This window comes from Ylistrum balloti, unplaced genomic scaffold, assembly GCF_031769215.1.
Source record: "Ylistrum balloti isolate Yb309-2 unplaced genomic scaffold, AGI_CSIRO_Ybal_v1 Utg369672, whole genome shotgun sequence".
NCBI classification, from domain to species: domain Eukaryota; kingdom Metazoa; phylum Mollusca; class Bivalvia; order Pectinida; family Pectinidae; genus Ylistrum; species Ylistrum balloti.
In genome coordinates, this window is record NW_026781917.1 from 1,012,435 (window position 1) to 1,156,613 (window position 144,179).

General features: G+C 35.7%; 4 protein-coding genes and 1 non-coding gene across 5 annotated transcripts; 3 read left to right on the plus strand and 2 right to left on the minus strand.

Annotated features, from left to right (window-relative positions):
* Positions 1-21,625: 21,625 nt before the first annotated feature.
* On the plus strand, positions 21,626-44,798 carry LOC132562675 (fatty acid hydroxylase domain-containing protein 2-like). Its single transcript, XM_060227433.1, has 7 exons — positions 21,626-21,696; positions 28,578-28,774; positions 30,128-30,231; positions 30,477-30,598; positions 40,548-40,753; positions 41,075-41,347; positions 42,054-44,798. Exons 2-7 carry the CDS (start codon positions 28,587-28,589, stop codon positions 42,211-42,213), a joined length of 1,053 nt encoding a protein of 350 aa, XP_060083416.1. The 5' UTR covers positions 21,626-21,696; positions 28,578-28,586; the 3' UTR covers positions 42,214-44,798.
* A 5,035-nt stretch (positions 44,799-49,833) lies between these two features.
* Positions 49,834-51,288, minus strand: LOC132562760 (uncharacterized). Its single transcript, XM_060227523.1, has one exon. It carries the CDS (start codon positions 51,286-51,288, stop codon positions 49,834-49,836), a length of 1,455 nt encoding a protein of 484 aa, XP_060083506.1.
* An 11,050-nt stretch (positions 51,289-62,338) lies between these two features.
* LOC132562785 (nuclear pore complex protein Nup54-like) lies at positions 62,339-72,468 on the plus strand. The gene is made up of 10 exons (XM_060227558.1): positions 62,339-62,757; positions 64,304-64,504; positions 64,857-65,077; positions 66,457-66,644; positions 66,950-67,149; positions 67,723-67,871; positions 68,257-68,364; positions 69,178-69,297; positions 70,581-70,691; positions 70,855-72,468. The coding sequence occupies exons 1-10, from the start codon at positions 62,400-62,402 to the stop codon at positions 70,963-70,965; spliced, it is 1,767 nt and encodes a 588-aa protein (XP_060083541.1). The 5' UTR covers positions 62,339-62,399; the 3' UTR covers positions 70,966-72,468.
* Positions 72,469-72,486: 18 nt separating this feature from the next.
* Positions 72,487-90,020, minus strand: LOC132562796 (aminopeptidase B-like). Its single transcript, XM_060227569.1, has 14 exons — positions 89,394-90,020; positions 84,094-84,224; positions 82,558-82,660; positions 81,963-82,072; positions 80,787-80,990; positions 79,633-79,845; positions 78,999-79,061; positions 78,724-78,843; positions 78,334-78,513; positions 77,888-77,964; positions 76,782-76,914; positions 76,161-76,307; positions 74,797-74,881; positions 72,487-74,318 (listed from the first exon to the last, which is right to left on the minus strand). Exons 1-14 carry the CDS (start codon positions 89,554-89,556, stop codon positions 74,161-74,163), a joined length of 1,887 nt encoding a protein of 628 aa, XP_060083552.1. The 5' UTR covers positions 89,557-90,020; the 3' UTR covers positions 72,487-74,160.
* A 1,326-nt stretch (positions 90,021-91,346) lies between these two features.
* On the plus strand, positions 91,347-91,419 carry Trnar-acg (transfer RNA arginine (anticodon ACG)). The gene has a single exon. It is a non-coding gene; the product is annotated as a tRNA-Arg (tRNA).
* The last annotated feature ends 52,760 nt before the right edge of the window (positions 91,420-144,179 follow it).

Below are 144,179 nucleotides of genomic sequence, written 5' to 3' on the forward strand. Positions count from 1 at the left end.
TGTATTATATCTTTTTAAATGAGCCCAGCTTTTAGCAGAGAAACAAAAGTGGGATTTTAAATTATCAAAATGAGTGGGTTTACTTAGGAATTTATGCCTGAAGAAAAAACATTATTCTAACTCATATTTATGAATCCTCCATACTAGGAAAAAAGTAAGTTTAGCTTCCAAGCTTGGATCTTGTATTTAGAAAGTGGGATATGTGATACTAACTTATGGCAAGTTTTGCTGAAATCTTAGAGGAAAAAGAGAGAGAAAAAAAAAGAAAAAAATCTCAAATTAAGCTGCCTCACATGATTAATACATTGTTACATGTAAAGGAAATACGAGAGACCAGACTTGAATGCTTCATTGGTCTACCTCATCGGGCGTAGTCGGACTAAATCCTTTTGTCGCATCATCAGCGTGACCAAACTGTATGCTTGGCATAAACCACTTGTAGATGTTAGAAAATGTTACGCCTTGACCAACTGAGGTACATGACCCCATCTCCACCGCAGTATAATTTATATTAAGTAGGTGTTCGTCTCCTAACTTGTCATGTTTTGATGAAACCTTCATTACTCAACAATCGCACAATTTTCTCTAAAATGTTGTAACCAGAAGACTTGCTGTCATCTGTCATTGTGTCCACTTCATTATCATCTGTGGTGTTTGGCACTGAGTTTGATCTACCTAGAAATTTCTGTATATCTGGCCCTTGATTAATAGAAAAATCACAACGAAAATATTAGACAAATGAAGAAGGGAAGTATGTTTTCTAAAATCGTTTAAAAGCAACACTAAAGTAAAAACAAAACTTGGATGGAATGCTTTACTGACTAAAAATCCCTTGCAGAAATACTGTTAACCTTAAGCTCTTGATGTCGACAAAGCCTTCAACATTAAATTGTATGGATGTTTTAACATGCAAAAAACAACCACTATAGTTATGGCCTTTGGGAATCTTAATCACACAATACAGGTTTTTTTTTCCAATCTAGTATATCAAAACGTTGGTATTCACACTATTTTTACTTTACACAATACCACCATTCATTCTGTTTTGTGGTTGTTTCGCTTGGACAACAAAATGGTGATAATGCATGCACTTTTACATTGATAACTGGTACTGTTTCCAAGCACGCCAAAACTGCTCATTGTAGTCAAATGGAAGCTATCATGAATTGCAATTAATATATTTGATAGATTAGCATCGGCGTTACCACATAAACACTGAACCCATATAGATACGATTTTACCTTGTAATTGTTCTGCAACATGGTTTTGCTCAGATTTTCTCAAAGCCACGCAGAATTCCTTGAGTCCGTTCTTCCTGATGCACAGGATGTCGACAAGTCGGATGATCCTTTCTATTCTCCCTGGAGGATTGACAATATATTCACATAGTCCTGGAGACAACACTAATGTTGATACCAGGTGGGGCAACACCAAGGGAACGTCCATCATATTGTCACAGAGGTAATCCACATTTTGGAGTAGTGTCTTGGTGTCTTCTTTTGATAATGGTTCTTCTAAAAAGCAATAATTGATTAATCAGTCAGTTTATATTGAATCTGAATTACAAATCCTTAATGAAGTATCCTTTATCAGCCAACAGATATTATGCTAAGCTTACTTCAGAAGTACCAGTAATCATTGTGTGGATTAGTTTGTACCATAGTACCTTTTGTGATGTAACATCCTTAATTATCCAGTCTTTTTATTCGGACATACAATATCACACATGTCTGTCCCGTCTCTTATATGTCTCGTTCAAATCATTGTCAGCACAAAAGCCAATGCATTTCTTCAGGAATGTTAAAAGGTGAAAATTACTTCAAAACTTCAACAATTCATCAATCGCTTCAGTATCATGTCTATAACAAGTTTAGTTATAAAGAATTGTCATCAAACTCACTACAAAATCCATTATGAATACCACAGTTGAGATGAGGAATTTAAATGTTCTAAGATAAGAACTGAATGTCATATAGACATTTTTTTATGGACCTTGAAGTTTAAAGTCTCTATGAGATACCTCTGACAAGGGTTCCACCCAGAGAGTAACATGCTCCAACAAGATTGCTGATATTCACTGCTTTGGTGACTCTTGCCCATTCTCGAATCACCTGTAGGAACCTTTCCTCTTCCTGCTCCTCCACATGTTGTTCCTCTATCAACGTAAGCAGGTCTTCAGGTAAGTTCAGGGCTTCTCCAAACTGTCTGAAGCTAACGCCTATCAAAGAAATTTGAAGACAAATGTATGTAAACTTTGTTTTAACATTTCCCTAATGACCTGGTTCAATGTAGCCAGTTTATATTCATCCTCTTAATAATTTAATTTATATTTATTTTTTGAAAAAGTTTGAATTCAATAATATTTGTTTGTGTATAGGTAGGTTGTTGTAGTATTATGTAAGATTTCATTGTGCAAATATATCCCAATTATCACCCATAACATTTGAAATGAAGAATACCCATATGTTTCATTCCATCTATATTATATAGGTTGTTTTGATACTGTTAACCCATTCACAAAAGTGACCTGCTACAGGATATTTTATTTGTGTCAGTTAAAGATAATATGATAGAAATCCCAGCGTTTAACAACCCTAACAATTTTACAAACTACATTTTTATTGAACAATGAACCAAAGAGATTAAAAACAATTTCATAAAAAAAAAATACAGGTTAAAAATATCAAATAAAAAAAGTACATTTACAAAAATAATACAAACCCTTTTTCTGTATTTTCCCACACGTGTAGCTCAATTCAGCTGGCACAGGAAACGTCATCATTTCCTCGTGAAATGCTTTTGGTCGCCCAGATTGTTTTTGGTCTAGCAGCTTCTGTACCCCTGTACTAATTTTCTCCACTATGCTATCTGTATGGCTTTGTACACAAAGACATTCATTAATTAAACTTTTCACTTCCAACAATAGATTAGGAATATCACTCTCCTCAACCTTATCTTCCTCTAGTTTGTCAGGCAATTTCTTCTCCAAAGTTTTTAATATATCCTTCGTCTGTGAAAAAACAAAGAAATGTTTGCAAACAACTTTATCAGTTTAAAGGTACATGTTACGTAAATGTAGTTTAACGAAATACTGTGAAAGGAAATAGCAAGAAGTATGAAACAGACTATACCCTTTTCTATTGATTTGATTTCATGCTGTCTGTACTTTAAGTATGTTTATTTATCACCAAAATGAATTTTTTTTTTCTGTGAAATTTGCTTGGCAATATTTTTAAAAGTAATTAACTCATTATTCAGTTTTTGAAGTGTTGACAGGATAAAAAAAATAGGAATATAATTGCACAGTTATCTTTTTCAAATATCATGTTTCTGTCCCAGTTGTGTTCCCGATACCAGGGTGAATACTATCCCAGAAGGCCTACCAGGGACGAGTCATCCAAAGGCACCACTGGTTTATCGATATCAGAGTACATGGGTTGTTCATATATCTGAATATATGGGTTGTTCCTATATCTGAGTACATGGACTGTTCCTATATCTAAGTACATGGGTTGTTCCTATATCTGAATACATGGGTTGTTCCTATATCTAAGTACATGGGTTGTTCCTATATCTGAATACATGGGTAGTTCCTATATCTGAATACATGGACTGTTCCTATATCTGAATACATGGGTTGTTCATATATCTGAGTACATGGACATTTCCTATATCTGAATACATGGGTAGTTCCTATATCTGAATACATGGACTGTTCCTATATCTGAATACATGGGTTGTTCATATATCTGAGTACATGGACATTTCCTATATCTGAATACATGGGTAGTTCCTATATCTGAATACATGGACTGTTCCTATATCTGAATACATGGGTTGTTCATATATCTGAGTACATGGACATTTCCTATATCTGAATACATGGGTAGTTCCTATATCTGAATACATGGACTGTTCCTATATCTGAATACATGGGTTGTTCATATATCTGAGTACATGGACATTTCCTATATCTGAATACATGGATAGTTCCTATATCTGAGTACATGGACTGTTCCTATATATGAGTACATGGACTGTTCCTATATCTGAGTACATGGGTTGTTCATATATCTGAGTACATTGACTGTTCCTATATCTGAATACATGGACTGTTCCTATATCTGAATACATGGACTGTTCCTATATCTAAGTACATGAACTGTTCCTATATCTGAGTACATGAACTGTTCCTATATCTAAATACATTAGTTGTTGCTATATCTGAATACATGGGTTGTTCCTATATTTGAATACATAAACTGTTCCTATATCTGAGTACATGGACTATTCCTATATCTGAGTACATGGACTGTTCCTATATCTAAGTACATGGATTGTTCCTTTATCAGAGTATATGGACTGTTCCTATATCTGAGTACATGGGTAGTTCCTATATCTGAATACATGGACTGTTCCTATATCAGAGTACATGGGTTGTTCCTTTATCAGAGTATATGGACTGTTCCTATATCTGAGTACATGGGTAGTTCCTATATCTGAATACATGGACTGTTCCTATATCAGAGTACATGGGTTGTTCCTTTATCAGAGTATATGGACTGTTCCTATATCTGAGTACATGGGTAGTTCCTATATCTGAATACATGGACTGTTCCTATATCAGAGTACATGGGTTGTTCCTATATCAGAGTATATGGACTGTTCCTATATCTGAGTACATGGACTATTCCTATATCTGAGTACATGGACTGTTCCTATATCAGAGTACATGGGTTGTTCCTATATCTGAATACATGGGTTTTTCTATATCTAAGTACATGGGTTGTTCCTATATCAGAGTATATGGACTGTTCCTATATCTGAGTACATGGACTATTCCTATATCAGAGTACATGGGTTGTTCCTATATCTGAATACATGGGTTTTCCTATATCTAAGTACATGGACTGTTCCTATATCTGAGTACATGGGTAGTTCCTATATCAGAGTATATGGACTGTTCCTATATCTGAGTACATGGGTAGTTCCTATATCTGAGTACATGGGTTTTTCCTATATCTGAATACATCAATTTTCTATGAACTATGTATAATTTAACTTCTTGATACTTTTGTTTACTTATCAAATGTCACAATTGCTTCCGTTTATTATCTATGTTGTTTGTATATACGACACGTATTAGGAAGTGACAAAGCACGTCTACTCTCATATCAAGTGTCTGGTATAAATTTGCTGTATAACATACATTGAATTCCTCGTAAGCAGTCATGAAACCTGATGATACAAGTTCTTCAGTCAAATACAGAATGTGATTTCGGGCAAATGATAATCGTATTGACCATCATCTTTTGGTATATTAGACTGGGGTCTCGCCCGGTATCCAGGTTTGCCCCGGTATGCGGTACCAGGTATCCCCACCTTCTCTAGGGGTACCAAGTACCAAGTAGGCCTACCCCTATTCCCACCCGCCATTTGTGGTACTACCTGGTACCCCTGTCCCCACCCGTCCCCGTATTAGGTGTTAGATACTACCAGGTACCCCCACCTGCCCCGGTTATGTGTGGTACCCAGTATCGTTATCCCCTCCCAGGTGTATGTGGTAACAGGAGCCCCTAATGCCACCTATCCCCGTATGAGGTGTTAGGAACTACCAGGTACCCCCACATAGAGAGTTTAACCTATGACAATCACTACGCGGCTGAAAATATGGCGGCAACCTACAGTTGCTGACGATATGAATCCCTTTGAAATGTCTAAGGTGTTAGCTCCATATTCAAGACGTTGGGTTGGATTTAATTTCTCACAAGTTAAAAACAAAAACCTTTCAGATGTCTGGTTGTGTGCTTTTTGTACCAGGCTTTATGATCTGCCAATTTTATCGGATGATTTGTGTCCGTTTTTTTCATTGGCATAGTCTGCAAAAAGTGCTAACCACTGGAAGATGACCAGAACTTTTTCACTACTCCATATTATAAATAGTGAATTTATTGCGTTAAACATGTATATACCATCCAACATTTAAGAAACATACCTTATGGAGTGATTTCTCGACTTTAATCTTCTCTCTAAATTCTTTTAACTCGTGCTGTTCCATGCTTGCAAGAGTTTGTCGAGATTTACTTTCATTTTCGTAAATTTCTTCGCTCTTGTCTTTCGATTGTGGGTAACTTCTTCGCGCCATTACTAACTTATTGCGTCGGTCTTTTTGAAGTTGGTCGGCTGTATGTTGAAGGATATTCCTGAGACGATCACGTTCATTACTGACATGATCATTATCATCGGCAAACGATCGAACATGGTCCTTCAGAATGTTGTATAGTTCAGCTAGAGTCTTTTTAGGATCCTGCCCCGATGCCATCGTTTATCGATATTCTAGTAAGTGATATTTACAGCAATGAAATCAAACTCGAATGTTGCAGACATTCACTTGGTTATTTCACTTCACATGTTTACATAAGTACCAACTTATCGGCTGGCACGGATAAGTCATAGGTAAAACTCCGAATTGTGTTTATATTTAGCAGACGGTTTTACCGTCCACGCACAACATTACTTCCTGTCTCATATTGTTGATACTTAAAATATAATATGATAAACGTTGTTGTCAACTTGTACAGAAGTCAATAAATTAATCGCCATGATTATCTATTGTCTTATAACTTTCGAGACTGTTTACCTTATTTATGTAATGGTGAGAACGACCGACAGGGTTTCTTCCGAACAGTATCCCACTGAAAATTCCCAGATTTAATAGTTTGCCAGAAAAGAGAATGTTTACCTTAACCGCACTTCCCTTGTTTAATCAATGTCACCTGTTAAGTTATATCTAACAACCAATGAAATACAACTGCTTGAGAATAATCTTAGTACATAAGGAGTGTAGTGTAGTAGATAGGGAAGGAAGGATTGGTAACAGAGGAAAACTTTACGGTCATGGTGAAATGGATACTATCCAATCAATTAGCTGACCTACAAATGTGTGGAGATTCTGCTTTACAATTAAAAAGTGTATCATTTGCAATATATTTTGTCAGTTTTTTAAAATTTAAAAGTGAATATTTCAACATTATCTTCCCCTGATCCCCTAAGTACTTGTTAATCTATCATCTTATGTTTCCGCTCATCTAACGTAACAAATGTCAGAACATGTATTCAGATAGTAGAATGAAACATCTGTATTGCGACCTCATTCTCGACGAAAACGCTATTCCCGCAATCAAGTATATCGCTATGTATAATATCTTGAACCTTGAACTTCCTGTTAAACATATAAAACACCCACACAGCTAATATACAAACGTGACGCATACATCGCCACCCACATGCGTAAACACGACGGGACTTTTTACATTTCTAAATCATTACATAACCTTACCCACTGACTTTTGACTGTAAACGGCGGTATTGTTCACATGATACCACTGTTTGTCATTTTTTTAACAGCAATGTATGTTATGAAAATGTCGGTCAGGAGTTCAAATAATTGTATTGTACGTTTTTTTTCTTATTTAGATAAATGACGATTACACCATTATGTTTTGTGGTTACTTGTGTTCTCAAAACGTGTAGCTTTTAAACGATGTCATAATCTGTTTTATCACATAACCGACCCGTTTTCCCATGTCATACGCCCATGTCATAATAATAATAACCGCTAAGCTATATTACTTTCCCCATACTCCTACACTTTGGAATGCAAAAATTACTAAAATATTTCTTTATTTCCTGCAAATACTTAAGAGTAATTACAATGACAAATATTGTAAATTTGAGTGAAAATTAAAGAAAAGAGTGCAAATATATATATTCATATTCATTCACAATGAATGTGAATAACCAATCCATCAATAATGGAGATTTCTAGCAGAACATATCAAACATTAGATAGGAGATGGCCTTTACTGAAAAGTCATATTGTAGGCCTTTTCAGAAAACATTAGACAATCTTTAATAAAAAATGTAAACAAAGGTGAATCGTCATAAAATGATTCATAAATGTCCTCAATGGGGGCACCCAACAGAGACGCTATCTGGACATCTCTGTCCGCCTGGTCAAATGCTACCTACACATTAACTGGATATTTGTCCACAAAACTGGTAAAAAGATTATCTCGCAGAGACTTTAATATGGGCTCCTTGCAGTCAAGTAAAAACTGTTACAATTTGGACGGCGTTTAGAAAATGACCAGATTACTGCAGGAACCATATCAGTATGAAGAATTTTGAATCTATGAAATTCTAACGGACTGTTTATACGTAAACGCTAGTCATCAGATTCGTTACACATAAGGACATTCTTTACAAGATATTTCCAGCCAAGTTTGGATGGAAACTTCCCAGAATTAAGAAAATCAAGTAAGATGCCTCGGAAGTTGTATTTGTGCAAAGCATCCCAAACTTCGTTGATGAAACCTTTCTTAGCGTTATTTGATGTAAACGCAACAAAAAGAGCTGCTTCGAAATACAAATTGTTTTGTTATTACACAAAGCCCCGAAAAAACGAAGCTTACATTGCTCTACGTAAAGATGTATAGAAGATAAACCTAACATTCCCAATGCTGCATCAGACATAATACGAATGGGAAATTTTCTATTAATTTTGCATATAAATGTTGGACTGATTCTAGGCGATGCCAATCAGAGTTGGAGAGAGAGCTCACAACCAAACATACCTCTAGGGAGTACAACAGACAAACGTAGATTGACTCCAGTCAAGGGATTGATACTAGAACCAAATAAATTACAATTTAGTAGAGTAAAACACTGACCTCGTAGTTTGTGGATAACATCGTCAACATCAGGCCGACCTGTTTAAATTTATGCAAATTAATACCCACGTGTTTAACATTTGTGCTTTCATTAACAACATTATCACCTAGATACCAAGTACGATACGACTGTGAGCGAACATTACTACTCTCATTGAAGACAATAACTACAGATTTGGAGGCATTATATTTAAATCTCCATTTACAAGTATACCTGTAGCAAATATCTATAAGCATATCTAAATTGTGTTTGGTAAGTGAAAGAAGACAAATATCATCTGCTTGCGTAGGGCACGTGACATTAACATCAGATATAGCTAGCGAGTATACAGAACTACTAAGATCATTCAACAAATCGTTGATATCAACAGAATAGAGACAAGGGGAGATAATACTGCCCTGACGTGTTCCCTGGTTTATCTCGAACACTTCAGACACAAAGTTTTGATACATAACAACACTATACATATCCTTGTGTAAAGACATAATCATACTAACAATTTTTCTGTCAAAACCCAAACGTTTTAAAAACAGACCGTCGGCATCGGAACCTGTATTTTGTCCTAGGCTCTGTTATAAACGGAACAAGGACGTTAAGCTCAAAAAAAAAAAAAAAACACAATCAAAGTCTTAAGCGTCTAAAAAACAATTTACTATCATGGTCAGAAGCGTACGCAATTGTTTCTTGCACGATATATGAAGTCATAGAGCTATTAGCTTGTTTTTGAAAACCATGAAAAGGTTCTTTTCAACAGTAGCTTTTCAAACACTTTTAGAATAACGGGAAGAAGAGAAATCGCTCTGTAGCTATTTGGGTCATTCTCTGGCTTATTATGACCTTTATGTAATGTGCAAATAAAACCATGTTTGAGTGACAAAGGTACATATTCAAACCTTATGTAAGCATTAAATAATGTACAAAGACATACAAAGAGTGAAGTGCAAGCATACTTTAGGTGTTTGTATACAAAAGAGTCAATACCAGGAGCTTTTCCAAGAGGAAGACTTTTACAGGTAATGTTAACTTCATCCACTGTAAAAGTTATTTCGGAAGATCTTGTTGCTGGAGGATGATCATGGCATAGGAATTCTGCCAACTCGGATTCGACAGACGACTTAAAGTCATTGTCAAAATAGGCGGTCAGTATAGTGGTAGTAAATACCGGAGAAATACTCCCCCAGTGCAACGCTAACGCAGCAGGGTCTCTGACAGTCTGGTTCCCAAACATTACTTCAGCTCCCGCTGAACCACGAGATCCAGTACTAACACGAGATCTCACCATAGACCAAAACGACTTTTGATTTATATCCGCCGCTTCTTCTATGTCGGAATTCAGAGTAATAAGATGGTTCTCTGATAACTGGCATTGTTTACGCCGGAACTTACGTTTCGCGTCCTTGTATAACCAAAAGGACTGGGAGTTAGGATCACGTGGACGACCTTCGTCATCCCAAATGCACCTCAACCGCCACATATCGCGATGTAACTCCTTCAGCTCTCCTTTCCAATAGGGTTTCAAGAATTATTAAACTTCCTCTTTTGGAGAGACGATAAGGCTGTGTTATGAAAACCTTTAGTCAATAGGTCTGTATAACTGTCGATGTCTGAAATATTGTTTAACCGAAGACTGGTGAGATTGGACTGCGTTATAAACTGATGAAGTTTATCTTGATAGACTTCAGTACCTGAAGAAGGCCACTTGAAAACACTGCGTTCAATCAGAGGAGATTTTACGACCGATACGGTGGGAAAAAGAATATCACAGATAATTGGTCTGTGACTGGAGACGTCCAAATAAGGTTGGTCGCCGATATAACAGTTTGATATGAGGTCAGTTTTTGATGAATCTATTATCACATGATCAATAAGAGATGAAATGCCGTCATCAGAGTGTACATAGGTATATAACGGTCCAGAACAAAAGGAGGATGTGGTCAGAGCACTCAACTGATATCGGTCTAAACATCGTTGGAGACGGAGACATCGATAATTTTGATAGTTTGGTATGCGAGGGCCACTGAGGCGAGCGTTAAAATCTCCCATGATGATGATAGAACCTTGTAGGGAAAACGATGCACACAAAGAATCTAACTTGTCAACGTAGTTGTTAAAAATATCTGAACCGTAGCTCGTTGTAGGTATATACACTTGTATAAGATGCCAAACGCTAGAATTAGAGACCAGCTTCAAGATAACGATATGATCGTCATCTGAGTCAACGACAGTCACACGAATCGAGATGTTCTTTTTCCACAAAAAGGCAACACCACCCTTTCTCGTTTAATGATCAGATAGAGCGTGCGTCGAGAAGTCACAAACTGCGAAATACAAGTAGTCTGGATGTATACTGTGAGCAGGTGAGAGCATTTTCGTCAAATAACCAGTGTTCGGAGATTCCACAGATGTGGACATCTTGCTTCTGCAGGGCATTTTGAAGGTAGGAGGCTGACGACATGATACCGGTCACATTCCAGGTCATCAGACGTAGAGAAGCCATGAAAAAGACAACTACTCACAGAAATATCGAAAGTTCCCTACTGTTCATCAACAGGTTCAACGTTATTACCGTTCCCATAATATTGATTATACGAATCCTGCAGCGAATACATTTCGACCAGAAATGATCTACTTTGGTTTTACCAACATCGGACGAAAGAATATTTACACGATTAGAGACGGAATCAGAGTTCCTTCTTTTGACAGGACAAGGTTAGGCTGGAGAGCATGATTATCCGGCGCAGTACATTGATTTTTAGTAACGGTATGCTTATCGGACTGAATTTCCTTAGAGTGTTTTGGAATAATAGTGACAAGTTGATCAGACGGACCAGCGGGGACTGGTGGCACAGACAAAATATCAGCAGAGCACACCTTTGCATAGGAGCATAACGAAGATGATGGAGAAGCAGGTGGTTGAGGTACCGATATAGAAGGGGAATCAGGCGAATGTGAAGATAAGAGGCTACGAGGAATCTTGGCCATGCATATCAGGGTGATACGTAAGTTGAGAGGTCTTGTGAACAATGGATTTCAGGTCAGATAGTTCTTTGCCTATTTCCTGTCCAAAATCGCGAATAATGGAATCCGTTCTCAAGCGAGACTAATCCATATAGTTCACAAAGAGTTCCTCAGAGCTCTGGAGGCTGAAAAGAACCGACTCCTCAAGTGTACTGATAAGATGATAGCCAGGTATAGGCTTACCTGTACTGTCAACACCTGTAAACGCCTATTGTAATATCCAGTGAGTACCACTGCCACGCGCCATTGCCCACTCTTGGAATGGGAAATATACACAAAGCAAAAGTTCAATTTGCAAAGTTCTTTGGAACAAAAATGATTTGTTGTTTGAAGGAATATTTTCATTTCAAGGAACTTGGATACACATTAACAAACCAAAAATATGTTATAGTCAACATCATGATCAAAATATATGCATTGCATGAAAGTACAAACTATAAGACGTACATATGCCAAATTGTAGCGATGTAGAACATTGGGAATAGTGTCAATACCTATTAATTACAGGACCTCAAAATCCGTGTCGAGTACGTTTAGCCTAAAAAAGGTTTGGGGTCTGCTGATTGGTCAAAACCGTGTGAATGTATTCATACGCCTGCGCGCATACTACTTTTATTTACTACGACAACAAACTGTAGTAAAATATGGCTGACCAGATCAACATTGGCGACACAGTTTTTATTGATAAGCAGGGGACTGGTGTGGTGAAGGAGATAATCCCACGGGGGTTTGCTGTATTTTATAATGTTGAATTGTGTGGGATTGACTTTCAATCGCTTGATCGCGATCGTATTGAAAAGGTGGCAGATCCCTCCCAACAGCAGACGACCGCTCCGGACGACCGCTCCGGATGGCGGTCCTGTTGCCCCTGAACCAAGTCGTTTTGTTTCAATCGGTGAAGATGAGGTAGGAAGTTTATACAGGGTCAATCAAACAAGAATACGTTGAGCAAAACTTTGTATGACATGAAACTTTGTATATATTTTTTTTTTAGTTACCAGAAATAAATGAAAAGCTATCATTGAAAGTGACAGTGACTCGCAGTAACTGGAGCAGTTAGGCCGAACCTGATGACCCGTGATGACGAGGCGAGTGACGTCATGTTACCAATATCAAGTGAATTTCCAGAAGATTTTTTTGTGTGACTTTTAAAAGTTATTTTGGCATTTAACAGAATTTAAATGCTTTACTTTGTCGATATTATTTTGGAACATCACAATCACTTATTCAATCATTGAAAAAGGTACTATTTGCAACACGGATGGGTAAAACTATGATTACTGTGCGTTTGTTTTGACCTATATAGAAACAGCTGATTGCATAGTGGAAGTAAATCGTAGTTTTCTGGCGATTTTTCCATTTTAATTGGTTATGTGATAAATAGAATCTTGACACGAGTGTAAGATCCTCTATGTATATCCAGTAGGTATATTTATATTGTCCTATAGATTAACACTATTGCGTGGTTTTACGTTGCACACGAAAGTATGCGAGAGTGAATGCTATAAGGCCTTCTCGCTGTTAGATGGCATTATCAAAAATAAAGAAGCTAATTATTCACGACTTCTAGCGGTTCTAAAATAAGCACAATTTTATTCGACCTCAGTTAGAAAGGATAATTCATTTTCAATAATCCTTTTTATCTTTTCATCGCTCAATTACTGTTCTATTCTACTGTTATTTTGCTTATTATCTAGATTGCGAATAGTATCATCACTAAAATGTCCTTAAAATGATGACAAAACTCATATGGTGAAGTTCAATTTTTTCCTTTTTTTCTTTGATTGTTTTTTCGCGGTTTAATGAAACGCTGACACAGTAAAAAGTTTGCATTTTTTAGGGAAGTTAATCATCACATTTTATCATTTTTTTAAATGTATAATCGAAAAAGGCGTATACCCTGAAAATATCACATTTTACAATAACTATATATTTGCTACGCTTTTTCTAATTCTTTTGCAGAAAAAATAGTTGCTGTTCACTCGTCTGTATCTGACATATTTACTTTTTCTAACTATACTTTGTTTATGTTTTGTTTGTTTGCTAGCTTGCTTAATTTGACTGTTTAGCACTAATTGACACCTACGATCTGAAAAAAAATGTCCCTTTGCAAGATTGCCCAAGGTATTGATGTTAGGCCTGTGCCATTAAGCTAAAGAATTCTTCGCTTCACAATAATTAAAAACCGTACTTTACGAATGAGTACGTCCTGTAACGTGGTGATGGTCTTCAGTAACACGCTTGCTTTCCTTACGTGGAAATGAAATATCAAATAGACACGTCACCCTGGTACTCAAGTGAACTTGTAGTACACAACATGAAACTGCTGTAAGTTACCAAAGTTGAACCGCTTTTTATCTTAGAGACTGTACAATAGAAACGCAAATGAATTGGATATTTTAATGCAAGTATAGAATTGGATGCCTAGAGTTAAACTGCATCATACAGCCGTTTCGTCCTTCTAGGACTCGTCAGTGATGCTAAGGATCTAAACAGTTGAAATCTAGGAGGAAATTCCAGCGTGATTGATAGAAAAGTCAAATTCTAGATGAGAAGGTACGTTAGTGCAATAAATCAATGAATTTCCTTATCTTTATATATCTGATAAGTTAATGGCAGACATAACTGTGGCTGCAAAACAATCTTTCAGTTTTTGGTCTTAACTTTAAAAAAAACCCATTATATTGTTAATCAATTAACAATAATTTGACAAAATATGTTTTTTTTTAATTCTATATATGTAACGAAAGTATTCATTCGTTTTACTTACTTATTTGTACGTTATCATTAAAAATTGTTAAAGATATAATAAAACCTTAATATGCAATAAATATATTTTAAGTATATATACGGTATATCTCCAAGAGTTACTCCCCTTCGTTTCTTTCTCTTTAAAGCAATAAGCTTGACAGTCGACGGGGTCCGAGAATAGTACATATACAACTAAACACAGAGGAAGCAGTTGACCCGTTTTTTACTATGAGTCGACATATATAGTTGTATTTACAAATAACATAAGTTTGCGTATAAGGGACGTCACGTGTATTGATTATTAAAAACGTTCAACTTAATTAGGAAGCCAAATACTCGATTAAGACTTAGATCTGGATTGTCTTGTATGGATCCAGATTTATAGAGAAAGCAGTTAGACTCTGGACATGTCTTTATAGAAGAAGCAAGACTCTGTACATGTCTCCAGAGAAGCAGCAAGACACTGGACATGTCTTTATAGAAGAAGCAAGACACTGGACATGTCTCCAGAGAAGCAGCAAGACACTGGACATGTCTCCAGAGAAGCAGCAAGACACTGGACATGTCTTTATAGAAGAAGCAAGACTCTGTACATGTCTCAAGAGAAGCAGCAAAACACTGGACAATTCTTTATAGAAGCAGCAAGACTCTGGACATGTCTCCAGAGAAGCAGCAAAACACTGGACAATTCTTTATAGAAGCAGCAAGACTCTGGACATGTCTCCAGAGAAGCAGCAAGACACTGGACATGTCTTTATAGAAGCAGCAAGACACTGGACATGTCTCCAGAGAAGCAGCAAGACACTGGACATGTCTCCAGAGAAACAGCAAGACACTGGACATGTCTCCAGAGCAGCGACTATCAGACTGCTAACAGTGATTATTTGAAAATTTGTATCAAGGGTACAGAATACCCTCTCTCCTCAGCTTCTACAACATCACGGGTACAGAATACCCTCTCTCCTCAGCTTCTACAACATCACGTGTACAGAATACCCTCTCTCGTCTACAACATCACGGGTACAGAAAACCCTCTCTCGTCTACAACATCACAGGTACAGAATACCCTCTCTCGTCTGCAACATCACGTGTACAGAATACCCTCTCTCTTCAGCTTCTACAACATCACGTGTACAGAATATTCTCTCTCGTCTACAACATCACGGGTACAGAATACCCTCTCCCGTCTGCAACATCACGGGTACAGAATACCCTCTCTCGTCTACAACATCACGGGTACAGAATATCCTCTCTCGTCTACAACACCACGGGTACAGAATACCCTCTCTCCTCTACAACATCACGGGTATAGAATACCCTCTCTCGTCTACAACACCACGGGTACAGAATACCCTCTCTCCTCAGCTTCTACAACATCACAGGTACAGAACACCCTATCTCGCCTACAATATCAAGGGTACAGAATACCCTCTTTCGTCGGTTTCTACAACATCATGTATACAGAATACCCTCTCTCGTCTACAACATCACGGGTACAGAATACCCTCTCTCGTCTACAACATCACGGGTACAGAATACCCTCTCTCGTCTACAACATCACGGGTACAGAATACCCTCTCTCGTCAGCTTCTACAACATCACGGGTACAGATTACCCTATTTCGTCTACAACATCACGGGTACAGGATACCCTCTCTCGTCAGCTTCTACAACATCACGTGTACACAATACCATCTCTAAGTGGCAATGCTTGTTTTCTTTAACTGGTCAGGACACCCGCCATGAAAAGTTTGACCAATCCAATTAATGTCACGATAACAATACAAACATCACGATAACAAGGCAAACGTCACGATAACAAGGCAAACGTCACGATAACAAGGCAAGCAACAAAGGAACCACAAAATCAATAACATGCATCTATTTCGTATGATTTCATGTCACACGAGAAAATATAATATTTTCGGTTGAGATCGTTATGCCGTCCGTAGATAATCTTTATTAACTTTAAAAACTCTGGCTATAACACCTTCACACTTTCTTTAATTTCCAAAGCATTTCATCATCAATCTAAATTTAAAAACACTAATTGCGATTTTTTAAAAATTTCCATGCAGTGAAAAAACGTTTTTGCATTGTGAGAGTGCAAAATACTACACCATGAACTGATGGTTCCCAAATATCTTTTCAATTTCGTTAATTTTGCTTAAAGTGTTTGACTTCTTCATTAATATTTACAAAATACAGACAAAAATTTCTGCCTAAATTTCCTGCCCACTACAGCATATATTGCAAAATTTATGCAGGAGTTTAACAAATAACAAAAATTTATGATAAGGACTACGTAGAAATGTTTGGTATTGACGATGATGTGATTTATCAATCCAAGTGTTTGAACGAATGTGAATACGACAACGATGACAACAATTGCCTTGGTGATATTCACCTCGTCCGTCATTTCATTACCTAGGTGTTTACAGCGATTCCGCATTTTACAAGTTTCTTTTACGATTAAAATGTTCAAAGTCAGTAACACTACTAATGGAAATGCGTAATAAAAAACAGCATACATCCAGAATTTATATATCTTTTGATAGAATGAACTTTCTCCAAAGACTGTTAATCCATAAGTTAAACAAATCCGTCTGAAGTTCAGATCATGACACACTGGCTGATATACTTCCATAGCCAAGAGATGGGGTATGTTGTATAACACAGAAAACAAGACGGTAACACCAATAGTTACCAACACCTTTCGTTTACTATGTAAGGACATGTGTTTAAAAGGATGACATACTGCCACATACCTTTCAACCGAAACGAATGTGATAATATACACGTTGACCATTTGAGTCGTCTTCGTGACAAATTGCAATGTTACAATCCCTTGAGACCAGATGGACGACCCTTCAAAATTATCAATTATCAATCCATATATTGACAGTGCAAAGCTGGTTATGACAGTCATGTCTGAAACTACCAAAGCCCGAAGGAATATGTTCTTTGACGACGCAATGTCTTTGCTCCAGAGAATGATGGCTGTCAAAACGTTCCCGGTGTATCCTAATACCACAAAAATAGGGAATATTATTCCATGCATGACGAAATTGAAATCGGAGTAAAACGAATTTGGGATGTCAAAAGTGTTTGTTTGTGCAGAAAAGAGTTCAGAAATATTCCAAATTTCTGAAAGGTTTTCTATGAAAATCTCCATTTTTCCAAATCCAGTACACTAATCAAAATAATCAAAGACTGTTTCACTGAAAACTTAAAGGACAAATCTGCTAAACAAGTTGTCAACGGGTACAGTTACATATGTGTTTCAACAGGTACAGTTACACATGTGTCTCAACAGGTACAGTTACATCTGTGTTTCAACAGGTACAGTTACACATGTGTTTCAACAGGTACAGTTACACCTGTGTTTCAACAGGTACAGTTACACATGTGTCTCAACAGGTACAGTTACACATGTGTCTCAACAGGTACAGTTACACATGTGTCTCAACAGGTACAGTTACATCTGTGTTTCAACAGGTACAGTTACATATGTGTCTCAACAGGTACAGTTACACATGTGTCTCAACAGGTACAGTTACATATGTGTCTCAACAGGTACAGTTACACATGTGTCTCAACAGGTACAGTTACACCTGTGTTTCAACAGGTACAGTTACACCTGTGTTTCAACAGGTACAGTTACACATGTGTTTCAACAGGTACAGTTACACATGTGTTTCAACAGGTACAGTTACACCTGTGTTTCAACAGGTACAGTTACACATGTGTCTCAACAGGTACAGTTACACCTGTGTTTCAACAGGTACAGTTACACATGTGTTTCAACAGGTACAGTTACACATGTGTTTCAACAGGTACAGTTACACATGTGTCTCAACAGGTACAGTTACATATATGTCTCAACGGGTACAGTTACATATGTGTCTCAACAAGCACAGTTACACATGTGTTTCAACAGGTACAGTTACACATGTGTTTCAACAGGTACAGTTACACCTGTGTTTCAACAGGTACAGTTACACCTGTGTCTCAACAAGCACAGTTACACATGTGTCTCAACAGGTACAGTTACACATGTGTCTCAACAGGTACAGTTACACATGTGTCTCAACAGGTACAGTTACATATGTGTCTCAACAGGTACAGTTACACATGTGTCTCAACAGGTACAGTTACATATGTGTCTCAACAGGTACAGTTACACATGTGTCTCAACAGGTACAGTTACACATGTGTTTCAACAAGTACAGTTACACATGTGTCTCAACAGGTACAGTTACACATGTGTTTCAACAAGTACAGTTACACATGTGTCTCAACAGGTACAGTTACATATGTGTCTCAACAAGCACAGTTACACATGTGTCTCAACAGGTACAGTTACACATGTGTTTCAACAAGTACAGTTACACAGGTGTCTCAATAGGTACAGTAATACATGTGTCTCAATAGGTACAATTACACACGTGTCTCAACAAGTATAGTTACACTTGTGTCTCAACAAGTATAGTTCCATCCGTGCCTCAACAAGTATAGTTACACCCGTGTTTCAACAAGTACAGTTACACATGTGTCTCAACAAGTATAGTTACACAAGTGACTCAATGAGAATAGTTCCATCTGTGTCGCAACAAGTATAGTTATATCCGTGTCTCAACATGTATAGTTACATCCGTGTCTCAACAAATATAGTTACACAAGTGACTCAACGAGAATAGTTCCATCTGTGTCTCAACAAGTATAGTTACACACGTGTCTCAACAAGTATACACCCGTGTCTCAACAAGTATAGTTCCATCCGTGACTCAACAAGTATAGTTGCACCCGTGTCTTAACAAGTATAGTTACACAAGTGACTCAATGAGAATAGTTCCATCTGTGTCTCAACAAGTATAGTTACACGCGTGTTTCAACAAGTACAGTTACACATGTGTCTCAACAAGTATAGTTACACAAGTGACTCAACGAGAATAGTTCCATCTGTGTCTCAACAAGTATAGTTACACACGTGTCTCAACAAGTATGGTTCCATCTGTGTCTCAACATGTATAGCTACACCCGTGTCACAACATGTATAGTTACACACGTGTCTCAACAATTCTACTTCCATCCGTGTCTCAACAAGTATAGTTACATCTGTGTCTCAACAAGTATATTTCCACTCGTGTCTTAACAAGTATACTTATATCCGTGTCTCTAGTAGTAGAATTAGATATGTGTCTTAAAAGTAGAGTTAAGTCCATGTCCCACCAAGTAAAGTTTAAAATACGTCCGTGTCTTGACAAGAAAAAAACTCATTTGTGTCTTAATAAGCTGAGTTCCACTTTCCTATTTAGCTGTATGACATCCTTGTGAGTCCACAAGTTGTGCTCCGTATATATGTGTGCTAATAATATGCCCTTTAGAATGGTTGTGCTACCATCAATTAACAAATTATCAATCGACCTTTTTATGACGCTTTTGAAATTTCATATCAATTAGTGACTAGCTTTGTTGGATAGGTTTTATCGATTTTTTATGTCTGCGGTACAGAACAACATATCCCATTTCCAGCATTTTAACCACCACGTTTTCTGTTAAGCTGTATACAAAGCAGTAAAAACATGTTTGAAACATATTTGCAGAATAACTTTAGTGTTCGTATATAGATATGAGCAAACACCATTATTCTGCTCATTTACTCCTTAACAGATAAATATGTATAATTGTAATTTGGGTTTTTTTTCAAAATAACGATAGTCAGGTCAAGTTCAATTTGGTTATGTTGTTATTTTTTTCCTCAGATCTGTGGTTAAATTCTGTTAAAATGTTCACAAAAAATAGCAAGACCAATATTGAAGAGCTTTGTCCAACTCCAGAACGAATTCGAAAAAGAAAGAATGAAAAGACAGAAAGAAAGAATCTACAGGAAATTTTATTTCGGATCCTTTACCGTGGATTTTGCAAGGAGAGCAAAATTTTATTGCAAATATCACAAGATCGACTCTTACCAAAGCAAATAACACATTACAAAGTCTTAAATATCTCCTAGGTTTCCTACAAGGGACACCTTGGGATTTGAAGTGTTCTTGCAGTCGCCATGGTCATGCATGTATCAGGGCTGTTGTCAAGAGGAGCGACAAAAGTTGAAAATAAAGTAAAGGAAGAGAAATCAGGACAGGAAGATTGCAGGTGTTGTAATGGAAGCAGTGATATCTATTTTCATTATGCAAATTCAGCTCTTCAATACCCCTGTAGGAGACACGGAAAAAAACACACTATTCTGCAGGGTAGCAACTCTTTGATGCCTTCCATGAACATGTTGATGTCATCAGGAAAAATTCAGCGTGATGTCAACGTCACTGCGGTAAACAAAGATTGAACAACAAAACTTGAAATTTTGATTGTCTGATTTCCCTTCAATGTTGCAAGATAAATAGAATGTAATGTCGCGAGAAGCTCGCCACTTTGTCTTTCTTCGCCCTCGTCTAAATGCAACTCGGGGATATTTTAAGATATTGATCAAGTATTCTGTTATAGGTGGTTCTAATCGGATGAAACGTCTCGTTAGGATGCCAATCTCCTGTCTGACGAAAGATCCTGTCAAACCTCGAGCGAAAATAAAAACATTTTAAATGAACATTTCATAATACCAGCACGGACTTGTATATTATCTATATTTAATCCGTGATACCAGTAAACCTGAAGCATATGTTTAAAAATACTGAAAATTGCCTTATCAAGAATTCTAGTTTTAAAACTCTGGGATACTTCGTCGCTTTCTGTATTAGAACTGCCAAGAATCGGTGAATTCTGATTTGTTCAAATGTTTCTGACTATCTATCCACGATTATGTTTTTAAAAATCGCGGATAAATATAACTAATCAGAAATATGATTATTTTAAATTATTGTTGACACTTATATTTAAATATTGTAATAACAACTTAAATGAAGCCAGGAAGCGGGCCGTTCAAATGATAAATCAGCACATGCATCTTCTTAGTACAATTGCGTTTATTTTAAGCATTGTCCATTTTACATAATCTGTTAAAAATAAAATGTACAAATGTAGCTGTGGTGTCCTTAATAGACATATTGAGCATGCGTAATGCTATAGTTGAAGCACTTCCGTTTGAGTGAATTTGTTTACCTTTTTTGACAGCCAGCCAAGCAACACGCGCTTCCAGTCCGTTACACGGGAGCAGATAAATTATCTGGGCGACCATTCAAAAGTGAGTCAGTTTCTTCAAATCATCATCTATATTGATGTCGTGTCTCAAAAAAATGTAACGTTTTACATTCTTTCCTTTCGTGTCGTTGTAAACATTGTGGACTTTGAACTAGAAATAACTAACGAAATAGACATGCGCGAACATTTTGCGTCTGTTGTTTTTCTAGCAAAAATGTGAAATTGCATACCATGTGTTAGATATCGCGCTGATGTACGGTCATTTCCATTTCCGCTCGAGATCTAGAGCAGGGGTCGCCAGACTCACTGCTCTAACCGAGGACTTTTGCTACATTGTATCTAGGGCTTTATCATGTCGATGTGTGTGTCTACACTAGTATTTCTAGATCTTCCCTTTTCATCAGTAGAAAAAGTCAGCAATGTATGTCAGTGGTCTTAAAGCTTCTGGTTAGGAAATGTAAGTTTATATAACCAGGCGAGGGTGTCGGTATCACACTGCGTGTTGCAAAATGCTAATCATCATAATTTTGTCACTTCAAATAATGACATGGACTTGTAATCCGTGTTGATGATAATGTTTGCCTATTTCATTTTGTAAAGAGTGGGCGGGATGGTGGTGATGGTGATGCAGAAGCAGTCCTTGTACTAACACATTTAAAATTATCATTATAAATTGTAAGTTTGTTATGCACCTCAACAATACAAAGATTCCCCTCCTCCCGGTTGACAGAGTAATGTATGTTTTCATTTCCAGTTTTTTTTTAGACAGTTAAGCACATATGCACAACAGAAAGTAAATGGTGGAGAGAGAGAGGGAGCTAGGTTAACTTATACTCTGAGATTAAAATTTTATATCATATAACTGAATTGAATTGGATTTCTGTTCTGATTTTCTTTGCGTGATATCTTTTTGTTATGTGGGATTTCTCATAAAATATTTAAGATTTATATGACATTTCATTTAATTAGGCAATTGCGGTTTCACCCTATTGTCACATCCTTTGGAACTATCTGTATCATCTGTATAAGTGGCAGTTGAATGCTAGAAACAATGCTGCCTTTTTTCAAAACAGACATATATGCATTATGTCAACACGTGACAATAAAAATATTATACAAAAAGTTCACCAAAATTGACAGGCAAGGTGTTTTATGAATATATTGAGATTGAGATTTGTGTCAGTCACAAACTAGCATTCTTGGGTTCACAGAGGACTCTCCGAGGCAGGATAATATGGCTTAACACATAGAATTTGGGGATCATTAATGTCTTAACTTAGTGGTTATCTGTCTGAAAATCAGCAACAAGTGATAATCAGCAACAGTAAGAGTCATAAATACTCTTCAGAAAAAATATTCGAAAATAATCTATATAGTTAGCAACATCATAGATATGATCACAATACACCTTTTTACTAAGTTTCATGTTGATATCTGTAATTTGAATGAGTGATGGAGAGTGAAATATTCTTTGATTGCTAGTGGCCCTGTTCATTGTGATCACACTCGAGGGCAGCATCATCAGTTGTATATCTTAAAATACTAAATAAAGTAAGTGAAATCAAAAGATATGTACTCGATATTGTCATAATGCATTGCGGTATCATATGTGAAAAATGACGGCTTCATGAAGACTTTACTCTAGTGAAAAAGACAGCTTGGCACACATGTCATTACAATCTCCATGAGTGAAGTTTTCTTTCATGTCACATCATGAGCGTGCCAGCTAACACAAACTGAGACCCCAAACTCTCACAGTATTGCAAGTGATCAGTATTCTTTGCCATAGTGTAACAGTCTTTCACTATACATTTTGAAAAGATAATTACTCAAAGATTATCATGATGAATAAATAATTATATAGTTGTAAGACTCACAGATATGCGTCATGAACCCTTAGGAGGCTGATTTTAATAAATGATAAATCTGTAGTTATGAGACTCAATGCAGACTCCGCATACTAATATGTTAACACTATCTTTCACCAATACACAAGTAGACAATTGCACACAGCTTCTCCATTGTGATATCCAACATGAAAGAGAATAGAATAAATCCTGTCATTTCTGAACAGTCAAAAATTTGTTTCAGTAGATAGTTATATACAGTAAACCTCAGATAAGTCGAAGTCGATGGGACCAAGTTAAATATTCGACTTATCCGATGGTCCAACTCAACAGTGTTTTTTGTCTATCGCCTGTAATCGAGACATTGTATATTTAAACTGACCCTATTTTCACCGATCGTGTCTGATAGCAAGGTGTTAATAAAAAGAACAAGACAACATCTATATTTCATAATAACAATTATTTTTGATTAAAACACAAATAAATCGTAGGTTAATGACAGATACTGTAATCATCATTGTCACAAACACGTATCTTTCACATCAAGTTTCCTCTTCTGTCCTCTTCTTTCTTCCGCATCCTCTCAAATGATCCAGTTATCCTCCCAGATGACCTGGGTCCTTCACTAGATTGCTCATTTGAACTCATGATTGAGAGTGTGGAATGAATGACAAACCCGAATTTTCACCCTAATTTATAGCCCGTTTCGACACTTCCACTGAAATGTTGACATTTTCACTCAAATAAAATAACAACTCACGGGCAAAAAGTAAACATGAGAATTTTTATTTCAATGGCTGTTTGATTGCATAGTTCTTGGTAAAATGAGATATTTTCCTGTGCACCTGTATAAACAAAAGGATCAGGTATATCGATACCCTGAAATTACATTGTGCATAGAGGCCTGTTGACACCGTTACGACTGACCGATCACACTCATTACTGACCAGGAAAATTTACCTGAGACAATGTGGCGTCTGAAGGTTCGACACAAACATCAAATTTTTTGTACGATTTAGAAGGAACGGACCACAAAATACATTCGACACAACCACAGTATTCGATTCAACAGTGTTCGATTCATCTTTGTTTAATTTACTAAGATAAAGAGGAGAAAAAATCGGAACCGAATGAAACGTTCAACTCATACAATGTATTCGACTCATGCATGTTCGACACAAGTAAGTTTTACTGTATATTAAATCAACATGTCAATGATTGACACAAGCCGCCGTCTTTACCGATCTGTAATTTCTTGTCTCACTAATTGGTATCACATTTTTAATCACTTTGTCCTGATTAGATGATGTTGACTCAGATAGTTTGCATTATTATATACAGTAATAATTTTTTAACTTTTGTTGTTCATAATTTTGGAACTTTAGAACTGACCAGATAAACAAGTTGACCAACAGGTGGACATCGAGATGGATCATTCTCACACTTCTTATTTAGATTCCCTTAAGTCCCTAGTTGTGCATAATCCATTTTAAGTATGAACAAAAAAAAGGTGGCCATTTTTTTTTTTTTTTGTGACAGGCAGAGGTTCTGAAGAGGTACTGAATTGATAACTTTAACTGTATATGTAGTATTTCCTTAATGCCTTTTTCTAATGAGGAATTTTCAAATTTCATATAATAAAGAGAGGAATTTATAAATTTCATATAATGAAGAGAGGAATTTATAAATTTCATACTAGAAAGAGAGGAATTTACAAATTTCATATAATAAAGAGAGGAATTTATAAATTTCATATAATGAAGAGAGGAATTTACAAATTTCATACTAGAAAGAGAGGAATTTATAAATTTCATATAATGAAGAGAGGAATTTACAAATTTCATACTAGAAAGAGAGGAATTTACAAATTTCATATAAGAAAGAGAGGAATTTACAAATTTCATATAAGAAAGAGAGGAATTTATAAATTTCATATAAAGAGAGGAATTTATAAATTTCATATAATAAAGAGAGGAATTTATAAATTTCACATATATAATTCACAAATTTCATATAATAAAGAGAGGAATTTACAAATTTCATATAAGAAAGAGAGAGAGGAATTTACAAATTTCATATAAGAAAGAGAGGAATTTACAAATTTCATATAATAAAGAGAGGAATTTACAAATTTCATATAAGAAAGAGAGGAATTTACAAATTTCATATAAGAAAGAGAGGAATTTATAAATTTCGTACAATAAAGAGAGGAATTTATAAATTTCATATAATAAAGAAAAGAATTTACAAATTTCACATACCGGTAATAAAGAGAGGAATTCACAAATTTCATATAATAAAGAGTGGAATTTACAAATTTCATATAAAAAGGAACAAATACAAAAGAAAGGAGAAATAGAAAGATCCAAGTTTAAAAAAAAAAATGAAATAAATACTGGTGGATGCCAATATTTCTTCTAGGATCTCTTGTTATGTCACCTGACCTGAAAAGTCAGGATGACCGGTGATTGCCAATATGTTTCATTCATTGTTGTGCACCAAGCTTTGTGTATAAATATTCTCACATTTCCAACATGTTGTGGTATATATATTGATTAAACGTTACAATATATATGAATCAGTACCTTGAATTTACATCTTTCACACCTTTACAAATCAAATCAATGTTAAATATGATCATCATCTTTTAAAAAACCGTGAAGACAATCTTTATGTCGCAAAAATGTAAAGTAGATATTGATGTAGGTATTTACTCCCTGCTTTTGCTTGATGAAAGGTCAAGGTCATGGAAGATGATGTGCTAATGATATACCAGTGTCAAGCATAGGTTTTGGCTATTTATGTGTGAAATATGTTCATCCGGACATTTTCAGGTAATAATGAAATAGATCAATTCCATTTGAGTAAGTCAAAAATAAATTTAATTTTCCTTGAGATCATATTTTATGAATTGTAAAACACTTGATGACATACTGAATTAACATTTCAGAAAATTGAGTTTGAGGATTTGTTAAATTTAAATCAATTAGAGAAATTAACATGCTTATGATGGTAGGTGTTTGTTACTTATTGGAGAACTGCTACTAGTTTTTCCAAATTAGATTGATACACTTGGTCTGTCAGGTCTGCATCTGAAGAAAAACCCTGTTATTAAGAGACATATATTTTATACTATGGCATGCCAAAATTGATGCATTTTATGACAATTTCATTTGCAACAAAAAGTCATTGTCATGAAAATGGTTTAGTGTTGTATAATTAGGGTAGAATCGGTCCCAATTGATGAGAGAAATGATTTACGAGTATGGTTTAATCCATTACATTATGGTTTGATCCCCTTACCCTGACTTCTTTATTGTATCAAATTGCAAGCAGATGTTTAAGAAAAGTGCGGGGATGGTATCAGCTTGGGGGAAAAACAGTGGAAAAATCGACAAGAAGTAGGACTTTGAAGAGATTTGAGGAAAGGGATTAGTTTGAAAACACTAGCAATTGGAGGTAGAAGTCAATTGACCAAAGGGATAATCACCAGATTCTGCACTCTTTATGGCAAAACAGAAATCAGAGTTTCGGTTGTTGAAAGCTGCTCGTATGTTTGATAAACATGCAATGAAGCTCACAGATCCATGTGTGTCAGCCACCACCATTGTTGATTTGCTTACTTCATACAATACCAACCCAAATGGTTTCTATTCTAGAATTTCAACTTATGATGAATGTTGGCTTTAGAAGGGTAAACAAAAGTCAGTGAAAAGAGAGTCACAAGGTCATGGCTTCCATATTGGACAGTGAAGAAATGATTCACATAACTTGGCAGCACAACTAAGTATTTGGCTATAACCTAGCTACTGAACAGTTATTTATTGTAAACATTCTGTGGTAAATCCACAGAGGAATTCAATCTCACCATGACAATGCAGCAGTGCACAACATTTAGGTTGTAATGGAAGCTGAGGATGAGTGTGGATACGACCTTCCACTGCTTTTCCAGACCTAGCCCCCAAACAACTTCCACTTATTTTGGAACATTCCCCTCTTGTTTGCCAGACTGGAAAAATACATTTAAGGCTACTGATACGCTGGTAATGTTGGTCAGGGGAGTGCTACTGATCACGTATCAATGTCTGGTAAGCTAGAGTATATAGCAAGTGTGCATTGTTAAAATCGACTACTTATGTTGAAATATCAAGTAGTGTAAATTCACATATCTTGTTCTTTCCTTGTGAGGCGTAAACATTTTTTTGATAACCCTTCATATATATGAGTATTTGCTATTTTTCACAATTTGAGATTTTGTCACGCTTTTTCCATAATTTAAAAGCTATGGGACCCAGAGTGGTGAAAAAAACTCTGTATGTATATGTATATATTGTACACTCTGATTATTTATGTAATGTAAACATTCTGTGGTAAACTTGAATGTTTGACAAACGTGACAGTGTCATGACCACAAAGTTATCTATCAAATGATCGTGAGTGATTATAAGCTGATGGCAGCTGTGTGGATGGTGTTCTGGTAATGTCCCCAAGCGATGTCTTTAAATATGATCATACTGGTGAATCTCAAGTAGAAAATGCAATGAAATTGTTAACAGTGGTTCACATGGGATTAAAACGATGTTTTATGAATAAACAGATGACTGATCAGTAAACTGTTTCTGCATGAATAACCTCGCACATTTAATTGTCTCTTAACTTCACTTCATAGTCTGTAAAATCAATATTTTCTTCTTGGCGATTTATTGCAAAATTAATTTGCAAAACATTGCAAAATAGTGTTCAACAAAACAGAATATTGATATATTGCATCTAATATACAAGTATATTGGAGGATTTTTATCACTGAGAGTTCAAACGTTTCAATTAAAACCCTTCTGGTGTCATTGTTTTTATTTTGAAAATAAAATTTTTTTTAACATTGGTATTGATGTTTATTTAACTGTGAGTAGGTCTAAAACATTACAGCTTGGGAAGTGTATTGATTTAAATCTAAATATAAATAGATATCAATTTGATTAGAATTTATGAGTTTTTATTGATTTATTGATTTCTTTTTAGCCTTCTTACATGTTGCTTCACTGCTGCAGGTTGATAGTATCATTATACATGGTTTTAGGAAGAAAACATGTTGAGTAATACTGCGGATCCAGTGTCAGGGCCTTCCCAGTGTGAAGATGTCCATGATCAGAGCCTGTCTCGTACAGACAGGATAAAGGCCCAAGGAATGACGCTGATGGATTCCATCAAAAAGGGTCTATTTGTGGTGGGCAGTGCTATAGTAGTTTTCTCAGCATTCAGGAACTCTGTCACATGGTGAGTGTTTTGCCTGAGCAGCCATTTTGGAACATATTCTGCCATGGACATTCAAAAAGAAATCTTATTGGTAGTAGTTTTCACTATGGCTGTAACATGTTATAACTATAAGTCAAGTCTTTTTTCATATGGAAAAAAACATTTGAACATGATATATGTATGTAGATATTTTTGTTTCTGTGTTTAGGGCCTAAAACACCCATTCACCTATCCCCTTTCCCCTCCAACACTGCCCTCTCCAGGTTAAAATCTAACAGCAACTTCCATAATCACTGGCATAGCCTGTGATCAGGGGGTTTGGAGATAGAGGATAGTCTGGAATCTCTGACTCAAATTAGAGGCATTGTCAAGGGGTACATACAGCATGTTTCAGTCATTAAATGTTTGATAATCAATAGCTGCTAAGGCAGGAAACTGATCACACAGCACATGCCAGTCATCTCAATCTGTCGTCCAATTTCAGCAACTTCAGTTTTTTCTACATTGAACAGTTTCTTAGGATCATTAAAAACAATTTAGAATCAAAACAGATAAGGTTAAGTCATAATATATCTTCCTAAAATCCATTGAAACTGATTAAGTAATTTTTCCTCAAATAAATTGCATCACCATCAAGGTCACAAATAACAGGTATGTTAAAACCTTAAAACAATGTATTAATAACACATAATGTTTACATCCATGGGAAAGTTACGCATTTTGTCTTACACAGACATCACAATTGTCAAAATCCAAGATGGCTGCCTCTCAATCATTTTGTGATTAATCTCAAAATTGAAGAAGTCAGATAATAACTTTAATTAAAAGTTATGTACCTGGACATTATAGACACTTGATGTTCTTTGTTTTAATATTAAAAGAGCTTGACATATACATATGTATTCAAAGCTGTAAGAAATCTTGATTATCTCATGAAAATGATACATTTTCGTGCTTACTGATTGTGTAATACACATCTGTTGGGCACTGAGAATGTTAACACACATTTGAATCATGCTACTTGCAGTGGTGATTTAGGTTGGGAACTCAGTTCCTAGTTATAAATAACCATGCTCCTTGTCAAAATTTCCTCACTCTATCTAACCAGGTTGTTTCAAGAGTAATATATGCAACTAGTTTAAGTCTCAGTCTCTATAATGACTGTTGCTGAGCATGAATGAATGAATGCACTCTGACTTCTACATTTCTTGTCAAAGAGGACTTAAACAGCTCTTAAGGACTTGATCATTTACTTTCATATTATTGTGTTTACTGAACAGGGTACGATGAACACAATTTTTGTAGTACTTTAAAGAACAATATCAGGGCTCACTTTCTGTTGACTACCTTACAGTGTTTAACTGTTCCTTGCAGGCATTTGCAGAATGTGTGGGGAGCATCAGGGTATTTCTGGCAGAGTATATGGAACTCGATCTTCCACATGTTTGGTGACAGTGACATATGGCTGGGAACTCTGGGTAACAATTAATAAACTTTCATGTGTTTATGTGTATATATAAAACTTTAAGCCTATTTTGATCACCGGTTATAGGATTTAACAGAGTTAATAAGAGTATAAAATCTTTAATTTTCTTTTGATCAGGACCAGACTAGTAAATAAAGACAAGATCATGGAAAGTTTCTATTGATTTCCCAAACTCACAAACAGACAGACTATGTTGATTAGGGGTCATGATTTTGTTTTAAATTTGTCTTTTGATAGGGACTACTATATTCACGTTTGTTGTTTTCTGGGCTGGAAACATTTTGCTGCTGATACTTGACACAACAGGCTGGCCGGCTTTTCTCCTCAAGTACAAGATCCAGGAGGATCAGAATGTCCCAGTAAGTACAAGCAATGGAATAAATGTCATGTTCAGAAACAATAGTAGAGTTTGACTGATATCTGAATACAGATACCCACAGTTAATGATTTTTTGTTTCAGTTATTATTATAGTACTATTATACTGAATAATTTTTTTCAACTTGTAATTAGTTTTAAGTAGCTGCTATAAAATCACATTTTTCTTAGGGCTCATTTTCATAACTTAAAACGAAAATCACTCTTTTGTTAGGTGATCTGATTCAAATGGTCAGGATGTTCAATAGCCATCATGTTTTGTCTTTTGTTGTGCGCTGCATGCCGTGCATAAATTTTCCATTCTAATGACTTCTTCTCAATAGCCAAAAAACCTAGGGTGCTGATATTGGACCTGTGGTATGATTGGATGAAGGGCTACCATGTTTGTTAAAATGAATGATCTTGACTTACTGTCAAGGTCACATACATGTATGTTAAAAATCATTAAACAATATCTTCACAATAACCAAAATGTTAAGGGTGCTATTGGGCCTGTAGTCTACCGGGATGAAGGGATAACAAGTGTGTTAATAGTATTGACTTTGATGTATTTTTAAGGTCACATGTGTCAAATATGTCGAAATCTTTTAACAACTTCTACTCAATAAACGAGAGGTCAAGGGTACTGGTATTGAGCCTGTAGCATGCAGAAATGAAGGGCTACCAAGTTTGTAAATATGAGTGATCTTGACCCATTTTCAAGGTCGCAAATTTTTCTCAATAACCAAAAGGCCCAGGTGTACTGGTGCCTAGTAGCATGCAAAGATGAAGAGATATGAAGGTTACAGATGTCAAATATGTCAAAATCTTAACAAGTTCTTCTCAATAACCAAAAGGTTAAAGGTGCTGATATTGGATCTGTGACATGCTGGGATGAAGGGCTACCAATTTTGTTCATGTGATTTACCTTTTTTTCTTTTCAAAGGTGACAAATGTAATAAAATCTTCAGATACTTCTTACCAATAATAAAAAGGTTCAGGCTGTTGATATTGGTTCTTCAACATAAGTGGATGAAGGTCTTCCAATTTGTTCAAGTAATTGACCTTGACCTATCTTCAAGGTCCCTTGGGTTAAGTGAGTTGAAATCTTATTTCCTTTTTCAACAAGCAGTAGGTCTGAAGTAATGGCATTTGTGTAGTAGCATATTTAAAGAAAATGATTTCAGGTTTGCAGAAAATGTTTCTATAAACCAACAATGTCTTCTTTGTAAGCTATGAGTAGTTGAGCAATGTGTTTTAGACCTATCCGACTTCTCTCACGTATGGGTTTTCACAGGCAGATGACCATTAAGGAAAAAGGGCAAAGATCAAACTCTCTTATCATGTTGCTGTTCGAAAACTGGCTGTTTAGGTGTGCATAATATTCTAAATTTGTAACATTCTGCTTCATTGTATATATTACCTATACACTAGTGTAGCTTTAGGCATATATATATATATATATATATACTTGGAAGTGAAACAGCGATCTTGATAGTTATACCCCCCGCAACGAAGTTGGGGGGGTATACTTGAATCAGGTTGTCCGTCTGTCCGTCCGTCTGTCCTGCCGTCCGTCTGTCTGTAGACACATTTTGTCCAGCTAGCTCCTCCTAAACCTGTAAACCAATTTTGATGAAACTTTACAGGAATATTAAGGATCATGTGTAGATATGCATGCCCCTTTCTCTTTTTGAAAATTTTGGTTGCCATGGTAACTGGTCACTATAAACAAGTTTTCTAATAAATGTCCATAACTCCTCAGTTATTTGACCGATTGTATTCAAATTTAGTAAAAAGATGTAATTCAGTAAGGCCAATAATTGGACATATTAGACGTTTCCCAAACTGTTACCGTGGAAACACAATCCTGGCCTCTGATTATCAACCGATTGCCAGATGAGTTTGAGATTGATGTAGTACCCACTTATTATAGTGACCATTTTTTTGTCTCTGTGGCCCTTCAATGGAAAATATTACTTCAATAAAGATGTAAGTATTGCAAGACTCTCTTGATCATGAACAACATGTATTCCACCCCTTCTGATTTCCAGAAATGCAGGCACATGCAGATTATGTCACTTACTCTCAGAATAACACTTTAACTCATCCATTGACTCGTTGCAGTGTGCAGGGGGTATTGGTCAGCCATCTAGGCGACAGTTCTAGTTGTCTATGTTCACAGAGGAACTGTGATGTGAGGCCCTTGCAGCATTAAAAGTCAATCAGCATCCTTGTTATCAACATGTGTGTGCTAAATATGCATATTCATGAAAATAGGCGTGTCTTGATAAACTCACACTTGTAAGATAATATGTGATTATCAGTAGGAGGTCTTGGTGACCATTCATTTTCACTGTCTTGTGTGTAGATTTTCTCATTCGTAGGAAAAAGGTATTCAGGTGTGGGAGTGGCACTGTTCAAGGAGTTGCATTTTTCAGTACACATATGACCCACCTATTGGCGGGAACATAGGATTTTTTCATTTGTAAAATTCTCTAAACTGGACAGATTAGTTTAAGAAAGTACTTTCTTTTATTGATGGAATAAACACATTGCTGCTTTTCAATGCTAAATTCCTGGACAGTAAATCACAAGTATCTGCATTGATAGGCTTACATGATATAAACATAACAGATGCTAAGTTTGATAAATGGCTCTGCCATGTGAGCAAACAATATTTCTCATCACAAATAATCTAAAATGGGGCAAAGCCACAATTGGCCGCATTGCGGGATGAGTGCAATGTGTATGGTATTTATAAGACAGTTAAGGGTGTTTAATTTGTTGAGTATGTAGCCTGGAAAATACAGAAAAAACATCCGGAATGAATCCTTAATAGGAGGAGCACATCTTCAACATATGTATAAACATCCTACAAAGTTTCAAGCTTCTACATCAAAATCTCTAGGAGGAGTTGATTCTACAAAACTGGTACCTCTTTTCCCAGCCACCCACCCGACATTCACCATACTATAATCCCAGTTTGCACTATGTGCAACCTGGCCAATAACGCAGAACTACACAACAATGTCGCTAGTAACTCCATTCGTACAGCTTGTTACCCCTACAGTGTAGCTAGTAGCCCCTACATTGTAACTAGTAACCCCTACATTAAACCTAGTAGCCACTACAATGTAGCTAGTAACCTCTACAATGTAGCTAGTAACCTCTACAATGTAGCTAGTAACCTCTACAATGTAGCTAGTAACCTCTACAATGTAGGTAGTAACCTCTACATTGTAGCTAGTAACCCCTACAATGTAGCTAGTAACCTCTATAATGTAACTAGTAACCTCCACAATGTAGCTAGTTACCCTTACAATGTAGAAAGTAACCTCCACAATGTAGCTAGTAACCTCTACAATGTAGCTAGTAACTTCCACAATATAACTAATAACCTCTATAATGTAGCTAGTAACCTCTACAATGTAGCTAGTAACCTCCACAATGTTACTTGTAACCTCTACAATGTAGCAAGTAACCTCAACAATGTAGCTAGTAACCTCTACAATGTAGCTAGTAACTTCCACAATATAACTAATAACCTCTATAATATAGCTAGTAACCTCTACAATGTAGCTAGTAACTTCCACAATGTTACTTGTAACCTCTACAATGTAGAAAGTAACCTCTACAATGTACCTAGTAACCTCTACAATGTAGAAAGTAACCTCTACAATGTACCTAGTAACCTCTACAATGTAGCTAGTAGCCCCTACAGTGCAGCTAGTAGCCCCAACAATGTAGCTAGTAACCCCTACATTAAACCTAGTAGCCCCTACAATGTAGCTAGTAACCTCTACAATGTAGCTAGTAACTTCCACAATATAACTAATAACCTCTATAATGTAGCTAGTAACCTCTACAATGTAGCTAGTAACCTCCACAATGTTACTTGTAACCTCTACAATGTAGCAAGTAACCTCAACAATGTAGCTAGTAACCTCTACAATGTAGCTAGTAACTTCCACAATATAACTAATAACCTCTATAATATAGCTAGTAACCTCTACAATGTAGCTAGTAACTTCCACAATGTTACTTGTAACCTCTACAATGTACCTAGTAACCTCTACAATGTAGAAAGTAACCTCTACAATGTACCTAGTAACCTCTACAATGTAGCTAGTAGCCCCTACAGTGCAGCTAGTAGCCCCAACAATGTAGCTAGTAACCCCTACATTAAACCTAGTAGCCCCTACAATGTAGCTAGTAACCTCTACAATGTAGCTAGTAACCTCTACAATGTAGCTAGTAACCTCTACAATGTAGGTAGTAACCTCTACATTGTAGCTAGTAACCCCTACAATGTAGCTAGTAACCTCTATAATGTAACTAGTAACCTCCACAATGTAGCTAGTTACCCCTACAATGTAGAAAGTAACCTCTACAATGTAGCTAGTAACCTCTACAATGTAGCTAGTAACTTCCACAATATAACTAATAACCTCTACAATGTAGCTAGTAACCTCTACAATGTAGCTAGTAACCTCTACAATGTAGCTAGTAACTTCCACAATATAACTAATAACCTCTATAATATAGCTAGTAACCTCTACAATGTAGCTAGTAACCTCCACAATGTTACTTGTAACCTCTACAATGTAGAAAGTAACCTCTACAATGTACCTAGTAACCTCTACAATGTAGAAAGTAACCTCTACAATGTACCTAGTAACCTCTACAATGTAGAAAGTAACCTCTACAATGTACCTAGTAACCTCTACAATGTAGCTAGTAGCCCCTACAGTGCAGCTAGTAGCCCCAACAATGTAGCTAGTAACCGTTATAATCTAAATAGTAACCTACACAATGTAGCTAGTTACCCCTACAATGTGACTAGTAACTTCTATAATGCTACTAGTAGCCTCTGCAATGTAGCAACTTACCCCTACAATGTACAAAATAACCCTATTATGTAACTAGTAACTTCTACAATGTACCTTGTAACCTCTACATTGTAGCTAGTAGCCCCAACAATGTAGCTAGTAACCTCTACAATGTACCTAGTAACCTCTGCAATGAGGAAAGTATCCTCTACAATGTAGCTTTTAACCTCTACAATGTACATAGTAACCTCTACAATGTAGAAAGTAACATCTACAACGTACCTGGTAACCTCTACAATGTAGAAAGTAACCTCTACAATGTAGCAAGTAACCCCTACAATGTACAAAGTAACCCCTGTTATGTAACAAGTAACCTCTAGAGTGTACCAAGTAACCTCTACAATGTAGAAAGTAACCTCCACAATGTAGCTAGTAACCTCTACAATGTAACTAGTAAGCTCTACAATGTAGCAAGTAACCACTACAATGTACCTAGTAACCTCTACAATGTAGCTAGTAGCCACTACAGTACAGCTAGTAGCCCCTACAATGTAGCTAGTAACCTCTATAATGTAATTAATAACATCCACAATGTAGCTATACCCCTACAATGTGACTAGTAACTTCTATAATGCTGCAAGTAACCACTACAATGTACCTAGTAACCTCTACAATGTAGCTAGTAACCTCTATAATGTAATTAGTAACCTCCACAATGTAGCTATACCCCTACAATGTGACTAGTAACTTCTATAATGTTACTAGTAGCCTCTACAATGTAGCAACTTACCCCTACAATGTACAAAATAACCCTATTATGTAACTAGTAACTTCTAGAATGTACCTTGTAACCTCTACAATGTGCCTATTTACCTCTACAATGTAGGTAGTAACCTCTATAATGTGCCTAGCAACCTCTATAATGTAGTAAGTAACCTCTACAATGTAACAAGTAACCCCTACAGTGTACCTACTAACTTCTACAATGTATCTAGTAGCCTCTTCAGTGCATCTAGTAACCCCTACAATGTAGCTAGTAACCTCTACAATGTAACTAGTAACCTCCACAATGTAGCTAGTAGCCCCAACAATGTAGCTAGTAACCTCTACAATGTACCTAGTAACCTCTACAATGTAGAAAGTATCCTCTACAATGTAGCTTTTAACCTCTACAATGTACATAGTAACCTCTACAATGTAGAAAGTAACATCTACAATGTACCTAGTAACCTCTACAATGTAGAAAGTAACCTTACAATGTAGCTAGTAACCCCTACAATGTACAAAGTAACCCCTGTTATGTAACAAGTAACCTCTAGAGTGTACCAAGTAACCTCTACAATGTAGAAAGTAACCTCCACAATGTAGCTAGTAACCTCTACAATGTAACTAGTAAGCTCTACAATGTAGCAAGTAACCACTACAGTGTACTTAGTAACCTCTACAATGTAGCTAGTAGCCACTACAGTACAGCTAGTAGCCCCTACAATGTAGCTAGTAACACATATAACCTCTATAATGTAATTAGTAACCTCCACAATGTAGCTATACCCCTATAATGTGACTAGTAACTTCTACAATGCTGCTAGTAACCTCTACAATGTAGCTTGTAACCACTACAATGTAGGTAGTAACCTCTACAATGTGCCTATTTACCTCTACAATGTAGGTAGCAACCTCTATAATGTGCCTAGCAACCTCTATAATGTAGTAAGTAACCTCTACAATGTAGCTAGTAACCCCTACAATGTAGCTAGTAACCTCTACAATGTAACTAGTAACCTCCACAATGTAGCTAGTAGCCCCAACAATGTAGCTAGTAACCTCTACAATGTACCTAGTAACCTCTACAATGTAGAAAGTATCCTCTACAATGTAGCTTTTAACCTCTACAATGTAAATAGTAACCTCTACAATGTAGAAAGTAACCTCCACAATGTAGCTAGTAACCTCTACAATGTAACTAGTAAGCTCTACAATGTAGCAAGTAACCACTACAGTGTACTTAGTAACCTCTACAATGTAGCTAGTAGCCACTACAGTACAGCTAGTAGCCCCTACAATGTAGCTAGTAACACATATAACCTCTATAATGTAATTAGTAACCTCCACAATGTAGCTATACCCCTATAATGTGACTAGTAACTTCTACAATGCTGCTAGTAACCTCTACAATGTAGCTTGTAACCACTACAATGTAGGTAGTAACCTCTACAATGTGCCTATTTACCTCTACAATGTAGGTAGCAACCTCTATAATGTGCCTAGCAACCTCTATAATGTAGTAAGTAACCTCTACAATGTAGCTAGTAACCCCTACAATGTAGCTAGTAACCTCTACAATGTAACTAGTAACCTCCACAATGTAGCTAGTAGCCCCAACAATGTAGCTAGTAACCTCTACAATGTACCTAGTAACCTCTACAATGTAGAAAGTATCCTCTACAATGTAGCTTTTAACCTCTACAATGTAAATAGTAACCTCTACAATGTAGAAAGTAACATCTACAATGTACCTAGTAACCTTTACAATGTAGAAAGTAACCTCTACAATGTAGCTAGTATCCTCTATAATGTGCCTAGCAACCTCTATAATGTAGTAAGTAACCTCTACAATGTAGCTAGTAACCCCTACAGTGTGACTAGTAACTTCTACAATGCTGCAAGTAACCTCTACAATGTAGCTTGTAACCACTACAATGTAGGTAGTAACCTCTACATTGTGCCTATTTACCTCTACAATGTAGGTAGTAACCTCTATATTGTGCCTAGCGACCTCTATAATGTAGTAAGTAACCTCTACAATGTAGCTAGTAACCCCTACAGTGTACCTACTAACTTCTACAATGTATCTAGTAGCCTCTACAGTGCATCTAGTAACCCCTACAATGTAGCTAGTAACCTCTACAATGTAACTAGTAACCTCCACAATGTAGCTAGTAGCCTCTACAGTGTAGCTAGTTACCCCTACAATGTAGCAAGTAACCTCTACAATGTACCTAGTAACCTCTACAGTTCAGCTAGTAATCCCTACAATCTATCTAGTTACCCCTACAATGTAGGTAGTAACCTCTACAATGTGCCTTGTAACCTCTACAATGTAGATAATAACCTCTACAATGTAGCTAGTAACCTCTACAATGTGCCTTGTAACCTCTACAATGTAGGTAATAACCTCTACAATGTAGGTGGTAACCCCTACAATGTGCCTTGTAACCTCTACAATGTAGATAATAACATCTACAATGTAGCTAGTAACCCCTTCATTGTAGCTAGTAACCTCTACAATGTGCCTAGTCACCTCTACATTGTAACTAGTAACCTCTACAATGTGCCTAGTCACCTCTACAATGTAACTAGTAACCTCTACAATGTGCCTAGTCACCTCTACAATGTAACTAGTCACCTCTACAATGTAACTAGTCACCTCTACAATGTAACTAGTCACCTCTACAATGTAACTTGTCACCTCTACAATGTAGCTTGTAACCTCTGCTTGTCTTAAACTTTTAATGCATTTCAATGAAACAATCATAAAACAAGGCATCTAGAAACACTTACAGGGATATTTCTTTCAAGTTACAAAATTTCTGGCTGTTCTGTATCTTTTAAAGAATTCATTCCAATAACTTTTATTGTTAGCATCCAAATGTATCACCTGTGATCAGTTTGGACAAATGAAATTGGTGTGAATACTCACAGCCTAAACATGCCATCAGGATATCCTGAACTGAAAGGATCATAGATTTTATGCAAAGTATTGTGTAAGCACACAAGAATGTATAGTGTTCACTGAGATTCTACTGGGGTTACAATGTGATAACTTAATTCTGCTTATTTTCTGTTGACTTTGTAATTTAGTGATGACGCAATCAGGGCTGCACGAGCATTTGTAAATTGATCCAGCTGGATCTAAAAATTTCTGCAAATTAAATAGCATATGTTTATTCAAAAGCTAAATTGGGTGTGGGTGAACAATTTCCATAAGAACATATAAACAGAGGATTTTGTACAGACTTCCTAAACAGCATCTGACAAAATCCTAAGTTGTGCGGGATACCCTGTTTAAGTTTATGGAAGTGAAGAACAAAGAGTCTACACTTGATTTTCATTCACATAAACACCTGCTTCTTGAATTAAAGATATTTTATTACCCTCTCTGACGATAATATATATCAGCCTCTTCTCTTCAAGAGGTAATTAGCATAAATTCAATTTCAAGTTATTTGCTTGAAATATCTGAAAGAAATGACACAAAAATGCTACTGCATGCAGCATTCACACTCAAAGTTTGCTAAAGGTCATCCTGAAATTAAAGTGGGATTTTAATGAGGTATTTTTGTTTACCAGGTCAATTTATATATATAGATGTATGGAATGAATATTTTTTTAATCATCAACTTAAAAAATTTCAAATATGTTATATAATGATTTCTTTCTTTAAAACTAAGAAGAATGAATTATCTAGATCTGAATAATTTTGTTACCTAGTGTTGAAATTCATGGAACAATATGTTTTCAATACACAATATTATGTATCATTAGGTGAGTATTGTTAATTTGCTCATCTGTCAAAGAAATGATTCTGTCATTTCTGAGCCTTTCATCTAGACAATGATTCAACATGGACAACACATGGGTCACACTGGCATCTGATTCAATGTTTAGCGTTCTTGCACATGCCTATTGATTATCTTATACTAGATACAGTACACAAATGCAAATGGAGGCAAACACAAATGAAAAAAGATCCCAAAAGCAAATGCAAACACAGGTGAATGCCAGTGGAATATTATCTCAAATATAAAGGGAAAGAAACTGACGATCAGAAGACAAATGATTCCAAATGCATGAAACGCAAATGAAATGGGTTTTTTTTTTTAATGTTAAACAGTTCATGGTCTGTATCTATAATTTTTTCCCAATTTTATTCCATTCTGGAAAGTAGTGAAAATTAGAAACTTTTAAAAATTACAACATTTACATGATTTTTACTCAAATATTTTCCACAATGGCATTTTCTGTCTTAAAGTTATTGACAAAATCTGTCTCTTAAACTTTATTTTGCATTTTTTTATTACTACAAAATTTTCATTATATCATGTTCCTCTCCTTGGCTAGGTGGATAAGAAGAAGCTACTGAGAGCTGTGAACCAGGTGCTGTACAACCAGATCATTGTAGGAATCCCTTTCTGTTACACATTTACGTGTTTCATGATCCAACGAGGATGTCAATTCCAGGGAGAGCTACCATCCTTCCCCTGGGTCATCCTGGAGCTCATCATCTTCTCCTTGGTAGAAGAAGTAGGATTCTACTACAGTCATAGGTGAGCATCATTAAGCTCCACTTTGATGTTAAATTGGTGGTTAAGCATACCATGTGTAGCTCCATATGTTGGTTAAACATATAGCTCCCTCTATGGTGTTTGAACATATAGTTCTGCCTGGTTAGTTAAATATATATAGTTCCCTTCCATGATTAAAACACATAGCTCCTTCTAGTGGTTAAATCATGTATCTCCCCTAACAGTTAATTTTACAGCATGTTCAGCATGTATTTTATAACCTGGAGGTAAGACATAGAAAAAGAGACCAGGTTTAATATATCATATGAAAAATTTACCATATGTAATTTCCCTGCTTTTTAGACTGTTTCACCACCCGAAGCTCTACCGTTTCATCCACAAACGTCATCATGAATGGACAGCCCCTATTGGGATCATCGCGCTGTATGCCCACCCTGTAGAGCACTGCATTAGTAACCTTGGCCCTATTGCACTCGGACCTCTGATCATGGGCTCCCATGTGGCTACAGCCTGGATGTGGTTTGCCCTTGCCCTTTGGTCTACCACAGTGTCACACAGCGGTTATCATTTCCCAGGTCTACCTTCTCCGGAGGCTCACGACTTCCATCACCTTAAGTAAGTGTACCTGTATTTATAGAGAGAAACTTGTTGAATATGACTCTGGATATTCTAACACCACATAAAGTCCACTAAAGATATGATCTTCCCTGAATCATTGGATTGCACAGGTCCCTTGCCACTTCACAGTGAGAGTTCACATTATCTATAGGTGTCACACTTGACGTGGCTAAATCAGTTATTACCTCTCCAATTATACTTTTCTCCTTCGGGTAAGACTACATAATTAGAACCTCCGTATACATCACCAGCGTGACCAATCACTAGGGAACGTTATTCCTCTGCTATGTATCCTCTCATTGTACACTGCCTCCTTTATTAAAATAAATAAATAAAACATCTAAGTGATGCAAGCAAAATTGCTTTTCACAACCACTTGCAAAATCTAGAAATGTAATCAGAAGTGATATTTCAACTTATAAAATTTATGTGAAAACATAATATAGACATGGAGGCATTGTATGCATACATTCATAAATTATCTTTTTAAATCCTACTAAGTGATGTGGTGAATAGGACATTTTGAGATGTGTGTGTTCTTGAGTTTTTTCTGTCTTTCCATACTAATATACCTCTTCCTTCATTCTTTATTTCATAGGTTCAGACTAAAGGATATGCTTATAGAGGTTAGTGTTCTCCCAAACTTAATATTTACAGCTATAAATATACATTTTTATCTTTAATTCATTCATTATTTATGCAGATTTACACAGAACTTTGGAGTTTTGGGAGTCCTTGATCGTCTTCACGGCACGGACAACCAATTCCGTGAGCACATTGCGTATAAACGCCACATTCTGTCACTGAGTTCAGTTCCTATGTCGCAGCAGTTTCCAAACCCTACTGATGCAAAGGGCAAGTAACTCCAACATGGAAGTCGTTCGTCGGACCATTTTTCCAGCAGACATTGCTGAATTGAAATCTGATGCCAGCGCCATGGTTAGATGAATTGACATTTATGTCACAAAATAATCATTGTCAGTTAATATGGAAGTTTATATTTAACAAAATGTTCAAAGGTTTTGGTTTACCCTTCTATCGTTACATTAGGAAATTCCTTAATGCGAATATGTTTTTTGACATTTTAGACGAATGCTGTGCTCATATAATGTGTGCATCAGTAGTGTCTATACAGATCTAGATTATGGAAAGAAAAAGAAAAAATGTTTTTTATCAAATATGAATAGTATTATTATGGCTAATGTCTTTCATATAATATGTTTAAGTGTTGATTGTCAAATTTATTTTTCAGAAGTTTTATTTTTCTTGCGATGTTTGACGTGTTTGTACAGATCCATTAGTAATTAACGAATATATAGATCTAAATTTGCGAATCTCACCGAGAGTGTCTAAATCTCATCAGTTTTTGTATATATCTCTGACAGCGAGATAAGTGTGTGCATTTTCTTGTACAGTACAGTCTGTTTGGTGCTAATGTAATTTGTGATATGTCAGTGTTTGCGCTTTGCATTTTCAAAAGATTTACTTAGGATTTGAAGTGAATTAATTAAATTTTGTGTTGCAAGATTTGCTTTTTAAGGATTGCTTACAGAAATTTGTAATATAAAAACAAATTTTATGAGGTTTTTGATAGAAATTGAAAATATATTCATTTGAAAATATGATTGTGACAAATATTTTTAGATAGATAAAAGAAAGTCAATTCTGGAAAATATAATGCAAATTTCAGGATAAACAGTAAATGGAATTTTAAACACAATTAAAACCTTGAAAGTACAGAAAATTTTGTCATATTTTCTTCTGTATCTATAACACCATGTTCATACATGTCCAGTTTACAAAAGAAATTATTGATACCTTATGGAATCTGAATTCCCTTAATATTTCAAAGATGTCTACTACAGATTTTGACAACAGATTGGAGCCGTTGCAACATATTTTGATTCTTTTTAATATTGTAATGTTCAGTTTGAAATATGAGATTTTTTTTTTCACCAAAGTAATGAAACTTCACTAGTCAGAAGGAATTGGCCATTTTGAAATGAATTTATTTGTATGTTTCTAGTCATTTCGTTTATTTTTAAACTGTCTCCAGGGTGATAAAAGCTAAGGAAGGAAAATCAGAAAAGATTTCAATTCATTACACATTATTTGAAAAATTGCTAGGGAAAAAAGTAAACTCAAACATTGATGAAATTGTGAAAGATCTGTCTGAATAATTGATCTGTTGGTGGTGATATAAGATGAATAAATTGCTAAAGTTGATGTTCATGTTGGAAACATTCTGAGGGAAATCTAGCGGCAGTAAAAGAATTGCCAACTGTATGCGTCAGTGCTGTTATGCTTCACACTGGTGTGGGTGACAGTCTTGTCATCAAAACAGCATGAACAAGTTTCTTACTAGATGTTTTTGAGGAACTTCAGATCTGTTCCATGGTTGTTCATGTAGGTTGTCTCATAAAAAAAAAAATAAAAATAAAAACCAACATGATTACATGTGGTTATCGTTTTGACTTTCAAAAGTTTCTTGAATGTTTTAGCACTTACATAAATAATGTAGGGCTATAGTTTTATAGAAAAAGAATTCATTGTTTACTGTTGTCATTAATATATACACAGTTTGTGAGGATTCCAAAATTATATTTTAAGTACACATACCCTGTTAATTAATATTTGCTAGAGAATGGTTGTGGTTTTGAATTAATTGATTAGCAATAATATTGTTTACAGCTATTCTAAATGAAAGTTCACATTATAAGATGAATTTTGTTTCAAGGTTTGGAGTGGCAACAGAGAAAGTGTTGTAATTAAAACTAGCCAGTGATATTATGAAGGTGAACTTCTAGAACAAAGTCTTTAGAACAAAGTCATGGCATACATCATCTAAGGCCAGGTGTGAATCATTTTTTTTTGTCTTCATAGCTAGTAGCCTAAATATCTTTCTAGCTGGTTGAGTTCTTTTCATCATTTTGTGTCCAAGCAGAGAAAAGAAAATATCAGGAAATGTGTTTCACCTGTGGACTACATTATGCCTAAATTATTCCTAAATTATCATCTTTGAGAATTTCTGGGATTTTCTTGGACATATTAAGCACCTATCAATGCAATTTACTGATACATATTTTAATTATACTGATACCCGGTATTTATTTTTTCTTTCTTTCTTCCTAATTTTTATCTTGTGTTTCATGTTTAAAAGTGTTTTCTTTTTCCTTTTTAGTTGATGGCACCAGATGTCTTTTTAGTTGAATTATGAGTTTTACATACCTCAGAATTTTTGTTCAGAATTTTCATCAATGCAAATTTGTAAGAAACTTGATTTCTTTCCATATCATTAAATGTTATTCTGTAATACACACTTTTTCATAATAAACAAATCTTTTATAAACAACATTATTACAAGTTTTACAAATTTTTGAGGAAATACTGACCTGCATACACTGTATTTGGTTTCAATTGTAAATATACATGTAATATAATTGTACACTGAATTACTTACTATAGAAATATAATGGATTTATTAAACCTTGTTTCATTTCACTTTAATATTGTGAGATTTTTTAAGATGATTTTTTCTCAGTACTCAGATGAACATGATTCAGAAATAAGTTCTCTGTGACTTTTATTTAGAATTCAGATTTAATTTGTCATTTCCCACTTATTAAAGAAGCAGTTTATGAGTATTGACAGAAATCTATCATAAATGTCTCCTCCAATATTCATTGATCAAATAAATATTTCAACATGATTTGAAATATCATAATTTAGGAAGTTTATCAAAGGGAAGTAACTCTAGAAAATAAGAGTTAATAGTTGAAATGTTTAACCTCATCAACATGGTTGAAGTTTGAAATTGATATTGTTGATAAAGACTGTTATATATGTTTCTTTGGCAAATAAGAATCGAATATATTGTACTGTAATCTTTACTACATATTTATTATTATACATTATATTTCAATGAGTTTATTTGTTTCCATTTTAACGTTTTGAGCAATTAAAGAAAATACCGGTACATTATTTGTATTACATACCAGTATAAAGGAAATATTTGTTTCAATGCAACTTACCTCTTTCCCCAGGAATTTCCATGCATTAGTCATATGACCTGCTGAATTCTTTATACTTTAGCTACTTAATATTCTTTGAATTTGAATGGTTCAAAATCTATTTATGGAAGTCAAAATAATTAAAAACTATTTTTTTTAGTAAACATTGTATAGATTTTCAATGTAATAGTTACAAATAGTAGTAAGTACACATTAAAGTTGAAAATGAGTCCTTTTTAGACTAATGACCCTGTGGTTACTGCAGTACATCCTCTGTAACTAAAACTGGTCTATAACTGGATATGTATTTATACAGTAGGCTAGTGACTCTATTTTTAACTTACACATTTGTTCATGTGTTCTATTGTATAGAATTTGATAAGATATTGAATGTTTCACTTGCTCTTATGTTCCTATTCGACATAAAACTTACAACTTAAGATGACAATATATAAGGTGTGACATAACAGACTATCTTGCCTCATTATTATTCATTATCAACATTGTTGCTTTTGGATTTTCAGATAGAACATTGTCGCTTAATTGTAGTAAATTATCGTCAAAATGTACCTATCCATGCTTTCATTATGAAATAAATATCAGAAAACCAAAACATTTTGTTATAGGTTTTTAAGCCCTTATTTTAATTTGTTCATTGTCCGGTTTCACCATTCTGGGCCATTCTCGGCTGTCAACGTGTAGAAGACATACACATCTCATGTGATTCCATTCTGTTTCTTCTGTAATACCTCTGATTGTGAGTTATGAAATAACATTTTGATTTATAATATTGAATAGTTAAAGGTGTCAAGTTTTATTACAACTTTAGACCTTAGGCCCATCAGTTCATATTACATATACTTTACATGATACAACATAGAGAATGAAGATTATTGGTACACATTCTATATATAATTAGGGATTTCACAATTTACTAACTTGATAGATAAATTTACCTTACATACAAAGTTCTTTAATATTATGGATACTCAATAATTCAACTAACTTAAAGACTGGAGGTTTTCTCCGATAATATCTCTTGATAAAAAGAGCTTGAATGGCTCGGAATTGTCTACATATTAGTAAAAAAATGGAATTCATCCTTAACATCAGTAACAGAGTTACTCTGTTTACAATGTTTTTGTGCCCTTGGAATATTTCTATATCTTCTTGTCTCTATAGCAAGAGAATGACATGACATACATATTCCAGTCAAACATATACAATACTTCATTGGTCTATATTTATTATGTAAAACTGTAAAAGTTCAGTCTACAAGATATTTATAGAGGTATTTATAAGTAAAGCATTTTGGTGAATTCTCATATGAAGTCACAATTAATTTCTTTGCCTGATCAGATATTCTTTGATTAATCTCCAATAAAATTAAATTTGGTTGAGTGACACTATTAGGATTTATCCATGTATCACTTTAACGTAAATTATCTAATTCTTCTTTAACAGAAGTGACCCAATTGAAAACATTTCTGTTACACAGGTTTAACAGAAAATTATATGATTTGAAAACATTTGGATATATTTCGCTCGCATGATAAAGAATACTACCCACATCAGTACCAATAAATGTAAGGTGGTTTTTATATTAAGGTTTAAACAAGAGCTTTTGGATAGTAAAGCAGTTATAGCTATGTCCTTTGACAGCCAGTTTTACCATACAAGATTGGATTATACAGGTGTTCAAGATTTCTCATGATTTCGGCTCGTCAGTTTCGGAGGGATAGAATTGTTTCGTGACACAGTTATTTATAATTAATGCACATACACATGACACACGTACTTGTGTTCCATACATATGAATGTGTTTTGACAATCGTTACAGAAACAACAGAATTTTGTAGATATTTAGGAATAATTAATAAAATACATGAATCCTAAAAACAAGTGATATAAGCAGTAAAAGCATTTACACTAAATGGCTTGGAGAATTTTTAATGTTAAACTTCCTGTACTTCTTTTCAATACAAATGTCTTTACATACATGCTTTGACTAGCCATATGCGGTATAGAAAAGTTACGCTAGTATTTGCATATACAAGTCCAGGTATATTTACGTGTATATAAAATTTTGAGAGAACAAAAAAGAATTTTTAATACATTACTAACAATTATGAAATCCCATGGATGGAAAGGCATTCGGATGGTTTACACATATTTACCCCGGCTGACCCTTAGGGACTGTTTGGTGGAGTCACAAATGGGTCAAATTGACTGAAATTTCAAAAACCTTCTCACTACCTAGATAATTTAGAACATGCTTTATAACAACTGAAATTTCATGACCCCAGGGTCTTGCATTTCCCCTTGGGGAGGGGGTGAAATTTACTATATCTTATAAAGGAAGAATACTTTTTTTATCATGATTTGTTTATTTTCTTTCAGAAATAGTTTTTATTTACCAGGTATTAGTTTAAGCTGAAAGTTTGATGCACATATTGACCTTAACTGACCTCAAAGGGCTGATTGTGAAGGGTGACTGCCTGATAGCATATCAATGTTGGTCCTGACTGACCCCCAGGTGCAGGTTGGCGGTACCAAAAGGGGTCTAATTGACTTACATTTCAATAATCTTCTTCTCTTGTTGGAGCAGTTGATCAAATTGACACAAAAACATATGTGTCACAAGCAATATGCCAAATTGGCTTGTAACAGAAACATTCTCGGCATCTTATAAAAACACAACATTCTCGGAAGAGTTTATTCCAGTAGTTTTCTTGTACAATCCAAGTATTATACCATTTCTTTACAGCACATAATGTCAAAGGTGAAATTGGGAAACTAAGGATCTTCTGATTAATGAAAATAGGGCATTGGAAGAGTTTCACATGTGTATCATCTCTGAACTTGGATATGGGTCAAGGTCAGTTATTTGAACTGACTTTGTGACAAGTCATTTCAGCATTCACGTTTAACATTATGACCTTTAAAGAGTGCCAATGTCATTCATTTGAACAAACTTTGTAACTTCACCCAAACATGTAAATGACCAAACATCAAGGTCGTATGCCTCCTGGGTATTGAAAAGAAGTCATCTAAATACATTTGACCCCTTACCTGAATCATTAAGATAGATCAAGGTCATTTATTTGAACAACCGTGTCCTAGCAGCTTCCTGCCCAAGATCATGAAGCATGGCCTCTTGGGTCATAAAACTTTCATCCTATAGCCTATTACAAATACAACACCAGGACCTTTGACCCTTAGGTTATTCAAAAGTCGTTTACTGAGGATTTTTACGTATTTTACTAATGTGATCTTAAAACTGGGTTAAAAAGATAATTCATTTGAGAAATGCTATGATCATTAATTTGAGAAACTTGGCATTCAGTCATCCTGCCATGTCAACAGGCACAATATTGGGACTCTATGTATCTTGGTTTATACAATGTGATTTAAATGAAAAACTTGATGCTGTATGACATACTTGCCATTCGGAGAAATGAGTTAAGAATATCAATGTTTCACCGATTTGTTTATCAACACTTTTGAATCTGTCACAGTTGTACATATACGTTATGCAGGTTATTTAGAGGAGTAATTTATTAGTTGGTAAAACTTACTGATAAACCTAGTGTCATATCTAATATCAATAAAATATGTGTAAACTAATAAACAAACGAAACTTAAATAAAATCATTTCCGTTTATTTAGGTTTCTTGGTAAAATATAGCAACTTGGTGTTAAAAAACCATTTATTTAGGTTTCTTGGTAAAATATAGTAACTTAGTGTTAAAAAAACCATTTATTTAGGTTTCTTGGTAAAATATAGTAACTTAGTGTTAAATAAAATATTTATTTAGGTTTCTTGGTAAAATATAGTAACTTAGTGTTAAAAAAACCATTTATTTGGGTTTCTTGGTAAACTATAGTAACTTAGTGTTAAATAAAATATTTATTTACATGTCAGTTTCATCCTTGTTTCATTATTTCCTTGTGTAGAATAAACACTTTAAAATGTAACACAGACTTCAGTCTGTAATTTGTCATATCACATACCACCAGTGAAGTCAGACCTCACACACTAAAGATCCCAGGATGTCTGTAGTTTGTGTTATATCACCTAATCCAATATCACTAGTGAAGTCAGACCTCACACACTAAAGATCCCAGGATGTCTGTAGTTTGTGTTATATCACCTAGTCCAATATCACTAGTGAAGTCAGACCTCACACACTAAAGATCCCAGGATGTCTGTAGTCTGTGTTATATCACCTAGACACATGTCACTAGTGAAGTCTGACCTCACACACTAAAGATCCCAGGATGTCTGTAGTCTGTGTTATATCACCTAGACACATGTCACTAGTGAAGTCAGACCTCACACACTAAAGATCCCAGGATGTCTGTAGTTTGTGTTATATCACCTAGACACATATCACTAGAGCGAAGTCTACATCTCTGTCCGGTACTCTACTTGTATTTGATGATTTTTATTTTGCTATCCGTATGTCCAATTCAGAGGGTACGGGCATCATGTAGACTGATACTCCACGGTATCCTTTCATCAGGGATATATATGGTCCTAAGGGAGTGTCCTTTGTTCCCGTCTATCAGCACCACTGACTTGGTCACCAATTCCGCCACCAGGATATCACCATCTCCATCAAAGCAAACATCAGTGGGATAGAACTTGGACTGCCGACTCTCACTTGTTTGTGATTCCATAGCATCAATGTTCTGACATTTAAACTTCAGTTTTAGATGTTTATTCATCACAATGACCCGAGGTTGTTTTCCTGGTTTCTTACCAGCCATGTAGTCATCACAGCCTATACCGTCAACGTCAGCAACTATTACATCACCGGTCTGTGTACAGTATGAGAGGCGAACGGGAATTACCGCCTCCTGTCTACAGACACGGTCCTGTCCATCTGCCACCCTCCGTCCGTCTGTAGTGAACATGACTATTTCTCCACTAGTTCCCACCACCACCATGTCTTCTCGTGTGATACACAAAGACCACAGGACAGATTTTACCATAAAACGTATCAATGTATTACCATCCGACGTACATTCCCTGATACTTTTGCCTTCCATTACAAAGAACCACACCCTCCCCGTGGTCGGCGAGACGGTGATTGAATAGACTTTGACTCTACACTCGATCCTCTCCTTAATGTTTCCTTTTTGATCCACACGGTGTATTTTATCTCCCTTACAGAACGATAACCAAGCCTCGTCACCTGTACTACATACACGTATATCCGTGAAAGGGAATGAAGTTACGAAACTTGAAACAAGAGAAGATTTTGCGGTAGGGTGGTATTCAGGATTCTCCCCGTCAACTAGTACCGTACCTAACATCCACTCCAGTAGTCCAGTCTGGACAGTTCCAGGTTTGAAGACTCCCGTCTTTAAGGTTCCGACTGGTGGTGGTGATGTCGAGTTATCCCTGACTTGTTTAGCTACTGTGATGACGTCATCAGTGACACCATAAGACAGTACTTGCAGACACCTGTCTAACTGAGGTCTTACTTCCTCTCCCATGTGTTTCGTTAGTGCGGTCTTGTTATTTTCAGTAATGTCTGCGTTTATTTTTTCTATATTTTTACACAGTAACACTAACTTTTCAGTTAGTCTGTCGATTTCGTTTTTCATTTCCTTTCCTTGTCGTGTGATTTCTTCAATCATTTTACAGAATTGCCTGCTGCTTTTCTTAAAGTTTTCATCGTTTTCCTTGATATCGTTCTCTAGCTTTGGAACATCGTTTCTGGAAAGTTTTTCCTGATATCGTCGGATTTGAAGTTTTTGTTCCGACACATAATCCGTCAGTTTCCCTAGGTCGTGTTTATTGTGACGATCCAAAACACAATCTGTACAGATCAGTTCATCGTCACAAGTTTTACATATGTAGATAAAACCCATACGTTGATGATAGGTACATCCAGGTACAGGAGTCTGCCCCGCCATCTTTGTCGACAAAGGTGTTAACAAACTTCTAATTGAATGACAATCTTCTGTGACGGAATCGGAAGCATGATTGGAGAAAAATACAGGAAATTTTGACCATGCGAAGGCTCGGTCCTTAGTAACATGATCATAGTGAGTAGGACCCGTGCTATACATGGTGTATAGGTGATTGGGTCATTCGAACTTTCACAGCTTGACAGTGCGCTTGTGGCTATAAAGAGTAAAGATACTTTGAAAAACTTGGAATTTATTCCGTTTATTCGAGGAAGAATAGGGTTTTCTTTTTTCCTTCTTCCCCTGACACGATCGTGTAAATGGTCCGGACGATAGCTATGAAGTGACGTTGTGACTTGAACCAGACACCGGTTTTTGATGTGTTTGTATGGTGTTTTAAGGTCATTTTTACAAACCTTTTCACACACTTCAAGCATAAGCTGGAATGACATAATCCTGTAAACATGGGAAGTAATTGAAGGGGTTTGTGGAAAAAAATATCCTGACTTTGATGGATATTTACCACATCAGCATATCAACGTGTTCACCTAAGGTTACAGAAAATATGAAACGAAATTACTGGGAAAAAAGGCCGTAATCTAAAATGATGATATATAGGATATGAGATGTGTAAATTTTTTGTCCGCAACTGAAGCGTTTTGTAACCTTAGCAAGATATGGCACAAAAATAAAACTTCGTAAGATCGTGCCAAACATAGAAAAGAATTTCATGAAGCGAAATACGTTTGTTACGGAAAAGAATATCGTAAAAAAAGAAAGTTTAAAATCATAAATGAAGCTTGGTGTGAAGTGCTTGGTTTTGTATCAACTGAATGCCCGGAAAACAATTTGGACACTTTGAGGTATTTCAAAAAAACAAAAAGAAAAAAACCGTTATCAGACATTCTTTACAGTGTGGACAACAAAGGCTGGTGTTAGCAGTGGTTTGCAATGAATACTTAAAAAAACAACTGCGAATAACCGAAGAAGATCTACAACATCGCACGATAACAAAATTTAAGTTTTAGTAAAATAATTGAGGACGAAAATTGAAAAAGAATGTGAAATATGTACCTACAATAAAGAAAGAGATATTGATGGAATCTTAGATGAATTCATGAGAGCGTCGACAAAATTCCTACAGACTGAAAGCATTACGTCGCGTGTGTTGTTTAAGTATATTTCAGATGTAGAAGGCTCTGAAATAGAAACTCCTTCGGAAGTAGCATATAAATATAATGGGAGAAAGGGCATGTAAGATACTCGAGGTTTTCTGTGATTAATTAGCCAACTCAAAAGTTTTCAAGAATTCTGTATGGTTTCAGTTTTATAAGTAAACGATAGTACCTTACATAATCAAAGACTTTTGATATGAAAGAGAATATGCACTAAACATGTACTGTGATATAAAAAAACTCATTTATGTAAACAATAGTAGCGTTGACCTTTACCTTTGAACCCCAAAACAAACTTTTTCAAAATGTATTTACTTTATACATATATATGTATTTCAATTTTCTTGAAAACAGAAGTTTGGAAATGAAGGATTCGCATGCATCGCCATGCTTAGGTTTAGAACACAGAAAGATTAGAGAGAAACTGGAGAATTGTTGACTTCCTGCCAAATGCCTTTGTTGAAAGATAAAGGTCATCGGGAAAAGTCACTTTATTGTCGAGTGACAACACAATGGAATTACCAACTTCAGAATGAGATAAAGTTTAAACTGACGACACGAGCGTAACATATGGACAAAGGAAAGCTTAACAGCTACAAGGAGATTAAATACGAGTGTTCCGAAATAAAACTTCTTCTGAATTTTTATTTACAATCTCTTCGATCTTCGCCAACCTACAACTAATCGCAACAATTCATGTGTGTTTTTCTTCTACCACAAGGGAACTTTTGATTTTCTGAACATGTCGCAACGTTTTATGCCATTTTATACTTTCCTTGTTTGAAATCATATCTGATAGAGTAACATCTGTCTCAGACATCGATGATTTGTATTTGAATCAATCATCAAAAGTTGGAGAAAATCTAAATCTGACTAGGAAAGTCCGTAAGGGAATTCTTACTTAAACTCAGTATGACGCTATTCACGTTGTTTACTAGTTGTTTTTTTTTTTTTTTTGTTTTTTTTTTTTTTTTTTTTGTTTGTTTTTTTTTTTTTTTTTTCTCTTCCGTTTTTTGTTTTGGCTTTCCATCCACAGAGTCAGTTCCTGATTGTCTGTTTTCTTTAACAAATCCGCAATGTGTTATAACATTGATCGAAAACCCAGACATCTACTGACAACTGGCAGCTTTTGAGACCCCGTGTTGGAAATATTACAAATAAAATAAAACAGATAGAATACAACAGGCTATCGAATATGATTTTATTGTATACAAGAAAACAACAATACCAGCACAAAAGGTTGAATAAAAAAATAAGAATGAATTATGTAAACATTCATTTTGAATACTCCGGTTCCAATTATTATGTAAATATGTAAAATGAAAAAATTCTCATGGAACTTCGTTCTCATTGCAACAAAAGATATTGGTAAAAAATCAATCGTTACATGACAAATGTCTCTCATTACAAATTATTTTTAAAGGTCAGATGGTACTTGATCATGATTATTAAAAGCTGATTAAGGATTATTTAGGTATTCATGATGTAAGATGCCGAGGCAAGCTGAAGGTCAACAGATTTGTGATCGCAATAGAGTTTTTCCCTAACGTTATTTCTGTCATACTAACTTGCTCACATACTAACCACAGGAACTTTAGTATATGCGAAGGTAACTATGGCTAAACTGGTTGAGGGATTAATTTCACTCTTCATATCGAGGCAAATGCAAAAATGTCTTCTGTATGATATTTTAAGATCATTGTACATATGACTTGGTAGCTGTCATTCATTCGGCTAACCTCGGACGATTCCGGTACCAGTTTTCACGGAATCTCTAGAGATGTTACGAGTGGGAATTCATCAGCAACACGACGCAGAACTGTAACATTCGGTCAAGAATACGACATCAGGAGCTGATGTAAACCATATTCTATCTCATAACCATCTCGTTAGCCCGGCACATACATTATACAGTATAATTTGGCACGAAAATACTAGTATGATTTTCAGGAAAATATGATAGTTTGAATAAGCTATATATTTCAATGATCTATGAAAGTATCTTGTTTGTAGATGTCACATGAAGCTCTCTGAAATTTGTAGGTCTGGGTTAGAACCCTGAGAGGAAGATCCTCCGTGGTAAGCTGAAGAAAGGGTACTGCCCTAGTGTATGTTTGGTCTTCATCATTTTCATCAATCATTTCATCGTTGCCATCTGTTTCATCGTGGGTTCGTTTAATACTTCTACCTGCACTCTCGTATTCTTCAGTGTATAAAAGATCATTCTGATCTTGTATGGGGTCATCATGACCATACCAGGGATTGTAAAAATCAACTTTCATCGTTTCCTTATCATCGAAAGCTGCGTCGAATTTCCTCTTCTCATTACCGGCACACATCATTTTTACAGCTTCGTCTTCATCGTCGCTGCTACTTTGACCGTGACCGTGCCATAATGTCAGGCGAGACTGGGATGTTATATCTTCTAATTCCTCTCCCTCCTCCTCCTCTTCTTCTTCTTCCTCCTCCTCTCCAGTTCCATCATTGCATTTTTCCGTCTCATCGTAATTTGGCATAACAAGAGCCACTTCGTTGTTTATGTTAAGCTGATCATCGGATACAAATGATTCATTAACGTCAATACTCTCATCATCAAATCTGGACTTATACAAACTGCTACTACTAGTTCTAGTACAGCTTGGCGTCTGACCGGCATATTTCCGTCTTTTATATTGCTCCAACTTTCGATGTTTCTCGTGTCCGTACCACAGTGTCTTTCGTTGTGGTTGATCACTCGAAATGTCTCTGGGTTTATCATTTACATTTAGTGCATGGTTATTACTATATGAATGATCCAGTGCCATATTTCTCTCCATCTTGTATGATTCGTACACATAATTGACTCCAGCAGAAGGCCTGATCTCGGCTTCATGGATAACAACACCCAACTCCTTCTCAAGTTTAGCTTCACTTTGCTGCAGAGCTTGATTCGCGATGTTTCTAGCCTTGTCGGTAATAGTGTCTGTGTTAGGCGTGGTGAAGTCAAAATTGGCCTCTCCGTTGTCGGTTTCTTCGTCCCTGACGAAAATGTGTTCCGGATTAGCGATCCTCATTGACTGGAGAAAAACTTTGTGTTTGATGTCCATTGCCATTTCAGCTATATCGTCGCTATCGAGGGGTTCGCCAAGGTTTCTCTCTTGGTATACTCCTCCCATTGTCTGAAATTATTTCAGCAGATAAGTAAAACAAATCAGATCCAAATAGAGCATAAGTTAAGAAGGATTGCAATGGAGCTTACATGTCTGAAAAAAACCCCGAAACAAAATAAAATCAAATATCAAAGAAGAAATCAAAAACAACAACCATCAACACTTAAAACAACACAAAACAATAACGTGATAAATCGAAAATAAACTAAACCTGACTTTCTGAGGAAACTCTGAATTTTTCATTTTATCAAAATACATTTTTATGTCGGAACATGAATTACGATCTTTACCTCCATATCCTGTATCTTCCTCTCATTGTATCTTGCCAGCTTTTCGAGGAATTCCTCAGTGTCAACCATTATCTTGGCCTGTTTTTTTATTGCCAGCTTTTCAGTCTTAGTTCTACGAGGACCCGACATAGTCTCCGCCAACAACTGTTGCTCTGTTTCTTTAATCTTCTTTAATCTGCACAACGAATACAAACGTTTGTCTGATCTGTTTCTCGACGATTTAATACACATGGCAACAATAAATTCAAATTATTATCAGGCTTAATTTTGCTTATCTGAAATACTTTCTTACATAATGTACACAAGGTGTCCATTCCATTTGCATCTTACCGTGCTTTTTCGACCTGGGGATTGTAGTCAAAGTTAAACTTCCAGCGTTCCATCTCCGACCTCATCTTTGGTGGAGATTTGAGGTAGAAGGTGTTCTCAAACACATGGTAAGGTGGCTTTGTTACCGGAGGGTCAATCTTACAAGTGGATATTGTCAGAGATGAGAGGAAAGGAAGGAAGAGTGAAGAGAAGAAAAAAAATTGAAGCAACAAAACGAAAGAAGAAACATTGAAGAAATTAAACGTGAAATAAGAAACAACAATCTCAAACAATATAAATGTAATGAAATAAGGCAACATAGACTATAAAAAAGATTAATAGCTGTAGTAAACATAATATCAATGAGAGATGGAAGAATGAAGACAAATTTCATAAATCATGCGACATAGTAAGAGCAGAACATATCAAGACTTTTACGCAAGTATTTGTCATCTTTCAAGCCTTACCTCCAATGCTGAAGTGTTGGCGGGGACCAGTGGAGTGTCTGGATTAGGGAGCCACTCTTTCGGCCAGTTGTATACATCAGGGTCGGGTTCGGGTCGAGATCTGCTTTCATCTGCACGTATAGAATAATGTCTACAAATTCGCAATCAATGTAATCTAGAATAACGTATTTCATGACTAGAGAGCACCATTTACATTTAATCAAAAAGTACAATCATTTAGTGAAAAACTTAGCAAGATAAAAAAAACTGGCCTTAAAAAAGGTCATTACTTTGAAAACTACTGAATTACTTACGATAATATTTGAGGAATTCCGGAGACGTTTGGACCTCGTGCACATGATATTGAAATTCAGATGAAGTGTCATCTTCAACACAAATCAGAGAGATGTCGCTGGCTGTAGGGATATCGTCAACACTTGTTCCATTGGTCTTGGGGGTTTCAGCTTCACCTGTCACGTCGGCATTTGTAGAGTCGACACCATCCGTCTCATTGGTCTTATTGGGCTCGACAACGATTACCTCACCAGATTTTTCAGATTTTTGTAAACTACCAATCTTAAGAAGCCTCTTTCTGACTTTCTGCTGACTGTCTCTTTCTAGAAAAGGATTCCTGACTATCTTACTGTAATGTCGGGCTGATAACTTCTCAATGGCCGTTTGCTTTTTCTGGTTTCGTGTAACAACTTGTTCACGAGTTTCATGGCATTGTTTTGGAGGTGATCTACATTCAGTGTCATCATGTTTCTCTGTTACCTCTACTACAAACTGTTTACAAGCGTCGGTCCGCCGATTCTGATCGGCTTCCTGTCTTGTTCGTTTACCACGACGTCTAGCCTTTCGTACAAATCGTGGTAATTCGGGAGACGACAGAACAGATGATGGAGAACGCCTCTGAAGAAGATAACAGAAGTAAGCAAACATTAATAAAATTCATTACAATGGAACCTCGTTAGACCGATCACTTTTCCGTTAGTCCGAACTGTAAAACTGGATATCTATCCGCGTTTTTATTTTTATCTCTTCATCGCAGTCGATTGTTAAAATTTCACCCGGGTATGAAAAATTTGAGTGACTTCCAATGATAAAATCTTGGATATTTACAACCCTACGGAAAGTGTTTCCGTATACAGAAAAAGCCTACATTAAATTGTCACAGTTTGTTTCAGAATGTCCTGAAACATCGTTTGTCTGGACAAATAAAGATCTTATTCTATAGGAACTGCGTGAATCAAGACAATGTTTCTGTATACGTGGTCTTGGTCTCGGATGATAAAATTTACCTGATTTTCGAAGAAAGAAAAAAATGCGATATTGAATGTAAAAGAACGAAACAAACTTTTCCGGATTATTGAATAGGACAAAATAATAAACTTACGTGTTTTCAGTATAACTTTTTTACTATTACACCTTTATTAGACTTTCCTATGATCATCGTATCTTAAATCGTGATATCATGGAATCGAAGAAGTCAACTGAAATAAAATTCTTAAAAAATACACTCACCTTGATTCCGGCGAGTTTGGCGTAGTCAGGTTTTGAGCTCCGCGTTGACTTAGCTGTCTGTTCGAAAATATCCAATTTGTCAACATTTCCTTGGAAATCGGAGCGTTCCCGGGCTGTCTCTGGTTTCATTTCTTTTTTGAAGACATCGGGATCTTGGACCAGATCTGGTTTTGTTTCCATTTTGGTCGGATAATAACCTTGCATTGAAACATCAGGTTTCGTTTTCTGAACAGTATCAATTTTATTTTCCACATCTTTTGCTACAAGATTCTCGGTAACTTTTTCTGCTTTGTTCTTATTTCCAAATTTTACCGTAACAGGTTTTTGGACAAATGTCTGTTTGGTCGTTTTGGTCAGCTTGGACACCTCAGATTGACGACTGGATTGTCTCCGAGGTTTGGTTTGAGATCTAGTGATCCTGGTCTTTCTATTATGTCCAATATTATCGGACCTTATCTTTGTTGAGGAAGGCTGTCCCTGAAACACACAATAGTTCAAACTTAAAATCGATATGCAGTAGATATATTTCTATTGATACTGTCATTTGAGAAATGAAATATTTACTGGTCATCGGTTCATCGAAACCAGCGGGAATTTACTACTGAAGAATGAGGAGAGGAGGACAAGGAGGAAAACAGCGAGTACAAGATATGTCATTGAATATTATATATCTAATTTAATTATCAATTTTATAAACGCAGTGATGTAATAAGATAATTCAAATTTATAACGGTGCTAACTTACCCTTAGTTTGATTCCTGTACAATATTTCCTACTGGTCAGAATTGTCGCCGGCTTGGGGCGTCTTTCGCTTTGCTGTTTCCTTATGGTCATTGTATGAAATAACTGCGAATTAAAAGATATTGATACATTTTTGTATTGATACGAAGTATTCAGAAAAAATAGAGAAACAAATATTCTCCGATGTGGCGCAACGTGTTGGTCTATGTTAAGTCTGTAGAACCAATACTGAACTTTATCATATTACACGGTGCTGGTCTCATTTAGGTTGGCATTGAATTCATCTTCCGACTATCTTTTTGTCGTATGTTGAAAGCTAAGGCATAATTCGTTTGAGTTCAGTAATTGTAATTTCAATCCTAAATCTTCCATATATCTTCTTCGTGGTTACTGGATGCTTGATGGTAGGCCCATCGGCACCATTTACCAAAAACAAATATGTATGTATGATTAAATATAGTGCACAAAAGGCGTCTCTTACCTTATCTTGATATTTCAATAAAATATATAAACTTCTTTTCTCCGTAAATCTGCTAAAGTTGAAAATTTGGCGCGAGCTAAACTTTGCGTGACTGCCGCTGTTGTCTTCGTTGGCACGAAGATGCATGTGACTGAAGTGATGACGTCTTTTTTACCTGTGACGTAACTTCCTGTTGACGTCATTGGGATCGGACTTGTTCGGGTCTCTCCGGAATGTTCCGAGGATCTCTTGTTGAGCTTTCTGTTCCCCGTCAGATTTCATTTCAGTTATGACGGATTAGTTTTACTTATTAATGTCTCAAATGTCATGGATGGGAAAATAAATATCTAGCTTATTTATCATCGTTATTGTGGAATAAATATCAGCCATCGCTATAAGCTTGTGATATAAATCGTATTTTTTTAAATCCTTATTTTTGGTTAGCGTATGGTACTCCATAAAGTCAAAGTAATGAGTCAGTAAACGTATAGATTATTGGTATAAAATGAGTCGGTATATCTGCGATATATAGTTTTACATATGAAATTAACACCTACGATAAAAAAATGAGATATGTATAACGTATCGAGATTGATATGAAAAAATGATATTTTAATCACCATCTTCAACAATTTAGGATGAATTTGGAATCCCTTATATAGGGCCTTCAACGTCAATCGAACGAAGGGAGTATCGAGACACCTAAATTTACACCACCGCTTTCGAGTTAACTTTATAACTTTGTATTTGTTTTATGTTCTATGTATGTGATGTAATGTATGTAATATTTGTGTCTTGATGGAGGAGCAGATTGTCTCGAAAATTTGACAATTTACTTGTACGCACTGTTATTACTTCATTGATCATATATGATACACACATGAATATATATAATGTCGCTGGATGACAAAATTAGGATATATGAAATCACAGTTACGGACATTCTTACACGGATTTCTACAGATATGAAATAAAATATTGACAAGGGTTGTAGAAAATCTGGATTTAATGCACCCTTACTCCTGTTTCTTATTTTTACGCCATTTCACTCGGATAAAATATTCTGATAACCTGTGGTCTTGAAAAAAAGGAAAACAAAAGTGGAAATCTTTTTGAAACTCTGACATTTAAAAACAGAAAATGATTAAGAAAATCTACAAATTTGGACTCGTAAAATAAATTGTATTTTAAATAGCTGCATGACGGAACTTATACCGGAAAACAGCAAGGTACAGAAAAATATAGGTAAATACAACTAAATAGCATTAATAATGGTTCTTAAATATAGTTAATATTTCACTACAAACAACTATTGTGAGAAAAAAATATAATAATAATTACAAATATAACACCAATTTTGTAACAATGAAACTACAAATGTTCCCGTGTCCGGACATCAAGCTACAAATGGCAAATCACTGGTCCAGAAAATCCAACCGGAAGTTCACACATCCAACCGGAAGTCCAGAAACAGTCTCAGATGCGGGAAGCCACGTATCCCATCTCGAATGCCTTCCTTGAATAAATCTTGATCCTGTCCACGACGCCAAAAATGTAACCCTCAAATCATAACACAAAGTTCTAGTTGAGATGTTTCAACATTTATCTGGTCATCGATCTGGCAGTTGAGACCTGGCAGCCGGACGTGATCGTCATAAAAAAAATCTTGTTTACCTCGCGATCGGGCTAATCAAACCAAACGATTTGTAAGTACTACATGTATATCTAATTATTCTTTACTGTTTATTTATATATACATGTAGTACTTACAAATCGTTTGGTTTGATTAGCCCGATCGCGAGGTAAACAAGAAAATATCTTGTATGAAAATTCCTCAAGGAATTTCAGGACATCCTAGCCGATGCCTTCCTACTGTTCCTTGAGAAAATTTTATACAAGCCGTTTTTGAGGAGATATCAGCTGAGGAAAATCTCGACTTGAGGAAATCTCAAGTTGAGATGTTTTATACAAGTGGGGCCAGATCGATAACAATAGATTTTTTTTAATTGAACTGACCGCTAGATTCGATTGGTCAACGCAGTTCGGATCATTCCGTAAATAACTTTGAGTTCACTTATCAAACCAGAATCACATCTACTAGACGTCAATCCAATACAATATAAGTACTACAAATAGACGAATTGATAGAAAAAAACATTAAATAGCTTGAACATATTTTTATAGGTTCGGATCACGTGATTGTCATGTGACATCTACATATAACAAGATAATACAAAATATGTCCAATTCACCTTGTTACATAATGTATGTAATATTTGTGTCTTGATGGAGGAGCAGATTGTCTCGAAAATTTGACAATTTACTTGTACGCACTGTTATTACTTCATTGATCATATATGATACACACATGAATATATATAATGTCGCTGGATGACAAAATTAGGATATATGAAATCACAGTTACGGACATTCTTACACGGATTTCTACAGATATGAAATAAAATATTGACAAGGGTTGTAGAAAATCTGGATTTAAAGCACCCTTACTCCTGTTTCTTATTTTTACGCCATTTCACTCGGATAAAATATTCTGAGAACCTGTGGTCTTGAAAAAAGGAAAACAAAAGTGGAAATCTTTTTGAAACTCTGACATTTAAAAACAGAAAATGATTAAGAAAATCTACAAATTTGGACTCGTAAAATAAATTGTATTTTAAATAGCTGCATGACGGAACTTAATGAAAGGTAATTCGCACCTGCATGCTTCAGACAGTAACAATTGAGTTTGTTTAAATGTTCACCGTATTCCTTACCATTTACTGACATTCTGAGTTAGTTAGTGGTAATTTTCGTTTCACTAAATTACTCTCAATCGGCCATTTTCTGTTCAAGTAGATTACAAAAGAAATAGAATGGTGCAAGGGAAATAACTCTTGCCATTAACGTGTTTAGAGCTCTTCTTTCGGGAGTCCAGAAATGATTGGAGGGAAACCTTACATACAGAAATAACTTTGTCGATGAGTATTGTGATGAAACAGCATTATAATTGAAATTTGAAGACAATGGCGTTTCCCTTGAACACTGGTGGATTTGGCACGGTAAATACAGCTACTCCTTCGTTTGGGACAACAGCTACAGCTCCGACTTTCGGGTTTGGTACAGCCACAACTACAGCGGGAGCTCAAACTCTAGGTTTCGGAACTGCCACTTCGAACTCGGCGGCCCCATCATTTGGAGGATTCGGCACGACAACAACTGCGGCTCCTACGTTTGGAGGCACAACGGCCCCAACTTTTGGATTTGGAGGGACCGCCACAACGTCTGCAGCTCCAACATTTGGTTTCGGAGGAGGACTAGGAACAACTACATCAGCGACACCGTCTTTCACGGGATTTGGAACGACAACAACGTCAGCCGGAGGTTAGTTAAGTTTATCGGAATTAGCTTTAGATCATCTACAGAGACATTCCGACATTTTTTTTCTCACAGGTGTGAGTGCTGATCAGCTAGCACTTGACAATGTAATTTGCCGAAATATCAGGTGTTCGGACATGTCCAAACACCAGACATTTATCAATTTAGCAAAATTGCTGGGAGACACTTCTTGCTCCTTTTGGTGCTCAGTTGTCAGGTAATCAGATTCTGCATTTAATCCTCAGCTTTTATGATTAATGTGATGTTTATAATATAAACAGTTTAGGGTTTTTGTGTATATATAAGGCAAAACTGTCCAGTTATATATATACAGTATGGGGTGAAAATAAAGTTTCTTTTCAAATATATTGCAGTGTTCTAGTTAGTTTAAAATGGGGAGGGCACTGACTAACCAAAATGTTGGTTGGGGGGATATTTTGTGTGAAAATCAAATTTGTACTGAAAGTGTACAAATTATTGGTGTATATATAACCACACATATGTATTGGAATATCTAATGTATATATTAAAATTTATGTTATTCCTTTTAGCTATTTCAATACAGGTAATTAATTCATTTTAATATTTGTTTAAATGTAAGTGATTTTATTTTATTACACACACAAAAAGATAAGACCATCATAAAAAACTTTGACATTAATGATTATAAACATTCTTGTGTACATAATAGTTTTGATATCTTAGTTTTAGGTCTTTTAGGTCTGTTATCATACTTTCTTAGTAATTTCAAGTTCAAAGTGAAAAGTGTGGCTAAGCTGATTAGCTGTATACAGTATATATAGTCTCCTAAAAACAAAAGTACACATAATTCCTTGCAAGGGATGGTTAGTGCAAGTCCCTTTCAACTGTTCAAGTAATTGTACATTCATTCATCACTTCAAAAATACTTTAATTATGATAATCAGATAATGTGTATCAAAAATTATATAATTTTTGTATCAGTTTTAAATCTTGAGAAAGCAGGTGATAAAGTTTAGGTTGGTCAAAAAAGGCAACTTAAAGTTTTGCCTGCAACTATGATCGCCCTGGAGGATTTTAAATATGTAGTATAGATGAACCAATAATGACCTAGTTAAGTGTTAATGTTACAAATTAATATCAAATGATTCAATCACTGATGCTGATAACTAAAAGTCTGTTAGAACAATGAGGTTTTATTCTTTAGAAAAAGTAATTCTGTGTGTGATGGTGCTTCATTGTGAATGTGTTGGTACTTCCAATTCTGGCATCAGAGCATACATATAGATACAGAGCGAGTAAACTGCAGGGTGGAACTGTTGAATGTAAACTAATTTCAAATGTTCAAATATACATTGAAGATTCCTTTATTAATTGAGGACATGATAGCTCAGTCAGTAGGACATTGGGTGACAGGTGAAGATCTGAGGTGTGTGATTCGCTGATTCCTACTCATGGTGGTTGGCAAGACACACACCCTTTCTATTTGATGACCCATCAGCCAAACCAAACCTTTATCAGATTCAAACATTGAGGAAATATAAGACTTCTAACGATATCGTTTTCTCCTTAGGTCTAACACTGGGTGGCAGCACTGGATTTGGCACGGGAACAGCAACAGGATTTGGTACTGGTACTGGAACTGCTGGATTTGGGGGATTTGGAGGAACGTCATCATTTGGAGGTGGTACATCAGGGTTCAGTCTAGGTGGCACTGGAACAACAGGAACAGGTCTGTTAGGAGGAGGAACGACTGGCACAGGCTTGTTTGGTGGTATGTCTATGTTGTGAAGGAGAAACAGATCCAATCTTACTTTTAAATCTGTATGAATTCAGTTCAGGATACATTCATTTTGATGGATCATTCCCATTATTATATCATGGTAATTATTATTTTTGCATTTTTAAATTTCTTTTGAATAGGGCAATCATAAACGTTCATAGTTTTCCGTAACATTCAAAAAATTAAAATGAACCTTTTTATTGATTAAAATTGTAAAACTTTGAATTATTGCAAGACATGATTTGTAATGTGTAGTTTATCATTCAAAGTCTATCGATAGTTACAATTCAAAGGTTATACATCAAAAAGTATTAGTAATATTTTTATTTATTTTTCTCCACAGTTAATCAGCAGCAGCAGCAACAACAACAACAGCAACAGAATTTACAGAGTCTAGAGAACCTTAGTACAGCTATTACCACACCACAACTTTACGGAGATGAACGGGATGCCATAATCGCCAAATGGAACCAACTTCAGGCATACTGGGGTACTGGCAAGGGATACTTCAGTCAAAATGGTTGTGTGACCTTCACCCCAGAAAATCCTTACTGTAAATTTAAAGTGAGTAACTAGATGTGCTTTGTATCAGTTGATTGATGTGATTTTTACTGTAAACTTCAGCCCAGAAAATCCTTACTGTAAATTTAAAGTGAGTAACTAGATGTGCTTTGTATCAGTTGATTGATGTGATTTTTACTGTAAACTTCAGCCCAGAAATCCCTAGTGTGGATTTAAAGTAGGTCAATAGATAAGACTAGTATTACTATAATTAGTGGTGTTCTGATAGTCAAAAAAAGTCGAAAATCGCTTGACTACAACCAAATATCAAGCGCTCGACTAAGTTTTTGTAAGCTCGATTAATCGGGGGGAAAATGGTTAACAACCTCCAAGTACAGGACGGGGAATTACCAAACCAAAATAGTGTATCGGGCCTAGTGTATCAGTACTAGAAGCAACCAGTATGTGGCATACGTTTCATATTTTTCATTCAGTATTTATAATAAAAAAAACTGACATGAATCTACACTAGTAAATAAAAATTTGGATTTCATTTTTTAGAAAAGGAAAGTATATTCATAAATCAAGAAAACTTTAGATTTTAACTTTTAAACATAAGTACGAAAATACGGCATGAGAGCATGTTGTCAAAATGGCGGATGATAATGAGCTGTAGCACCTGGAAAAACGAAGTCAAGAGTATGGAAGTATTTTGTCTATAAATGACATGTGGTTCTAAAAGTAGTGAGGATAGATACTTTTCCGATTGATTGATTAATCATTCGTAGAACTCCTTCCGATAATCGATTGTAAATTTCCGTTCCGATTCCCATCACTAACTATAATGTTATCAATTATACAGTGAATTAAAAAAAACCACACAGGTAAAAAACGTATTTATCCTTAAGCCTGCACCTGTTACACGAGTTAGTCCGCCTAATTCTGTCAACTTATCATAATCAGTAGACAAGGTAACAATGTTGATATCATTGCTTTGTAATTAGCCCTTCTTACTACTTGGAGGCAGAGGTAATGTGTTGACCTCCCAGTTTAACTGGAGTGGTAATACATTAATGACCTTATAGACGGGAAAGATTTGATACCAAACTGACACTAACTTTCATTTAGAGCATTCAGTAGACACTTAAAATGATAATGTGACACACAAAAATGTGTTTTGACTCATTAGATGGAAGGGATGTCTATTTCATGGATGGTTTGACCCTTCACATTTGTGATTTGACTTCAGAAATTGCTTACTGTCAAGGACCAACCGTATGTCCTTATTTCTTGGTAACTATTATGATATTGAGAGGACTTCAGACTCTTAATGCTTTTGAAGGTTTCAGGCACTCTTAGTGTTTAGCACTTGGTTGTGATATACTACTACAAAAACCAATTAAAATAAGTTTTCACATCTGGTGGTGTGCTTTTTACTTTAGGCCATTGGGTACAGTTGCTTGCCAAAGTCCCGCAATGAAGATGGACTTGTAGCAATCACCATCAAGAAAAAAGAATCAGAAGTATCTGCAGGCCAACAACTGATAGTGGACTCCCTGTTTAAGATGCTTGGCAGCAAACCTCAGTATTCTGTCTGTGTGGAAGGCATAAGGCCACTACCAGATGACAAGTAAGCAAAATTCATTTGAAATCACTCACCCAGGCTGCTGGCCTGTTAATGAAAGGTTGATGAATACCATTTTATTGGTAATAAAATTTAAAGCTTCATCATTTATTTAAGTATAAAAAAATTGTCATTAGGAAACAAAAATTAAATTAGTTAGGCATTTATGTGGATGAAAAAGGTTAATTTTAAACAAGACAATATCATAAACTGTATTAGATAAAAAAAATCATTGAAATTGGAATAAAAGTTGAATAGTGCATGATAACATGTATTAATTAACAGTATTCAATTCAAATCTTTCTCTGCAGGACAGAACTGGTGATCTACATACTGGAGCGTCCTGACCGAGGTCCTGCACGGAGAATTACAGCCCTAGACACAGCGAACTTCTTAAAACAGAACAATATCCTTCCTCAGTTACAATCCCAAATCATGGCAGAGGATGTCCGTCCAAAGACAGGCTTTACCAAGGAACAGCACAAACAGTATCTGGACAATACTCCATCAGGTGTGAACAGAATAAACATCTATGGTTAATGTATGTGACTCACGTGGGGCTGGTAAATAAAATCTTGTAAGATTTGTCTCCCTTCGTAAGATATCCATATATATATATGATAAGTCATATTCGTGTGAAATTGATGTTAAAGTGAAAGTATTTTAAATTTATAGTGCTTGATTGAGACATTTTTATGCTGCCAAAACATGCCATTTTCTTCTCAATATTAGTTGGTTTACAAAGATATTGTATTGGTCCTAATGAAAGACCAGGCCTACAGCAGTTTTTGAAACAATAAATTATTTCATGCAATAAAATATGTACAGGCAATGTGTAAAATATCTATCCTATACAAAGGCTCCTGAAATTTAATTGATTATTTGTTTTAGAAGTAATAGGAAACCAAGTTATTTACTTTGAAATCCAGGAGTCAGGTAAATGTTTCACTGGAATAGACCTGGATAATGGATGGGAAGTGTGGACCAGAAAAAGAATGATGAGAACAGGGCAAAGAAAGAATGACCCTTTTTATCAAATATAATAATCAATTACATTTCATATGCCCCGATTCTTATTGTTCAGGAATCCATCCACTTATTTGGCAACAAGCCAAGTTAGACAATCCTGATCCGGAGACCCTCATTCCTGTCCCCATGGTCCGTTTCAAGGAGCTTTCCCATCGCATGAAGCACCAGGAACAACAGACAAAGCTACACCACCAAAGAATGGATGTAAGTTCATCAATTAAGGTCAGATGCACCGAGATTCTAGGTAAAATTTGGTGGATAAGAGGTAACATTTAAGAGAATCAGAGGTCATGCTTCAAATTGTCATAAGGTAATGTTTTAGAGAGTTACGGGTCATGTCTAGTGGATCAAAGGTCATATCATGGAGTGTCATAGGTTATGTTTTAAAGGATCAGAAGTAAAATTTTAGGATTCAGAGATCATGTTTTAGAAGGTCATAGGTAATGTTAAAGAGGTTCAAAGATTATGCTTGTCAGATGTCAGAGGTCATCTTTAGAGGATCAGTTCATTCATTAAAAAAAAAAATCATTTTTGAGAAATGCCTGATTGTCACTATACAATAAATGTCACACCTACCACTGGGTTACAGATGATAGCCACAGATCTAACACAGTTGCAGCAGAAACAGGTCAGCATGCTGGCTAAACTGGATGAATACAAACGTAAACATCTGGAACTTGGTCACAGACTTCTACAGGTAAGTTTAACAGCTTGGCCAGACTTCTTTAAGTAGGCTAATAGATTAGGTTTGGCAGGTACAATTACTAGATAACTTCAGTTCCAACAGGATGAGTTACAAGATTTTAATCTAAAGGGGAAGATTATGAATTTTTGAACTTACAGCATAAAAAGCAACTAAAAAGGATTGTACCTGTTGGGCTGAAATCTTGCTATTTACCCCAAAAAGAAATAGTTATTCTTTTTTGACAAGACACTTGATGATATGGCATTGTCCGTCCTTTCATCGTAAACTTTCGTTTGTACGGTGATCTACAAGGAAATTTTTCAAACTTGTTAGGCTTATTCACCATGACATGAAGTAGTGTTTTCCTTCACAGCAATTTGATTCAACAATGAAATGCAGTTTGATGCCACTTTATTTAAAAGAGTTACTTCTCTTTGTTGTTTTAAGATGTATAACATGTATAAGTGGTTGCTGATATTACATCAAATTATTGTAACAAGGAAATCTTTCATCTTCTTTTTGAATGAGAGAAAGAGAATCTTTCACCCCTTGGAGGTGAGGTAAGGCGATTGCAACCCCAAGGAAAACTTTATAAAATTGACAAAGTGTTTGCAACTTCATCATTTTTTCCAAAGGATGTGACTCATTCTTCTTATTACTATCATTCTTATAAGGTATTTGTTATTGTTGTACCTGTTCTTCGCATAATTGATGTGACATCATAGAATTGTTAGTGAAATTATACCATAACCCTATCACAGTCTCTGGGTGACTTTTTCTTCATCTTTGAATTTTTTCATGGACTTTCTTTAATAAATTGTACAGGTTGTAGTAAAACAAGAAATCTTTAGGAAGATGGGCTATGCCATACAAGCAGAGGAGGAACAGTTACGCGTACAGTTGGAAAAAAGTCAAGCAGAACTTAACCACCCTACACAATTTAAGGTACACTGTTTACTATTCACCAATTCAAGGTCAGCTGTCATGCTGATCATCAGTTCAAGGTCAGCTGTAATGCTGATCATTAGCTCAAGGTCATTTGTCACACTGTTCATTAGTTCAAGGTCAGCCATCACCTCTTTATCCATAGTTTCGCCCTTTTGAATCTAGGATTGATCAGATAAACAAAATGGCTGACATGTGGTCATCTTGGATTTCATTGTATGTTATCACTATTCTATCACTATTGTTATCGTAACAAGTTCCTGATGGACAATTCGTAAATATGTAGGTTCCCCTTGGTCCCTAACGGTACTCATTTGATTTTAGGACTGATAAAAATAATGACATGTAGCAATCTTGGATTAAGGCTATGAAAGTTTGTTATCACCATTTTGAATGATTTTGAAACCGATCAGAAAAGAAAATGGTATACAGGTGATCATCTGAGATTTGACAGTTGTTACTATTTCTTGAGAGGTATTCTCAAATTATGACAAAAAAAGAATGAAGAGAAAAGCTCCAACTGGTAAAGAACAAATGAAAAGGTGTCTAGATCCCTCTGAAATCTTCGGTTGTGTTTCGTCCGTAAACATTCCATTCAAATGACTTCTGTTCAATAACCAAAAATTCCTGGATGCTGATATTGGTCTTGTAGCATGTTAGGATGAAGTGCTACCAAGTTTGTTCAAATGATTGACCTTGACCTACTTTCAAGGTCACAGGGGTAAGATATATTAAAAAAACTTCTTCTCAACAACCAAAAGGCCCTGGGTGCTGATATTTGGCCAGAATGATGCTGAGATGGAGACTACCAAGTTAATATGCATAATCTTGACCCACTTTCAAGGTCACAGGGGTCAGATGTGATGAAATATTTAAACAACTTCTCAGTTACCAAAAAGTTCATGGTGCTGGTATTGGTTGCCTGTATGATGCTGGGATGAATGACTATCATGTTTGTTCACATGATTGACCTTGACCTACTTTCAACGTCACAGGTATCAAATATGTCAGTCTTTAAATGACTCCTCAATAAAAAATTGGCCAAGGGTGCCGGCATTGTGTCTATAGCATGCTTGATAAAATGAATGACTTTGACTCATTTTCATGTATAAAAAAGTATGATTTCAAGATTGCAGAAAATGTTTTGATGTTGCAACAATGTCTTCTTTGTAAGCTGTAGAGTAGTTGAGCAATTTATTTTAGGCCTATTTGGCCTCTGTATCATTAATAGTTCTTTATAGTCAGATAATCTTAAGGCCTTTGGGCCTCTTTATCTTTTCCAGGGTCGTTTAAATGAATTAATGTCACAGATAAGAATGCAGAACCATTTAGCAGCCACCAGGACAGATGTTAGTTATCAAATTGATCCTGCTTTACAGGATGAAATCAAACAGGTAAGATTTCATGATTTTGTTTTTTCTTCTTATAATCTAGTAAAAAATTCTTTCTCTTTAAATTTACTTTCAATACTCTCATTTTATAAAAGGATATATAGGTATTCAAAATCCATGTTAGATTTGGTGAGTTAACTGATGTTTTTGTTGTTTTATGTTTTAGTTGCTTAAACAGCAACAGGAAGGTTTGCGTCACCTCATACAGATTATCAAAGAGGATGGACAGGACTTACAACTTATAGAACAGAACCTTGAAACTCCTAGCAGGCGGTGACACATATTACAAGGGGAGGTAACTGTTACAGATTATCAAAGAGGATGATCACAGGATTTACAACTCAAAGAACAGAACCTTGATAACTCTAGCAGGCAGTGACACATATTACAAGGGGAGGTAACTGTTACAGATTATCAAAGAGGATGATCACAGGACTTACAACTTACAGAACAGAACCTTGATAACTCTAGCAGGCAGTGACACATATTACAAGGGGAGGTAACTGTTACAGATTATCAAAGAGGATGATCACAGGACTTACAACTTACAGAACAGAACCTTGATAACTCTAGCAGGCAGTGACACATATTACAAGGGGAGGTAACTGTTACAGATTATCAAAGAGGATGATCACAGGACTTACAACTTACAGAACAGAACCTTGATAACTCTAGCAGGCGGTGACACATATTACAAGGGAAGGTAACTGTTACAGATTATCAAAGAGGATGATCACAGGACTTACAACTTACAGAACAGAACCTTGATAACTCTAGCAGGCAATGACACATATTACAAGGGGAGGTAACTGTTACAGATTATCAAAGAGGATGATCACAGGACTTACAGCTTACAGAACAGAACCTTGATAACTCTAGCAGACAGGATTTATTATTCACAGAACAGAATATAGATACCCTTACCAGCAGATTATGATACTGGGGAGGTAATTGGTATAGACTTAAAAAAGAATAAATATTCCGATATAGGGAAGGATCGATAGGGTGAATTACTCATACTGATAAACAAAGCATCATTGACACTGCAGATAATCCATTGAGATAATTAAGTGGGATCAGAAAAATGTGAAGAATACAGTGACAGTAAGTCAAGGAGAGAAGAAAGCGATAATGGAAATGACATTTAGTATTCCAGTAGAAGTAAGGCACTGTATTATTTAGAGGTGAAAAGAGAAACCAAATGTCTTTTATTAACTTTATCTTTTTAAAAAAATTCAGTGGACTAAAATATTTCCAGGATTTCTTTATCATTTCAATACCATTGTGTGATTCAACTGTTGAAAAAAGGTATCCGTGAACTGAACAATCATAAAAATTTAATTGTTTTCTTTATTCACTTTAATTTTCAATGTATTGTATTTTTTGGGGGGAGGGGGGATTATTATGTCATTGAAAATAGTGAAAAATATCTTGAAAATTTTATTATGTTGGGATGTATATTGGTGGAGCAGGGAGATAACTTGTGGCATCAAACATACCAGGAATGTAAGAAGAGAAGGCAGATCCTGTACAACCATCTGTAACACAGATGTACACTAATAAAAACAAAGTCCTTCATAATTTTCTTCATCTGAGAGAAATCATGGATGCCTGTATTTATGTATCATGTTTCTAGGGAGATTGCCTAATAGTGACATCCATATTTCAAGGAGGCAATGATTGGAATCATTTTAGTGCTACATCATAAAGGGGAAAGTATGACAGACATTTGTTGAAATTATTGTTTTGATATGAAAATTATTATCTGATGTAAAAAACAAAACTTAAGACAATAAAATACAAAAAGAAAAAATTTATTTGTATTATTCTTGAAAAAAACTCAATTTATCCTTCTTAATGTTAAATAAAAATTAATGAGACAGAAACAATTTACAAAATATAATCTGTTTCAAAATAAAAATTTACGGTTATTTTGTTTTCACATTTAGCGACAATGACCTACAGTCTGTTTCACATTTTTTCAACCATATATAATGTTTATTGTAAATAGATTAAATTTAAAATGCAGGACTCCCTTTCCATATACCAAAACATGTCATACGTTGTTCCTGTTTATATCGGCTTTAACATTTTGGCTGATTTGTTGTAGTATCTTCCTTCAGTAACCAAAAGTGAAAATACCCACATGTGAAATACTCAAGTTCACAATTTAATACAAAAGTTTCATGATTTTTCTACAGAAAGTATCGGTTGATTGCTCATTGTATGTTTGTTTAAAAGGGTTTCAAATTTGGAAACTGGTCAAACATAATGCTGAAGAGTTTCATGAATTGAGACAAGTAGTATACAGAGACAGTAAATATGAGACCCATGAATAACTTGTATACCACTGAAGAATTTCAGAGATAAAATGCACAGGACGTAGATGATTCTTTGAGAAAGGAGTATTTCAATTTTTAACAAGCATTAAGCCCATCCACATTACAATGTATATAGTAACATCATATATATTTGAAGGATTCAAATTTTTTGGGTTTTACAAAGTTTCCATTTTCATTAGCATATAATTTAATTCATAACATTGTAAATAATGTTCAGGAAATCCACTAGTACTATAACCTTTGTCATTTTTCATCTGTTTATTGTTTCTTGGACATATCAATTTGTGGATCAAGAATAACCACATATTCAACAAAAAGAAAACTAAAAAAATTAATGATTTATTTGCAGCTGAAATACTCCATTAGTGTCTACTAGGAGCCCCGCCACTACCCCTCCGTGCTTGAATACATGGGTAATGTTTTCGCACCCTGTGTATATTGAATGATACATATAGTAAAATAAATGACAAATATATAATTCAAGTGTCAAACCTATTGGAACTTTGTTGTAGGAGTTAAAATAGTACTCTTAAAACAATAGTCCACTGACAACCTGTACAGATAAATGTTTTGAACAAATGTCAACAATTGAAAAAATGTCTTGTAAATTGAATATAACCTTATTAATACAATATAATTCGCTAGTTAGCTAATTAACTAGAATCAGGTGGGTTTTTTTTGCTAAAAATGATAGATCTTATCTCTTATATAGTTCGTTTATATGATTATAAAATTTCCTCTTTAAAGAGGTTAAATATTGCTGATTGTGATTAATTCACAAATGTCTTATTGATACCCCAATTATCATACTGTCACTTTGTCTGTTATGAAGTTGTAGATTCAATTTAACCTGTCATGATTCAAAAAAACCGTTTCAAATAACTTCTGCAATATCAAATGGTTTGAATAATTTTATCCGTCTTTTACCCAAGACCAGCAGTCCATTCCTGCTCATTTCATATCACCTCAGAAAAAAAAGTCATTATTTTCAAGACTGAAAAATGATGTAAATATTGATGGACAATTCGCTGTTGAAATCTTACTTAACTTTGATGTATGGCACTTTGTTCGGCAAATCAGACTAATTGTTCCCTAGAATTTGTGTAACAAAAAACTTCAAAAAAGACCATTTAGGCACTGGTGGCAGATAGGATCTTTTGTACATAATTTTGTACATTCACGTGTAGCTGGTCCTTAGTCTCTTCAAAAACCTCCACAGCAAATTTCTTAGCAGCATCTGTACTCTTCATCAAAGCCCGATATATAGGTAGTGTATACTTCTGTTTACCTGTCAGCATCAAGAAATATTACAAATGTACGACATTAATTAAAACAACTTAAGTGACCATGTATCTGTGTGTAAAAACTTAAGTTGAACTAAGTATGGATTCACTGGTAATATGGACACTCTTTTGAATGGCAGAATATTTTAAAAGTTTGTTTTCATTTAAAACAAAAACACTGAGGCCAAAAATAAAAACACCAGAAATTTGCGGTCGCAAGCCTTAAGCCAATTCATCAACCAAGTCACATTTTTGCTATTTACTGTTATATACATCCTTCTAAGGGATGAAATTTTAAGGAAGAAAACAACTTGTTTGACTATTCTTCTTGGTGGAGGAAAAACGGCAAAATTCTTATCAGGAATGCATGCACATTGAAGCTCTTTAACTTCAGAATTGTTACATTTAAGTGGATTTACATTATTGTTTTGTTTGTAAAATCATATTTCTGTATGGTAACGTTCATATACATAGCATCCTCACCTTGGCTGTGAAGGAAACGACGGATATTCTCAAAGTCTGCTCCATATCCATGTTTAATGGTGACAAGACTCCAACGCATGCGTATCTGGTTGAAAACAACAACAACAAATAAAACAAGCAGTTACAAACACTTGAAAATGAAAACCGTTTCTCTGTAAAATAGTTTAAACAAAAAATCTTTCAGGATTAGTTAATTATGTGTGTATTGATGTTTAAAAATTCTATGGCAAAGTCACTGTGTTAAGATGCATGTTACCAATATTTTAAATAAGAGGATCAAGGGCCTTAACAGTCACCTGAGTTTCTTCTTGTGACATGTCATAGAAATTATTTTGTTAAAAAAAGTAGGATAACTGCATTGTAAACGATGCAAATGTGCAAAACTCCTGCTGTTCCATGCTAAGACTTCTAACCAAGTTACATTTGAAAATTTAATTTCCTTTTATAAACACATCCTTGAACAGTAGAACATCTTTGAAATTTCATGTCTATATGACCCCGTTTCAGCCCCACTTATCAGCCCCTTGGGTTCAGCCAAGGTCAATATGTGCATCTCGTCAAACTGTCAGTTTATACTAACAATTCTAAGCAAGTTTGCACTTTTTCTAAAAGAATTTAAACAAATTATGCTCCAAATATAATTTTCCTATATACACTAAGGTAAGTTTTACCCCAAGGGGACCCTGGGTCTGAGAAGAAGAGTTTTTGAAAGTTCAGTCAATTTGACCCATTTTATGCCCTGTCCATCAGCCCCTTGGGGGAAATGTGAGACCTTGTTTTTAAATTTACAATTTTGATAGCACCACAAGCCACCAGGAAGAATATTTGATTCAAATTACCTGGGATTTTTTACCTTCCAATCAATTTGTCTATTTTTGTTTCTGTCCCGCAGGCCCCTGGGGGTCAAGGACAATATAATTTACAATTTTGGTGTTAAAATTTCTTGAAATTGGTTCAGGAACTTTCCAGAAGAAGTCGTAAATGTTCAAAAGTTTATAACAAACAATGACGGACAAAAGGCAATAAAAATAGGTCACTTCACTTGACCAGAAATGGGAGATAACTTTTAGACAAAAGCGTGTGACTCATGAAGTTTAAAAGTGTTCACCCACCCCACCCAACCAATATCCCCCTCAAATTGGATTAATAGCATTCTGATATATGAATACATTGTTAGAGGTACACAGTACCAGCTCCAACTTTCAAAATAAAAGAATATCAAGTTTAAGAGTGAGTTGCCACTGTAAAAAATATTTACAGTAGTACCCATAACATGATACAATTCAGGTTTTTGCCCATTGTTTCATGTAGCCTCTCAATTTACAAGCATTTAAGAATAAAAATAATTCTTTTATGAATTATACCTCGGCATTATGTGTGCCAGATATTGTAGGATATTGAGCCGCCATCTTGGAGAGAGTTGCCACTGACAGTGTCTCCTTTTCTAGTAGCTTATCTAGGAAATGGACTATCTGGTATGTTGGCCATGTTGGTATGTCCACTGCACCACCCTGAAGTTACACAGAAAACAACATTAGTGTGAATAGTATAAATGTCCACAGCACCACCCTGAAGTTACACAGAAAACAACATTAGTGTGAATAGTATAAATGTCCACTGCACCACCCTGAAGTTACACAGAAAACAACATTAGTGTGAATAGTATAAATGTCCACTGCACCACCCTGAAGTTACACAGAAATCAACATTAGTGTGAATAGTATAAATTGGCACTGTCCTTATCGGTTTCTCTGTCTGGGATAGAATGTTATGACAATATAAAATGTTTTTTTGAACAAAACTTGATTGAAATGATTCTTATAGGGTTAGAATAAGGCCTGATCTATCAACAAGGCTAAAAACACATGGAACTGAAGGACAGGACTCAATGTGGTCATAGCGTTACAAAAAGCTTCGACTGACTTTATCAAATAGAACCGTTATTCATATTTATCCAAACATTTAAAAGTATGCTTTTAACTTACATCTCCCTCTGTAGCCCATCGCTCAGCCAGCTCCTCAGCTGGGGTGGTCAGCTCACTTCCTGCAGACAGGTCAGGTGTGTATGGGGGCCAGCCAGGTTTCAACAACCAGGTGTCGATAAATTCAAATCCAGGTCTACAATGCAAAATCTGTTTTAGTTACATAAGCTTTACACTGAAGCCTCAAGGCACATCTGACCCAGCAAAATCGGCATGATAACCAACTGCCAGGTGTTTGAGGTAAAATTTCACATAATTAGTATCATTCAGTGACTAATACAAAACAAAATGCCCAAATGAATGGAATATAGGTCACTGTGACTCTATTTCCTTTATCGATGTATCAAGAATTCGGAGACAAAAGGATAAACACAGTTACAGAAATCAAGCTATAGTTGAAGTAGAACTTCAATAACAAACATGTATACATCTACAACAACAAACTTTGTGAATATTCGAGGATTGAGTACAGTAGTGATGAATGAAACATATTAGTGATGGCTTGAGAGTAGTAAATAACAAATCCCTACATATACATTACAGATGCCAGATGAAGCTTTTTCCAATTACCAACCACAATGAGTGTTTCTATAAATATTTAGAAATCTTAATTAGACTAGCACAAGAGTATACACTCTTGTCTTTTCTTGCGTCACTTATTAATGTGTGATGTTTACTTATACCACGAAGTCATACATAAACAGAGTTAAAATGTAAAGGTACAGGTATCTTAATGAACTGTGACAAAATACATGTATGAAAAACATCAGTTGAATCATTTGCACTTTGGATTATTTTGTTGTCATAGTGTTGTCAAGGACACAGAGTGGCACCCCCTACTGCTGTGGACATAACATGCCTTATATGCACCAAGCAATATCTAGTTACAGTATTCAAATGTAAATAGACATCAATGCACATACAGAAAGTAAAAAGCAATCCTTTCGTACAAACTGCATAGTTTGATAAATACAGTAAGCAGATGGTAACTGGATATTTTAAAACTGATTGTACAAATTTTGAAATTACTGAACCGGTAATTAGCAATTTCTTCTGCAGTTCAGAAGTTTAGTTCTTTTCTTTCAGACAAAATAAGCTAAACCCCTTACCGTTTATCAACTTCTTGTTTTTCCATCTCGGGGAAATATTCAAGGTAATAATTCAGCATATCCTCAGCCACCAAACTCTTCAAATAAAAACAGATTAGAGATAAGCTGTAAAGTTACATTTAGCAATCAAAGAGATAAGACTTAAAACCCATGTAACATAATTGTGATTGTAATATTCAAAAGTTGGTTTATAAAATTCTTGTAAGCAGTTCTTGATTTTATTTGGAGATGATGAAATCTGGTCCCATCATAAAAAAAGTTTAATAACAACAAAAGATGACAGCAGATAAAACAACTTGATATATTTTTTTCCAGATTAAAAGCTGCAGCTTTTTTCCTCGGTGCTTGGGCGTGCAGCTGATATGCCAGAATTGACAGAATTGAAAATAAAAAATTGAAGCGTATCTTGAGGACATGGGTTTGGAACAACCATTTTGTTGAGGTACCTTAAACTGGAATTTGGAGACATATGACTTGAGAAAGTCATCAAAAGTCTTCACATCCCCTGCCAGATGTTGGAGGTATGACACGAAGGCAAATCCTTTCTCATATGGTGTCTCATTGTATGTGTCGTCCGGGTCTACACCAGCTTCTATGATCACTCTCAGGCGGTTCAATGGGTGGTCCTAGAAAGGGACGTATCTCTAGTTAAAACCTGTATTGCTAAGGGAGGCAACTCTATTTCAAAAGGGAAGAAAGTCCTGCTCAATGTTTTGGGCATAAGCATATAATCCTGCCTACATTTAAAAAGGTAATCCCAGCTCTAACAAAAAGGAAATATTTTGAAAAGGGCATTTTTCTATAAACAAATAACAAGAGAAGATGAAAGAACACACCTGTCCTGTGCTATCCATATGTTGTCGTAACAATGCCTGACCAGTAGATGTCTCGAGACATGTGTAGGCAGCACCAAATAATTCGGACATTATTCTCCTCTGTGCATACATAGTAAATCCCTGAAAGCACACATGACATTTAGACTGAAGGTTAATTACAAAATCGCTTCAAACGAAAATTATTAACTTCAAATACTCCAATCATATCAATGAACAAGCTTCACTGTAAAATAAGTACCAGTAAAAATTAGAAAAAGATTTTTTTTGTTACTCACTTCATTCAACCAGAATTCACTCCAGTTGGCATTTGTGACAAGGTTTCCAAACCAGCTGTGAGCCTGAAAAACAAAATCTATATTTACATATTCATCAGAGAGAAATTTACTGATTCATTAATAGAAAATTAGCATATTCATAAATATTTTTTTTTAAATATATGTGCAGAAAATTATATGCATTTGCAGGAAATAAACATCAACAAGAAATTTGAAATATATTTAATAATAAGAATTTATTATGTGATGATAAGTAAAACAAGGGTCATAGGAGACGGGTTACAATTCCCAAATTGGACAAAATTTAAGAATGAAAAATCACAAAGGGCAATAACTCCTAAATTATGCTGAGGAGAGTTATGGTTCATGTACATTACAATTACCCTCATCAAGATCTATCTACCTATCTATGAAGTTTCATGCTGATACCCCTTATAATTTTTGTGTTATTGTCTGGGCAAAATTATGACAGACAAAAGGACAGGCAGATGGACAAAGCAGCAACTATATGCTCTCCCTTTGGGAAGCATAACAAATGGACGACTTTGAATTCATCAGTAGTATTCAAAATTATTACAGTGAATCCTGACCAGATATGTACATTTCATACACAAAAATTTTACTGAATACTCACAATTTCATGGATGACAACATCAGTAAGAGATTTGTCCCCAACCAGAAGACATGGGGTCACAAAGGTCAAACATGGGTTTTCCATGCCTCCAAACGGGAAAGAGGGTGGCATCACAAGCAGATCATATGTATCCCAGACATAATTTCCAAACAGCCTCTCGCCTGTTGTCAGAAAATTCTCCACGACACCATCAAATTCAGCCCTTGCTTTTTCCTACAGGCAACAAATCAATGAAATTTGAATACCATGATGATAAACCAATAACAGAAGGTTTTAGATAATGTGAATCACTTAAACTAACCAATCAAGGAAGGCCTTACAAAATGTCAATCAGTCTATATAATTGGGTTATTTTACAGATCATGAGAGTTTTCTTGTTCCTTATGGTAAACATCATTGCCATACAGAGCAAACTACACATTTTCTTATTATAATATCTACATACCTACATATGTCATGTTGTACTTTGGTGGAAACAGAATTATAATAGCCAATGAACAAAGTCTGACTAGAAGTCAGTGAAACAAAAAAGAAACAGGTCACAGTGACCTTCCTCAGACAAACTTATAGACAGAAGAGCATATCAGATCTAATGGAATGAGTGAATTTGTAATTGAGAAGACAACACAACAGCTTTAATCAGGATTTTCTTAGCCTCAGAGCAGATCATATGTTTGTACTTTCCCTTATCAAACTAAATTACATTGATTTGTTTGTTCGTTTGTTGGGATAATCACCCCATCAACCGCCAGTATTGATTTAGGACTAACACTCAATTTAGTAGCTGGTGACTACTTAAATGGACAACATACAGGAGGCCCATCACTTGCCATTTAGATTAATTTTTGTAAAATTATCTTGCCTAAGGGTATATGCACTCACATCAGCACAGGCAGGTCCGTTCTCACCTTAAGAGAAACACAAACTCAGTGTCCATCTACACATCTTTGATCATACTTAACAATGCATTGGCCAGGAATGTACAGTCCATTCCATCTAACTGTCTGGTTAATACTTATTTTCTTATTCAGAGAAAACAAAAAGTAATTATTTTCCCCAAACAAACAACTTTTGATGGAATATTGAAACTTGCTATAAAAATCTATTTGTTTATATCATGTAAGTAAAATAACATTTCCATTAGTGATCAATACCAGAATGCATGGTTCTGTCCAGACATGACTGCGAGGTCCAATTCTGGCTGAGGTCAGATCCCCAACAGCAAGGGCCACTAAGTAAGCAGGTATTGAGTGGGGCAGACTGAAATAGTATGTGTCCTCATCTCCAGACATGTTTGGTACTGTCCCCTTCTCCGACCTCTGACTTGCACTCATAACTGGGGTGAATCCCTCAGGTACCTGTTATACACACAAATATCTATCTATACAAGATGTATAAATGTAGCTTTGATTAAAATTATTCATATCTAATATTTGTTTGGTAATAATATCACACCTCATCCATATCTAATGCGTATTCATTAAAATGCCAATTAATACTATACAGCTCTATTTCCCTGTAATAAGCTTGTCTCCCTGATCAAGCTCAGTCTATGTGAAAAGTCTTTTGCATTTGCTTATTGCAGAGTATATAATATATATCTTGTACACAAGTACTTATTCTTGTATACTAAAAAGTTTTTATCTTTCATCTTGTTTGCTGAGTTTATCAGCCCGTGAGCAATCAGGATCGTCTCCTTGTAGCAATAGGTGGCTACAACAAACCTCACTAAACAACATACAGGAAGGTTATCACATGCTACAATAAACGAGAGCAATTCGGGTAAAGTGTCTTGCCCAAGGACTCAATCATGACAGCACAGGACACTCCAAGATCTCAACTTCCTGATCATGGGAAACACAACCCCCTACCCCTATTCCCAATTTTAAATTCTCATCCCTGAGCTCAAAACTCAAACAACATCTTCACATACATGATGTTGCAAAGTTGGAGAGTCTATACTGACTATCACAGTCCCTCTGCAGTCATAATCAAATCAATCTTTAAATTTTTGAATACCCATATCATTATCCATTACACAGATATCTATATATATCTACAGATACATAATGGATATGAAATTTATTCTTTTATATTTTACAGACAATACATTTCATAAAAAAACAGCATTTAATTTTGCTGAATAATAGAATTACATGTATGAAATATATTCTGTATCTAGACAATGAAATCAAGGCTTGTTAGTGAAATTTTCTCTAAAAAGTCACAAAAAAAGGTTAGAATACAAAAAAGAAATTCCCTGAATGATTATGAATGCTGGTAGTTACTCGTATAGAACTATATAGCATAGACAATATTGATTCAGTTACCTTGACATTGGCAGAGTAAGGGCTTTTAACAGCAGGTGTGTCCTGACAGGGGAAAAAACACCTGTTCATCACTGCTTGTCCTTGAGTGTACATGTAGGGCTTCTTCTTCCCTGTGGTGATACATACATTTATTTGTCAAAATGTATTTCAGATCTTGAATAAATCGATAAATACTGTTGAAAATTATATTCCTTTAAAGAGTAAATATATCAGTCAATTTTTAATATAATGAAACATTTTGTAATGTTTGAAATTATTGAAACTTTTACTATGGTGAATGTAATTCTACTTTTCCAATGTAGTTGATTTCTACTCATGTAATACTGATTTTGAACTTCTCTGTTGTCTGTTCAGGTGAGAATAAATTTGAACTTACCTGTTATCTGTATAGGTGAGACTGATTTTGAACTCACCTGCTGTCTGAACAGGTAAAACTAATTTTGAACTCACCTGCTGTCTCTTCAGGTGAGACTAATTTTGAATTTACCGGTTATCTGTTCAGAGGAGACTAATTTTGAATTTACCTGCTGTCTGTAAAGGTTAGACTGACTTTGAACTAACCTACTGTCTGTTCAGGTGAGACTAATCAAATTACCTGCTGTCTGTTCAGGTGAGAGCCAGCACACACCTGGTCCGCCATTGGCTGTATAGGTGATGTAGAGGTCAAATATCTCAGGGGGAGATAACTCCTTTTGTAGCTTTAAATTAAAAGATGAACAACAATTTGTGACAGCAGAAATAAAACCAACAAATGAATGGAAAACCACTGAAGAAAAATTCCAAACTTAACTTGTCGCCAATGAGTTGTCAGATGGCACCCTGGTAATGAACTCACCTTTGTCTTAAGTCACTAAATAACCATGGTTTGAGATCCTCATCAGAAATGAAAATGTCTCAGGTCACTTGCCTGACTACATTAATTTTCACTTGGAACTGCGGCTGCCTCCCGTAGTAAGAAGGTTAGAGCATTTCTATCTGTGTTGAATATGATCTGATATAGCACGTTGTTCATATCTATTGTCAATATCTAATATCAGGTCTTTATCAAATTCAGGATTTACAAGATAAATCCAGAATCAAGAAATTCACCTTGAGTGTTTTTCAACCTCACAGAAAACTGACTATTTTTATTTGCTCCAGTCTCAAATCTGTCTTTGATATTCGCCTCAATGTCAAAAGTGCAAAACTGGTGGAAATTAAATTATGGTGAAGGTTTCTATGTATACAATATGTCAATCTCATCAAAGAAAACAGAACATAAACAATCTAAACAACCTACAACCATACTCCTAACTGTCTCCAAAACACAGGTAAATTAAGTTTGATACATCTTCGTAAACATAATACAGCATAGTGATTGTAAACAAGAGTACCAGAGTTGCATTGTACACAAAAATGACTTCAAAACAATCTCATAAATATCATAAATTATTTACTAATTTCGTTTATAACAGAAAACTGGATGAAAAACACTTGTATCTTCAACAATAGTTCTATTTTTGAGCTCAACATGTACATCTATGTGAACAACCTGGACTTTATTCAAGTGAAATATCTGCCCTGAATGTCTGAAAATGGGGTGGCAGATCATTTTTCTGACTGGAAAAGTATATCAAGCATTAAACACTTCTACTGCTACTAGACTCTAAGGAGAGCTCATTTATTATGATATACCCTTCCACATACATGTGCCATACACAAACTTCAGTCAAATTACCCACACTGAAATAAATTATCTTCATGTTTTATCTCTATTTCCCATAGTTTACCACATACCCCTGCCTTAATTGGAGCGGGACCATCTATCATCGAGTCCAAAAGCAAATCAAACGTTGATCTGGATGTTAGGTTAAAACATCCTTTCTCTGTACGAAAGAAGAATTTTTGAAAAGAACTACTGATTTTGTATTACCCAGTGATTAGCCCTGCACTTCTGCTCCAAAGGACATTTGACCCTCTCTTGATAATGGATCACAGATTTAATGACACCAGTTCTTTGGGCAAGGTATTAAATAAATATGTCCCAAATCTCAATGAAAGTGTATCCATGATTCTGAAATGCTCTCAAATTCCAATGGGAGTGTATCCAATGTAAAATTTCACTTATTCCTGTCATTAGTTCATTACTTACACTAATTTCAAGCTCTGCTCCATAGTCCGTGAATGGTTTTGAGACAAACTCCAGATTGATCCTGCTGTTGGAACCCAAGGGAGATAACTCCACCTTTTCTACTGTTAGCGATTCATGTATGTCCAAGTTCACTAGGAAATCATATAAAAGAAACATAAAATTTATAAAAACAAAAAAGTTTAAAAAATAGATATTAAAACTTTGAAATGTCTCAATTCATATAATGAAAACAACATTTCACAACATCAGACAGTACCAGAATAAGTATCAGATTTGTACAACCACATCTAGTCACTGAGCATCACAATTAAAAATAAGGAAGATTTTTACATAGTGTACAAGTGTTGATCTAAATTAGCATAGTAATATTGAATTACAGATTCTTTTGATGTATGTAAAATGCTTTCAGGTTATGATATTGACAATGAAAATATGTCATCATCTATGTATATTAGGCTAATGTTTTGCAATGTTAAATATTCATCTAATCAATAGTTTTCATGTTTAATTAAAATGCTTGCCCACTGAGATTTTCCTCCATCAACAATTGTGATGTTTTTGAGTTGTGGTCTTTCAAACTCATCGTGCAGCATGTGGGAGGGCCATCAAAGTTAATTGCTAAATCAAAGTACTGACAGTTGCAGTGAGAGTAAGATTTTTAGTCCTTAAACATTCTACATACAATCATCTACTACATGGATAGGCTTTATATATATATACATATAGTAATATAGTACCATCTTTACTTAATTAATCACCTGCCTAAAACAATTAATAACTGGTAAACATTTAAGCAAGATTTGAAACTTTTAAATGTAAACAGACTGCAGAAAAAAACATGAGATGTGATGGGATTACAATGCTCACTTGGTATGATGTTTACTTATGTTACTGACAATCAACAAGATACATCTTTATCATAGGTCATTTACAAACTTCATCCCAGAAATTTGACAAATGATGTCATGATTCAACTCCTTTTATTTAATTGGAAGAAGTATGTTTGAGCATTTTAACAAATTTTACCATCATGACCTTGAACACAGGTACATGTATTTTCAAGTTTTTGTACCTTTTTACCTAATTTTACCTCGGTCAAGGTCATTTCTTTTGCAATATTGTGTGGTTTTATTCAAGGAACCTTTATAGTCACACAGGTTCTATGCTGCTATTCCAGGAACCTTTAAAAACACATAGGTTCTATGCTGCTATTACAGGAACCTTTAAAAACACATAGGTTCTATGCTGCTATTCCAGGAACCTTTAAAAACACATAGGTTCTATGCTGCTATTACAGGAACCTTTAATAACACATACGTTCTATGCTGCTATTCCAGGAACTTTTAAAAACACATAGGTTCTATGCTACTATTCCAGGAACTTTTAAAAACACATAGTTTCTATGCTACTATTCCAGGAACTTTTAAAAACACATAGGTTCTATGCTACTATTCCAGGAACTTTTAAAAACACATAGGTTCTATGCTACTATTCCAGGAACTTTTAAAAACACATAGGTTCTATGCTACTATTCCAGGAACTTTTAAAAACACATAGGTTCTATGCTTTTAAGTTAATTTCACTTACTCATCATATGTTGTAAGATTTTTGACAAATGTGACCTCTGTGACCTTGAACATAAGCCAAAGTCATATTATCTCAGACTTCGTTTTAGCTTTATCCTAGAGAGCTTAGAGGCAAAATACAATGACTGTTGACCTTTTTAATCATTCTGAGAAGTTGTTTAAAGGAAATAATTAATGCCAGGGGGACACCTGATGCCTCACAAAGGCATAACCTCTCAGAATGACCCTAGGAGTCAGGTAAAATGAATGTAAATGTTATCCTGTATGACCTTCTATTCATTATAAAAAATATCTTATCTTAACAAATGTTGATCAGGTATAAATGAACAAAGCAAAACGGCTATTTTAACCTGATTTTGTAATGGACAAGATTTTCGTTTGTAAACATGTATGTAACAACTATTTTCAGAAAAGTTGTGGCCAAAATTTCATGATTTTATATATTATATACACGTATATATTTCATTTTATATAGTCCCAATCTCAAAATAAAACTTGATTTAAAATGAACAAAAAATTTGCGTTTTACAAAGGTTTAGTTTGGCAAATTGTCAAGTTTTGGTATCTGAAAAAAAAAAAAAAAAAATCAACCCAATATTCTCTTTATGTAGTGCAATAACATGCATAAAATCAAAAATTGTTAAGACCAGGATATTTCACAGACACAAAGGGTGTGGGATAGGTTTATACAGCAATATAATAATTACAAGACACCTGATCTGTGTGGAATATTATCAGTTTACCTGTTGACTAGTGATGTGTTAACTTCAGGCCACACCAAATTAAATAAGTAGTTCTTCCAGAATTCTTAGAAAGAATGGAGTGGGAGGGAAATTATCATTTTTAAATGTCCAGAGGCAAAAGGGTTCCAGCATCTAGCAAACTATTTTTCATGCCTGAAATCATCTGTTTAATGCAAATGAAAGAGACATAAATCTTTTTATACCAGATACAATAAATTTCACAATTTTTCATATTTTAAGTTATTTTAAATAAAAAAAATAAACAACGATCAAATAATTGGTCCAATCAAAACCATTTATAAACAATTAACACTGAGGTGTATATGGATCTATTAGCATTAAAAACAAAATCCTACAACTAAAATCAATGAATGGATTTAGGAATGTGAAATTTTCTCATGTAAAAGATACTGTAGTGAGGTTATACTTAAGTCAGTCTTCCTGTTTGACATATTTTAATTGCTCTGTAAATCCTCATTTTAACTACTGTATTGATATATGAGGAAATCCATCTCAGACAAACTGCATCAAGCTCGATAAATTTTTGAAAAGGGCTGGTAGAATTATCTTGGGTTGTGATTTTAATACGCCATCTCCATCTCGTAATATTTTTAGAATGTTAAACTGGTTACCGTTTTCCAAACGTGTTGAATATAATCAGTGTATACTGATGTACAAAGTCCTGCATGGTTTGGCTCCCCAGTATCTTAATCATTTTAAACTTAGTTCTGATGTTCAGGCAAGACAAACAAGATCCTCATCCAGTAATGTATTTTACTTACCTTCATTGAAAACTAATATACTTAAGAATTCTTTTACTTACCAGGGTCCATACACATGGAATATTTTACCTGATCATGTCAGAAATTCTACTTCACTCTTATCTTTTAAAGTTCAAAGAAATTTTTTATTGAATCCACATAATTTTCCATGTATGTTTTATTGCTTATATTACTTTCAGTTTTGAATCTTTTATGTACATTTTGTAGATATTGTATATCTTTTAGTAAACACTTGACCAAATTTGTTATCAAGTATAAATAAAGACTATTATTATTATTATTATTATTATAAAATGTCTAAAAGACAGGAAAGTCTGTAATCTTCTTCACAAGTTTTTCAGTGCAGAAAAGAGAAGTTGTCAAATGCACATTTTGTATTCTTTGATTCTTAATCTACATAGATAACAACCAGAATATGATCAGTGTCAAAATTAATCAGTACTATACATGTACTTGTGTAAGAACTAAATCTGTAGAGAGTTTCATGAATAACATGTTGTTCACAAATGTTTTTTTGCCCTGTAATCCTTCATTAGGCCAGAAGGATGAATATCTTAATATAAGGTGTTGAATTTAACATCATATGTGTATATTGCCAGAGGATATGAACCATATCTGCTAAGAAGGTTCATGAAATATCATGTGCACATGTTTTTTACAGCAGACATTATCAAAACAAGACAATAATTATGTTACACAATAAACATTTATTTTTGTCCTAATCGACTCCTAATTAAATCACACACTTGGATAAAGATCTAAGTCCATGTTGATATCAACCAAAGAGTTCCTATAGTATTTGACAGGTTGGGAACATTCTTAAATTTGTGAGGGTGCACTTGAAATCAAAAGTGTCCACTCTACAATTATTTAACAGCTCAAGGATGAAATATAAAAATCAACTGAAGTTAACACAAAGGTGTTCAGGTTAGTCATTAAGCACATTTTGAAAATAAACCGATAAAATATTTATTTTCATCCACAATCAGAGCTACATATCTGATAACCTGCATTGGTAAAAAAATATTTTAAATAAAAAATTCTAGAAATAGATTCACTTATCTGTACATGATTTTACTGTGGCTGTCTAATGAATTACAGTAAGCATTATAAGGTTTATGGATTTGTAAACAAGTTAGACAACATATATATTTGAATTTCATGTCTTCAAATGTAGTGTATGGCATGTCTTGGTCAGTGTATTGTGAATAATTATATCTTAATGACATTTATTGTGAGTTATTTATAGAAGGTATTTTATAACGTTCCTGTACACTAATGTGTCCACAGCAGACTTTGTCGTCTGTAATGAGATGATCAGTTGGACTTTCAATGTGTCCTCACAAATCCAAGGATATTCCTTAACATTGAAATGCAGTTAATTTTCATATTCAGTTTTAAATAGTATAAACCATCAAACAGCTAATTAAAGCTGGACTCAATTGTATTCTATATATTAAAGGTATTTGTTTTTTCAAATTTTACCTGAAAAGTTTAAACATTAGCAGAATTAATCAACATGATGTCAATATCTGTTTCTATTGCTGTGTTTGACAAGCACTAAGACCCTTCACATCACCTGTACAGTTTAACACACTCAATCCTAATACATGTATGTTAATAAGCTTTATTACGTTTTATTAATCCTTATTTCCTTGCCATTGTTGTTTGTTAAAATCCCTAACAGAATATTCCAGCCTGTTCTCAACATCTTTATCATTTATCAACATCAAAGTCCATTAGATGTTTGAAACATCACAAATACATACAAAAAATCAAGATACAACCAATTTATTTCATTATGAAACGCTGTAGAAATGTTTATATAATGAACACATGTTTGATGTCAGAAATGCTATCAAGTATTTCAGCAGATTCTGCTTGTTGTTACATGTTGGCAATTTTTGGTTGGTCACTAATGGTACATGTAATTAGTTACATTGTTTTAATATAAAAAATATATATTAATGACCTTAACACTCATGTGCACATGTTTGATACTATGTGGTGTCAAAGTCAAAAACCCGTTTTGACTCATCACTCAGAACTTCCAGCTTTAGAATGACTGCTTAAATCTGTGGAACATCAAGCAGGGTGGGCAAAGGGGCGATGGGTGCTACTGCATTTTATGAATGTATGATAAATCTAGATACAATAAATCTTTCCACTGTGAGGCAGTTGACTGATACCTTTCCGTGTTGTCTGTTTAACATCAAAGGAGAGTCGTGCAGTGCCAGTAACTTTCTGTCCCTCCATGTCGACAGCAATATCCAAATGGTAATGTGTGACTACACACTCACGGAAATTGGATACCGTTGCGACATCCTCACAAGTATCTGAATGTAAAGCCATTTTCTGCAGGTGGACAGGCGGACAGGCGAACAGGCGGACTGTGTGTCGACTAACTCAGTCACACACGCCTATCTATGTGAAAAATCATGTGATCACGTTAGGCCAAAAGAAAAATTGTGTGTTTCTGGTTTCACTTCTTCAAAAAGTTATGGTAGGTAGGTAAAAAAAAGTTTTGTTTATCAAAAGTTTTTAATGGTATCATTCGTTTGTATTGAAATTACAATAGATATTTTGTGTATATTTTCCAAAACATTGGAAATCGTCAGTCCCTCGTTCAATTCGACAAATGAGCTATAGAGGCGATGTCATTAACCTTGCCACGCACGTCGTCTCTGCGCCCTGCTATTGGTGAAAAACATCATGGACTTTAGTCCCGTTGGTAATAGTTGCCATCACCTGTCTTTCTGGTGAATGACAAAATTTTTCCATTTTAATAGCGACTACCGTTGAAGTTGCACACAATCTGGCGGGCAGCATCTAATTTAAAATGCATGTAAACCCAAAAATCGGGGTATTTTGATGCTTTATTATCCATGGTGATTTAGTGCATAAATGCAAACGTCTTGGTGATTATTTACAGTTCCTCGTATAAAAACAAAACGGGCATCGAAGAAAATCCGGAATACCGTAAAAATGCTGATGGAAGTAATAAAAACGTTTGGGTCGAAATATTAGAGTCGGTCAATTTTTAGGGGCCTTTGGAGAAGTTGAAACGAAACTAGAAAACCGGAAGTTTACAGTGTAACACTAATATACAAATGTTTAGTACATTCTATCCGGACATATATATGTATATATTAGAATATAACATTTCTTGCGATAAATTAACCTTTTTTTCTGAGGTTTTATTTGAGTATATTTTACTATTTTTTCTTCGCTTTGTGAGAGACTAAATTTTTCGTTTGTTTAATTTCATTGATTTATTTATTCAATATTTTAACTAATTTTAAATATACATGTGGCACTCTGATTAAGTTATTAAATATTTTATAGTTGTATTTAATAAATATGCTAATAAAATCCTGTACGGTAATAGTTCCTTTTTTTACTACTGTCCATGGCAGTTGTAATTGTTGTTTAACATATCGCTTCGTGTCGCTAGATCACGTGACCGTCACTTTCGGTTTGTATGTATTTCGCATTGTGTGTACTCATGTTTGATGTCATGTGATGTATTGTATTGTTTTGTTGACCGGACTGACCTCTCCGGACACATGCCGGCTGCCTATTCTCCGGTCCTTTCCCGCTTTTTCGTCTTTCCACTTGGGCACTAGATTTCAAAGGGGTTGGACGTTTGAGATTTGAACCGATCAACGCAACTACATCTACTGTATCTATTCGAGATATAAGTACACATCCCCAACACCAGATGCAGGGTAAGTTGCTGTGATTTATTTGTAAACGATTATTACCCTTAAATAGTTAATATTGCTGTACAGGTTCAGTCGGTCGTATTTTACACATACACGTATATTATCTCCTACTTCAGATGTCCAGTTGTTCGCATTGTGTATTGTGAAGTAATTGTGTAGTGCGTTCGATAACGTTTTGTAAAAGTAGTTTTGTGTGCTCGTATTGTATAGTCGTGTTCTTGTCTTTTTAGGGATATTTGTACCCACAATAAATTTGAAACAGACATCCTCGAGTCAGTCTTTTTTCCCCAAAAGAACCCTAATTCCACATACAATATACACAGGAGTGTTACTTCAGTAAAATGACAATGAACCACATAAAACTGGTTTTAACCTCAATGATAACAAATTTTTCTCTTTGAAAACAGTTGTACCTCAGGGCTTGTGGCGCAATGGATAACGCGTCTGACTACGGATCAGAAGATTCCTGGTTCGAATCCTGGCAAACTTTCAAAATCGAACCCGACTGTCTGACAGCGAGTCTGCTCTTTTCATATCAGCTTTATTTATGCGGTGTTTGTATCTCCGCTTTGTGAGATACTAAATTTTCATTGGTCTATCAATCTTGATCTTATCATATCAGCTTTATATGCTTATGTTTACGCCAAGAAACTACAATACCCTTCTTCCATAAGATTAATTTATTAGTTTATGAATTGATCTTTATCTGAAGTCTTGCTTTCAAATACTTGTACATGTACTTGTATTTTGAACAAGAGTCAGCTGTTTAGCTATATATCCAATTCGACAATCTGATAGTCCTTAGCATCCAGCATCCCAAAGATAAGAACTTTAATGTCATAACTCATTCCTTTCTCTTCCTATTCTACACAAGACACTGTATAAATAAAATAAGAGGTCACTTTGACCTCTGTGACACTGGAAAAAACTAGTACGGAAGAAAAAACTCCAAAATTGTATGGATAAACTCCAAATATGGTCAATACTTTACCCTTCAATAATTCTCAATCATCAAAAATAATGTAGATTATTTCATGTGAAGAGACAGTCTAATTGTTTTGCAAAATGTTACAAAAGAAAAAGATATTGAAGTCAATATGGATAAAGATTTCAACTTTTTAGTCAACACCAAAAAAATCTAGCATAATGGGCATTCTAAGACGATTGTTTGTGTACCTGTATGAAATTACTTTTAAAAAGTTATTTCAAGCGTTAGTTCGCTTACACTTAAAATATGCTTCTTTGAGCCGACTCCTTATAAAAAGAAAGATATTGAGATGTTAGAAAAGGCTTCGAGACGAGCCCCAAAACTTGTTCCAAATATAAATGTACCATAATGTGATAGGCTTACTAAAACTAGAGCTTCGTACGCTGATTTAAAGCACATCATGATTTACGTCATCAAAATCATCAACAGCTTCCATGATAAGGTAATTACGCAGGGATTCAAGTTTTCAAGACATCGTGAACAATTCTCAAAAGACAAAAACAACCACAACACTTTAAATTATATGTATGGAATTATTCCTTTAGCCTGAATTGTGTATATTTGGAATGACCTGTATGTTTTAGATAAAAAAACGTGTACTGGATTTTGAAATTAATCTGGATACTTATGAGAAAATCGGATCCTATTTCAAGAAGATCAATTTCAATAATTTGAATAAAAAACTTATCAAAAACCATTCAGTTGCGTATTAATCAATCATGATATACACGCCATAAGCATTTAGCACGAAGTTTGTCCCATGAGCATGTTCTTTATTCCATAACCCTTTAATATCTCATGTCCTTCCAAGATACCGTATTGCCGATTTTTTTACGGGTCAAAATGCCCACGGTTTTCTTTCAAAACGATCGAATTACATTATCACGAATCAAAATTTCACGATCTGTACAAGAAAGAATATCCTACACACACACGTCCCGTTATTTCTTGTTTTAAATTTTTGGGATCACGTTTATGTACCGCGTAATTGTGAAAATATTACCCCCACATGAAAATAACGGTATCAAAATAGACCCAACTAATTACACAATACAAAAACTAAATTTAGACCAGACGCCTAACCTCTATAAAATGATTTCAAAATTCTATTTTCATCTTTTAGTATTTCCTGGTACATACATGTGTATAGCAACGTTTGACTGAAAGTACGTGCGAAGCCCTTGTGACCCAAATCTTGTATAATTTTCTTTCTCTTTTTATTGACCAAATGTCTAGTATAAAGAGTAGTTGTAAGGTGCTACTGTTGATATGAAGATACATGATTACCGACGGAAATATCACACTTCTCCGTGAACTAAAAGATGTTATTAGACATGAGACCTTCATTAAAACTGACGAAATGTCACATTCTCATAGAACTAGTCGCCTATCAAACATATTTCGCTTGTGGCGAGTTCTCACACATCCTAAAGATTTCTTTGCATCCAATTTCAGAGTAGAAAAATACCAAGTCAGCATCGCTTGTAATCCTGTAGAAGACATTCGTAATTGTCCACAGCTGCACATGGCCTATGGGGAAATTTCCTATGATTAAAAAAAAATGGAAGTATTCCGGTGTGCCATATATTGCAATATTTCAAATGAAACATGTACAAGATATGTATATTGTAGACGTATGTTGCAAAAATGATGACATGCAATTTAAATTTTACGATGTGTATTTAAAACACCTACGCCACATTGCAAACCAAGCAGATGAAACATAAATATTGCAAATAATGTCTAGAACTCGGCTGAGGATTTTGGTTTTAAATTCCATGCTATGGCTGCCTCAGATACTTGTTCCATAAAACATCTATTTTATCAAATTTTATTGAATCATCTCCAAAGGGCTTTTGGTCGACCTTGAACATTCACTCATGAAACCATATCATATGAGTGTATCCGACTTTTTCCGCAATGTACACTAACATATTCGTTTCCGAATTAAATGAACGCTTTTGTACTCTTGTGAAGATGAGTGGTGATATTCTGAACTATACTGGAGAGTATACAGTGAAAAATACGAATCAACCCAGGTTGGAAAATCAGAGAATCAAAGAATGACCATGACTGAATATACTGTTGACAATGTATTGAGTTTGGAAGCGAAATTATCCAATAGATATGTCAGGACCATGAAAACTAACTATGCTCCTCTGTTTGCTGACTTGCTCTTATTTTTCGTACGAGGATGAATTTATTGCAAATCTTATCTGAAGAGGTAACAACGATCTTTAAAAGTAATTTTATTTCACTTTTTTTATATTATCTATAATAACACCTTACGTCTATATTCACGTACAAAACAATAAACTGGGACATCGTTTCACTAGGGTGTATATATTTGATTTCAATTTCGCTATTGTGGTTTTCTTACTCCTACACAGAATCCCTGCTTCTAGACAGTATTACATATTCTAGAATTCAGAATATCTCATGTTTCATCATGTAAGTGATGACGATTATATAAGAAGGGATGTATTGTCGTCATAATTGTCGTCATATTGTGTGAATGGACTAGTTGATATAACGTAGCGTCCTATCAACTTCTGTGGTTATTTAAAGAGCCAGACCCACTCCGTTATAGATATTTTTTCATAATTTGTTGACTGGAAATGTTGTTGTATATTTATAGATAATATATAAGTAAAAATTTGTATGAAGTTTCGAACTTGAAATTGAAAGGGTACCGGAGATATCGGTGCCGGAATTAGTCTCATTAATCAACATCAGGATATGAATATTGATGAGGAAAAGTCACGTGATACGTTCAGACGCGGTCAGAACCAAAACAAAAATGGAGGAAGAGGTGAGTAGTACGTACATATGACATCGCTTGTAAAGAGATTTTATCGAATTAATGCAATCAATACTCTATATATCCTGTATGGAAATCATCTAACGTATGTATTGATCACATCTTTCAATGCTTAGACAAAAACGTGCAGATTACGACAAAAATTGCAAAGATGCCCTCAAATGGGGGCTACGATACCGTAACGAACATATAGAACATCGCGAAATATTCGATAGTAAGAGTATTTATGAATATGATTTAGAGTGATACTACACGAGAGAGCCAAACAGAGTATGAAACAGCCGGTCGAGGGCGCCATCTTCCTTCTTTTCGCCTCAGAGTCCGTCAAAACACGTTTTCTTCCCCACTTCATTTATTTACAGTTCTGTGCGCATGCGTCAGAGGGCAGGACTTCCCGCATAATTATGAATAATCACTGAGTCGTTTCGAATTTTTTAAAAAAACTATTTATTACGTTAGATTTGTAGCGATATTCTTTGAAATTGTGGCATTACAGGGTTAGTCAGAACTTTTTTACCCGAGAAAAATGTAAAATTATCAATTTTGTTTTTGATATAAAATAATATCGGTCGAGGAGTGGGTCGGCCTTCCGATATGTTTGTGTTTCTTGAAGTCAGGTGGTATGTCCGTGTAGATCTCGTTGTAGTGCGGAACTAAAGCCGACTTTGTAGCGCTGCCACACTGAACTGCCGAAGGCCTCGAGCATGATACACACCACCTGGTCACATCATACTGACAACAGATGAAACGGTCGTTACACTACCATAATGCTGAATGTTAAGCAGAGAATAGTAACTTCCATTTCAAAAGACGCTGGCACGACTCGGCCAGTGGACAAAAGCCATGGTAGAGGTCAAAGGTGATGCAGTGTTAAGGAAGACATTAGTAAGAATAAAGATACCTCGGGTTCAGTCGCCTCTTGCAATCATGCAATTGAGCACCAGGAACAGGTCTTACGCCATACCTGCAGAGCATGTGCAGCATGAAGTAAGATGTATTCGCTGTTCGTAACGGATTCGTTTCAAAGGTATACCCTGTTAATTTTCCCTTTTTTTCGACATTTCCTCTTCGTTGTATTGGCTTTGAATCGGTCTTTCGAGTTTATTTCATCATTGGTTAACAGACTGGGTCATTTGTTGTCACATGAGTAAAATAGTCTTTGTATTGGAAGCATAAGCTCGTGACAAAATCACTGCGGAATACACGTGAATTTGAAGGTGGATGGGACTAATAATTGTGGGATTGCTTTTGCAGCGAATTCTTTAGAAGGAGTTACCTCCCTTTGGCTGTTACTGGCAAAGAAATCAACCCTTCGTCCAATTGTTAAAGGAAACAAACACTTTTTTGTTTCATTTTTGTTTTTCGTAATTTATATTTTGTACATTTTCTTAACTGCTATTCCCCATGTTTTGAGGGTGATGTTACATGTGATTTGGACATTTTTCAATTTACCACCGATAAAGATTTGACAATAACTACATGGAGACACTCATAAGTCAGAGGCTAGGTATCGTTGGAATTTTTCACCTAACCTATAACACAGGGACTTGTCACGAATTCCTTACATTGACATAGGTTTATTAAAGACTGGACGGTTAGACATTCGTTTTCAGTTCTTTTGACTTAATGGATATCTTGCACGTCATGGGATACAGGAACTATCCATAACTTTAAATATATATTTTGGCATTTAAACACATAGTAAAGTTTATTGTAAAGAATAAAAATATATATTTAGACTTACTCCGGTGTATTTTTGCTATGTATAATGTTGCTGTCTACATGTATATGACTGGTATCTGAAATTAAACACATCTGAAACTGTACTCTATAAGATAATAGCCGAAGGTTGTTTCAAAATCTAATTCATTATATCCTAATTAGGATATCGTTTTAATTGGATTCGTGGGCTCCATTGACAAATTGCGAATATTGCCGGCGCCATTTTTAGCAAAAGTAATATTTTAGTGTTAAAATATATTTTGTTGACAAATTTGGAGATAAAGCAAACACCATGTGTAAGGACATATGTCAAATAAAAGCAATCCTCTTAATTTTCCATTTTCGTTCACCGGCCATCCGAGAGGTCGACCGGATAGACAGATGATATCGCTTGTCAAGGATTTATATATAAAACTATGATCAACACGACTCGAACAATCCTATCTTGTTCATTTTTTTCGTGGGCCTAATTTCCGCAACACATCTCCGTACATGCAATTATATTTTCCTCATACATATAAGCACTTAACGATCTGGATTATTAGAATGCAGATTTATTCATTGGAATAATACCCAATATTTCAAGAAAGCATGAAATTATTCTTGATACGGGACCTAGAAGAGAATTAAGGAAGTGTGGCCTTTTAATTACTACACAATATTAACTTAATTATTTAGTTACATACACAGTGTATATAGATAGCAAATTAACAGCTGTAAATTTAGACTTAGCAGCTGGAATAATGCACGTGTCTTGTTAATGTAGTGAGGTCGTATTTTTATCAGTGGAGTCTCTTATAATTGTATTTGATATTTAAACAAATAAAAGAGATGCGCCGTCGTAATGAATTATCAACAAGCAATTTTTTTATTGATCGCAGAAATTAAATTATTGGACATAATTGGACACTCTTGTGATCAGGTCCCGTGTCGAAGGACAGAGGATTTGTTTGTTTCCGTACCTTTCTCACCGTGTCCGTTTCAGGTGTTTATTCACACAATTGTGTTGTGTAAATTACCCACACACGGATTCCATGTCACGTTACCCAATCACGACTTCTCGAATGTCAATATTGACACCCCGTATTAAACCCAGAAACTGACTATTTGCGTTTTCAAACATCAATCCGTAATTGGTTATGACACGCGCCAGATCACAGCCCCCGACAATGAAATCGACATCAGATCTGTTTAATTTCTTAAACGATGACGGACTGTTATAATTACGTTTACTTATTAAAATTAATTTCTACAACGTGGCAGAAATTAAAACAAACAGATTAATCTTTGGAAATGTCCATGAATAAATTAACACCATGGATTTTTCTATTCTTTGATGTTTCCGATTTGATAAACTATCGGTAGTTTTATTGTAGTTCTGTGAGAGACTAAACAATGAAATCGTTTTGATGGTCGAAATAGCAAATCCTTCTGACCAACATTGTCAGAAAGAATGGCGCCCGTCTATAAGTATTTCAGTCAATATATGCACTGTAGTACACAGAACATGGTCCTGGTGTGATAATGGTCAACTTCCATACAGACGTATAAATATTTTTACATCATTTCGAAGCATGTGTCATTCTTGACCAACCTAATCTACATTGAAATAAAGTGGCAAATATTTATTAGAAACGGAAATAAATTGGTGCGGATCACGGATTAAATCCCATCAGTGCGGTGGAAAAAACCTGACCGGATCGCGGATCGACTCCCTCGACGACATGGATCTACCATCGCAGCATCGATTCCCATGTATGATTTCGGTGTATCAGACAGACTAACGAGCTCTGCTTTTATAGTTAATCTATTCTTTGATTTTCGATGAATAATGACGGGTCAGAGGTCAAGGTCGCCTTGGGTATCGCGAAATAGCATGATGAAACCCACGCAGGAATTTACTAAAGATGTAATGTATCATTTGAAGGATAAAAAATGGAAACGGATCTATTGACAACATGTAGAAATAGTCTAGTCTGGGAAGCCTACATAATCTGTACATAAATAGAATAACGTTGTCTTGTTCCTATCAGTGTAACAGAATATTGCCAAGAGCGCGCGAAAACCGCTCCTTATTACATAGCAATGGTTTCACAAGCGATGATTTATCCTAAAATCTTCAATATACTCGATCTCCTTTTGTTGTTTTGTCTCACACGTGTGAAATAAATTCTGACAATAGAGACATCCCGAGTAATCTAACATTCCCCGATAAACCTATTCTTTATTTATCATCACCGACTGAAAAAACGTTGTGATATCGTACAGGCTATCTATGTTCGCTATGATATATATGTAACATTCAATTAACACGTATTTGGTTAGAACCGATAACATTCCTTCACATCATCTAGCGATTTTCGCTGATATATACATTCTTCTAGGACCTCTGAATTTTATTTCGTGATCAAGGAATCTTAAAGTACATGTACTGAGGTTAACGACAAACCTGGACGGAACAGGTTGGGGGAAACGGAAGACCGGTAGCGCCACCTGGTGGTAGATTGGTAGGACGTGGAGATTGAAGTGGTAATTACCCACTAACGCATGAAATGGGTAAAACCAGTTTGACTGCTCACTTGCTTTCTTTCGGTTTCAGACAATTCCATTTAGCGTGCTCAAGCCAACAATTCTTATAGAAAAAAGGAAATGAATTAATTTGTAATCGTCGGTGACACAATTCTGAACACAGGAATTTAAACAATGACTTCGAAAATAATCACGCATCTTATCTCCCACGTCGGTTTCTCTTGTCATTGATTTAATCTTATCTAGGCTAATGCGATAAATCTGTCCGATTAAGTAGTTGAATTCGTTTTTTATACTCTAGGTTTGTTTTTCAATTGTAAAAATGTTAATTAATGAGGTTAACTGTTGGTAACAGTCTCTTGAATGAGCTACGAAGTCAATAACATAGAGGCTATTTATAGATGAATTGCCAAATAGGGATACAGTTAAATAGTTGCAATAGGAACGTTCAACCTCGTTCCGTAAAGGTAGTGATATTTTTTATGCCTTTTTAATCCGTAAGTTCTTGCAACACTGTAAATTTCATTTTGAGCAGGATCGTCAGGAAATTTCACAAAACATCTTAGCTAATACTGAATTAAATGCCACGCGGAAGCCAAAACTTTCCAGAGCTGTATTGACGGATACTAAAGCATTGATTTATTCTACATGTTATTCATATTTACTTCAAGCGAAGTTTTAAATGTGACATATGCAAACATGTGCCAGTACCATTGTATCTCGGAGTAAGTGACGATTTCCCTCCTTTCAGTAGCTGAACATTATAACAGTGATTACAGGGAACATTTGAACACTTTCAGGGTTGTCGGGTGGCGCAGTGGTAATGCACTCGCTTTTCATCTTGACGTCCGGGGTTCGATTGCCGGTTTCCTTCCTCGCACAGTAAGACCCCTCGCGCGCTCCCATCCAACAAGACCGATAAGGTTGAAAAAACATGTTTTCGTCATTGTTGTGGGATAAATAAAGTCGATTTCATTTTTATACATTCCCAAGGAAATCACTTTCAGTATTGTTTAAGTTTGACATTCTACATTGAAATGGTCTTTACATAATAAGAGGCACAACAGGCATGTATCGCTCGCTTTGAGGTACTGCACTGCAAGGTTTCATTCCAAAAATACCTAAATATTTCACCTTACATCTGATGCCAAATTCGATAAAATACTCTTCTTTTTCACTCAGACAGAAATAATGTAATCGTATACTGGGTCCATGCGAATTCCTTTTCAATGATTCTTTTTATTTGATACATTTTTTTTTTATTTTAAATAATTAATTTCACAAATCTTTAATACTATATAGCTATCATGCTATTGGAGACTATCATAGTCAGAAGAAGTCGTTTAAAGATTCTAAGGCATTTGAACATTGTGACTACGAATTTAACACAGCTTGTTACTGCTCAAACACATTCTGTAACCACTCTAGGAGTTGTAATCGTTTCCCGGTATACTTCGGCAAATTCCGGAATCTGTTGGTTTGCGAAGAAGGTAATAATAATTTTGTTATGATTGGTATTGCTTTTCTATATAATCTATTAATCTTAGTATGCATATTGATCTGCAATGTCTACCAGTCCTGCGGTGTTGAAATTTTCTCTCGATACACTGTATATCGAACATCTCGGAAAATTCCGGAAGTGATCGGCAACAGTCGGTATTGAACTTTCGTTTAAATTAATTCTGCTGAGATAGAAAGTATTTTACCGCAGCATTATGCATTGATTAAATGTATCTAACAAAATTTGCCTGCCAGAGATTTTGAAATCAGTAAACTTGTGTTAACATTGATTTCTTTTATTGGAATACCATGAAATAAAATCCTAATGTCATGATATCAAGAGAAGCATGGTGGAGTTTAGAATTATACCCCAGACGGTGATAACAGCGTTACTCCATCCTAGTTATACAGCAATATATACTATATTATATAAAACACATCCATTGAAACAGAGTAGTTGTGATGCAGTGCGTCAATGCTGAAGACAAGAAGAATCACTTTTAACCATTTCGAAGAATTGAAAAAAAAAAACAAGAAAAAAAATCAAAACATTGGGTCTCGATTTTGATAAAAACAAAAATGAGTCGATTGAAATGACTTGCATATTCATACTGGTAGAAATAAATGCGATTATAGTCTCTCAGCTGACGGAGAGCACGATCCTTTTGTTCAGATGTTCGTGCCACGGACTATCTCCCCGGATACCAGGGTTCGATTCCTTTCGAACTATGGGCATGTTATCTTTCACGATGGATATTGTCAATCCTTCAGAATGACAATAAAAGATTTCCCTTCGATTGGTTTGAATAACTCTTATTTTGATAAAAACATTGGCTTTTTGGAGAATTTTTCACTGTAATATATCAATGAATCGTGTCACTGTGGATCCTTCTTTAATTTTCAAATCGACGTGACAATAGGAGCGTAAAGAAGCTGTTTGAAGACTAGGAGATTGGGAAGCCTTCCAATATGTGTCGCATTTATGTTGTGATGGTCAAAAAAGCGGGAGCAGTACTCTAACGGATAAATAATCTCCTCAACTGAACTGTTGATAAGCAGCTGGGTGAACGAGACAAGTGGAGAAACCGTGATGAAATATAGTTTTGGTATGCATAATTACAACTTGATTATCTGAAATTAAAGGTTTTAGATTTCAATTACATTTTTGAATAAGAAAACGCAATAAACAACAAATCAGGATGGAGAACTGTATCGCCTGTCCTATACTCGCGAGGATGGGAAAAGTACATTGTAAATTGCTCCTCCAGTTACCAAGATATTTGCATAGTCAAAGAATTTAAATCCAAATCAACATATCTCTTGAAAAGTATACGCAGTCCGAATGTAAAATAATCTTTAAGTTGATGAAAGCTACATTCTGGTATCATTGGGTGCAGTCGTAACTCGACGTCATCAAATGAAAGTGGGATAAAGGTCGCATCAACGCCAAGTTTGTGATACGTTCGTGCAAGGGAGGTAACTCTATCAGAAAACGGTACATAAGGATAGATTACATAATTGTCTCAAGTTCCGTCTGTGAGACAATAACAGTAATAGTAATCCAGGTGAAAATTCCTAAAATAACTAAATACAATTTTAGATTTACATCCAAACAGACCTTCTTTTTATTTATTTTGTATATGCCTTACTTCTGCCTCTGTCGTCTTCAGTGATTTATTAATACAAATGCAAGTTAGCAAATGCTACGTCTTTTTTAAGACTTTGACCTTTCATATTACAGTCATCAAATTTTTATCTTTGAGCAATAACTTTCAAAACCAAAGTTTTATCAATCGGGAATCTTCGGCACTTTCCGTTAAAGATTGAATTTTTACCTAGCGCTGTAAGATTCGTATCACTAGATGCATTTTTTATGTGCTTCCAAAGGTGTCTGAATGTATAATTGTGATAACAAGACATAACAAAAAGCAAAACAAAAACGGAAGTAAATGACAAAGCCCACATACAAACACACTGAACATTTAAAGCCGTAAAAGTCACCATCTCTGATCTGAATCGGAAGGGAAATAACAAAATGTTAGCTTTGCAAGCTGTATGGGAATAATTTCGACGTTGCAGTAGTCGTCAAATGGAATTGTCTTGAGACCAATTCACTGTGTTCATGAGATGAGCAGCTTGTCATTCAATGGCTAGCACAGAAAGCACCGCTTGGGAAAACGGTTACTGTTGTAGGGTAGTATTTCTCCAGAATAGGTAATGCAAAATAAACGAAATAACCTAAAATGTAAGTATATCTGAGGTCTATTTCGGGGTTGTATATTTCTCAGCAGAGGTCGGACGTTTTAACGGGAAATAAATATCTATCTTTGAATAGAACACAGTTGTTGGAGTGTTCTTTTAGCTTGCTCGCCGCCTACATTCGCTCGGAAAGTATAAGCCTTTTTTCACTGCCAATCAAATTTTTTTCTGTTGACGAATTGTAAGGTCGAATGTCTGTTAAACGACTCCGAAAAAGCTCTAGCGATTAATCCTACTATATTAAATCTCTGTACGGCATTGCTGTGACAGAACCATTCTTGTCACCTTTTTCAGAACAAGGAACAAATCTAGAATTTATACACCAAAAGGGAGATATAAATGGCCGATCACAGCACTAACTGTATCTTGTACCATGTAATTCTCAGTTCCAAATCGTTCTGAGGTAGATTGAAGAAAAGGAAGACAATATTTGACATTTATTGTAATTTGTTTGTAAAATTCTTGTAGGGAACTTTGACTTTTGAACATTCCCACGAGGATTTAAAACAAAATGGACGCGACAGTGAATGCTAGAGAAATACATCTTTTTGAATAGATAGCTACTTGAATCACCACAGTAGATGATCACTGTATATACCCTCTTCTTTTCAATGAATAAAACTGCATGTGCATTGTGCACCTTTACCACTGCACATCCAAGTGCCCTCACTGTTCGTAATTTTCGATGTGGTTCAATCTTGACCATTCGGAAACAGGTGCTGGTAAATGTTTATTATGGCACTGCTAACTTCACCGCGACTAAAGTGCATGAAGCGCTGCAATATTCTGATTTATCTGTGAAAAGTTGTGAATTACGATCTAAAAGTGTGGATATATTAAGTTTCTTCAATGTTAAATAGTGCAGTGTTTTCGACTGCAGACTGGAATATGGAACTGTATGACGACCTCCATTTCAATTATAGAATAAGTGTGACAGGATAGCACTGTAGTAATCTTTATGATTTTCATCAAGAAGACTAAAGTTTGATTCCCCCATCGGGCAAGGAAATTGGCAAACCTGTTCCAGCTTGCATACAAGGCTTCTCATGTAAGCTGTTTCTACTGACAATACATATTTAACATTAACATGAATGGCGATACTCTGATATTGTTTTTATCAAACAAATATTTTCATTGTTAGTACCCAATTACATAATCGTCGTCATTTTTTATCTTAATTTTTATTTGGTCAATGCGTTGTAGGAAAGTATCAAAGAACACAGTCCGTTATAAATGTCCTATGAAAAGTATTTCAAAATGTTATTAAATTAAGCTATAGCTATTTTTATGAGCATAAGTGCAATCGTTGGATTAAATTCTTTAATAAATTGATATCCAATTTAAAAAGTAGAATGGACTGAGTAAGGCTAGACGAATTCATGGTAACCATGGTAATATTTCATCAACCGTGGTGCCCTTTAAGTATAGTTTGACAAAACGGTTTGCGAAACCTAAAAGTACTGTGACCTTTCCTCACTCCTCGTAGAACACAACTGACAAAGTTACAGACAGTTCGGATAAAAGGGCAAGTTCTCCTAAACTTCCAACTCCACAAAGGACTTAATATCACATTACCTTTGTATGCAGTTTTTGTTTATATATGAATTTCCGTGGATCTTGCCTGACAAGCTCATACAGATAATTGGCGCACCAGGCCTTCCGAGGAAGCAGAACCGTGTATAAAATCACCATTATCGTTAATATCTCAATACAAAGACGTCGGTATTGCCATTCGGAAATAATCCCTTCGGATCAGGTCCAAAATTGATTTCCAGAGAAATTTTTATTATTTAAATACCTACTAGTTACGTTATTTCAACAGTGTTGAGCTGTTTTACCGGCTTGATCCTCGTCAGCGGAACCAAGGTATCTTGAAGAATGTTTTAATGGAGAATGGGAGAAGCAAAAACACAGCAGGAGTGATTAAACGATACCTGACTATAAGAAATGCTATTAAAAGTCGATAGAATAGTCGGGTTTTTTTATGATACAGCTGTGTGTTCAGATATTTCAGCAGATGAATTCCAAACAAACACAAATGTGTTTATAACCGTCGGTTTGGATGGTCTCTTGTAAATATTGTGATCTGGGAACCATCAAGAGAAAGAAAGATCAAAGTCAAATGGGAATTCCAACACGATGAAAAACATAACTTAAAACATAATAGTTTACATGTACCTGTATAATAAATGTGAACTGTACTTGGCTTCATATATGGCGGCGTATTCATATGCAATCCAGTTAGTTTATGTCGCTTTCTGTAATATTATATGCGCAGGCCAAGTGATTAATTGAACACTGAAACGAGTGGCAAAATGTTTATTTCCTTAGTTCTGTTACCCTAGCATTTCTATAGCAAAGTTCATTTATCAACAATACCAACAGGGACTGTGTTCATAGAGTTAAAAATACTTAATTGAATCACCATCGTGTTAACGCTTTACCACCCGCTCTAAATGACGGGTGAAGCAAACATTTAGCAGAGGTAATATTGGCCCCGAGGGAAACTTTCGGTTAGCTCAACATATATTTCAGAGATAGCGCCAATGAATGCATGCACAATCATAAACTGCACCATTTTAAGAACACATGTTAATGTCACTTTAAAAAATACATCAAAGCAGCAGTTGCTTCACAGCTTCATGGCGTCGTTAAATCTTCACAGTGTCGTCAAAATAACTTTTACGGTAAGGTCACATCTTCACAACATTACAACTCCATGGCATCATCACAATTTCACGTTGATGTCATAACTTCATGGCGGGGTCAAAAATGGCGTCAATATTTAGCTACGGCAATTTACTTACTTTTATGTTGACGTCACATGTCTTATCGTCACAACGTCACGTCGACGTCATTTCTTAACAATATCATTACCGCTTTACGACGTTGTACAGACATCACGGCTTCGTCAGCGCTTCAAGGTGTCATTAAAATTTCAGGTTGACGTCACAATTCCACTGTGTTGACACAACTTCAAAGCGTTGTCACAACTTTATGATGCCATGACATCTCCACGATGCCATCGTAACTTTACATCGACGTCACAACTTCCCATATACATCACAACTTAATTGCATCGTTCACAATTTCATGAAAATGTAGACCAATCATTCCAATATTAATGAAACTTTGTCGTTTGAACCAAAGGGAAATTCCTTCCAGCAGAGCAAATAAATTGATCTACAACACGGATAAATTACACCTCTGGTAATCATAACCAAACCTACCCCACATACCTATTTAATGAAGAGCACGCCGGATAGATCTAAACTATTGAGGTTCTTACTGCCATCACTGTACACAAATCACCTTTCTTAAATATTTCATACATATGTAAACGATCTTTCAACCATTACAAACATAAGTAAATATTTCAAATCTCTGGTTTAAAATGTTCATGGAAGTCGTATGTCATGACTGATTACAAAGTATATACAAAGGCAGCACGTGCATTATCTTTATCACGTGATGAATGCGTTGTGTCTACGTATCAGCGATCACGTTATCATGTTACCATAACTAAATCTTAAAACACCTCCAGGTTAATTGTTTAGTTTAGTTTCTCTTACTTTTGAACATACTTATGTTTCTACTACAAGTCAAAGAATGCCTGGAATAACCAACATGTTTCTGTCTTGTTGTGAGAGAAAGATAGTTTAAATCAGCAATGTCCGTCATCGGCAACAGATGCTGGAACATTTTTCCCGCCTTTTCATTGATGCTGTTCAAGTCGTCTATCAGCGCGTGCAACTATTCTCTGTTCTGTTATTGATCTTTGATTCTGACGGAAATCGCGCGTTTCCTCGTTACCAGACTAACATTTCCTCTCTTCATTCTCAGCGTGGCTGCTGTATCTTGGCTACTATGAATTAATTTTACAAAGAAAAATATGCAAATGACCCATAAAGTCAGTAAGTAAGATGTCGAAAAACACGGAAACACGCATCCTCGCAAAGGTAACCTGCCATCATGTACTCTTAGCAACAAAGCAAATAGGGATGAAATATCTAGACGAGTTCCGGAGTTGTCCATGTCCGTTCAGCAACTTCATCTGAAATAGGCACGCACTAGTTGCATTACCTGTAGCAATCAAAGACCGACAGTACGCGCTGACCTCAATTTCATGCAAAGAAATCAACAGATTATGTATGTTTCAGCAGCCGCAACCATGATCGGCAAGCCATTGGAAACAAATATCTGCGTTTGGGTGACATCAGATGCACAAGGATCCATTAAGACTTCAAAAGATGTTGAAATCTCATTGACCATTGGTCCAAAAAATAAGTGATTTAAACCCACATGATTTTACCCCATTATAATTCCAACGATAGTCATTACGATTTCCCACTAACATATTTCCAAACGGTATTATGGCAAATTCATACAAAGTTGGAAAAAACGTTATATTCTGGAACGTTAAGGTACGACAGACCGATGTCTCACTTTATATAAACATGTAAAGTAACGGAGAAAGAGATACATTTTGATAGAAGTCTGTCATTAAACTGTTACCATTTGAATGTATACACCCGATTTGAACACTTTCTGATGAAAGGTAGATATATATAATGTGTCATCCAAATTGTATTCATGTCAGCATGGTACTATTTTGTTGGGGTTTAAAAAGTATATTGCGCATTGATATCGAATAAAGAAGTGATCTGACATATATAGTGTTACTCGGGACTGTTTACAAAACCATGTAAGTCGCTAATTTCAATGAATGACAACGGACTCCATTTGCAAACTGTGAGATCAACGTGTAAGAGATTAGGTGGATAAACAAACTCGGTAATCTCCGGTATGTCAAATATAAATACATTGCTATAACTACCACACGTGGAACAAATACATTGAAAAGTATGCAGGCTTTTGTTGCCTCTGATGTTCTGGAGGTAATAAGCGTGGCGTCTTCATGACAATGACGCCACAAAAACCAATGCAAGTTATGCTCTTATAACTGCCATTGTCCTCAATTGCAAATGAGTTTTGTAGCGTGTTTGCGCTTAGAACATATTTCTCACTGGCTTAGTTTTAATATTGAAAGTGATCATTAGAAACGGTACTGGATTTTCGCGACAAAACCCCACTGCATTTAATCGAACGTGTAATTACGTCATCATCAAAGAATTTGCAAATCATATTCACTTATACGTTTTAAAAGCACGCATACATTTAATTGATTAGCCGTCGAGCGGTTTACCGTTTGACGTATTCAGCACCTACTTATTGGGTTTACACAAGTCGTAAAAGTCCTTTATTGGTATAATATTAATGCTATTTTCTTTTTTATCTATTCATAAAACAGCACCTTTCTTCAAAATTTAATTAAATCTAGTAATAATTTAAGAAAGAGCGGCTCGACATTGGGACCAGCTGTCAAACTTGAATGCAATTATACTGTAGAATTTTACTTGTGTTTTAATTCATTTTGCCGCTTATTAACTCATATGAATTATGTTCAAGCGCTGAAAATATTTGCTATGCAACCGTTTTAATAAAGCACTACATGAAATCAACACCCAGAATAAGATGTATTTACATTTGGATTCCTGCGAGAGTGTAATTATTTCAGCAGCCAATTACAGATCCATGTATGTCTCTTTCCTCTTGATGTACTTGTAGGTCGGAGTCAGATTAAATTTGATTTGTTGATAACATTTACGTTTCTTTAGGAAATGCATAGACAACCATGTTGATGATGCTGAAACCATGTTATCCCCGTATTATCACGAACAGACATGATTGTTTAATTATCAGAAAAGAGACTAACAATCGGTTTTTTCTAGGTCACTAGTAGCAGTCTGGTGTTACCGGGCCAGACTAAAGTGCTGACATGTGGCGGACAATTCCCACCCCATTAACCGCGGAAAATCATCAATCAACAGGTATTTAGCCCATCCCGTCAAATCACGGACAGAGTCCGATGTCTAACGAGGGGTTTCTTGTTACTTACTGTTCGCCTATCCAAATATCTCATCGTTGTACAAACACGATGTATCCGACGGGAGAAATTACAAGGCGCTTCTAATTTCCTTCCATGACAAGGACACGAAAAGGTATGGAATAATTACATTGAACGACGACATAAGATAACTATAAAACTAACAGGAAAGCTTGTTACAACATATATATATATATATATATAACATGCCTCTAAGATTGATCAACTAAAACAAACGTTAATTTTAGTACAACATGTAGTGTGTTTCTTGCATACTTTTTATCTTTGCTTAGGTAGCAATTGCTGTTTGAACTCTTTGAAATCTGATGTCGATAAAATGAAACTCATTTCGTACATCTTGACGTGTATCCAGGCATAAACATTATACAGATTTGTGCTTGTGCTTTCACATATTCAAGTTTTTACACTTTCATACTTTGAAATAAAAAACATTGCGGTCGATTTTATTTATGGCATAATATTCGTGTGTTTGTATAAATATATTTGTGTGTAACTTTTTTTATTTATTTGAGAAAGCTTTATCTACACCTGCCAGTTGCTCTGACCTACTTGTAGAGCTATAACTAACATATGACTCGTATTCGAGCACTTTCCTCATTTTTAACGATCTTATATAACCTTCAATTATATAATAGACATCGGTAAGATAATGTGTCGACACATGGCACGCTCCAATCGGATTTTGTAACCATACAGGCATCAAATCTTTTCGAGTTCTCTGAATCATGCGCTACTGTTCATTGTACATAAAGATAACCGATGTCTCCGAACGTCCGTCAGTGTTACCCGGAGCATTTCCAGAATGTTCATACCTGTCTTTGTTATCGGTAACAGTATCTTTGAGGAACAATAAATGTGCATCAATAAGGAATTTCATGCCCAGATACAGCGGATTTAGCTCAACTATGTCTCAGCTTGCCATATTGTAACGATACAGACGGCACGCTAAAGAAATGAGATTACCACATTTTCGAATGTTTCTTCAGTGAAATCGGTAGATTTTTTAACCCAAAAGATGTATTATAGCACGACCATTTCAGACAAGTTAAGTGACAGAGAATTATAATTACGAGCTTTTACCTCCCTCCCTGAGCTCCAGCCCGTCCGCTCGGGGTCATATAGCATGCATCGTTACCAAAATACCTCGCTCGTGACAAGACCCTATGAACGCATGCGCATGCGTAGTCAATAGGAAAGGCGATGATTGAGTAGCTGCACCGATGCTCGTGATAATATTTGGATTGCTAACCTCGACTGGCACAGCGGTTTTTATGGGGCGGGAAATTGGACGGACAACATGCACGGCTATTAAAAATGTATACTTCAAACTAGTAAGTCCACGCGAGTAAATCTCGCTTTCTATTGACCGTGTTATACAGACATCCTGTACAAAACAAACACAAATCTAATACATTATTTCTGGAACGACTCGAGATACGCACTTTGGCACCACTGTACGAATGATGAATATTTTACGGCTGTTTTGTCAGACAACTAATCGACATTTCGTATGGGAGGGACTGACCACTCCCTCGGAATGGTCAGAAACGTTCTTAGCGTGCGTGCCACATGCAATATAGCAGTTAAGAGGGATGAGGTTGAGTGGTCACTACTAATACGCGGCTAACGTGACCGCATCGTGATCCGTGAGTAAAAAAAATCGTGGTGGAACTATCAGAACAGGTCAGTTACACTATAGTCATACTCGATGGGCCGTGAATTAGCGCTTTCATTTAGCGTAACGATATCTTCATTACATCTGAATACAATATGCTGTAATTTCAAGGAATTATATACTTATATATATATAATTGAGACAGTTTTTTCTCCTCTTTCGACAGTTTCGGTTCCTTTTATCAAATTGGGTATTCCTCGAGAAAGAAAGAGTGACAAGGGCCAAGTGAACTTATGTCGTGGTGACTAACCAAAAATCTTAGAGCCAAAATATATGGCTGATAGGTTGATATAATGACGACTGACAAGGTTTGCGAAACGAAATAATTTTTACCAGTATTCAAGGTCACGGGGGTCAAATTTGTTGAAACATTTAAACGACCTATGATTCACCGATAAGCCTAGATACCTGATATTTGAGGTTGATAGGATTACGCCAGACAAAGTTTGTGAATAAATGACCTTGACCCATACTTAAGGCCACAGGAGTCAAATTCATTAGCACCTTTAAAAAACTTTTTCTAATTAACCAAAAGACCTAGAAGCAAAATATTTGGAAGCTAGATCTCTGGGATGACGTTCGACAACGCTTGCGAGAAGAAATGACTTTGAATCATAGTCACGGTCCCAGGGGTAAAATTTGTCAAAACATGTAAAAGTTTTATTCCGGTAAACCAAACGATATCTGGTTCAAAGATGTTTCTATGTCAAAGCTTGACCTTTCGAGAGAGATAAAAAAAAAACGAAATGACATTAACCTATAGTCCAGGTCACTGTTAAGAGTGGATGTGCCCACTTTGAAAACCAATGGTGTACAGGTTAATGTATTTGTGATGAACATTGATAGTAATTTTGATGAACATTGATTATCAAGTGAGCAATGCAGGCCAATTGGGCCTCTTGTTCTTTCTTCCTTTCTTCATATTAAGATTTTTTTTTATTTTGGGTTTGATAACGCTTTTGTTTACAAGACTATATCTATATCGCTCATTCCATCTAGTTTGAAATCTATTCGGCATGTCATCACACAATTTTTATTCTAAAAATTCTAGATTGGTTTTATATTGTTGTTTAATATCCCCATAAACAAACAATATTTGCCTCCAAATGTCCTTACAGGCAAAACAAAAACTGGGCGTGAATTTTAGATAAAAGTACATTTGTATCATCACAATTTCAATTTAATGTTCATAAAAATAACGGAGATTCAACACTACGTATGAGACGAGGTGACACTATATACAACCTGAATGGATAAGTGTTTTTGATAGTACATACTGTGCTTTGATTTTAGGAGTTTGTGTGTGGGTTTGAAAAGGCATTATGATAATATCAATAAAGTGTACGTCTTTAAATTGATATCAATTTCATGCAAATTTTGATGTTTCCGTCATAGTTATACAAAACCTTCACTCTTTACTGCATTTCTACTAGTTTTCTTTCCTTATTAAGAACCAGTTTGCTTCCTTTATCAGATATTTCAGTGTAAAAACCTTTTAGCGAAATATGTTTTAGAAAGGACGAAAATTGTTGTTTGTCAGCTTTATATAAAAGGGTCTAACGATAAATACACTGTATTTATATCCATATATTAAAATGAATAAAACCTTGCATCGATATTCCATGTGCACTTGGCAGTTCGGATTTAGTGCGTGTATGCCCAAAAACTGTACTGAAGAAAGTATATGACGTATTTTGGGACTCTATTCCTTAAATTCAACTCGTACAATACGGAAGACTAGGAATATTTGACACATAAAACCACAGACACAGTGTTAACAAAACGCAATACACACACGTACTACAAACGTCCTCGAGTGAACCATGCAAACAATTGCTTGAAACGCGCGTGTCACGTCGCGCTTATACATATAGTCTGTCCATATATGTTGTGTTTATCCCCACGTGGACAGTTAGGTCATTTTAGGCGGGCTCTCCTTGTAGCAACTGATGACTACCTCGCTGAACATGATACGGGAGGTCGTCTCTACAATTATGAACAATAAAGGTAAAGTTTCTAGCGTAACGCAGATCAACATGGGTAGGGAGCGTCTAACTATGAACCTCGGATTTTCACTGGAGGTAACGTAGGCATACATACACAGCCCCGTTTTGTTTAATGCGTTCAAAAAGTAGGAAAAACCATGTCAAAAGAGAATATTTCTTGATAGGGAGAGGCAACTAATGTATTTAGCCAATATTTATGTAAATTATTGATGACTTGATATTGTGATGTTTTTGTTTTGTAAGGTATTGAGGAAAGGGCAACTATAAGTTGAAATAACTTGTGCCCGATCCTTTTGTAATAATTTACAATACAATATGTTTAATTCGATTCGAAACTAATGTAGAGGTTAATAAAGAGAATATAGGTATCTATTGCATTCGTTCAACAATTTGGATCTTATAATGATGATTGTCTGTTTAGATGATTCAAGCTATATGTTCAAGTTCTGTTTCCGGACTTTGACACTTGTGAAACTTTCTTCCTCGGCTTCGAAATTTTTCAAAATGAAAGTTGTTCATGGAAAATACCGACGAATCTCATTTGCAGAAAGAAAATCCGGTGTAAAAACATCGGGGAGGACATTGGCAATATGCACAGTAGCACGTGCATATGGTGATTTCGTCCTCATGTTATCGCGTGCAATAGCATAATCACACCCCACAGCAATCCGACAACGTATGCTTTCCCGAAATCTCAAGTGTACGTAATGTATACGTACATGTATATACAAGAAATCCAATAGCACTGCAAACTTTGCATGTTATCTCGAGTTTCAGTTGGTTTGTTATTCTACAGTATTAACAAACCTGCTACAGAAATGCCGCTGATTTCTCGGATGTCATTTATTTGAAACATCGTTTTTTCTTTTTTCGTTGCGTATTTTTTCCTGTTCCAGTTTACATTCATGCACCATTTCATGATAATCACGGATAGCCTGTATGTTTTTTCTCCTGTCATTCAGTATTTGTTATTAAATTCCAACATTAAAAACCCATTAGTTCACCTACCCGAACGCTGCTGTATTCTGTTATCAAAATCTGATTACATGTTCCCCATGTTGTGTTCGAGTTCACATACAGTACTGACGTCTAAGTTCGCCGTTTAATCAAATATAAATTGAAAGTTTATTTTCATTAGACAAATGTATCATAAGTCAACACTCAATATATACGCTTTCATTCTATGGGTTTTCGGTGCTCGCCTATAAGCGTTGATCTGATACCGATTGCTATCGACATCGCTTCCGTTCCAGTGGTATCGTTTATCTTGATCGCGTAACATAAAAAAGAGATGTACATAATTTGTGTTTTTGTTAATACAAACAAATCTGATTGAAAATTGAAATACATTATCTGAGGTTTATCAGAGAAAGTTTGACAGGGATAGGCGGTGACGTAATTCATGGGTGGTATTACATTAATCCATCATCATAGACGAAGCTTTTTTAAAAAATCCAACAAGGTCATCACTTATGAACTGCTGTGTGCAGATTCTGCTTATGCAGTGGCGTGTTCGGAAAATTTATCACAGTATTGTTTAAGTCAAGGTCACCCTTTAGGCAGTATACTTAAAAACAGTCACGTCGCCAGAGGGCGCTTCCTCTACTAATGACAGTTGGAGAAGCCCGAAGAAAACATTCTGCATCTGGATTTTTTTTCTTATTGTGGCGTCACACGATTTCCTCCAATTAAATCAGATTTAATTAGGGAATCCGGAAAGAGACACGTTCGTGGAGAAGTTTGAAAGACTTACTCCGCGTAATCAAATGTGATGACGACGATATTTTCCCCAAGTGATCATTTACGAAAGGACGAGCGTCTCCGCAGGACCAACATGGGAAGAATCTAAAGGTGACAACGACTCTAATTCTAGAAAACTTGGACATTAGTTTTATGGCGAATGCCAGTACAAGTTAGACTCCAATGAAAGTACGTAATGTACTTTCAAGTGCTCCATGACGGCACAGTTTAAAGAAAGAAACGGTTCTTAGCAAATAAAATCAAAATAAAAGTACTGCACGAATTAATTAAAAATGGCGGACATGACTGCTCGGTTTTCGCGGACTTCTGATTTAACAAATTTATTGTCTTTTGATAAAGATATTATGTCTGAAGAAAAAAACGGATTCAATTAATTTTTTTCAATGAAAACGTCGAGATAGTTGTATTTGGGTGCGGATCTTAAACTAGAACACTTGGATGTGAGTATGTTAAAAAAATCCAGCACCGTATAACCTACATGCAACATCAAAGACTCGCCCGCCCCTAAACAAGGCGTTAATGCAGTATTATGACTTGGATTTGCGATAAGAAAGCTGAGCCGACGAATTCATTTTCCAAGAGTATCATCAATTTTAGCTATCCATAAATAAACATTATCAATAATACATGCCGTAGTTGATTAATTAACAGTCACCGAAAGCCATGTCGCTAGATCACACGGCTCTCATTAGGCATTGAAGCTAGTGTGGCCTTGTTTGTCGAGAAAATCTTGAGGAGCCAGAGGCAGACAATACTACCTTTAATTCGTAAGAAATAGTATGGAGGTGATTGTATTGATTGTTGACGAGAAAGGTTGTACAGAGGGGGTGACGGGTGGGAGGTGGTTCTCTCGGGGGGTTCTCATATAAATCTTGCTGTTAATGATTTAATCAAGAGAAAGTCGTCAATTCAGTTAAAACATTAATCTAATTAATTGACAAAAAGTGACTAAAGTTTCAGATGTTCTTTGAGAGGAATATTGAGTATTGAATAGTTATAGGGAGAAAAGAATTAATTTTGATGCCAAAGATGAGGATCAAGAGTACTGAATGAAAATTTAATGAAACTGAGTTCATTGTTCAATACACTATCAAAATTGAAACGACCATGTTTGTGTTCCTCCGGAAACAACGGTTTCACGCCACTTTTACGTAACTCCTGTACGTTTCCATCTGGGTTAGCAACTGTTTTTGTGAATAACAAAGAAAAATACGTCATATTAATAAACCATAAAATGTAAATGATGATTAATGAAAATATTACGGTGGATGGGAACAGACACAAATATTGTGTGGGGACGTTACGGTGGATGGGAACAGACACAAATATTGTGTGGGGACGTTACGGTGGATGGGAACAGACACAAATATTGTGTGGGGACGTTACGGTGGATGGGAACAGACACAAATATTGTGTGGGGACGTTACGGTGGATGGGAACAGACACAAATATTGTGTGGGGACGTGTGTGGGGACAGATATTGTGTGGGAACGTACGGTGGATGGGAACAGACACAAATATTGTGTGGGGACGTTACGGTGGATGGGAACAGACACAAAATATTGGTGGGGACGTTACGGTGGATGGGAACAGACACAAATATTGTGTGGGGACGTTACGGTGGATGGGAACAGACACAAATATTGTGTGGGGACGTTACGGTGGATGGGAACAGACACAAATATTGTGTGGGGACGTAACGGTGGATGGGAACAGACACAAATATTGTGTGGGAACGTAACGGTGGATGGGAACAGACACAAATATTATGTGGGGACGTTACGGTGGATGGGAACAGACACAAATATTGTGTGGGAACGTAACGGTGGATGGGAACAGACACAAATATTGTGTGGGGACGTAACGGTGGATGGGAACAGACACAAATATTGTGTGGGGACGTTACGGTGGATGGGAACAGACACAAATAATGTGTGGGGACGTTACGGTGGATGGGAACAGACACAGATATTGTGTGGGGACGTAACGGTGGATGGGAACAGACACAAATATTGTGTGGGGACGTTACGGTGGATGGGAACAGACACAAATATTGTGTGGGGACGTTACGGTGGATGGGAACAGACACAAATATTGTGTGGGGACGTAACGGTGGATGGGAACAGACACAAATATTGTGTGGGGACGTTACGGTGGATGGGAACAGACACAAATATTGTGTGGGGACGTTACGGTGGATGGGAACAGACACAAATATTGTGTGGGGACGTTACGGTGGATGGGAACAGACACAAATATTGTGTGGGGACGTTACGGTGGATGGGAACAGACACAAATAATGTGTGGGGACGTTACGGTGGATGGGAACAGACACAAATATTGTGTGGGGACGTTACGGTGGATGGGAACAGACACAGATATTGTGTGGGGACGTAACGGTGGATGGGAACAGACACAGATATTGTGTGGGGACGTTACGGTTGATGGGAACAGACACAGATATTGTGTGGGGACGTTACGGTGGATGGGAACAGACACAGATATTGTGTGGGGACGTTACGGTGGATGGGAACAGACACAAATAATGTGTGGGGACGTAACGGTGGATGGGAACAGACACAGATATTGTGTGGGGACGTTACGGTGGATGGGAACAGACGTTACGGTGGATGGGAACAGACACAGATATTGTGTGGGGACGTTACGGTGGATGGGAACAGACACAGATATTGTGTGGGGATGTTACGGTGGATGGGAACAGACACAAATATTGCATGGGGACGAATTATCATCGTATGGGAACAAAATATTATCACATGGGAACGAAATATCATTATGTGGGAACGACATAATGTTACATGGAACGAACGAACTATTATTTCATGTTAACGACTTGGTAATGAAATATTATGGCGTGGGGACCAATATTTTCCACTCGCAGTAATAGTTCGTTCCCATACAATGATGTATTTGTGATGATGTCCGTTCACTGCCACTGAACTATGTTTTGTTTATCGTTAATATTTAAAGAAACAATCAAGACCAAATTTCAAAAGATTTTTTATTTGGATAATGAATATTTTTTGAGAGTTTTAGGATCAAATATTTCGTAGGAATGATAATTCTATAATTATTTCGGACAGATTAATTTTTTCTGGTTTGTATATATATATGTGTGTGTCGGCACATGGTTATGTCTTATGATCTATTTCAGTGAAGTTCACACTGACAATTAAAGTGTTTTTTAAACGTCCTTTAGTTCTTTTGCTCACTTTCTTTATATAAGCCTGTATTTTCGTCATTGATTTCTTCTACTGTGGTCCCCAGACACCTGTCCTGATATGGCCCTGACATTTGCAAGGACGTTTTTTCTTCATTTATTGATGAAGAAAAAGCTGGAGGCACTTCCTCATGTGCCCTAGTTAAGCTGCCCTAGAATGTCTCGTATTCAATATGACAAACATAGGATAATCATATACCAATGTCACGAAGAGGCCGTATCCGAATCACGCTCTCAGATATGATTTACTTGAACTTAATACGCTTTATACTTTAAAAGGATTCAAAGTATTATTTAAGTCGTTTGGGATTTTATATTGCATTCTAGATCTTTCCTGTGATATTATATACTTTTAATTCAAAATTTAACTAATCCGTTGAAATTTCAACCCGGTGCGCTGAAATCATTTATCGATAAACAAGACATAAACAACTTATGAAAAGGCAAGAGTTCCTAAATAAACAAAACTAGTGCTGAGGTATATGTATCAAATCACTATAATTTTATTCAGTGTTATAACACTCATTAGACCTTTTTAACACAATGATACAATTCGTATGTAATATGGCCGATATATTTTGTAATTGACCACAAATTTCTCTGTTTTCGTAGTGACGTCATGACGTCCTATGCATGGGGACATCACCGAAGGAAAAAAATTCATATCTTAAAAATCCGTTTTAAAAATTTGTAAAAGAATCTATGTTTGGTGATAAAGAGAATCTTTCATTCGTTTACATTTCATATGACGTTTATGACAAACGTCACAATTAAGATGAAAAATTACAAGACACGTTTCATACTCAGACTTATGTTAGACTCTCTATTTACCTCTCATTTAATACATCTAGCGAAATGTGATTGACCGAAGCTCCCTATTTTACAATGTTGACGTTATAAATGCCATATATTGAATGAAAATATCACTGATATAATTGAGATATTATACAATGATATTTTCACGAATGTTGCAAAAGAGGATGTTATTTCGTTTTATATGAAACTCGTTACAAAATTTTCATTTTACCTCGCCAGATGAGAACGAATTATTTTTAGACTTGTATGAAATAGAAACCCGTATAAGATTTGTTGTATGTATGTACCGAACATCAGCTCTATCTTATCAAGTCAATCAATACATGGCTATAGCATATTTAAACAACTTAATGATGATTAGAATATTTAAAAGGCACACAATAATATAATATGTAATATATAATATGTAAATCACCAATTTGGTAAAAAAATTCACAAATATATCTGTAATTAAAAACACCTTTCTAAAATCTTAGCACAAATTCTAAAATGTTACTGTACAATATCTATATTTATAATTTAAATCGAGCACGAGGGATCCATAAGAAGAAGTAAGGATTTTGTAGCATCATGCATTTCCTCTTTTTAAAACATTATGCATGGTACACTCTTCGCTCTTGCGCTATACATGCATAAAAAAACGTTAAGAGGATGAAGACTACGCCCCAAGACGCTTTAAATTGGGCTTTCAAACCACTCCTGCTAACCACTGCCCTGCTCCATCCCAAAACTATCGACCAATTGATTTATTGTTTGCAAAACCTTCCAGTAGGGTGAGATTTCAACTTGTCCACGCCTCGTCAAAACAATGAAATACGGTTGCTCCAAAACACATCATTACAACATTACAAGATTAATTAAGGTTATAACGTTGATAATATTCAATTGGGACACATTTGTTGAAACATTGAGTTATGACGGGAGCAATGACAATATCTAAATAGGACATATTTTCTTATCAAATTTGGCAGCGTCTAAATGGTGTCCTGAGGATTCGTATCTGTCAAATCTCGCGACTTTTATGTGAATCCCGGCCAATTTTTCTATAGTACTTGCGATCTCACGATCGTGAAACAGCAATTTCTCACTGTAATGAAGCTCACTTTTTTTCTCTTTAATATTAGAGACAGATAAAATACATTACATTATTGACCTTAAGTTTCAATGGCAGATATAATCCACCAAAACGAGTGACGTGTTCACTTTCGTTGTCATACAGGTGAATCGATGACCATGCGGAGCCGACGGTAGATAACTGCTTCTAGTCACCAACTTGCAATAACGACCGTGTATACCTAAGAAAATGTTTAAGCGCCAAATTGGAATATTCCATGAAAATTTCAACACGGCATGCAACTTTGATAGGACTACACTTGTTTTGATATGACTATTAGCAACACAAAACACAAAAATATATGGTAATGTTAACAATAACTTACTGAAGAGCCTGATCGGTAATAGATTATAAGAGTCAAAGACAAATGAACACCCAAGATATATTGAAGCACATAGCGTTAAATGAAGTGTAGTGCGTAATGAGCAGTCATGACACAGTAGTGTGGCGCAATGGGTTTCGGAGCGTCCTTAAGAAAAAAGAAGTAAGGGAAAGCGAGATTCATGTGAATGTTTTTTCTGTAGTTAGGTGATTAACTCAGAATCTCACTAAATTATGTTTGCGTGTAATTCTTGTTGCGACAGACGATTGTGATAGATGCCGTCTGATGCACGCGACACGTGGCTGATCACCAAGTTACGTCAAGATCGAGCAAGCCGACCACCTTTGATTTGTTTGACAAGTCATGGCTGGGTATATGTTGACCATTGACCAAAGGCTCGTTATCTCTCGTCTTTATTAAAGATTTGTTATTGACGCGTGAAGAGCAGGACAAACAAGCCTTACGTCCCATGTGTACATCAATCTTTAATCGGTAGTAACGTGATCCTTCCTCGAACTTTGTAAACTTGGATTTCATAAATTTGCACAACAAAAATAATCTGTTCAATTCGAGAACGATAACAGACAGTGGGGGATGGTCCTCAAAAGTCAGATTTGAAAAGGAAAAATACGCTATATCCAAACATTTCTAAAGTGTTAAGTTCCACATGTAGCACGGTTAAGGGTTATGAAGGGGGCTCGGTATGGAATGAGGTAGGCAACGTGATTTAATTTCGTTCCTCGCCAATTATGGTCAAATATGGCTTCTTTTTTTCTATTGGAATGAATTCACTTCACCTGAGGACCCAGAAAAGTCGTCAACTCAAATCTCGAAACTTAAATTTGTTTTTTGAAACGTCTGATCACACTTTCAAGTGTGAAACGTTCGGTCTTGATTTCAACGGAATCATTTCTCCTCTATTTGATTGTGTGCCCCATTATCAAAGTTATTGCATGGCTACGCCTTTAGCAAGCATTGATAGATGATGTGAAGACAGCGTAGTGACACTAGACTCCATTGGGACGTCGACAACAATACAGAAAACGACACACTTCCCTAAACATTCTCGGAAAGAGATTGCTTGTTTTTAAAAAAATCATCACTTGTATTTGTCATCAAGTCCGTGTAAGCGTCCCCATTACATTGATGGTGAGGGTCAGACAAACGCTTTATCGCAAGCCTAAAACTATATACATGGCGGTAACTATCGAGAATAGAATAGGCTGTTTGCGATATTTTGACATTTATAAAGGCACGGAGTTTCACCTCCACATTACGCAAAAGGGATAAGAACTGATACTAGTTAGCAAAACATAATTTCAATCTTTGTTTATAATGCGATTGCTGTTTGTCGTAAAAGAGTTAGCCGAACGCTATACAGATCGGACAACGTCGTGGGGTGATAAGATGGCGCTGAATCGTATGTGCGCTCTAGTGTGGAAATGATGGCGACTCGGCTCGGAGATAGCTTAGTCCCAGTAGACTTTTCTACCACTGTCACACTAGTATCTCTGGAAATATATTCAGTGCCAAATTAATGGTAGTAAGTCTCACACTCTACATAGATAATACACCTCCTCGATCGCGCTGCGGTGTCTCTATAATTAAATAGTCCGGGTTTTCCATGTGTCTCTGGTATCACATACGTGCTGTTTAATTCAATGATTACTTTGATTACTACCTGCCCTCGCTGATACAGGTACAGATTGTAGGATATCTATTGCGAAAACCTCATCAGTAAAACGGGCCCTCTTAGTATACGGGTTGTATGGTGATCAGCGAGGAACAAAAACGTACCTTAACCAATGGCGAAAGAAGCTTCGAAAGAGACATTAACGAGGCTTAAATTGTGTGCTAGTGTACAGGAAATGAATATAGAATGATAAAATAGCGACATTTATGGTGAGTAGAATAGTGCCCTAACAGAAAATAAATAAATACAGATTCCTTATGTAGCATAGGAGAAGACGCGTGATTAAAATATAGACTCTCAAAAGTTTTTCGTATCCTACCGTCGTCAGAATACATATACCACATATATTTTCGCTGTATTCGACAGTGTCTGAATACAGCAGTACGTTTTAGCACGCGCAATACTTCTACAGATTTACTTTCTAATTAACTCAGATATTTCATTTAAAGATTTGAATAACTGATTGAATAAACAATTTTATCTATTGTATCAAACACGTTTATTTACAAAAATTCATAAAATTGCTTTATATGTCCATTGAGGTGTGGAACTATATTTGTGCGCGGAGTAACTATTTTGACGTGCGTCAACAGACACAATTCAGCGTAACGTCAACGTCAGGTAAACAAACAATTAATAGACCGAACAAATTATTGAGATGTCGATAGTTTGGAAGATGGTAAGGAAACATAACAGGAGATATACATGTATAGATCTAGAATTTTAAAAAAATGCGTAAATGTATGATTTACTTCGGATTAAATAATTACGATATGTGTAAGTAAGGATCTGTCTGAGGTATGTGAAAGCTGTAATGTTTAAAATGGCCTACCGAAAAACATCAGTAATGGTGTATATCAGTGAATTTTCAAGTAATTCAAATATAAGACATAGATGAATATTTTAAAAGAAACTGTCCGTAAACAGCTCGTTTGTGGGAGAATTATGAAGTTCACAGTCATGCGGGTTTTTTTATCGGTTATGATGATAAACCAGTTAAAATTTAGTTTTATACTGTGACCAAGTATTAGCGATGTTCCAGAAAGTCAAATATTGTCTGAAATGTGTTTTTTCACTGTGGTCTCGCAAGGTGAGAGGAAAGGCATCAAAATAACACGATCAAATGGCGTCCATAGTCCAATAAATACAATTTTCCGTTTAACGACACAAAAAACCAGTGATCAAAGACTTCAAAGTAGAATCTGTGTAGGCTAATCTACTTGCAAGAACGCTTACATAAGAACAAGTTTTAAAAGTTCAACGAGGCATAGCTTGCATCTGAAGTATACCCTAAGGTACGACAACTGAAAGTAACTGACTTTTAAACTAATGTAACGGCAAACAGAGGTGAAAGTCTGCGTTCTCCAGGAAAAACAAACATCTCACTGCGTTAAAAGCCATCCGTTGAATAGCAATGAACCACGTACTTTTGAGCTGCTATGTGACACGTGTCATATTTAACACTTTGAAATTTTCTATCAATTTTCTTTCTATTGCATTGCATTTATTAATTAAATTTTATCGGTTTGTTTTTAGTTTAGAGGTCTAAATTTGAGAATAGATAGGGGTCACACCCTATACAACCGCTTGTAACAGTTTATTTTCCCCTTGACGCACTAGACACTATTCCATGCATCAAGAGGTTACACGACTATTGACTGTTTCCTATGGTGTTTCTTTAGCTCGACTAAGTTATTTTTAAAAACAAACCAAATACAAACGCGAGCTGAAGCGTGTTTTTGTAACTTCTGGAAACTGGCTAAGGAACTTGATAGTAATACCATATACAACAACCACGGGAACGTGTGATTTGTTCCTACCATAACGGAAACAAACGAAGCTGAATTGACCTTGGGCGTAATGATATGACCTGTAGTGAAATGCTGCTAATTAAATATGCAAAACTGACAAATTCAGAACTGTGTAGAAATAATGATTCATTTCAATAATATTATTGCTTATAATTGAGAATTCTCAAGCTTACAGGAGATAAGTATACATCAACCGTTTTTCTGTTCATTTCTCATTTAGTTCTGACCAACTTGAACTGGCTACAGGAAGGCATATAAAACGTGTTTCCTTTACAAGCTATAAAAGCCAGTGACATTGAATATGATTCCTAAAAAAATGTTGCTTCATATCGAAAATATTCTCCAGCTAAAAGAAACAATGCTTGACCTTGACATTGGGCAATTTAGTTACAGACGTTGCATTTTGACAAAGTAGATCAGTTGACCTCGTGGTTGATTCTTATCAGCTTGGCTTCATAGTATCGAAACCTGTCAAGCTGTTTCCTTGTACCATTACAAGATACACAAATTATTCTAAAATCTACTATCAGAATTACAAGATATGGGTCAACCAAGCATAATATGTAGGTCAGATATTGTGAAATCAAAATAATATTTGCCAAGAAGATTAACTGATTACTTGTAATGACATAAGGACATCGCTACCGACGCCATCGCTGACACCGGAGTTATATCATACAAATCAAATATAAAATGTATTGTGCCTTGACTAACAGCAAAAGGATTATCAAGAGTAATTTCGCCAAAACGAGTTCCCTAATCGGATCTAATAGGAGGAAAATTACTTTTCTAAATCATTCATTCCTACAGCGAGTACCAGCACCTGCTAATAAATACAATAATTGACTCCTCATGAGAGTGAGGAAAAGTTGTATATACCTTCACGTACACCTAATAATAGTATGATATTCCTTTACATAAGTGTTATAATGCCGGATGAAGTACATGGCTATACCGCTACACTCTACCTTAATAGCCCTGCGGGAGGTTGGGTAGAGTAGCACAAAGTGACTAATTTTATACCGCATGTACGAAAGACAGAGACAAATTAAATCATAGGGAGGAAGCAAATCTTTGTCAAAATCGGACTCTTTGTGTAAATAGTTTTAGGCAATGACATCGATAAAAGTAATTTGTAGAAAAACAGCAATGTTTGTATGTATACAGGGGTATAGACAGACAGACAGACATTATATTTTGCAACTTACGTACCAAAATTTTGGAGGACGTGATTTATAACAAACACCATCCGTAGAGGATTGATAATGACGCCACTTTCGGTACCGAACAATGGTATTTGAGTTAGTTCACTTATACTATGAAAACATTTCAAATCACAACTAATGGCGATATGGATATATAATCTTAAATAGTATTTATGATATCAAATTGGTCGTATGATATTTCAAACGATATCCTAAATTTGTTTGGTAAGCGTATCGCCTGTAACAGCCATGGGCATTTTAAGTGCTGCCTTCTTGTATCAGCTGGTCCTGATATTGTCCCTGGATATTAACCACGGAAATACAGGTTTGTCTATTATCCCAGCTTCACGATAAAAACCAATGTGCACGGATCGAACTACCCACTGTTGAATGTACAAACTCAATAGTCTACCGAATATGCTTTTGTGAACCGGGTATTCTTGAAATGTTCTAAAGTCATCTAAATATTTGGTCGCTTCATCATCTCCATTAATCGCCACTTTGTGCGTTTGCGGAGACGGTCACGTGATTTCCTTCCGTGATAATTGTATTACTTGTTTTAGTTATATTCATTTAAAATGCTTTGGCTGTCTCAAGCATCAACATAAAATTCAAATGCATGAAATGCTGGACAATTCATGATTTACAAGAGGAAATAAAAAGCAAGTCATCCAACATTTGGTTTGTTTGTTTGATTTTTGTTTGTCTGTTTATCTTTTGCTTACCAAACTAACAGATAAATATGAAGTATGAGATTCCACATACTTTGTTCACACGGTAATCCATGAACATTTTGAGATGTCACATACAGCGGTAAGATGGGTTCCCAGAAATATTAACGCTCGGGATCGCTCCCGCAGGCTTCGAACAAGTCTTTTTGGCAATTATGATGACGACTGGAGAGCATCCAGGTTTAGTGACTTGAGGGAAAAGGTGATATCTCCATTAGGACACAAAGAGTTAATGCTAATACAGTACTCTGTTCACTTCAGCCAAAGAAAGTCTAAACCCTACAATCAGCTGGCCATGTCATGGCTATTGTTTCGGGATGCTAGGACCTATCTATATTTTTGTTTTATCATAAGCCTTTTGAAGCTGTATCATTGGGGTTTCCGAGATAGATACAACAAGAAAATACCAACATAGGAATTTAATCCCAGTTCAAATTGAATAAAACTAGGGCAAACTATGAATTAAAAAAATGTATACCCAAACTCAATCTGGAAAGGAATACAATGATAATAAGACCAGGTGTTAAAGCAGCATAAGCGTATTTTGCTTACTTGGGTTTTTTCAAGAAAAAGGAGTTAAGTTGCCCTTGGACACAAGTCACGTGCTGCAGATTTACCCCTCCATTAATCCAGATTTGGCCTGCAATGGTCATCACACTGTCAGAATTTTTCTTCCATTTTGAGTGGAACCAGTTTTCTTTGTGATGATGACTGGTACAGAAGTAAGTTTTAGGAAACAAACTGAATATTTTTGTTTTAAAAGATATACAATCTGCACGAAACTTGGGCTAGCTGTATTGAGACATGCCTGTACGAAGACTTGTACTATAATACATATTGACAATTGCTTTTTCTGGCTTCACAGCACAAGGTGCAACTGTCATTAATTTGGTACGTGGATCTTAATTGATTTTCAAAGCATATTAGTTGTATTTAAAATCACCAGATAAAATTTCAAAATATTATTTCAGATTCGAAAACTTATAAATCTTGAATATTAAAACATGAGTTTCGTTATTTTTTCAAAACGCAAAATACAGGTTTTATGATACCACAAATATCAGACTACAAAATTACCTATTTGTCAGAGGTTTAGATAATTTAGATATCTGATTTGTAGAATCGAAAACGAAATCGTCGTGACCAGAGTTGTCCATTACGATAAATATCCGACATACGTTATTACACAGTTTCAGCAAGTATAACATGAGTATTACAGTGCACAAACCTGATGATGTTGTTAAACAGAAATAAACTTGATTTTCAACTGTTTTATACAAAAGTGAAAGACACTGCAATGTTGAAAGTACATTCAGGAAAAAATGTCGCTGATAAAAAATATGTCAATAATTTATGCTTGATGTTTGCAATTATCTATTTAAGAATGATCGTTGAAAAAGAAGACCCATCATCTTGAAGGCGGAAGTTACAAGCACCATTTTTTGGATTGGTTTCAATTTCGACGATCATTGGACTTTAAACACAACAAACTTTAGCTTGTTGTTGAAGTGGTAAAGGTATGTATCCGGTGCATTATACTGTCCCCGGATGACCTTACAGATAGTTGGCATCTTGTAGATATATGAACCGAACGCGACCTTTTCTTTCATTGCCATTACCTATCTTCCTGAAACCAGACACACATTGATCACCTTGATTAATCAGTGGGCGGAGAATAAAGTAATAAAGACAATAGTAATTAGAAAAATGGTTCCTGGAACCACAGGGGTAAGCGAATCAGGAAACAGCTCCTCTGTTGACAATAATTTGGTATTACTGTTAGAATTTTAGCCCGTGATGATTTCTCACAATGTCTAGACTTGTTTCTGTAAGATTAGACTGGGGAAACATCATTAGGGTATCATAAGATGCTTTATTACGAGGGGACAAGCCAATTGAGACGCATATAATCTTTTCAAAAATTAAAAAATGCGGAAGTTTTGGGGAAAAAAATATAAAAAGTGAAGGACTGAAACAATAAATAGGGGTTATGAAACTACGCATTATACGTTTCTGCTGAAAAAAAAACAAAAGCAGAGAGGAAATGATTAAAGCTATATAAGGCAATAAGAGATTATTTGTATCTTAGATATACGGACACTATCATAAAATTTTCCACAAAGATAACAGAACAAAAGCATAAGGTCAGAAGTGTCTTATTTGTACTTTTTTTCTGTGTTGTCTGTGTTTCGTTTTCTTTCGGCGAGGCGATTTTTGCACATAATAAAGCGACAGGGTGAGAGATTTTTATGTGATGAAAGATTCACGAGTCTCGACAGTCAGCTAATCTATTGTCATACGACCTTCATTGTTTTTGGTGAAAAAACTTCAATTGAACTCGCCGTCAAATCAAACTTGTTCAATGCAATTCCTTCAGTTCAAAAAAACAGTTTTCAAAAACAATTATTGTTTTGTTGCCAAAAGATTAGTTGAAATAGCTGCCAAATGAAGTTTGTTGCCCAAACTCATGTTCAAATAATTGTCTTACAATCTTTGTTCCCAATTTTCTTCCAAAATTTGAGTTGTCAAATTATTTTGGTTGTTTTGTTGTATAGCGTCAAGCTAACATATGGCCATCAAAGGCTAGCAAATAGGTCAAACGTTTTGTTGGTCAAACTTCAGCTGAAATACCTCTTAAACGAAATTCCAAATGTAAGCTGAAATAAATAATATTTTTTATAATGTTCGTTATTTGGTTATCCGTGAACATGGTTGTATCGTAGCCTGATTTTACTGTACAAACAAAATCGACAGACAGACAGACTCATGATGCTACAAAACAACTCTTAGTGAAGCTGTGTACTTGACATCTTATCCCAGTTCACATGTCCCTGTGGTTGCCATTAAGGTAAGATTTATTAGAAATTGTTTTATTTCTAGCGTAACTCACTCCCCAAGCCCCTGTGACGGACATCGCTGTAAACACTAGTCGAAGGCCACCGCAAACCACTGCAGACTAACTTTATTTTGAAAAATGTTGTTTTTCGATTTCCATCGACTTATTGGCCGTCTGTACCGAGTTAATTCCGAACGTGATTTCGCTTGTATCAACAGGGGTGTAGGTGACAAACTACACTGCACTTAAATTGTTTTAAATTGCGAAAGACACGGGACGAAAATCGTTCCAAGTTATCGATCACCCAGTGGGGACAAAGACGAGGGGCTCCGAATGGGTAATAATCCTGGAGTGAGCTGTCTTACAACAGACAGGAAATAGATGTTTCTGTGATGTCAATACCTATCAATTAAGCGGCGTAGGAACTGGCCGTTATCAGGGTGGCAAAACACGTGCTTCATATACACGATTCAGGTTTGAATTTAAAGTACAGTTAAGAAACCTTGTCTAAAACAGTCTTTTTTGGATGTTTCTGTAACCGTTATACACAAGTACCTGTCTAAAACGGCCATCATTGTTAAAATTCATCGATAATCATTTCTGTTCGCTATCCACTTGTGTGTGAAAACATTGCTATCATCAAAAACATCTCTCTGCAGCTGCCAAATATTAACACAAGATCGATATATGACTGAAGGGACTATATGATATTGTCTATAAAGAGCCCTCAGTGTAGAACAAACTTACTAAATATACCTGCATATAAGAAAATTTTCGACCATGTTCTATTTACAGTTGACATAATACACCATTACCAAAGTCAATGGTACATTTCATCTGGTAACATTTATAGACAGGTGTCCTTTAACACAGGTTTGACTGTACATCGAAAGTGATAATATAAGCATTGAATTGCTTTTAACTGGCATTCATGATATTATGAATGTCAAGTAGATAAAGGCAAAGTCAGCAGGAAGCGTTGTGTACATCATTGTACAACTGCATATCGTATAAAATAGAATCAACTGTGGTTTAACAGATGAAATGTACCGGGCAAGTGACATCATCTTTTGGCATAAAAGCGCATGAAATTAACTTTGGTTTCTGGCCTTTAAAGAGATAAAAGGAATATAACATAACGTTTTTAATATACAGCGAAGAAAATTAATATTCCACGGTCAGCAGTCCACTTCCGCTTGTTCATTTCAGAAAAGAGATCTCGTGGACGCAGACAATGTGTGCATGTGGTACATGTGGCAAGAGCTGTAAGCCGGTCGCCCAGACGGATAATCCTTTTGTCCGTCTGAGAGGTGTATTGTGGTTGATTTTCAGGCGATGGGCCATACGGAATATATGAGGTTCAGGTTCCGGATTGTAGGATATTCTGTATCACTGGTTCTTCCGGAGTGTAGCTTTGACACGTTTCGTACATATTGATCACCAAGAGTTACTTCCCTTCGTTCCACTCTGTCAGTCATAGTCATAAACTTGACAGCCGATTGAGGCTAACAACATACACATAAATGTTTGTATTTACAATGCTAACATCGGTTTGATATAGTGCTCTAAGACTGTTAAGTTTTATACTTCGGATTAGTCCGTATTTACAAATGGAATGTCTTATTTCACGATTCAGCGGGACACTGACATATTTAAACTGATCTTATGTCGTGAACACATTCCACCAGTCGTTTCGGACGGATAATCCTCAGGTTTATAATTGTGCCATAAGGAGGGGCAAGAATTTATAAAACCAAGATAAGATTTACGATAAGCACCTGTTAATAAATACACAGTAGCACGAGATAATACCTGATCCCACGGGACCGCCCGGGGGCCGGGATTCGTTACCAATTGTCCATGATATTAGGTGTTTGATAAACATGGATAATTAAATAAAAAGTTCAGTAAAATACATAGCTTGACATTACAACAGAATGTTAAAGCACATTGTTCAGGGACGGTGATAATGGTGTATAAATAGTGCGGTGTCTTGGTTCTTTTTGTTCGGTCGAGGTCAGAGTTTGCACCGTGAAACCTCACTGAAGAAATTCTTAAAAAGGTTTCCTACACGTAAGATTTTATAAGGAAGATTAATTACTTTCTATTTAATTAGAACGAAGTTTGCTTTTGTACCGCGTATACGTCAACTTTTCATTAGAAGCTGCTGTTATTTCGGTCAGATCTGCATCATACAATATATATATATCCATAATGATGCTAAATCGATGTTCTTTCTAAACTGGATATGGTACATAGTAGTAGTTGCACGGAATGCGTTTTTCTTATTGTTGTATTTTTATGGGGGATGTGACAGATGGATGTCAATGGACCCAAAGATGTTAACATGACACCGCAACAGCATAAAGTTCATCTTTATTTGTAGAGTGAGTGTTTTCTGACCTAACGCTCAACTTATTATCTGTTGCACGAAATAATATTTTTCGTTTGTGAAACAAAAGTACACGTTTCCCATCATTATCAGTTTATACGAAGCAATAAACATGTCAGAACATTAACAAAAGATTAATGGAAATATGACAAATTAAAAAAATATCCTTCATTGGATGTGAATTGCAGTAATTATGAAAAGTGTTGAAAGAAAAACGAAAACAAGAAATTAATATTGAACGACCTAAACAAAACGAACGCGGCTTGAGAACGTCCATAGAGATGTTTATGAGTGTTTTTCGATGCGACATTCGCCTACATGGATATATATCATTGGAAATCAATCACAATTAAGCATAGAAGACCCCTGTAGATGTACATAAATACGAATTCACTTTCCTATCTTCATTGTTATTTACAATAAAACAAACCTAAATCAAACAATATATCAGAATTAGGTGTAGGTTGGAGCCTGTTGTCTTTCCGAGCCAGATTAATGAGAGACCCCGTCGTGATGTTCGCTTTGCACGAGCCTCGTCTTTATCCGTCCTCCCTCCTCCTAAGGTGGCTGATAGTGACATTTTGTCTGTTTGTTTGTCGTGCCCTAAGAAGACAAACCAAAAAGATGAAAACCTGCTAACACGCACGAAGTCCAAAACCCGCCAAAGCGAAATACATTTAATTGAGAAATCACTATTTTTATCAGGGCATATATACTAGGTGGTCTTTTTCACGTCTGCGTTCTTCGTTATGATGCGTCTGGGAATATTTCATATTCGTCTTCGAGCTTTCTGGTGTTTTTGTCTTTTCGTTTAACTGTTTTGACGCTTTGGTATGTTTCCTTTTTTTCTTTTTTTTCCAGGTAGATTTTCGTCTTTTCGTTATTTTGCTGTGGTAAACCAAATGAAAGACGAAAAGACACATAAATAGACACTATATCATCAACTTCTCTTACTTCGTCAACTTACGCCTTCAAGTAATATCGCTTTACCAAGAACAATGTCTTCCTTGAAGTCGTTTAATTGTATAATGATACCCACCATTTCATTGTCATTCTATCATAATTGTGTTTTCCTTCACTCTCTCTTAAGCTCATGTTTTTCAGAATTTAACCTTTTAAGAAAGTTAAGAATTTTACGAAATTTGCACATGAAAAAGTATGACCAACTGATTCTGCTGGAATATCTCTGGTTTTATTTCAGATTATCACTGATCCTGCTGGAATATCTCTGATTTTATTTCAGATTCTTTATCACTGATCCTGCTGGAACATCTCTGAATTTATTTCAGATTCTTTATCACTGATCCTGCTGGAATATCTCTGGTTTTATTTCAGATTCTTTATCACTGATCCTGCTGGAACATCTCTGATTTTATTTCAGATTATCACTGATCCTGCTGGAATATCTCTGATTTTATTTCAGATTCTTTATCACTGATCCTGCTGGAATATCTCTGGTTTTATTTCAGATTCTTTATCACTGATCCTGCTGGAATATCTCTGATTTTATTTCAGATTCTTTATCACTGATCCTGCTGGAACATCTCTGGTTTTATTTCAGATTCTTTATCACTGATCCTGCTGGAACATCTCTGGTTTTATTTCAGATTATCACTGATCCTGCTGGAATATCTCTGGTTTTATTTCAGATTCTTTATCACTGATCCTGCTGGAACATCTCTGGTTTTATTTCAGATTCTTTATCACTGATCCTGCTGGAATATCTCTGATTTTATTTCAGATTCTTTATCACTGATCCTGCTGGAATATCTCTGGTTTTATTTCAGATTCTTTATCACTGATCCTGCTGGAACATCTCTGAATTTATTTCAGATTCTTTATCACTGATCCTGCTGGAATATCTCTGATTTTATTTCAGATTCTTTATCACTGATCCTGCTGGAATATCTCTGGTTTTATTTCAGATTCTTTATCACTGATCCTGCTGGAATATCTCTGGTTTTATTTCAGATTCTTTATCACTGATCCTGCTGGAATATCTCTGATTTTATTTCAGATTCTTTATCACTGATCCTGCTGGAATATCTCTGATTTTATTTCAGATTATCACTGATCCTGCTGGAATATCTCTGATTTTATTTCAGATTCTTTATCACTGATCCTGCTGGAATATCTCTGGTTTTATTTCAGATTATCACTGATCCTGCTGGAATATCTCTGGTTTTATTTCAGATTATCACTGATCCTTATCTGGTTTTATTTCAGATTCTTTATCACTGATCCTTTATTTCAGATTCTTTATCACTGATCCTGCTGGAATATCTCTGGTTTTATTTCAGATTCTTTATGACTGATCCTGCTGGAATATCTCTGGTTTTATTTCAGATTCTTTATGACTGATCCTGCTGGAATATCTCTGGTTTTATTTCAGATTCTTTATCACTGATCCTGCTGGAATATTTTATTTCAGATTCTTTATCACTGATCCTGCTGGAACATCTCTGATTTTATTTCAGATTATCACTGATCCTGCTGGAATATCTCTGGTTTTATTTCAGATTCTTTATCACTGATCCTGCTGAATATCTCTGGTTTTATTTCAGATTCTTTATCACTGATCCTGCTGGAATATCTCTGATTTTATTTCAGATTATCACTGATCCTGCTGGAATATCTCTGGTTTTATTTCAGATTCTTTATCACTGATCCTGCTGGAATATCTCTGATTTTATTTCAGATTCTTTATCACTGATCCTGCTGGAACATCTCTTTATTTCAGATTATCACTGATCCTGCTTATTTCAGATTCTTTATCACTGATCCTGCTGGAACATCTCTGGTTTTATTTCAGATTCTTTATCACTGATCCTGCTGGAATATCTCTGGTTTTATTTCAGATTCTTTATCACTGATCCTGCTGAATATCTCTGGTTTTATTTCAGATTCTTTATCACTGATCCTGCTGGAACATCTCTGATTTTATTTCAGATTCTTTATCACTGATCCTGCTGGAATATCTCTGATTTTATTTCAGATCACTGATCCTGCTTCTGATTTTATTTTTATCACTGATCCTGCTGGAATATCTCTGGTTTTATTTCAGATTCTTTATCACTGATCCTGCTGGAATATCTCTGATTTTATTTCAGATTCTTTATCACTGATCCTGCTGGAAGATCTCTGGTTTTATTTCAGATTCTTTATCACTGAGAATATCTCTGGTTTTCATCTCTGGTTTTATTTCAGATTCTTTTCTTTATCACTGATCCTGCTGGAATATCTCTGGTTTTATTTCAGATTCTTTATCACTGATCCTGCTGGAATATCTCTGGTTTTATTTATTATCACTGATCTCTTTATCACTGATCCTGCTGGAATATCTCTGGTTTTATTTCAGATTCTTTATCACTGATCCTGCTGGAACATCTCTGGTTTTATTTCAGATTCTTTATCACTGATCCTGCTGGAATATCTCTGGTTTTATTTCAGATTATCACTGATCCTGCTGGAATATCTCTGGTTTTATTTCAGATTCTTTATCACTGATCCTGCTGGAATATCTCTGGTTTTATTTCAGATTCTTTATCACTGATCCTGCTGGAATATCTCTGGTTTTATTTCAGATTCTTTATCACTGATCCTGCTGGAACATCTCTGATTCGATTTCAGATTATCACTGATCCTGCTGGAATATCTCTGATTTTATTTCAGATTCTTTATCACTGATCCTGCTGGAATATCTCTGGTTTTATTTCAGATTCTTTATCATATCTCTGGTTTTATTTCAGATTCTTTATCACTGATCCTGCTGGAATATCTCTGGTTTCTGGTTTTATTTCAGATTCTTTATCACTGATCCTGCTGGAATATCTCTGGTTTTTTTATTTTTATTTGCTGGAATAGATTTCAGATTCTTTATCACTGATCCCTGGAATATCTCTGTTTTATTTCAGAACTGATCCTCTGGAACATCTCTGGTTTTATTTCAGATTCTTTACCACTGATCCTGCTGGAATATCTCTGGTTTTATTTCAGATTCTTTATCACTGATCCTGCTGGAATATCTCTGGTTTTATTTCAGATTCTTTATCACTGATCCTGCTGGAATATCTCTGGTTTTATTTCAGATTCTTTATCACTGATCCTGCTGGAATATCTCTGATTTTATTTCAGATTCTTTATCACTGATCCTGCTGGAATATCTCTGATTTTATTTCAGATTCTTTATCACTGATCCTGCTGGAATATCTCTGATTTTATTTCAGATTCTTTATCACTGATCCTGCTGGAATATCTCTGGTTTTATTTCAGATTATCACTGATCCTGCTGGAACATCTCTGGTTTTATTTATTTTGCCATAGTTTTATTGAAAGTAATAATGTTCACATGTATCCAACTTTATTCAGTTAATGTATTTAATTGTATAATTGTAGACTAACAAATAGATCCCTCCCGTTGTAGAGTGTGACCTCTATAACAAACAGATCCCTCCCGTTGTAGAGTGTGATCTCTATAACAAACAGATCCCTCCCGTTGTAGAGTGTGACGTCTATAACAAATAGATCCCTCCCGTTGTAGAGTGTGACCTCTATAACAAATAGATCCCTCCCGTTGTAGAGTGTGACCTCTATAACAAATAAATCCCTCCCGTTTTAGAGTGTGTTTTAGAGTGTGACCTCTATAACAAACAGATCCCTCCCGTTGTAGAGTGTGACCTCTATAACAAACAGATCCCTCCCGTTGTAGAGTGTGACCTCTATAACAAACAGATCCCTCCCGTGTAGAGTGTGACCTCTATAACAAATAGATCCCTCCCGTTGTAGAGTGTGACCTCTATAACAAACAGATCCCTCCCGTGTAGAGTGTGACCTCTATAACAAACAGATCCCTCCCGTGTAGAGTGTGACCTCTATAACAAATAGATCCCTCCCGTTGTAGAGTGTGACCTCTATAACAAACAGATCCCTCCCGTTGTAGAGTGTGACCTCTATAACAAACAGATCCCTCCCGTTGTAGAGTGTGACCTCTATAACAAATATATCCCTCCCGTTGTAGAGTGTGACCTCTATAACAAACAGATCCCTCCCGTTGTAGAGTGTGACCTCTATAACAAACAGATCCCTCCCGTTGTAGAGTGTGACCTCTATAACAAATAGATCCCTCCCGTTGTAGAGTGTGATCTCTATAACAAACAGATCCCTCCCGTTGTAGAGTGTGACCTCTATAACAAACAGATCCCTCCCATTGTAGAGTGTGACCTCTATAACAAATAGATCCCTTCCGTTGTAGAGTGTTACCTCTATAACAAACAGATCCCTCCCGTTGTAGAGTGTGACCTCTATAACAAACAGATCCCTCCCGTTGTAGAGTGTGACCTCTATAACAAACAGATCCCCCCCGTTGTAGAGTGTGACCTCTATAACAAACAGATCCCTCCCGTTGTAGAGTGTGACATTTATAACAAACAGATCCCTCCCGTTGTAGAGTGTGACCTCTATAACAAACAGATCCCTCCCGTTGTAGAGTGTGACCTCTATAACAAACAGATCCCTCCCGTTGTAGAGTGTGACGTCTATAACAAATAGATCCCTCCCGTTGTAGAGTGTGACCCATAAAACCCTTACAATTAAAAACAATTAATTTATAAACGTATAAATGTATTTATGTACTCTACCTGTTGTCCATTGAATGTCACTAGTGTAGTATACCCTGAAACGTTTTTCATTGGCTGCGTCTGTCAGAAAGTGATTATGATGTCATAGTATGGACAATGACATTAAATGAAAATGGCACAACAAAATGGCTGACTCCGTTTAAACCCTGACAAATATAACTTATTTGAGTTATTTGATAAAAGTATCTCAGACTTGTTATAATTTCATATAAGATTCGTGACAACGGTCTGGAAGATCTGTTTTAAAATGAACAATGGCAAAGTCATTTTGAGCGAGAGTAGTGTCATTATTTATGTGTTTCATTTGGCTACAATAATCTTTTAACCTTAAGGTACACTTCTTTCCTTGAATATTGTGTTTATTGTGTTCCTAAATAGTTCATTGTGTTTTGTTTTTCCTAGTTAGTCCTTTTTGACAATCTCTGTATATTTGCGGTGTAAGATACTAAGCACGTAGTCTCCTTCATCCAAACTCTTGCTATCTGCACACGTGACGGAACGTCTTCGTGAGCGAGACTAATTGTCGCTATATCCGCTATTTTACTATCCGCCATTAGCGCAAAGCATAACAGGGAATTCTACTTCCGTATCACATCTTCATGATTGACGGTTTGTGTAAATTTTTTCATCCTTTTTTTTTCTTCGCGCGTGTTCTCTATATGGCCTGCATCGCAACCTAAGTTCACTATGAAATAGCATATGGAGTGAAAAATTTTATATATATATATCAAATAGGTACATGGTGTGCGTTAGTGATGTATTGACAGATGGAAATTGTGACATCAGCTTCACGTCAAATCCCAGCAGGGGGCGCGTCTATGGAGTTCCTCAGTGTGGTCCCGGAGGAGTCACATAAGGAATACATCGGCTAACAGTGCATTTATTTCAAGAGAGTATCGCTTTAAATAATAGATGTATATTGTTTCATAGTTAAATGTGAGATCCAATGAGATTCAGCTTGAGAGACACTGTTCAGAGTTGATTAATCACAAGAAAGTACCTTTTTTCTTCTTAACATTAAGGGAGTTCTTTGTCGTCTAATTACTTCGTAAGATATATTGCTCTCAGAACTCAGAAGAGAAAATTAGATGAACGGTCCTGTACCGCGAAAGACAAAATTTGACATATTAATTAGCGATTTGCATAAAAGTGCATTCAAACCATTTCTTTCAAAAAAGTTCTTCTTTATCTTTTCGCAAGTTTAACATTTTAAATTTCTTTCTTATTTTTTTAAAGAAAAAAAAATGGAAAATTAGTACTATATCATAATCATATGATTCAAGAAAATAAATTCATAAAAATAAACCCCGAATAATATTCAAATTTCATAGGTCAGATTCCATCCTATTCAAGATAATAAACAAAATCCTCGCCTTATAAGTATCACTAGCTAGATCCCTACAGGAAATTCTGGTTTATACACTCTCCAGTTACGGACAGCTGGTATGTTTCAGAATTTAGTAGCTCCTCAGTCACACCTCACTTGTGTTTGCTAACAGAGGCAGCCTAAATAATGGCACATTTACGTAACGTCAGCTTACTAAAATCGTACACAAGCTGGCAATATTGTTCATTTCAACCGACGAAAGGTTTATTGCTCCACTGTATCTATGTGGTAGCTTTCATTGTTATTCAAAGCATTTCTCTCCTACAGAAAACTTCAACGTTTGCCAAAATTCACTCCGAGCTTTACCACAGAAAAATATTTGTGGCTTCATTAAAAAAACATTTGAAAGTTTGTATATATATATATATTTTTTTGCTTTCTTCTTGAAGATAATCCAAAAACAACCAACAATTCGATGTTAGCATTCTTTTAGTAAAATGGAGCGGTTTTTTTTTTTAAATTGATGATGGCCGTCTTTGTAAATTCTCTAAATCAATGAAAGGCAATTACAGGTCTCTTTAAGTGAAGTACGACCGTGTCTTTGAGGAGACATCCTGTAGAAGGCATTTCATTAATAACATTGCGAATTTCTCACTGCTTTTAAGCGCTATACAAATCGTTCGATGTTCATTTATGTTTATCATGGTTTGCGGATAAAGTGAATTAGCCGAATTGGTTACTACACTGCCGTTGTGAACACAATAAGGTTCTCTCTGATCAGGGCGATCTAAGTCAAGAAAACGATGCTGTAACTAACTTATCCGGAACGCCACTCTGATAGACATACGTATTTAATCAATTTCTAGTTTATAATCCAAAGTCAGTAGACTTTATAGCCAGCTACTCAAAGTGGAGATTCACGTTTATATGCACGCTACCAGCATAGACAAACAAATTCTAATCCAATCGCTCTTCAACCCTTTAAGAATAGTACGATAGTGGTTTAAATGTCTCGGCTAATCGTTAATGTATAGATAAATTTATCGCAATAGTATACCAAGCCTACAAGACTAATTTTGCATAAATGTTTCATTTGCATATTTTTATCTTTGGAAAGATTGACAATATAGACTGTTACAGTGTTGAATTATTTACATTTGTGTATCTTACCCAGAGTGCACTAACACAATTTACCATGTTTTTTTTAGTGTAAAGCGATATCGAACATATCAACAGCACCTTATTACATAATTACTGTACACTCTAATGACGAAAATAGAGACTACCACATATCCCAGAATAATCCCTTCTTAACAGAATTTAACTTCAAACTTAAAATCGATAAATCGAAATTAAACTGGGAACAAATGTCAGATCAACAAGAAAGACCATTGAAAACTTACAAGGAGAATAAGACCAGGTGATCCCGACTGGTAAGCGTCGTCTACTTTTAGGACAGTCAACTAAATAAATGCCACGTTTCAAAGTAAGAACAAAGTCAACAACAACAAACCACTAGACACACTACCTAGCACTGAACACATTTAATTTATGAAATATTCGAATATTTGTATTCCATTATTGTGGCGATCATAAAACTTCCCTCGTGGATTTACAACACAACCAGTTCTAACTGGCTGCATCGGAGGTACATTCTCTACCCAAAGTTATCTTTCCTTACATTAACCAGTGTTGTTAGTTCTTGTATTCAATGAGTAAGGGTCGATAAATTTGAGATGTTTGCTGAAAGTAATCATGTCTTGATTGGATTTACTTTGAATAATTACTTTTATTTTATACTGCTTGTATCGTCGATGAAATCAAAAAACGCCTACTCCTTTGGAACGCCTGGTCGTACACCCTTATACTTTTTTCCCAAAGACTTTTTATTGTACAAAATTTGAAAATGTTCAATCCATTAATAGTTTGAAGCGAGTTTTTGTAAATTTGTCAGTATTTTCTTGTTTTCTTTTTACACGAATTGACAAAGTATGTTCTGCTAGCTGCGGTTAACATTCTGTTACTATCGTTTGATGCAAAATGACAGCGAACTGTTAAGTGTACAGTTAGTCTGGATTTCCTGCCTCGTTGAAACTTGTATTTTCGATGAAAATTTATAGCACAGAGTAGATAAACTACGACAAAAAATCCAGTCTAGGTTTACAATTCAAACTCAAATGGAGCATTCAACACACGGAAAGAGAAAAAAGGCAAAATATTCTAAAAATCAAAATAAATATTATAAAATTTATAGACAATTACCAACCGTGAGATACCCAGAGTTGCACTCTCGGCGTTTTATTCAAATTGTGACATCTTCATTTATAATTACCATTTATCCTGTCCCTCTGTCCCTCTAAAGCTATCACAACATCAAAACCCCACATAATATTGAGTAAATACGAATTAAGCGATATCTAACATGCGAACCGGAATAATGTCGAACTTTACATGTTCTTTAGTGTCAAAGCAACTTGCAATCCGGATTCATAATCATAAACTAGTTTTCTTAAATGAAATAATCCGTATTTAAGAAGACATAAGTTTAAAGATTTTCGTTAAACCGTACATATTTATTCCGGATAAATATGAATTCAAATGTATTCTTTGTGTTCTTTCACAAAAAATGTGGAAATTCGTCCATCGGACAAACGTACAGTACTATGTGCATGTGTCTATAAATCAACGTATTCCGGTCAACAAGGGTTCAAGGCCGTAGAGCAGGTCCGCTGGCTGATCTCGATATAAAATATGCATGGTTCCAATATATCTTTGTCCTCATCAGATTGGCGGATTCGTTTGTGTTTGTAAATAATAAATAATGTGTCACTATTTACATATTACTGAGCAATCACCATGGTAATACGCGATAGTGTTTGAATCTAAATCACACGATTGACTGTAACGTATTCTCCAATCTTGAGATTTCGCTTTGATCCAAAAGCCGTTACTTTGCATTGATCAAAAAAATATCGACGAAACAAGCGTTTAATTACCATCATCCTTTTTTATCTAGAAAGTTATGTCATATACAGCCAAGAAGTCAAACGTCAGCATCTGATAGCTTTGGTGCAATGGGGCAATTTAGTTTTGCAGACTTCAGTTTCAAAGGAAAGTTATTAGTTTGATATTTCGCTTTGAATCCCTGAAATACTTTAACTTCAGTGAGTGGGGATTTAGTATATCATACCATTAAATGGAATAACATGTAAATGACAACCCTTTAGAGCATCCACATGGATCATAGTATCAGACTTTCATTTCAGTGCAATTTCTTTAATTCAAAATCGCATATCTGAAAACAATATCTATTTGTAATGATGCAAAGTCTATCCAGTGTCCGGGGCTTCTCCGGTCGAAATCTGGACTACAGCCCTCGGATACAGATGTACATTTCGTCTAATCCATGGACACGACATCGCTAGCCTGATTGTGTTTCTATTTACGTCCCTGAATCTGTGGGTTTATTACAAAGCTCTGTGTATGTAGACACAGCGCTCCACAACACAGATTAGTACTATCCGAGTCAACAGCTTCTATAGCATCTCATACAAGTTTTGGATTCCAACAAATCGCACATGTTTTGATTGATGTCTTGTGTCACTCACGTGATCAATGTCTGTCAATCACCAGGTGGTTGAAATATCGGAATCTCCGATCCATGACCGTGTCTATCACTCAAAGACTTGCTGGAACGCCTGCGGAAAAATCGTTTCGGAGGTGTTAACAAAATTGTTCCAAACAAGCAATGAACGATATATTTGAAGAGTTGACTGTTCAATACTGCTAGTCAAGGGACTATAGCCGTACAGGATGTTTGTTTTTGTGTTGTTTTTTCTCAAAATAAATTGAGTGCTGAGCATTTTGCCTCATATTCTCATAAGCGCACGTGCTTGACATGAAGAAAGACGGATTCAACAGATAAATATATAAGTACTAAATTTGCTAAAAACAATACAAGTTACAGACTTCGTTTGTTACCGATTCACCTGAAAGTCGTTTCCAGAGATCTATATGCCTACATCTAACTAGCCAGGCTCGGCCTCAAGGTGCGTGTAAAGGTAAGAACTCCTGCTTCACCTGTTTAGTAAAATACCGTTCATATTTATGTTTGTGCTAGAGAAACCGCAAGTTTATAAAGGACTGTACTCTTTCGAATTGTTAAGCTGTACTCGCTGGTATGATAAAATATCAATAGTTCAAATCCTTTCATCAATGTATCGTTTTGTATAGTATAATGGTACAATCTAGCAAAATAAACTGTAGATTAATTTCGAACTTTAAAGGCAATCTTAAAAGTTCAAATCCGCTTGTTTATTGATTTCATATCATTCAAACCATTTTATCATTCTCCAAAAAATCATGTAACATATTTTCTCATATTACGGGAACCCGTAGCGTAATAAGAATTGACTAATTACCTAGCTGACGTATCCAGCATGGCGACATCACACGGTACCCAACATCTGACAGATATGCTATTTATATTCATTAGCAGATAAAATATGAAAAATGGCAGAATTATTTTCAGATTTACACAAGTTCGTCTAAGTGCCCACAATTACATCAAGGTATTCACTACACACAAACCTCAACCAAGCCTTTTAGCTCTATGACAAGGAAGCTACGCTTTAATTTGATTTGAATTTGAAAATATGTCTTGTGCTCACGGTCTTTTATGGATTGCCTCCACGAGCGTTTCCAATTAAACCACGTTGTGTATATTACACTGGGAATTTAAATTGTTAAAAACTTATCTATACTAAAATAAACTTAAGTTTCAATATTGTAAATGGAAAATATTTAACACATTCGAACACATATATACAAACCATTACGTTGTAGAAATCCATTTCCTAGCATTTAAACAAAAAGAAAGTATATGATTTGTCAGTTGACTTGCAAATGTTGAGTGTGTTTACTTCTTAATTAACAACGGCACAATATTAATGCTATTTTTCTTTTTTATTTTATCTTATTTCAATCTCCGTTTCCTTCTCCTTGAGTTTATTAACATTTAAGATGTATTGCTCAAGAATGATATTGGGTAATTACAGTATTTTAAGTACCTTTGCCATCAAAAAGTTTAATCTTTCTACGAACGATTTCTGAAAGTCTGAGTTGTGCCATAGCACGCAGTTAGTTGCTTAGTTCTGTAAGGTAACGTAATAAATCGGGCAGTGCCGTTTTGATAAGTATTTGTCTGGCATTTCCACTTAAATTTTTATCATTATTAGTTTTACGTTACGTTATAGTGGGAAGGAAAGCAATGCTATAGGATAAACGAAGCTGTACCTCAGAATCTTGTAGAAATATGGGGGAAATGATATCATTTCCGTCTTCGTATTCAAAAAACCGTCATTGGAGACATTACTTTCACCTTTCGTACCCGTCTCTTTATCCAGTACTGTTCCAACCCCAACACTTAATCCTTTCCTCTCTCGACTCTTCTCTCTCCCCTTATATCCCTTTGCCTCCCCTTGCCTCCCCTTTGCCCCCAGTTACTCTCCTGATTGACCCTGATGTCCCTTAATTCCATTGTCTCGTACATGCTGTTTCCCTCTATTATTCTTTTGCCTTGCCTCCAAATGTCGACCTTCCTCCCCTTGTCTTGACCCCTATGTCCCCTCCTTCCTCTTGTCTTGCATACTATGCACAACTATCTTCATTCGTCATTGCCTTGTTTTGCCCCTGATGTTCACTTCCAATCCCATACCTTGCCCTTGAAGTCCATTTACATCCACTTGTCTTGCCCCTTTTGTCCCTCCTCATCCCGTTTCTACTGATGGCATCGCTTCTTCCTTCCCGACCCTTTCCCTAGCCATATGCGATTGCTAGCCATCTCAAATACGCTTCTCTCACCTCCCATGGCCCGTGGTCCTAGTTTCCACCATTTTAAGGTACATTTATAACAACAACGGCCATCACTGCTTTTTCTTCTTACATTACCAACCCCTCCGAAAGTCTCCTTTCTCTGCCCTCCCCCCCCCCTTCTGCATTCCATAACCCTTTCTTCGATCCATCGCACTTGACGACCCCGGATCGATATGCAATCATAAGAAGGGGTGAGCGATGATGTCATGGAGTCGGATACGTACATCGATATGCACATCTGAGGCACATATTGCAAAAAAAAAAAAAAAAAAAAACGAAACACGTGCACAACGCTGTTATATTTACATAGCCAATCAGATTAATTAGCGGAAAACTTATCCCTTAAAAAGACATCAATTATCAGTATGTCCGTAATTAAATCTTTATTGCACTTCCGATAGCGTTCCTGTTATTTCCGTGGGACAATATTTGTCTCCCTCTAACATGCACCTACAGAATCACGCCTTGGATTACCTACCTGGTACGTATAAAACTAATATAAGAAAGTGGCAGATGCCCGGAGCTGATCATGGTATCGTCAAGGTTACACGTACAAATGAAAAGGATGCCACAGAATACCGTCGAATCGCTTCAAGGTCATCAACACTTGATATGATCGTCTCTGCAAAAGCACGCAATAACTTCTAGAATCTATACTTAGTAGGTATGTTGCTGGGATTCGTCAGGAGTTAAATGAGTATTGTTTGTTTAATTTGGAAAACCTAAAGAGAGTATGGTTCCGTAATTGCCGAGTGTTTTACATAAATCGAACCATCGTGTATACTGTAACAGTGCGGCGTGCTTAGGTTTCTCGACAACAAACACGTAAGTACAATTTTGTGTAATATTGAGATGAGTTTCCGAAAATTTTGCCCTAAAATTATATTTTTATGAACTTTTAATAGTTTTCCTTAAATGAAGGAAAGGGAATTGATTTCGACAAGCTGAAATCCTCGTGCTAAAACGGATTTTTTTTCACTCAGCTTCAACCCGCATTTTATAATTTCCTTGCGATTTGGTAAT

What these genes read in the sequence shown, in the direction of transcription:
- LOC132562785 (XM_060227558.1), top strand. Translation starts at nt 62,400, where the DNA reads ATGGCGTTTCCCTTGAACACTGGTGGATTTGGCACGGTAAATACAGCT. An exon ending in ATCCTTACTGTAAATTTAAA is followed by an intron (nt 65,078 to 66,456) that starts GTGAGTAACTAG and finishes TTTTTACTTTAG; the next exon opens with GCCATTGGGTACAGTTGCTT. An exon ending in TTGGTCACAGACTTCTACAG is followed by an intron (nt 68,365 to 69,177) that starts GTAAGTTTAACA and finishes TAAATTGTACAG; the next exon opens with GTTGTAGTAAAACAAGAAAT.
- LOC132562760 (XM_060227523.1), bottom strand. Translation starts at nt 51,288, where the DNA reads ATGGCGGGGCAGACTCCTGTACCTGGATGTACCTATCATCAACGTATG.
- LOC132562675 (XM_060227433.1), top strand. Translation starts at nt 28,587, where the DNA reads ATGTTGAGTAATACTGCGGATCCAGTGTCAGGGCCTTCCCAGTGTGAA. An exon ending in CATATGGCTGGGAACTCTGG is followed by an intron (nt 30,232 to 30,476) that starts GTAACAATTAAT and finishes GTCTTTTGATAG; the next exon opens with GGACTACTATATTCACGTTT. An exon ending in CACGACTTCCATCACCTTAA is followed by an intron (nt 41,348 to 42,053) that starts GTAAGTGTACCT and finishes TTATTTATGCAG; the next exon opens with ATTTACACAGAACTTTGGAG.
- LOC132562796 (XM_060227569.1), bottom strand. Translation starts at nt 89,556, where the DNA reads ATGGCTTTACATTCAGATACTTGTGAGGATGTCGCAACGGTATCCAAT. An exon ending in GAGCAGAGCTTGAAATTAGT is followed by an intron (nt 82,661 to 84,093) that starts GTAAGTAATGAA and finishes TTTAATTTAAAG; the next exon opens with CTACAAAAGGAGTTATCTCC. An exon ending in CTGGCACACATAATGCCGAG is followed by an intron (nt 74,882 to 76,160) that starts GTATAATTCATA and finishes GTTTTCAACCAG; the next exon opens with ATACGCATGCGTTGGAGTCT.